A 143,492-nucleotide genomic window follows, 5' to 3' on the forward strand; every position below is an offset into this window, starting at 1 on the left:
ATGTTTCTAGAGGGACTTTCTGTGTATTTTACAGTTTCTGTGTGTCTGTTTTTGGTCCCAGATCACAGTTTTATTTATTTTTTAAAGTACTTATACTTCTGTCTGGAGGTGTTTTATTAGTATTTGGGCAAATAAAATAAGAAGGATGGAGGATATTTCAAATATGATAACATAAGCAGAACATAAAGTAAAGTTACAATAATTTAAATTAAAATCATAGTAACCATATACATTCAGCATCAGCTAAATTTATATGAAATTTCTAGTCAGTATCGATCAAAAGGACTCATCAGTGAGAACAGCAGCATTTGAATTTGTAGGTGATAATTGAGGAGCTAATTTTTCAAAAGATTGAAATCCAACATCCAGCAATACAACATTAGTAGGGTAAAACTGAACTGTCCCACAATGCTCTTAATTGGGCATAAGCTTTGTATATAAAACCACAGTCTGCACAGTAACAAGTAATTAAAGCTAGCAAATAAATATAATAGAATATGAAGTGCTTTGTTTTCCTCTGGTATCTACAAGTGCAGAATTAAAAGACAGAACAACAGGAAGGTAAAAATACCGTCCTTCACGCAGTGCTTCCTTACACTAAAGCACCGGGCAAAATGTAGCAACAAAGAGCATTTTAATGAGGCCAACACACTGACATCACAGAAACATTTTCACTAGTGAAACGCTCACAGCCACAGTATAAATATCTTCTGGTGCCGACTCCTTTGCTCAAGTGTTTGTGTGCATGCAAGTTTCTTTTTAAATCTACGGACATCTGTAGATTTAAAAAGAAAAAAAGAACTTTTTTGTTTTCTTTGATGTCACAACTAACAAGATGCCGAGGAGTGAAGAAGTTGTATCTCCTGTCCAGACTTTACACCTGTTTCACAACAGTATCTGGCATGTGTGCAAAGACACGCTCATCTGCTGAGTGTGGAGGCACCTGTTTTCATTATAAGTCTCCATCTGTGCTGCGTGTGTAGTTGGGGTTTGGTGAATGGCTGTTTTGTCAAGAGAAAAAAAAGAGGAAACCAGAAGCTTAATGACGAGGAAAATAGAGGAACGACCCAGAAAAGTAGTGACAGTGTGGATCTGTGTCTTGCAGATCGTTATTAGACATAATAGCTGGTACCCAACACATGAAACAGTGTTTTTATCAGCCAGCTGGCCAGGCACGGCACAATAACCAACCACCATCAGCCCTGTTTTCTACCCTGACTTCCTCTCATTCTGCTGCCTCCCTTTCATCTCTGCTTTGTCATCTGCCATCACCCCTCCACCTCCCACCCACCTACTCCTTATCTGTATGCCAATCCCATCATCTTGTCTCCCTTTTTCCCTATTTGTCTTCCTCTGATTGTGTCTTGCCCCTCTCCCATGCCTCCAATCTTGTTTTTTTTTTCCTGAGTCTCACTGGCAGCCAAGAGCCAAATAGATGGCAGCAGTCCTTGGCCAAACCTCAGTTGGCTGCAAAAAGTGACTGACATCACACTGATTGTTAAATGTACCCAGTATACACACACACAAACAGACACAGACATGGGAAAGGGGGTGGTAGAGAGTACAAGTGGCTACAGGAATGTGCTGCATTCATCAGAGATTTTAATATCACATCACTTGGTCACTGTAACAGACAACACCATGTTGGCACTTTTCCAAAAGCAAAAAGGACAATACAAAATAAAGCTTCAATAAACACTTAGAAGTCTTTTATGTACACTGGAATCAATCTCTTGAGGGAGTGAGTGAAAGCTCGTGGAGGAGCGAGTGAAAGATAAGTGTGACAGTGTTGCAAGATGAGAGGAGGTGTCTATTTGATGGGTGAGTCCAGAATCTCCTCATACTCCTCCCTCTGCCGACGGCCACCACCTCGAGAGGGGAGCAGCTTCATTGCCACTAACCAACCGACACTCAGCACGACCATCACGCTCCCCACGACCTCGGGCGCAGTGGGAGCCAATGGCAGCACAGCAAGATGGAGAAGCATGGCGATAGGTATCTCCAAGCTCTGAGAGGCAGAGACCAGAGCAGGGTGGAGTCGGGTGAGGGCGTGTGTCATTCCCAGGAAGGCTATGACTGAGCAGGCTGCAAGGCCTAAGACCAGCCCCCAGGCTTCAGCACTCATTGGCCAGGACCAGCCCTCCTGTAGCAGGGCCAAAGATGCTGGAGCAAGCAGGCAGCCTGTCCAGCTTACTGTGAATAAAGCAGTCCCAACTCCCACCCTCTCCTTCAGGGAACGATACCCGACCAACGCCAGGGCCATCCACAGACCTGCAAGTGCTGAAAGAGACCATCCAAATGCACCCCTCCAGAACACAGCCGGATCAGTTGGTGAATCTGAATTGGATTCATCTACTGCAGGAAGTAGCACAAGCCCCAAACCGCACAGCCCTGCAGCTATGGTGATCCCATCAGCCAATCCCAGCCTCTCCTCCAAGAGCAGGAAGGCAAGGGTTGCTGATAGTGCTGTGGTCGCCAGGCGCCAGGTTGTTGTAGCATTTCCAGGAGAGACGAAGGTTAAGGAAGAGTAGGCGCAACAAAGGGAGAGAGAGTAGGCGATGCCGTAACAGAGCAGACGTAGTCGATAGCCCTCTGGCCCAAAAGGGTTCTCCCCCCTGTGCAGTGGTACAGCCACAGACAGGAGCTGTACGATTGACCGAACCAAGAGTAGAAACAGGGGGCCGAGGCTGAAGCGTTCAGAGGCCATTCGGGTCAGAACAATCAAGCTGCCATGTGCCAGCGCCGCACCGAGCAGCCCCACCCAGGTGAGTCGAGATGCAGACACAGAAGCCTCACCGAAACTGGCTAGTTGTTCCCCGACGCCTTTCCCTGGCCCCTTTGCTGCTTTGGCACCACCCTCACTCCCTTCTCCACCCCCTATGGTTTGAAGTTTGTGGGATGTATCTTTGTCTTTGTGTCTGGAGCCAAAAAGACTCAAGGGCCACTTCTTGCTCTCTGTCAGCTGCTTCCTGTCTGAAGTCTCCTCCACAAATGAGCCAAAGTCCTCAAAAGATGGCGCATCATCGTAGCCATCATCCCCAGGTTGGGGGAAGTGCGTGTGTACTCCAGGCTGGGGGGCATAAGGTGTGTGCGTGGCGTATTTGGCTGTGACAGTGTGAGGGTGGATCTTGACTCTCTTCTTAGAGCCACCCAAGAGGTGAGTGGACTCCATTTTGAAACTTTAGAGAAGACAGACACCTGAAAGAAAAACAAGATATTTTAGTTCAACACATAATATATAATTTACATGCACACACACAAATCCTCTCTCTCATCTTTCCCCCTCACACCATCCCACTGTGGAATTCTGCTTGATATCTCATATATCTTTAATATCCGAGATAATAATAGCAGTGACTCACATCTTCCCGTGTGCCTGCATGTTTGCCAGGGAATGTACGTAAGCTCTACCCATGTGACCAATCACAACTTTATTGTTTTCTCTGTGATGATTTGTCTTAATGCCACATTAGTTGAATTATATAGAACCATCATGACCTTACATTACGTTTCCATCTTCTTGAATAGCACGACCTTTGTGAGGGCTTAGAGAATGTTGGCAATGACAGTTACATAAGCAAGTGCTTCCTGCCTCATTTGTCTCCTATCTTTCTCTCTCTAATGACTTTTCCCTCACTCTGTCTCTTGCATTTGTCCTCCCTCCCTCGCTCTCATTTATCAATTTGCAAAAAAAATTATGTTGACATTTGAATAACATTAAAAAGAGGTATCAAAGCACCATCCAGCCTTGTTCATATAATCATTTAACTACCTGCCTTTCTTCATTTTTATCTCTCCATCTCGCTGTAACTTTTCTCTTCGAGCTCCACATACTTTTTTTTTTAAGCATCTTTTTTGGGCTTTTTAGTCTTTATTATGTGAGGACAATGCAAAGAAGACAGTAAAGCTGGGGATACAGAACAGGGGGAGGACACGCAGTAAATAGCCTTGGGGCAGATTTGAACCCAGGCCTCTGCATGAGCCTAATGGCATACTCCACAGGCTTTTAACTGATGTGGTTACTGTGGTAGAACAATATGGCCATGTGGGTACTATATGGTACAATCCCATTGCTGTATTTCCAGTTGTAATAACACTCAGCAGCCCACTGTTTTTTCTTGGCAGGGGGAGCACTTTCATATGACATAATTTTTATTTATGCAAAAGCATAGAAAGCATAGTGCTCAGTTATTTCCCAGGAGATGCGAGGCCTTTTTCCTTAAGTAAGTTTATATTAGTAAAATTGCTCTTTATTGTGATGTTTTTTATGAAGAAAGTATTAGACAAGTGTAAGGTTCTTGACTAATTATTACCTGTACCTACTTATTCATTATATTGTATAATAATGATGTGTTGACATAATAAACCGATTATTAATAAAATAACTCCATGCTGTATATTTGTTTTTTGATTATTCCAGAAACTTCTGTCAAACCAAAGTGACAACAACTCCAACACTGCCACCAAGCAGTTCTGCACCAGATGACAGAATTCACCATCACGTCAAGAGAAAACTACCACAGGGTAAACCACATGACCAAAAAAATCTCTTTATGTTAAATACCAAAGAAACTACACAAACTACAACACATGCATGCATGACCTAAGGTTATAAAAGTAGCATTTCACTGGCATTATATTTACATAACTACCAGGCAGACTCAAAGCTGGTCATTTTGGCAGCTCACATCATCATTGGTAGTAGCAGGTGGAGTTTGTTAATTTGTGGTTATGTGGCCTTTGCACTTTTTTTTTTTAGCTGTCTGCATCTCCCTGGTTAATGGCAATTGTTCATAAAAAATTTAATATAAAGTTGGCTGCATATTCCTTTTTGGAAAAGATGATTTTTGAGGAAACTGAACAGCCTGTATGACGTGAGTAAACTATTCCTTCAACTACCTTTCCAAAAATAATCTTAAGTCACCAGAAGAGGACATGAACATGGACTGAATTAAATGATAACCTGTGACTGTATGATTTCACTATGTGCTTCACAGTTTGCTGAATGAGGTAAAAAATTTTAAAAAATCACATGTGTAAAGTTGCTCTGGTGAAATTTGAGAAGCTGTCATCTTGTACGCTTACTGAAGGTTACCTGAAACCTGATCAGCAGCTCTGTGAAAACACAAAGAGCGAAAGGAGATCAGGATATTAACGTCTGCCTTTTCTCTTTTCAGTCCAGTTAAATCTACTGTGCTGGGTGATGCAGCCCGCCACTGCAATGCTGCTGCTTCTGCTGCTGTTACTCTCAAAACCTGGTTTTACACCTTACACAGCCATTAAAATGATCCAATAAAAGACCTGAAAAATCTGAGAAAAGGAGCAATTAAGCTTGCATTTCCAAAGAAGCCTCCTCTGATTACTTCTGACAAAAATAAATAAATTGTACACAGTCCTCTTCCTGCATCTTGTATATTTTATTTGACAACCATCTTCTAACGGCTTAAAATCAATAGCATCTTTGATATGTACTATTTATAGAACAATCACTTAATGGGTGGCATTCATACTGTAACTAAACAGACTGGAAGCATATTCAGCTGTCAAAGTTTATACAATTAAAGTATGACTTATAGAGGTGAAAAGATAAGGCTTTGCTTAAGGGTTAATGCATGTTATTTTAATTAAATGGACCTATATGTGGCCTATAAGAGCTGTTTTTCTCAAGGTTAGTCTCATCGATGATGTCGCCCCAGTGACGCCAGAAGGCTGAAAATACACACTGGCGCGCACACACTCACACACGTACACAGAGTCACAGTGAAAAACAGAGGGGTTGTGCTGCCGCATTTAGATTCACTCAACCACTCTTTTAGACACCATGAAACATTGTGTCCCCGCTTGTTCCGACATTATAAGGCGCCGCCAGCAGCCCCAAGGATGACTGGTCGATTCCCGGTCCTGACACACGGAGAGATTTTGTTCTACATGCACCAAAAATCCCAATCTACCGTACAATGACAGCCCGACCAGTGACCCACGGCCAATTCTTGAATGGGGAGAAGCGCGCGCTCGCTTACACACTCTGCGTGCGCTCGAGGATTGGCACAAGGGAGCTGAATCGATGTCGGTTTCCCAATTAGCGATCTACTTTATTCCAGGTCATACTGGGCTATAATCAGCAACCACCAGGTGCGTTATCCATATCCGAAAGCTTCAGAAACACCGCCACTCACCTGCTTTCGCTCAAACCAGCGGAGCACCGGATTGAACTTCACTCTCGGCCAATCTCAGTCATTTACTGAGCACTTCCAACACCCCATCACCTCGTTTTAGCCATTTGTTCTTCTGTTTCTACCTCCCGCCCTTCTCCTCCTCTTTCTCTTGCAGCAGACGGAATTTTCCGCAAGGGCACCTGCGGTCACTTCAACTCACTCTGCAAAAACGTGTGTTTTACAGCAACCTGCTGCCCTCCATCACTCTCTACACTGATACAGATGCTCCTCCTCAGCTTGTTCACAGAGGAGAGAGAGAGAAAGACACAGAGAGAGACTAATCATAACGTCTGAGCATGCGTGACATTCACTGTACCCCTGATCATTGTGTTACCCAGGAGAGCTAGAGATTGACATGAAAATCAGCATTTCATCAAATGAGCATCCATTTTTAAATTGGATTTCAACCACAAAAAAAACAAAAAACAATAAAATAATCAGTACCACTAACCAAACGATTCTCCTACAGTTCTTCTAGCTGCAAAATTTGATTTTCAGAAGCAGAATATGGGAGCAGGAGGTGTTTGGAAATCTTTCTTTTGTTTAGTCCTGTTGTTCAGCTTCATTTTCAAATCTTGCATCAGAAGGCACCCAAGAGGCATGAGGTCAAAGAGTCAAAGAAGTTTTGAAAGTCTGTCATCAGCTCTCAGTTTCCCAATGAGTACTCTTCACCCACCTTCAAAGTCAGTTAAGCCCTGATGAATAATGTGGCCAGACTGTCTTCACTGAATCTGAAGAAATGTTCATTATAAACGTTTGCTTGCTGCAGAACTTGTATTCACTTATTTGTGTAATGTTCATCAATGCTGTGCAAAACCTTTGGTTTTAAGAAAAGGCAATCGTTTGTTTGCATATTATTGTTTTGTATATCATGTTCAGGAACAAAAGTAGACAATGCATTGATTTAAAAAAAAAAATCCACAAATTTTGGGGTTTACAGTGGATTGATTCAGCTGGACTGCTTCATTCCAGTGAAGGGAAGTGTACAGTATACAGTGTTATAGTGTGACAAGGCCCTTTCCTGTTTGAAGGTAATGAAGAAAATATTTTATAAGTTTGATGTGCAACGTTGGTCTGCAAAGATTGCTGGCATCTATCAACTTTCAGATGAACTTGAAGGCCAACTCTGAGTTGCATTAGCATCAGCATCACCTGTCTTTTCTGGCTGGATGAGAGCTACTCTCCTCCTGTACAGATTTCACAGAATATATGAGACTTTTATAGCAACATATTAATTGTTTTTTTGGAACAATAGGTCAACATTTATAGACTGGTGTTTGTCCACATATGTAAGGTCTTGTCGCATTGTTTAAAATGTAAAGTAACAATGATGGTAATGGAGGAAAAAAGATCAAAGTAGGTCAGGACAGTTTTCTTCTCTAGCTTTTTGATTCAAAAGTTGCACAACCTCACATTTTCATCTCTCTGCAACCTGACAGTAATTGCCTTGACATTTTGCTGCAGATACACTTGTGTGCTCTGTTTTCTTCTGAGCTATATTAACCTTTACCAAGTGTAGTTGGTGTTATATTTGCTCTTTGCACTGTTTAATAAAAAAGCCTCAGCTGCTGTTTTGCTGTAAGCAAGGAAGACTGATTCTCCACTGGGATGCTAGGAGATACAGTCAATATTATGATCAAATACAGCATGTACCCATGAGATTAAAAAAAAATCTCCATGTTCACTAATTGACCCAAATTTTTAGATTATGGACATAATGCAGCCAAAATATCAGCAGCATAGAGAGAAAAGAAAATTGGCCTCTGTTCTGTGTGCCTTGTTTTACTCCTTTATTTTTTGATGAAGGTAAATGAAGGCTCAAAGACTGCTCTGTGTGTTGCTATAGCTGTAAAAATTAGATAATCTTGGATGTAGAATATTGTCTGCTGTTCCCTGTTTCTGTTACTAGTCAACTGTTGCAAAGCTGAGATAGACATTAGTCTCCATTTTGATGTTTTCCTGCCACCCAACGAGTAACAACAAAGCAAAACAATGACATGATGCTAAATCCTTCAGTTAATAATAGCAGGTTCTATGCAGTTTGTTGCTACAAGCAACACTATCCATATAGCACACATCTTTTGAGCCACAGTTATTTATATTCTATTCATATAATTGCTTTTAGTTATATTTATGCATGGGTGAAGATTCAAGGTCAGTGTTTTTTGCTATTCACTGTCAAGAGACTGGAGAATGCAGGCCCGTGTTTAATTGCACTGAAAGCTCAGGCTCGGTTTCCCAGACGCGGATTTAATATAGACACTTTTTCAGTGGACTCAGTTTAACCCATGTCTGGGCAAACTGGCTGTAAGAGCTTTGATTTTTGCTCCTTAAATATTTTTTGTTTGTTTGTTTTAATTAAATGCACCACCCGCGTGAAAAGCCAATTACCAGTGCAACGCTTTGCCATGCAATAATTAATTCAAAATATATTGCCTAGCTGGAACGCACTGGACATTAAAAGTCATAAACAGCTCCATGAAAATCAAATCTTTCAGACTCCAAATTTGTAATTTTTATTTATGTAACACAACTGTGCTGATATTTTCCCATAATTGCCCTAGAAATGATGCTCAGATTGCACGTTAAAAATGGAAACAATGAATCCAAATAGAGCTGTGGCTCCAAAACATAATTTTCTTGCACTGTTTTGTAATTTTGAAACATGTTTTTTTTCTTTTTCTTTCTTTCTTTCTTGCTTTCTTTCTTTGGCCCTCCTTTCCTCTCTCTTCTTTATGCATCTGGTTTAGGCTGTTTCACTAAGGATGAGGAGAACTATCCAGTGTTTCCATGGTTACAGTGAACAAGAGTGGATCGGACGCAGGTATTTGGGGCACAGTTTGAATCCAAACGACTGCAGGTTTTGGGAACAGGTTCATCATATTCAGAGTTAAAGATGCGGCCTACAGGGAGGACTTGGTGACTTGCTGTGATAAGAATATGCTAAGAGAAGCAGAAATGAGCTGACAGCAGGGAGAGCGTGGTGGGTGGTTGGGTGGCGGGTAGCTGGTAGCTGGGGATGGTGGGAGCAGTGAAGCGCAGAGAAAAAGGTGGGGACGATGGGAGGCTGGAGAGTACAGGAGAGGCAGAGATATTTTTTTAAGAATTGACGCACATGTGAGAGGCAGAGTTAAGAAGCTCTCTGCACTGCCTGTCTCTCTTGCTCCATCTCTGGTCAAGAAGAAATTAATTATAGAGTATGGGGAAGAAGTGGCAGCTGAGAGGGGAAAGTTGACTGAGAGCACCAAACTTGGGTTTGCATTTGGTGTCTGTCTGATGCTTTCTAACATGTATTTTCTTGTGAGATTCAGTTTTTCTCAGTCTCCCTTTTGAACACATATTCTCTCCTTCTGCTTCTTTCTTAAGCTCTCTCTCTCTCTCTCTCTCTCACACACACACACACACACACACACACACACACACACAGACACACACATTAGCACATTATGCTACAGGTCTGCCAGTTTCACACATTGATTCTCAGTCAGTTATTCCACAGACATTTCATTTCCACTTTGTAACAGTTTAATCCTCAACTTGCATCCGCAATAAACAAACAAAAAAACAATTTAGCATTAAACATTGTTCTTCTGTCTCAGTAGATTACGGGTCTGTTTAAGCCTGGGCTGTTAATCAGGATGTCATTATTCAAAGCTAGATTTCTTAGATGTTTGAATGCTTGTCATTACCCTCCCTGAGCTAATAAATGAACCACATCAGCAGGCGGGACCCATTTATCACCAGACCCCACATGTGGAGAGGAGAAATTAGGTAATTAAAAAGAAAAATGGGGAAAAAGCACCAACTGAGATTCAGATGGGAGTAAGATGCAGGAAACTGGGAGCCTGGACTGTTGGTATATGACACACAGGCTGCAGCAAAAGAAAAAAAACAAAAAAACCTTGGCTGTTTCCACTACCATCTGTGTGTGCATTTTAGTGAGGGAGGTGGATGTGACGGACGATGATGGCTTGATTCACAAGTGCTGTTGTGATAGACTCCAATGTTTGGATTTTTTTTTTTTACACAGCAAATATAGCACTCTGCCTCTCATACATTTTATATCACCAGAGTGGCGGTAAAAAAGAAAAGAAGTGAGGGTGGGGATGACAGGAGCATGATGAGATAAGGGGCAAGGGATGAGTGGTATTTGGAGAGTCTGGAAATGGTTGCCAGAGAGGCAGCGAGTTAAATAAAATAGCCTCAAGAGTGAGAATGCTACAAGCAAGGTCAGAGGAAATTAAAAATAGGCCAGGCATACCGGCAAAGAACAGCCATGTAAAGCTTTTCTGTTAGTCAACAGCCCCAGAGATGAGATGAGACAGAGCAAAGAATAAAACAAACGCCTTTATTGCATAACTCTCAATACGTCAAATGTGTCTGAGCCTAAAAGAGATCCACTCTTGAAGCTCTCGGATCTGTGTTTCCCCACAGATTGAGATGCTTGTCACTGCTATTGAGTACTGAAGTCATAACCTGAGATTACCTTAGCAGTCTAAAAAAGGTTTTCGCTACTGATGCTGGACCAGACAGCCTCTGTTTCCATGGTTACAGCCCCAGAAAAAGTTTTTAGATTATGATGGATGCTGTTATTGAGTGTGTTATGCGTGTGCATCCATGTTGCGTGTCCATATAGATCCCAGTTTCTCATCAAATCCCAAACTTGGGGAAAAAAGGGGCACTTACGAGGATCAGACATAGATGTCTGTTGGTTATGTAACACAACACTGCACCATGCATACAAAGGCGTTTTCTCAATGACACACTTTCAGAAGCTTAAATATGGCATAGATTTGAACTGGATTAACCCTGGCAAGCGTCTGTAGAATATGTTAATATTTCTAATGTTGAGGATTTGGCCCCAGAGGAGGAATAAAAAGTTTTAAAAGCCAGAGCAAAGTGCTGCAATATATTGCAACACCCGGTTCACATGGATTTTGTGTGAATTTGCCTGGGAGAACAAAAAAGAAAGGAAGAAAAATGACAATGCAAGAAACTAATCAGCCAGACAATATCTCGTTTGTGTGCTTGGGGCTTGACTTAGGACAATGCAGGAAAAAGCAATAAGTAAGAGAGTAAATATGTGAAATGTACATATTTTAAATTTGAACACACATCAACTGAAAGTCGTATGTAGATGATATGTTGTCAGAGTGCACCTTTTTAAGTATGATACAGTGCATTATGTCAATGTCATCGATACAGTGTTATGTGGTGCAATCAAACAGATTGTTCAAAGTCAAAAAAACGATTTCTACATGTGTTCAAAGCATAAATGTGTACAAATGATTTCTGCAGAAAACAGATTATATAAATACAAACACATTTTGCCTCCTCTTACATTACAAAGACATCTATTTCAGATACTGATATAATAATAATAATAATAATTTTTTTATGTTATGTTGTTGTTTTTATTTATCTGGTTACTGTTTATCTGATTATTGTTTATCATTACGTTCTTCCTTTATTGAGTGTTGTTTTCTTCATGGAAATCCACTGAGAATCTTAAGTCATCTAAAATATGAATCAATATACTGGTTAGGATCCCAAAAGCAACCTGAGGAAATTTGGATGGTGACAGTCCCTGAAGTGGGATATTGCAAGCCACTGAGCCATATAGTTCCAGGCAGCTCTCATGTAAGAATATGTCTTAAGTGCATGTGTGAATACTGAATAATCTGCACCTTTGTAAGCAGGTATACACAATAATAGTGAATTTGTATTGTACTTGTGATCTTTGATTAGTGTTTAATGCATGGTTAAGGTTATTAGATATGTATATTTTCTTGCATTTTGTTTCTCAAAATATGTACACAGAATTCCAAATCTATATCTTTGATGATTAGCTTTATTATTGCATTGACCTTTGCATTTGTACACATTGCTTCTAAGAGCAGCTTTATGATTACATTGGCCTTTATCATTGCACACACTGCACCCATGAAATTCCTCAGCATTAAAGAATAATAGCAATAATTATGGTGGTATATCTGTGTGGGTGTGCTTATGTTCTTTATCTGTCTCTGGGAGGGTTTTTTAAGTCGCAGACCACTGGAGTGGGAAATGTTTGGAAAAAAGAAGATTTTTTTAGCTTATTCCTCACTTTTCACACCCCCTCAACTGTTAGAATTAACTTTAGTTTCCACCCATCCATCCATCCATCCATTAGACAAGAGGTGGCATACACTTTGGACAGGTCACCCATCTATCATAGCTTTATAAAGGCTGAAGTTTGCTTATCCTGATGCACCTGAATGTTCAAAAGTATTCCATCTTCCCATCGTGACCATATTCTGATCCACTTGTGGGTTTTCAGATCTTGTTCCAGCATAAATAATTCATACATTCATTCCTATCATAAAAGGTCCTGTAAAAAAAAAAAAAAAAAAAATATAGGTAGGTCTGTAGTAAATCATAAAGCCAATGATGAAAACAGACGTAAATCACAAAAAAAAAAATCAATATGTGAATAAGCAAGGCTGAAAAAAGAGATATGAGAGTTGGCTACAATTATTTGACCTGGAAGCAGTTAAGAGAAAAATTAAATTCATGTGCTTATGATAAGTAGGAATCCTGACAGTACCCCAGAAGAACTTTATAATAGTATCAGAAATAGATAGTTTTAATCTTTTTTATTTGAGTCAGCGCTAATTCATTCAAGCTATTTTTAAAAGAAATACACAAAAAGAAAATGTACTAAATCTAGGTGTTGATATATGCAAATTCAACACATTTAAATCTGGAACCATAGAATGAAAAAGTATAAATGCACTAAAACATAAGTAGGCCTCTGTAGTACAAAATCTAAAGTGCTCTCTTCATTTAGTCTGCTGACTTTTGTGAATCAGACATGCATAGCTTTCTTGCATTGCCTGCTGGGTAGGTTAACACTGTAGGCCAATGATGATAAGAAGCTCCTTAAAAAAAGTATTGAAGCATTTCTGAAAGAAAGCCACCCTTTCCAATGAACCCCAAGTGTTGTTCAGGTCTGTTAGGAAGACTGCGGCCTGTTGAGATGGTTAAGGTTGGGGAATATATTACATCAGTGAATGTCCTCGCAAAATCAGTCACACAAACGTGTATGTGTGTGTGTGTGTGTGTGTGTGTGTGTTTTTGCGTGTCAAATAGCCCTGAGGGGAGGATCTTGCTGCAGCTTTTATGGACAAGATGTGGCGTTGCTATGGCAAACAGTGCATCCGTCAGATGAATAACCGGTTGGTACGTTTGTGTGTTTGTGCGTGTACGCTTGCGTTTATCTGTGCATTTGCAGACGTATCCCTGCCTTAATTATGGCAAAGATGTAATAAAGGTTAAGCAACCTTTCTTTTTGATTTATGCACTCACTCTCTAACCTTCACACACGTACAGTATCTAATGCTGGTGTTTGATATCCACTTAATGACACTGATGTGGGACTAATATAATTAACTGAAGTCATTTCTTTTTCTGTCTGTGTGTTTCTATCACCCTCCCTTACTGGCAATATCACGCCACGTTGAGCTAGAGTGAGTAATGTGAGTACATCCAGGCTCTGTAATTGGGTTTATGCACATCCAATTTCAGCCCAGGGACCTGCTGTAGGACTGTGGCCATGTGCACATTTTTTTTTTTGTTGCTGTTGTTGTTCTCTTTCCCTGTGGGGTGGGAGGTAGAATTTTTTTTTTTTTTTTTTTTTTAAATGCAGGCCAAAGGTCAAAATGCAGGATTGTGGCCTGAAAACATTGTGTCTTGTCACACCTTGTCAACTTAAGAAACTTAGAAGTAACCCTCATCTCTACACAGAATGTCCCTTATAAAGTAAGTTTATCAGAGTTGTATTGATTGATTGATTTGCAGTCATTTCATTTGTTCTTTGTTACACGGGATAATAAATGAAATCTCTTTGGGTTTTGGACTGCTAATGAGACAGAACAAAGCACACAAAGATGTTACTCTTTGTATGCTTCACTTGTAGTTAGGTGTACTTAATAACTCATATTTATAAATATTTTAATTATAAGAAAGAAAGGAATTACTTAAGGGTTTTGTGATGTAGACACAGAATTGAGTAATGTAAAGCTATAATATTCCAGAGGACAACCATTAAGTGCTTGCACATTTTGGTCCTGGGGATTTTAAATTGCTTCTGATATGCAATTTTCACCAAACAAGCCTTTCAAAATAATAACTCAACTGGGAGAGAAGCGGGGAGTCACGCTGCTTCTGTGCGCGTCCCCGTCAGCGTTGTGTTGGCGGGGTCTCGGGTCCCTCCCTTCTCCCGCTCGCCCCCGGAGGCTCGTGTCCGCCGCGACCCGGTGTGTCCGCCAGGGGGCAGCTGTGTCTCGGTCTGAGGCTGCGCCGCTCCCGCTGCATCACAGAGAGGAAAATACCACCAGATGGCGGTTTAGGATTGCTGCTCTTCTCTCAAGGCGCGGTTCCACTCGCACGGCCAACTTTCAATATTAAAATACGCACGATATTAAAACGAAAATCGATTTATTAGTTCGGAAGGCGATAATCGATTTGGCGATGGTCGTTAAAGGTGAGTGTCTTGTGTTTTTGTCGTGTTTTGAGCGGTGGGAAGTGAGACGGAACACAGATTAAAGATGGTGGACACAGACAGGGAACACTGGTTGGTTGGGGGATGGGCGCTAGCGGCTAACGGAGGTGAATGTGTTTTCTCTCTCTTCCTCACTTACATTGTAGCCTAGCGGAGCCATTAGCTTGCGAGCTAGCCCCCAAAAATTTCGGTAAGACAACTTGCTAGAAGGGCAAGTGGCTGCCGCAGCACTGGCCTGCTTTGCCACCGATTTCCACCCGGCGAAGGAGTTTGGCTTGTCAACAAATAAAGAACCATGCGGTGTGACGTGTTTTCTTGGTCTTTGCAAGGCAGGATTCAGAGCATCACCTTCTCTCATTTGCACAGCCGTATTATGATTGTACAGTATTGCCCTCCTGCCGTGCGGTGCTTTCTTTGCTCGGGTTTGTCACCAGCTCAAACGCTACTTGCCACGTTGTTGTTGACATTGTTGTTATCAACCAATTGGCAGTTTTGCCTTTTGCATACGCAGGGATACACAACGTGAGATATCCCAGTTTTTACTCCCCCCCCCTCCTGTGTCAACATCAGCATGCCTTCAAGTTCTTGGGAGTAGTGGTGACTTTCCAAGCATTAAAATAAACATGTTGCTTTATTAATCAATGACAGCATGTGAACGCTTTTCAGTAGAAAACTACAGGACGGGCTCTTGCATGTTTAACATGATTATTATGGCGCTTCTTCTCCCCCTTCCCGCCCCCTTCTGTGCGGGAAGCAGGCAACATTGAGCGGGGAAACATGAGTCACATAAGGGGGGATGGGCTCCACCAGCCACCCCTACAGGTTTAAATGTGTTTCAGTCCTTGCTCCCCTCCCACACTGACCCTTGTGCAGCTCATCCAGTGTAGTGTAGTTAGGAGATCGGTTATAGTGGGTCAGAGTGCCTGCTGGCAGTTTGCATGAATCTCAGATTGTTGCATAACTGCTTTGTTTACAGTCAGCCATGTGATTTCTCATGCGGGCTGTCTTGGTTTGCTATCTGCAGCCCGCTTTCCTTCCATTATCACTTAATGTTTTTATACTACAGAACAAATAAAACATGATGAACTTTTAGGCCTTTGATGCATTTCTTTAAATAAATGGCTGTTAGAAATATACCATGTATTATTGTCATCTGCAGATTTTAGGCCAGTTTATTTGTCCATAACCATATTATGAATTGACATTTTCTTAGCAAAATTGCATAATATTGGGATATCTGTTTATATAAAATAATCTTGCATATTGTACTGTATATTTAAAAGGTGATCAGGATATTACAAAATTCTTCGTGATCATTTGTTGAGGAATAATCCTGCAAGTGAATCGTTGGCAGATTGAGTACATCATAACATTAATACGAAATATTTCTGTAAGTGCTTCTTCCATTGATTTGAATCATTGTTGAAAATGATCTACTATGTCTGGAGACAGGAAAAGGATGGCTAGTGAAGTACAAGTGGAGATTCCCACAAGCAATCTTACAGATAGTACCTTACTGAGACTAACCCATCACTTAGTAGAAACTAGATTTTTTGTTTGTTTTTTCTTTCTCATTTTCTTGCTGCAGCTGAACAAGTGCAATAAGGAAACTACTGCTTCCTTAAAATGTATTTAGGTGATTTACAGAAAGAGGTCCGTCATAATCCAAAATGATCCAAAATTCCGTGTGAAAATGCAGCTGATGATTGCATTTGCTGAAGGTGTAGTCATATGTGTCTGCCTGGTCTGGAAATCTGTCCCTCCAAATGTGAATGCAGCTCTGTTTGCGAAATCCTGAGTACATTTCCATGAAATGGTCAATTGACATGTCCTTGTGTATTTCCCATTTATTACATTATTAGGATACAGTTTTGTGATAATGTACAATGTAAGTGATATCTGTACATGTAAGTATATCCTTTTAAGGGGGAGTATATCCTTTTGGGTGCAGATTTGGTCTGCACAGTTTTTTTCCATGTGTGTTACCTTACTTCACAGAAGTCTAAGCGTTTTCCTGTTATTTCTGGATATTTGCTAAACCAAAAATGAAACCACACAAAAAACATGGCTACACAAATTGTTATTACAGTCCTAGTGATTTTCCTTTGGAAGGAGGCCAAAAACCTGTCTGGAAAAATTAAACACACACACATAAACACACACTGTCACGCTTCCATGTAAGGCGTCACAGACAAAACACATTTTAGTGGTATTTGCATTACAAAGGTTGTTTACTTTTCCAGCAGAAGAACCCATATACTGCTGCCTGTTCTTGCAGTAGCTTAACGTACTAAAACACATTGTAGTTGTAGTAGTTTTTCTAGTATGAAAACAGTAGAAAAACTCTAATTATTTAGCTCACACATTAGTGGTTAACTTGTATCCATGAAGTGAATACTAATACATATCCTTGCCTTTTCGCTTAGAATATAATTTAAAGCTGACACTGGCTGACATTTCTTGAGCATGTCAATGTTTAAGACAGCAACAGAAGATTAAGGGAAATGGTGAATAATCCTACCTCTATCCCTCGAATCTCTTGGCTCTTCACCATAGCTGGAAAGCCTAAGAAAGGACTTGGATATAAGTATTATTCACACATAATGCTGTTTGTAGTTATTTTAAAGGACGGCAGATGTGTTGCAGAACAAATTTATTTTTACATGGATCTTGACAGTGGGATACTGTAATTATTTCAAATTTAAATATATCAGTTTTGTGTGAGACCTTGAGTCAAATAGTAAAGCACAGATCTTGATTTGTATTATGAATGCTTGATAGTGATTTAGCCAGAGACTTTCACCATTCAGCTGCAGTGTGCTTTTTGTTAGAGCCATATCCCTATAATGTTACAGCTCAGGGGATTACTTAATGGGTTTGACATTTGTCATAGCTTATTAAATGGTGACCTTGATTTAAGATGTTGGGGGGAAAAGGCACTATGATTATATTGTCCAGCTTTTGGCGGGTTGCAAGAGTCAGAGAAGAAGAAAAACAAATATTACTGCCATATGTACCCACTCAGCGATTAGCCATGTAACACATCAGTAGTGAAACCTTCGATAAAATTTTTAAAAAGAACCGGTTATTTAACTATGTTTTGCTCAAGCTAATAAAAGGTGGCCTTTATAGGTGTATTTGGTCCAAAGTTCTGAATGAATGAACCATATCAGCAATCACAGAAGTCCTCTATATTTTATTAGTGTGGTGATAGTAGTTGATGTTTATTTTTATGTTAGAATTACGCCACTGTGCACACATTACACCTTATTTTGTAAGTTAAATTATGGTCCTGCAATAGTGTAGTTACGCACTAAAAGCCCTGCAGCTTGCTCTTGTCAAAATGAAATAAAACCTGTGAAAAGCTTTTCAAAATAGTTTTGTCACTGCTAGCTCATTCAAGGCACTCCTTGTGTGGTTTCCTGGATTGTAATTAACCGTATTGCTGTTGTCAGACCTGTTGACTCTCAAGAAGAATGATGTTCTTGTAAAGCGAAGCTGAATTTGTAGGATCATGGCATAAGGTTGGGATGTGAACCTAAAATTTTAAACATTATATAATTTTAAATAGTTTTTAACTGGTTGGCAATGCACAATACATATCTAAAAAATGTGATAAATGTTCATTTGTAAGTTAAAGCCACGAGATGAGTGCAGAAACAAACTTTTCTGCTAGTTTGAAAACTTAATCTCCTTTTATGTTGCTGTCACTTTTTCATGGAAAGTAGTTTAATCCTGCTAACCTAATGCCGCGTTTTCACTAGTACCTACTTAGCGTGGCTTGACTCAACTTGGCACTGTTTGTAGGCTTTTTCCATTAGGTCCTGGTACCAAGTACTTTTTTAGTACCCACTCAGCTGGGATTCCAAGTTACCCAAAAATGTAACGTTGAAGAATAGCATGCCACTGACTGGCCAGGGAGTGTCGTCACTAGCTGAGTCATGAGAGCGACTCCTTCACCAGAATCAATCGCACTATTTTTAAAACCCAACAACAAGAAAATGGAAGCTCGCAAATCACTGGGAGGCTCGGTTGAATGCCCAGACTGATGGTTTGCAGCGGTAGTTTTGCAACAAGAGAGCCATCTGAAATGCGCACACAGCATACATATTTTAATACTTAACAATGATAACCTTCATCCATTAAAACATTGCACGGGGGGACTTATGCATTATGATGATAATAAACTGGCATTAGCTACAGTTAGCTTGCCTCTATCTCATCTTGTGTTGTGTTTTGAGTCACATACAAATTATGTGAAGGGGCTACTGCCCTCGTTGGTATATCGACTCTGCCCACATGGTAGATGGTAATAGATGGTGGTAATGGAAACAAAACAAGACCATGCCAGGACCTATCGAGTCGAGCCATGCTGAGTTAGGTACTAGTGGAAAAGAGGCATTAGACCATGCACTACATTGCATGGCTTCAAGCATCCATGATGTCACTGGTGACTAGTGTCAGTCCTCTGTAACCGAACAGTTTTAAAAAGAGTTCAGCTCATCACAATTTTTGAACATTTGGTCAGTACCAGGGTTATTATAGTTAACGAAAACGAACGAAATAACGAAAACTGAAATTGAAAAAACATTGTCGTTAACTGAAATAAATAAAAACTATAATTAAAAGGAAAAAACGATAACTAATTAAAACTGAATTGTGAGTTTACAAAACTAACTAAAACGAACTGAAATTATCGATAAGCTGACTTTCATTTACTTGTTTTGTTTTTTTTTTAAGCCTTGTGGATTGATATGAAATCATTGTTTCCGCTCTCCGAGTTTAAGCTGGGAGCGCCACAGGACAGCTGTGTGTGTGAGTGCGCATGCGCGTGCGCTCACCGCGCTGGTCCGCAAAGTAATGGCTGCGGTCTGCCGAGAAAGCGGCAGAGTCCCGTATGGAGGTTCTTTGAGTACAAACACCTGCACACGACCACAAGGTAATTAACACACACAATCCAGCTACACAAGCATAAATGTGGACATGAGGTCGGCAACTTCTGTAGGTTGTGTACAGAGGCTGCAAAGACCCTGCAGGTTTAATTAGCAGCATCTAACCAAGCTAGCTCCAAAACAGAAGCAGCTTCAGGTGGTGAGAACATCAGGATGCAGCTGGATTTGAGCTTTGGCTCCTTCAAAGAGTTTGTTTTTGTCAAACACCACATGTAGCTGTTGTTAATCTGCTGCACTGATGCTGAACTTTATTGTGGAGTTTATTGTAGAATTTATTGAGTTTGGGAGTTCATGTTTTTCTTTGTTTCTCCCTGTTGATGTTCATGTGTGTCCTTAATATTACACACATTTAGCATGTCTTGTGAACAGTTGGTTGTTGAATATATTTCTTTAAACTGTATCTTTTGTCAAGTTTTCATTACACAACAGTCACTTTTGCGCCTTGAATCTTGCACCTGATTAGGTATGAAAATACTAAAACTAATACTGAAACTAACTGAAACTAACTAAAACTAAGCATGAAACCAAAAATAAAAACTAATAAAAACGAGAAAATCCACTCTGAAAACTAATTAAAACTAACTGAATTAAAGAAAAAAAAGTAAAAACTAACTAAAACTAAACTATAATGTAAAATCCAAAACTATTATAACCCTGGTCAGTACCAAAATGATATGAAACACCAGATATGCACTACTAAAATCACGTTTTTTACCACAGTAATGTCCTTTGCCCTGAGTTTGTTCACATCCACAGCTTGTTCATGTCTATTTCAGCTACCGTGCATTCAAGTGAATGCACTGCTGCAACTTACTAAACAGAAAACAAACAGGATTACCTGTATTGGAAAAGCAAAACCTCATGCTTGCAGAGCAGTACTGGTGACTCCCTTGTACAAAAGGTAGCTAAGCTTGCACCTAACAAAATATTCTAGATATATTGCTAGGTTTTTTTAAAGGTCAATAAAGGGCTCTGAAAAGTTGCAAAAATGACAAAGTTCTTGGGTCCAGGTGATTTTGTCATCAGATGGAAAGCACAAGACTCTAAATGGATGTCTGCATGCCTGCCAGCTTTCTGTGACTGCATGGACTTGTTCAGACAGACTGGGTGGCATTCGTATTTATGCACGAAATAAGGAACCCGCATGCTTCCCTAAAATAACTATTATACAGTTTATAAGGTACTCTGCAAATACCTAATCAGGGTTGTAGCCAGAAAAAAAATTCAGCCCGGCGTGTGGGGGAGGCTAATCACATGGCGTCAGCAAAGGATTTTAGCTTTCGGGGCTATCTCCAAAAGTCGCAGAAGTCAACGGAAAAAATCGCTAAATTTGTCTCTTGTTGCTTTTTGGGGGGAAAAAAAGTCACTATGGGGGTCTGAAAAGTTGCTCAATCTACTGAGCTCCTGAGAATTTGTGTTTAATAGGATGCTCAAAATTTTAATTTGTGCTCCCCTTTTCCATGTCTGTCCCCATGGTAGATTGTGAATTGCGGTGAAATAATATTTTAGTGCAGCGATCTAGCAGAAAACAAATCAGTCTGGTATCAGCGACAGGGCATACAGCGTGCCTGCTTGCTAATTGCAGTGATAGCGAAGAGTTCCAGTAGTGAACCAGTGAAATTCTCAGCCTGGCACAAGACAACCTCATCATGGCACAGCACTGGGCAGTCAACCGCTGGCTAGAACCCTGCTAATAGCCAAGTACTTTGTGACAAATAATAAGGTGGTTGATATAATCAGTTGTCTCTCAGGGAAGTTTTTAGTCCAACCTGATCAAACTCTGCTTTATTGTCTTGGGCTGCAGCAGATGATGGTCCTTGTTCTGGTTTGCAGCAACACATGAATGAGCCCTCGGCTTCTTGAGCTTGAGAGCCGGACAAGGACTTTTGTCACTCGCTACAGTCCAAGTAGGTACTGGCAATCAAAAATTAAAAATCAAAATATAATGTGGAAAATTGCTTTACTAAAATCAAGAGGGCACCAAATATACACGCAAAATTTCAGCCGAGTATCTCAAATGGTCTTTGAGCTATTGCATATCAAAGTAACCCCCTGCCTGCACCTTGGTAAACTGCTGAAAAAGTGGTTTATAGGCCCCCTTGCACAAAAAAGTAAACAAGATAGCCATTGTTTTTGTCTGTATTCCTGTCAGTCATACCCTCTATTGTACATAAATCAAATATCACTTAATGAGAAGGAATATTTATAAAGTTATGGCTTTGAAAAAAAAAATGCCTTCCTGGCCAGTTGCCCCAGTGATGCTTTGGACAAAATGGCATTTTCAAAAGCTCCCTACACAAAATGTATGCACAGTTGAAGCTGGAAACCACCATTTACTCAATTAAACACGTAAGGAGAGTTAGCCTATTTTTCTTGAAGCAGTTAGGTAGCCAAACCTTTAAGATATTAACATCTAAATATGCTTTCAGGACATTTGTCTGCCCTCGCTGCATCTTTCAGCTCAGTCATTTTTTGGAAGAAGCCTATGAAAATTTGCCTGTAAGGGTAATTTCCCATCATTGTTATTACCATCTTCATCGTTCAGGCTTGATTTATGCTTCAGTGGGAAACCTACGCCATAACTAAGTCATAACCATAAACCTTCCAGCATCCTATGCCGTAGCATCACATAGCCTGATGTGCAGCTCCCGAAAAATGCAACTACAGGTCGGGTTGATTGTGGCGCGCTCAGCACCATCGGTTCCATCCGTGGGTTTCTGGCTACTTTTACGCCACAGTTTTTGGATTTATCGGTGCGAGAATAACAATCTTAACATCTAAAAATGTCAGCACGGTCCCCAAATTTGATTTGTTTCTATCGGCCGGCACCACATGTGAAACACCTCGACATGACCACACAATAATGTAGGTAACAGCTCCTGTTGAAGCATATGTTTAAGAACAATCGTGCTCTGTCGCCACTGATTCAGTGTTATTGATGTGTAACTTTTTAAAAAGCCTGTTTTTTGCGCTTTAATTTGGTACTAGATTTATGTTTTTTTTTTTATCATTCATATTGTATTTTGATGTTAAAAACTCTGAAATTTGTGACTTCTTCCTAAAATTTTATCCTATGCAAAGTAGGTATGTATCTAGAGCTGAGGTTCTGGGGATGAATAAGAAATTTGTAAACATTGCCTAAGGTCAATGGCGACAGAGCACAGAGGGATTTTCGAAGGGGGTCCATCCTCTGGCGCGGTGCAATCAGGAGGAAGTGAGTGAACATTGACTTTTCACATCTTTATTTGAGAATCAAAGGATACACCAACTTACATGATTTTATACAGTTGGAAGGAGAATTAAATGCTCTTTTCATTCATTTAAAAAAATATTTTATGGGGCCAGGATTTTTTATGATAGCGCTACCTGAATTTTGCCCAATTTCACCCACTCAGTACGTGGCCATTGTTTTCCAGCAGCATTAGCCCAGACTTGCTGGTACCTATTCCAAGACTGAGGTGTTTGAGTCTGTCCAACCAAATGATGACCTCAAGGACATCCACAACAGTACAAGCTCACACATTAGCTAGGGGGAAGAAGTGGAAAAGGGGAGCACAAATGACAATTTCAAGCTTCCTATTAAACATAAATTCTCAGGAGCTCATTTTTACCAACTTATCGATTTAGCAACTTTTCAGACACCCAAGCTGTAAGCAAATCTAGCAACTTTTTCTAGTAACTTTTGGAGATTACCCGGGAAGCCGAAATCTTCCGCCAACGCATGTTTTGTGTACACACAGCACTCGTACCGCATCCCTTCGTACGCTTTGGCATTGCCCGGACCTTGCTTCGGACAACGACCCCGCCCAAAATAAATAAATAAAAAACACGCTAATTAGCATTAGCAACACACACACATGCACCGGCCTGAATTTTTTTTTCTGGCTAGAACCCTGCACAATACAGCATGCACACCCAGCCAGTTGGGATGTTCAAGACTGGAACATGCCCATTAGCACTTGCTAGTTAGCAGAAACAGAACTTTGAAAATAAGAGGGAGAGGATTGTGGTTAAAAAGTAATTCAGAGAGGAATAAAATAAATGTACTTGATTGGCTGTTAATATATCAACTGGCCTGCCCAAGTAATGCCTGTAAAACATCAAATGTCTACATATTGCCTAGGCCTAATTGCAGCATAGCTCTAGACAAAAAACAGATAAGTACAGAAAGAAAAATCATATTAATATTTCGATATACCAAAAATAACTGGCAACACCAGCTGGACTTGCACAGTTTTTTTTTTTTTTTGTTTTAAATTTGTTGTAAAACTACTTACTGGATTGTGGAAGTAACAGTGTAGAATCTGTATTTTTGTGGCTGAAACATCATATACAACAATTGTACATTTTCAGGGTTATGCAATGCTTTAATGTAATATGTACATGAAATGGTACTGCATTGACAACAAATTTGATTGCAGACTCTCAATATACAGACATTAAAGCATTACACATGTACAGAGAAAAAAAATGTTTTGGAAGTATATTGCATAGTGTTATCATATTAGATGAAATCTAAAAGAATTGAGCTGCTGGATAGGAGTAAACTTTGTTAACTTAGAAATGTACATTTGGGGATGCTGACAGTGTTTTAAATACAGATATAAATGGCCATTTGTTTTTTTCAGTATTCATGGAGCTGCAGAGATATCAAAGCGTGCACACACACTACAAATGAGGAAATCCGAAAAAAAAATTAACAGTCACAGCACAGGAGTTATGTACAGTGTGTTTTTGTTGTATCTTTTTTAAAGTGCAGATTTTCTTTGAGAACAGTTTTTTGTTTTTTAGCTATCCTAGCTCACATTAAACAATAATGTTACACTAACATTTGATAACCACAAGATATATTAACATACAGTATTATCTCAGGATTTTCTATTGCCACAGATGGTGCATACAAAAGACTGCTTGGCTGAGTGTGTTTGCTAGGCTGTTTGAAAAGGGAAATTGCATGTTTTATAAATAACATAGTAACGCAATCTTGATATAATGATGGGTCTGATGAAATGATGACATCAATTGCATTTTCTGTACCATAAGGCAGCAAAATCTGTATTCAGAGTCTATTTGTTAAAAAGCTCCTCAGCTGTCAGGTTGAGCACTAATGAGAAGAGGTTTGCTTTACTGTGTGTGTGTGTGTGTGTGTGTGTGTGTGTGTGTGTGTGTGTGTGTGTGTGTGTGTGTGTGTGTGAGAGAGAGAGATAGAGAGAGAGAGTCTTGTGTGTTTTGGAGGTTTGTGATCTCTCACTGGGATTACTATATGGTGGCTCAGTGGTTGCTAGGATGAACAAGCTGATTTTACCTTCTGACAGTGTTTGCTGACGCAGCCAAATTAACTGGCACTGACTATTAACAGTCAAGAACACAGAAAATAGTACAAAGTATTTCTTTTCTAAAGTCAAGACCTTAATTTGTCTTTTTTTTTTTTTTTTTAGCAAACTGCCTTTACTAAGAAAAATGTATCTGAAAGAAGCTCACTGCACTTTTGGTGTTACCTTGCGTTTCAGCATTATAAGCTCATCTCTGGTTTCTTATGCAGTGGTCCTATATATACATAGATATTTAACTCCCTGAAATGGGACTGTTATAGTTAACTTTATAGTGTCCCTACATTAAAGGTGTTTCAGCTGTGTTTTGCTGTCATCGGTCTTACATATAAGTGATGGAACGACAGGTGGAGTTTACATTTCACTGGCACTACCCGCGTGATTGAGCATTTGCAATTTTTTGTGGTTGACTCAACTACATTTGTATTTGATGACAGCAGCCACACTGTGTATTGTCTAAATGTTTTACGTGTGGGACTTTGGTTGTTCTTTGCATTTCCCATTTTATTTTGAAAATTCTAATAAAGTTGTGTTTCTCTGTTTTGTTTCCTTCCAGACTTTTGTGATTTGTCTTCCCACCCTCATTATTTTAACCTGTGTTCAGTTGGTTTGGAGGGGTTTTCACTTCTTCACCTTTCCCTTTGTTTTTTATGTTTCTGCCTTTGACTTTTAAGTGTATTTTGCATTTAAGTTCTGTATTAAATACTTGATACTTCTACTTACTTAATGGACTTGATAATAAAAATTTAATTGGTAATAATGTGAATGTGAATAACTGTTTTGCTTTCATGCATAAAAGACTGTATTGGATTATAAATATCAACTGCACAGCAGCTTGCTTCCTTATTTTTCAAAATGTGAGTCTAACTGTATCAGCGATGTGTAAATCCATAGAAACATGAGACAAAAACAGCATAATGATGTGACCCCAAACTTTCTTCTTGCTGGAGGCATAGCAGGTGGAACATTATTGGGTTACTTCCATCATTTGAAAATCATCCAGCTACAAAGTGATGGGGTTTTGTCTGTTTACGGTTTAAGATTACATAAAGGAATGAAATTAGCGTTGTTGTTTGCATAGCTGCAGTAATGATTTGAGGTTATTTAGGGGGGTGTTGTTAAATGTGAAAAGTTAATAAACATTAAACAGCTAGATAGATATTTTTTTAAAAGGCCATATTTGGCAGGCATAGTAAAGGGGAAATCAGTTTAAAATGCATCTAATTTCCCACTCGTTTCACCTGGAATTACACATTGTTTAGATGGATGTTTTGGTGTGCGTCATCCGTCTTCTGCTGTTAGGGCTGATTGGATTTCTAGCTCTGCTGAAACTGACAGCAGTTCATTTTACATCAGCACTGTAAAGCTGAGCTTTGTGGACTGGAACACCTTATTAAAAACGGAGCCTCTGACAGTCAGCTCAAAGAAACGCCTGCCCACAGCACTTCTTCTCTCACTGAATGCAGGAGAGAGTTCAAGGTGGCACGAAAAGCGATGTAACACAGTCATTCTGGTATGGTAGATATTAGGCTGATAACACATACAGGATATGCATACTACAGATTGTGCAGGCTCATTTTTGGTAACACTTTAAACTCCTATCCACATTGGCCATTTATGAGTAATTTGTCAAAATACTAATAAATAACTAATAATATGCTCTATTGTAGTTGTAAACAGACATGAGGACATTTTAACCGTTTGTGAACTACCAAACCTCAAACAAGTTTATGTCTGCTGGTCTACTAACAAATTACTGAATAGGACAACAGTTATAATATAAAATGTGAAATGTAATGGTAAAAATGATATAGAAAACTTTATAGTTCATGATGAATTTTACATTAATACATTTCAAAAGAGCTAATTGGAATATACTGTTTGATAACATTTAATGCTTGTAGCCCTTACACAAGTTAGTGCTAAAGAAATTGCTTTATAAATGACTGGCTGGTACTAATTCTGCTGTAAAAATAAATAAAGCATTTAAGAATTAACAAATAAATGCACTTTTAAAGCATTAGTCTTTAATTTTATTTTAGTATCAACAGGTTGAGCTTTGCCCATGTCCTCAGGCAGCTGTTTCCAAAGCTCAGGGCATAAAAACAAACTAAAAAAGCTGCCTCACCAAATAGTCTGCATTTGTCAGTTCCCTAATCCCCGGGTGGAAAGAATTTTCTTTCAGAGCGTTGGCCAGCAGTATAATAGTCAAGCGAAAGTCCTGGATATGCATAAAAATTGATTGAGAAGTGTGAAATGCATCTGTGGTTCCTCCAGGAGTGTGGTCCATATTTCTCTGCCAATGAAAAAGAGGTTATGATACATTATTGACTCATTTTGAGGCCTTTAGTTTAACCTCTACTTTCAAAGGCTTGCTTGTTGTCCAGGAGATAAGTAAATTCTTAGCCTGGCTTGGGGGGTATTTGATTTGTTATTTACATTCAGAGCAGCCTGATCTAAATTTGGCACCAGACCAGACCTGCAAATCCTTAAGGTGTCATTTATACAGCCGAGGTTAACAGCCGGCTTCAAGCAAGAGCAAACACCACCTCCTCAGCATCAGCCGTGGAAATGTTTGTCTCAGCGGTCAGTGCTATTTGTACACAGTCTTACTTAATATTGATTCACTGGCTCGTGCCAAGTCAATTCTCGGACTGTAGAGTGGAAAATTAAGTGGTCACTACAAGACAAGAATTGCAGTAAAGTGAACTACTGGATGGAGCTTTCTCACAGGTTTGGAAGCTAAATCACAAAAACTGAACTCTGGAAAAGTATTTTTGTACTTAAAGGTTAAAAAAATTATCATGAATTCACACTTAGGTAGTTTGATACTGGGTGTCTTCTTTTCCTATTGATGTCACATAAATCCCGCTGAGATCTAAAAGGAATTGAGATTTGACAGAATATTTACTGATGGATGTTTTTTTGGGTTTTGTTCTCTGCTTTTCAATGATATGTTATTGGATGTCCATCTGCTCTATCTTTCGGCCTGTGTACTCTGGATTAAGAGCTGCCATGCCCACACTGCGTTATTTAAACAGATCATTTACCTGTAAACCTCTTATTTCCTACTGATTGTGTATTGTCTTCCCAGTGTTGTCCCACATACAAACCAAACAGTCCAGTTCAATGTCAGACAAGCATGCCACAAACTACTTCCTAAAACTGTTAAAACTTTCACTTGGTCATACTTTGATGACTTTGTATTGTAGCCAAACTGACTAGATACAGTCAGTGTTTGACTCAAACTCAATATCAGCAATCGCAAGAAAAAAGAGAGAAAACAACAAATATTTTGATAATGGAAAAACTCTTGTCCTCTATTCACCTCATACAATATATTCAAAATGAAAAACTACTGTTGTACTTTTCCAGTCAAGCTTATGCCAGCATATGTTGTTTTTACCCATTACAGCAAGTCAGTGCAATTACATTATAAGACCAGATGCTATTTCTTAGTCACTCACTTCTTGATTGATAACTTAGTGGTGTATCCCATCGGAATGTCATTATGTTAGTATACTTAATTTATGCATTTATTCTTACTTTGAAAAATCTAATGTAAATAAGAAAAATTGTCTCTTAAATTTATGAAACAGAGATGAGAGGAAAATCTTAACATTTGAGAATCTAGACAGTATTTGCCAGTTTTGCTTGATTAACCATGTGACATCTCACAGTTATTGCAGAACACAATTTTCCAGAGGTTCACAACCCTGAGCTCCAGTCCTGATTTACTAGCATGTGTTTTGCAGTACACTTCTTGAACAGAATTTACTGAGTGGTCTCCCTTATTTGGCTTTGTGCTCAGAGTCGAATCAGGGCTGCCAACCACTACTAACAGCAATAGATCTTATGGGAAGAACAGTTTCCTGATGAGAAATGCAGCCTTTCCTGAAGTGGGAATGCAACTAACAAATGCCTTTTAGTATATGTAAATAATGCAGTTATTATATGAATGTATTCATGAACCACTTTATCTAGTAAATACCAAAACCTAAAATGTTCAACATTTGCTGTCATTTGATAAAGAACAGCAGCAGAGAATCTGACATTTCTTTTCCATTTGAAATGAAATTATATCAAAATATTTGCTGGCTGATGTTCTATATATTTAGCCTTTTGAGCTCTAAATGCATCTACAGTTTTCTTACTCTCTGAATACATTATTATCTATTTAATCACTTTCAAAAATACAGAAGAACAGCCACTGAAAGCCAGCACATTGTTTAGTCCTGCTCTTAGCAGTGATATAAATGATCTATTGTTCAAATGTTGTCAGTAACGTGTGTCTGCAGTTTGACTTGTTGCTTAATGGACTTGGTGGCAGTACAGCTATAAAGTAATGATCTCTTTATTATGTGTTTTCTAAAACACTCCACCGCTGGTAGAGAAAAGCTGTTGTGCTTTTCTCAGCTGGTCGCAAAGCATTATTGAATGTACCATTCAATATGACTTCAGCCAGTTGCTTGGTTCTTTTTTCTTTTCTCTTTTTAAATCGCTCCTTTTCTTTGTCTTGACATTTGTGTCAGACACCTGGCTGAGATTTACATACTCTACCTCCTTGAAGCTGTGTTTTAAATCAGCCATCTGTTTCAGTCAAAGCTCACTAGCCTCTTCTTCTGAATCACTTAGCTGCAGTCTAAATCTGGGCAGTCATTTTCTCCTCAGCTGCCTGCACATTATTGCAACATTACAGCATTTTTTTTTCTTTTTTTTCTTTTTTTTTTGCTTTGACACCTGCCTGCTCAGATTAGCAGGCTTTTCACTCCTGTGAAATCTTCGACGTGCCACTAGATGATAGGAAGTAATAATGGGTGTGAGAACTAATGGCCTCCATAAGTAGTTTGTGTGTGTGTGTGTGTGTGTGTGTGTGTGTGTGTCCTGTCCCTGTCCTGGCTTTCCCCCTCCATCAGAAGTGAATATGAAGTATAGACTGTAAATCTGGGCCAAGGTGAGACAGGGAGCCCAGACAGATGAGAGAACAAATTATACTCTCTCTGCTCCCCTCACTCTCTTCCTCTTCTACCCCCTAAGCGCTGCTGTCACACTTTCTCACTTTCTCCTCACCTTACCCCCTCCTCCCATTTGCCCCCCCCCCCCCCCCCAGTTTTGCAGCTCCATTTTGTGTCAGCTGCAGCTGAGCAGGCAGCCATTGCATGTACAGAGGGAGAAACATTTAATGCTTCTTCTCTGCCTCATCTGTCTCTTTTACACAATTCCATTGCCATGCCCCCCCTCTTTTTTCTTCTTCTTATGATCTATTTATCCTTTATTCACAGAGGTAGTTCTCAGGAGATTGGGAAAGAAAATCTATTTTTCAGCAGAGATCTTATCAGCTGGTGCAGTTCACACAGCATCTTTCCCCTCCCCTGTTCTTTGCTAGGTTTAATCTTTGTGTGCTGCAGAAAATGAGCATACAGTAGTTTGTGACAATAACAGATGGCTGTGCATGTGTTTGGTACTGTGTGTGTGTGTGTGTGTGTGTGTGTGCGCGCGCGCGCACTTGCATGTGTGCGGAAACATGACTGTGACTTTCTGTGTTGGATAATGTCTGTTAATCTCCCGTGTGACATAATCGTAATCTGGTTAAACCAGACGGCCACAGTTGGCCTCAAGGCTGTTCCACATTATAAGGCCGTGGCTCCTGGCTCTCAGTATGTATGGAGGCTGGCAGCATGATAAAGTGCAGTTATTGTCTTGGCGTTTCAGCTCGTAGTTGTGGCCCACAGGGACCAATTTTGGTTTAAGCTTAAGAGTCGGGGGTTGTTTGGTCATCACTGCAGAAAAGTTTTAAAAGCTTGAGAGCTGCTGCTTTTGTCTTTATTGTAGCTGAGAGCAATAACAAAATCACTTTTTTCTTTTTTTTTTTTTACTATGATTATATACTGGGCCTTATTCCCACACTCCTTGAGAGAACAAAGGGAAAAAATCAGTAGGTGAGAAACATTTTCTCACGTTTCTATTCATCACTTTAAATCAAACAAACCTCAAGGTAACTGTTTTTGTTTAAAAAAAAAAAAGTTTTCTAAACCCAACATAACAGAAATGATTACCAATCCTCTTGTGACACTGTGGAGCAATATAGTCATATGAAGGGGAAAAAAAGAATTGATTAAAATTTGAATTTGAAAAAGTTGGTTAGTTTTAGCTCGTGTGCTCAGCTTCTGTCAACAATAACTGCTTTAGATTTTATTCCAGTAAAGGTTTAATAGTCTCTCTGCATTTCTGTAATATTTTCTGTTCAACATCTACATCCCATCTTAACACATTTAAAAGACCACCTGTCATTAAAACAAGAAAACACATTTGTTACAAATCTGTCAAAACCCTCTTTTAAAACTAGACATTATATTGTTATTTATTTGGCAAATAAACTGGGAAGGAGGAAAATGTCAAGCCCAAGGGCTGAACGGTGTTGCAGTATAGTTGGATTTAGAATCTGTAAAAATATACACAATGAAAACAATATGATGATGGTTGACATAATTACGTTTTCCTGCGCTGTATCAGCAAAAGCGTTTCAGTTATGTAGAAGTGAAAATTATGTGTTTCTGTTATGTTTCTTAGTTTTTTCTCTCTCTTGGGTTTTAAAGGCGCCGACATTGCTTCATTGCTATTTTTATTTGAGCAGGCAGGTGTTAGTTATAATGCCTCATTGAAGCTCACACAGCTCTATTTTTCTGCTGATGAGTTCTTTGCAAAAAAAAAAAAAAAAGACACAAAATGCTATCTAATAGCATACGTTTGTTTCGGAGGATGCATGATTTAGGTGCAAGCTCATGTGAATTAAAAGTGTTGATTGTACACGGTGAAGGTTTTTGCTTTGCTGAAACTACTCATTTGTTGTTCATTATTGGGTACAGCGTGTACCGATCACACAGGTTACTGCCTGCTGTTGTCATCCTTTGTTTCTCTTCCTTGTCTCTCTCTTTTTTTTTTTTTTTACAGCCATAGTTGTCTGGTCTGTCAATGTTTTTTTTTTTTTTTTTTTTTTGTTCCAGAAGAGCAGTTCTGTGGTTTATTTTCCATCTATTGTAATTGTTTCTTGACTTTCTCTCTGGCATTGAGTGCAGTGCAAGGTAGTCATTTAAAATGTGGAAAAGCCAGCAAATTGGAATATTAAATCAAGACATAGCAATGCTTTTTACAAGAGGAGGTTGTTTGTTTGTGTTTGCATCTCATACAAATAGAAGTTTCCTGCTTTTGCTTCCTGCTTGAGACCAGATTATTTGCCTTGGTATGTTCTAAATTAAACAAGTAATAGCGGTTGTTTAGTTATTTAAAAGCTTCCAACCTCTTCTATTTTTAGTAGTGATAAGTTACTTAATACTGTCATTAGGCAGAATTTTTATAAGATATGTTGGTTCATTACCATGAAAAAAAAATACATTAACTCACCTCCTTCTTTTTGTCATCTTACTTTCAATTATTAATACAACACTTGCTGCTGAGTACTACACTTTTCTGTTACTCTACAGTAAGTCTCTGGTTTATTTTTCTTCTGTCATAATTATTTATTGACTTTATTGATCTCATCTTGTATTTCACACATTAAATGTGAGAAGCTGGCAAACTGGAATATTAAATTAAGACTTAGCTTTAGTTATTACAAGATGAATTTGGTTTCAGGGTATCTATCACTGAAACTTGTGTTTGCACCTCACTCAAAAATAAGATGCTTTCTTCATTGCATCCAGTTTGAGATCATTCAGATAATTTCATCACTTTAGAAAATACTAAGAGACATAAAAGATGTTTACAATTTCCCAAAAGTATTTGTGCTTTGTTTTCACCATCAAACCCAACCCAAGCCCCCAACTTTCTAAGGGATTTTTGCAGAAATGAACAGTGAGCCACTCTGTTGCAATCAGGTACCAGGATATAGACGAAGCATTACTCTATCAGATGGTGGCTGAGGCATTTTCAGTCACAAAAAATAACTATTGCTGGGTATGACAAGTAGAAGAGGTCTGGGCTAGCTAAAATATTTAAAGCTGACATGTTTTACTAATCATAGTGCTGCATGGTCTCATTGGCCCCGCAGCTGCAAAATCTTAAAACTAAGCAGCTTATTCAGAGTTGAACTGTCGACTAGGTGTTGGCCACTTGCCAGAATGTTTTGTACAACAGAAAACACCTCATATGTACCAGATTTCCGCCAGCATTTTGTAATTGCATGCATTATAACATTGTTTAATTATATATCACGCAGTATGTCAGTTACAGTTGCTGATTGCTGATGACGTAAGTCCTTCCTGTAAGTGCTTGTCTCTTAATTACATTGGGAATGTGGCTCACAGCTTCTCACTTGCACACATTTTTATGACCTTGACTAATTTAATGATTTTGTTTACTGCAGCTACATGTACAGTGAAACTACACTTAAAAAAATTGCCTATTTGGGAAATGTACATAACATATGACTGACATAATGGTTACATACCATTATGTCAGTCTGACATAATGGTTAGGGGTGGCTGTAGCTCAGTAGGTAGAGCAGGTCACCTACTGATCGGAAGGTCAGCGGTTCAATTCCTGGAGTAGCAAACACATTTGCTACTCCAGGCTACATGCCAAAGATACTTAACCCCAAGTTGCTCTCCGACCGTCCTGTCGGAGTATGAATGTGTGTGAATGTTAGTTAATTAAAAGCACTTAGCTTAGTAGAAACATGGAAGTGCTTGTATGAATGTGAGTGCATGGGTAAATGTAAAACGTGTTGTGTAAGCGCTTTGAGTGCTCTGATTGAGTAGAAAAGCGCTATATAAGAGCTAGTCCATTTACCATACCAAAAATATCATCTTAGAGCACATCCTCAAATAATTCCATTGTTGTATCTTGCAATTTAAAAGAAAGGGATCTAGATCTGCATTTCAATGAGTTATTCTATTACCGATGTGTCATTTCTCCACCAGGATTTATGACATTTACCGTATACTTTTTGCTTAATGTTGCTCACAAAAAGAAAGACTTCAGCTCTATGATATCTTATTTGTGCTTTAAGTATGAAGGATCACAAAGAGCAAAAACAAGAAGGTAATCACAAGAGTAAGCAGCAGACAGCTCTGAGTAAACTGGTGTGTCCTCATTTTCTTATCCAACTCAGAGTTACACATGAAGCCGTCTGACTTGATGCAGGCCATTTATCTTAGATTCACCTGATACAGTATGCATGACACATACACACTTTAGATGTTTGCAGGGCATTATGACACCCTGCCACATGATCTAGGCAATTTTCTTCCATGTATATTTCAGGTGTTTTCTGATCTTGCCTTGTAGAAAACAGCTTAATCAGCTTAGACAGACATCAGGAATCTGTTAAAGGCCTACATTCAAATCAGCAGTTTATCATTTAATAATGTTTTATTCAAGCTTTGCTTAACTTAACATAATGTACATCATACAGCCAAATGGGTGAAACACATTTGCTGAGTTCTCTGTGTATTAGGACGCTTTTTTTTTTAAACTTTGATCTGCCATCTGGGGGATTGACCCTCTCATTTTCCCATCATTGGCTGATCCCCCAGGCTACTAGGTCCACCAAGATTCAAGTTAATTAAATCCATTTAAACCCTTCCCGGCCAAAGTAGAGCAATATCCTCGAGCAGCCAGTATTCACCCTCAACACTGCTGCAGGACTCTTCAGGGATAAATCACAGATGAGTAAAGACCAAAGATGCCTCACTGTGCCTCTTCCTCTTTACAGCATCCTAATGCTGTTATTAAAAAGTGGTGTCAAATGTACATTGTAGAGACCACATTCAGACAGAGAGAAGATACTGATGATGGTGTACAGTTAGAGAATACGACTGAGGCTAATTTTTAGGTCTTCCTCAAATTGAAAGTGTCAGGATGAATCCTTTTTAGAAAATAATTAAAAGTGCTAAATGGTCGTTGAGCAGAAAAATACTCTGTTTCAAAAAACAGCCATGTAAAGATCAGTGCTTTGCAGTCATTAACCATTTGTGCATACATAATCGTCCATCGGCTTTTAATAAGTGAGCATGCCACATTATTGTACAGACCAGTTTTGAATATAGCAACAGAAAGACGTGTAAAAATAATCCACTTCACTCTGAGCTCAGTGTAACAGTTGCTCAGAAAGTCAGTGGCTAAAGTATACTGGAGAAACACAGTTAAGCAGCTTTACTGTGTGCCAGTCTGCTATAGCTCTGCGTAGTGGTACATTTGCTGAGCATTTGGCTGTCATATAAATAGAGAAAAACTCCTCTCATTTCCTTCAGTTGAATTTTCTCCAGTAGAGCTTAAACAAAATAATTGGCAGTTTTCTCTTAAATGGCTATTTCTTGTATGGAGCATTTTTTTTAAATAACAGTTTGGACTTGTGCTTTAAAATATGCCTCAATGGCATGTTAATGTGAAGTTAATGCACTTTTTTTACTTTTGCCTGTTTAGCAGTAGAGGTAAGTTTGACAAGCTGAAGGCCACAGGGAACACCGTGGCCTTCAATGGTACTTTTTTTTTTTAAGAGTGGCTACACTTCTTGCATAAATTTACTGTTGCTAGAAGTATTCACTCACCCATCCAGATTATTGGATTCAGGTGTTCACTTACATAGCTACAGATGTATAAAATCAAGCACCTAGGCATGCAGACTGCTTCTACAAACATTTGTGAAAGAATGGGTCGCTCTCAGGAGCTCAGTGAATTCCAGCATAAGAATAGTGTCCACAGTCAACTGTTACTGGTATTATAACAAAGTAGGAGCGATCTGGGACGATCGTCACAAAGTGGTAGGCTACGTAAAATCACAGAGCAGAGTCAGCGGATGCTGAGGCAGAGGTCGCCAACTTTATGCGGAGCCAATTACTACAGACGTACAAACTTCAGGTGGCCTTCAGATTAACTCAAGAACAGTGTGTAGAGAGCTTCATAGAATAGAATAGGTTTCCATGGACGAGCAGCTGCAGCCAAGCCTTGCATCACCAAACGCAAGATGCTGAAAATGCTGCAGCTCCTATTGTCAGGCCACAAGTTAGCGGTGTAGATATAGGAACTGCAACCATACTGCGCATATGCAAGCGCCCCCGTTTTCAAAAAAGAGCATTTTCATCCATTTACACGGAGACTGGAGCGTTTCAAAAATGCTCCACTTTTTTGTTTTGTTTTTGTGAAACTTCCAATTTTCAAAAAGTATAGTTTTTTACTTCATTCTCGTGTAAACGGGAGGCCTAAAAGCATCAAAACTTAGCCGCTTTCATTTGAAAACGTTCTCGTGTAAACAGGGCCTAGGTCTGGGTTTGGCGGCTATTTGTCTGACTGCATTGTGCCAAGTCTAAAGTTTGGTGGGGTGGGTTATGGTGTGTGGATGTTTTTCAGGAGTTGGGCTCAGCCCCTTAGTTCCAGTGAAATGAACTCTTAATGCTTCAGCATACCAAGACTTTTGGGGCAATTTCATGCTTCCAACTTTGTGGGAACAGTTTGGAGATGGCCCTTGGTTTGGAAGAACTTGACTGGACTACACAGAGTCCTGACCTCAGCCTGACAGAACACCTTTGGCAAGAATTAGAGTAGAGACTGTGAGCCACACCTCCTTGTCCAACATCAGTGTCTGACCTCCCAAATGCACGGAAGAATGGTTCAAAATTCCCATAAACACACTCCTAAATGTTGTGGACAGCCTTCCCAAAAGAGTTGAAGCTTTTGTAGCTGCAGAAGGTGGGCCGACATCACGTTAAACCCTATGGATTAAAAATGGGCTGTCACTCAAGTTCATATGCGTATGAAGGCAGACGAGTGAATACTTTTGGCAATAGAGTGTATTTCCCAGACTAGCTGAGCATTGTAAGTAATACCATGCCATCAGTTTCAAGTTCCCAAATAGAATTTGATTCTTCGTGCAGATTTTGTCAAAATATTCTGTTTATATGCACTTACTGTTTTGTCACGTGTGTTGTCCTGGGTCAGCAAACTGTGAATTTAAAAATAAACTCCTAGTTGATTAACTCTGAGGTCTGCAACTCAGAGTTTTGGGTTCTAGAGCAACGTAGTTCAATCAACGCTGAATATGCTCACCCAAAGTTAAGGACGTGTGTGAGTAGAGAAAGTAAACTGTCATCTGACATGACGATTCACAATGGCAACAGGTAAAAAATGTAGAGCCTCCATTTTAATTCAGTGGACCGAAGAACACAAACGTGTCCGTATGGACCATGTCTTCAAAACTGGACGGAAGAAAAGTCATTATAATTGGCTTGGTCCACTCTGTCATCATTTATAGACAGAATAGAAATGTATATATATAAAAAAAATTCTGTCTGTGATCATAAGTTTCCTAACTTGAATTTTCATTCGATAGAGCTGGAATGCTAATTTTGTATTTGATTTTTAAATCTCGTTATTCAGCTGTAACCATACAGGGAAAAATTGCAGATGACAGAAACTGAAGATAAAAATGTGGAGAAACAGATTTACTGAGGGATCTGTGATATTAGTTACCCAGATAGCAACAGATCTTTTTATTACATTAGCTGGTTCAAATGCAGCAGGAGGGGAGGACTCAGAGAGAAACTCGGAGTTTGTTGAAGAGAACCAACCAGCCAGCAGGGTAAGTTCACAGAGTGTGTTACCCCAGTAACCTGATGGAGGGGAAACCCAGAGTTTCCCTCATCTCAGGGTTAGCAAACTCAGAGTTGTTAGCTAAACGTGCTTCCTGGAAGCAGGTTACATCACCAAGTGGAATAGGGCCCTGCACTTGTGATGAAATTGTTATGAGCACTTTTTGACCTGCTTCAGTCCTGTGGATGTCTTCATACTTTAACCAGCAGCTTACTTTATGTTTTGTTTGTTCCAGCTGTATATATTTCAAGTGACAGAACCACAAGTTAAAAAAAAAAAAAAGCATAAACAGGCTAATTACATGTTGTAGCTTAATTAGGGTGAGACTTAAAAACTCTTGTCTTGCAGAAAGACTTAAACTGTGTTCTGTTCTCTAAATTTGACCTTCAGTTATCATTCTTTTTCTTTCTTTGTTTGCAGTGTCACTAAATGCTGTTTGTTAAATTTACATATTTCCCTCATCAGTGGTCCCAGCGGGATGTGTTACTAACCTGCTCTACAATCCCTCAAATGTTTCACATCCTGTAATATTGATTTCAGTCCCTCACCTAACCACTTATACTCCATACAACAGTAAGTTTGTTCATCCTCCAGGACATCCAGTTGTGGGCCAGCCTCTCAAACATATATATACATATATATATAAACATACATATATATATATATATATATATATATATTTAGAGCATAGAGACAGAAATAGCATGCAAGTCTAGATTGGTTGTATTGAAGCAAACACATAGGACAACGTGCAGTCCCTTAGTCTTCATTTCTTTCCTCCTGATCTTAGTAGGAACCCAGTCGTCTTCTTTTTTTTATTTTTTTAGGCTCATTGTAGCCTACAGTGTTGGAAACAAGGACTTGTCACACTACATCTCTGGAGATAATGGCCAATTATAACAGACACAGTGCAGGTTATAGCTGCCAGAAAAATCTGCCAGCTGGGACCACAGCGGCAGAAAGGTGTATGCAATGCTTCTTTGAGTTTTCAGAAAAATATTTACAACCCTAGTCTTTCTATTAAGTAGAATGTTGGCCAATGATAAACCTAATTGTTACAGCTTGTTACATGGGGCTTTAAAATCACTAAACAAGTAAAAGTAGAAAGGGAAAAAGAAACATTTTTGGTTGGATAAAAGCTGGATGAAAATACTTAAGACCATCATTATCATACAAAAGTTCTTTCCCATGGTTGAAGTAGAACAGTTGGTGTATAATAGAGAAAAACCTAATGTGTGTAGAGCAGTATGGGCTCTCCTCAAATGAATACGTAGAACAAATATAAATGCCATATTTTTATTGTAACTTCTTTTTTTCCCCCCATCATTTGAAACTTGAAGTATTACGTAAAGCTGCTCTGCCCCTAATATTGCATAACTTCAAACCTGAGTACAGTTTAAACTAGTGAGTCGTTTTTAAAAAAGTCAGCTTCGTATAGTTGTTGTAAAGGGTGAAAGTTACTGTACAGACCAAAATCTATTTCTTGTGCCAAGCTTTAAACCTGTTTTTTTTTTTTTCTTTTTGTTCTTTTATGCAATAGATTAACATTGGTGTCTGTGCAGATTTGCTCACATTGAAGCCAGCCTCGAGTGGCCCTTTGAAGAACTGTAGTTTTTGGCACATCTGTGTTGGCTTCATTTATTTTATTTAAGCCCTGGAGGTTGCCACTTGGCACCACCAGATGCTTATCTGTGCTTACTGGAATCACTTATTATTCAAGATTTTCTTTTAGCTGTTTTATGTCATTTCACTTAACGTTTAAATTTAATTTGTGTTGAAACATTGGTGTGTCAAGGCTGCACCTTTTGTTGTCTTTGCAGGTGGTAAAAGTGCTGGCATCCACACTGCTGAGTTATCACTGTAACAAGTGAATACAAATCATTACCAGCTGCAGTGAGACTGGCTCTCCACTCTAATCTTATTGAAAGAACGGTTAAATGGAAGGAGAAATCCTCTCTCTCTTAACCCTTACATACTGTTCATATTTCACGCATTCACAGTATAGCCTGGGTCAGTTTTGGCATGGGCCAAGAGTCCCCAACTTTTAAACTACAGCTCTATTCAGAGTGTATAAAGAGTCTGTCTGACATTAAAAATGGATGCTAAATAGTTAATAAACACTTCAGAGAGCAGGGTTTAGGTTTTACAGTACTTCTTCTTTTTGAAGAAAATCATCTGCTATCATAAAATATGACTTAAGGCATGAAAACATAACAGCAATAATGATTTACGTATAATTTGTTGAAAGTGAAAATGGCAAGCACATTCTGGAAGTGCTAGGATTTATTATATAACAGTTACAACTGTTAGCACTGCCCTTACTGCTATATCATATGAAAATCCTCATAATGACCCTCTGTAATTATCAATATTAATTCAACATTAACACTGAACACACAAACGACACATAAAAAACTGTTTATTGCAAACTGGTCTGTGCACTCAAAGCAGTGGTAGGAACATTTGTGGTCTTGCATGTGTTTCTCACACTTCCTGAAATGGCAGCTCTACTACCTTTTTAATCTCAGTGATCTTAACATAAATTGATTCTAATTTGCTTATTTTGTTACATTGCAGGTGCTTACACTTGGAAATGTAACGTACTCCCGTTTATGTAGCACTTTTGGGCTCTTGCTAACCACTCAAAGGGCTTTTAACTATGCCTTCATACAAGCCTGAGTACCCAGAATAAGCCCTCACAGGCAGAGGGTGAACATGCAGACTCCACCCAAAAAGGCCCAGTTACGATTTGAACCATGAACTTTCTTACTGTGAGGCAACATTGCCAACCACTGCACAACCATGCAATCCTGTTATCTATCATGTATGACAGTATAATCTCTGTTTCTTATGTGCATCATCCATGATCACTCCTATGCTGTTTTACTGTTTAATTGTTTCAAGATTCCCCCATCATCTTTTAAAGACCAGCAGGTGCATGTTTCTGTGGGATGGGAACACAGACTGTTCTGGTGAGTCAGGGTCCCCTTTAAACTCTGTCACCACTCTCCCATAAAAAATAAACACAGACATGCATAGTTTCAAGATTCCCTAAAATCACCATTTTCCTTGATTTGACCCACACTGGTGGATCTAAAGCCCATTTGAATAGATACAGGTCAGATTTGACCTGGAACAGCCTCACTGTACAAAGATTTGAAGCACCTTTGCAAGAGTACTTTTACAAAAGAATGACATTTATGGTATTTTCTACTGCCGTCAAATGTCAAAAAGAGTCAAATTTGACCTGAAAAGTATGTAAGAGTTACTTAGTCAAAGAACATAATAAGCTTCATGCTGTTTTGTGACAATCTTTATTGTTGCCTCAATGATGGAGATATGTTTAAATAGTTTTATTAAAGACTCCTCTGACATTAGCTAACATGTTTATCACAGTAGTGTTATTTTTATCTTTGCCTCAATCATGTTTAATTAAAAAAAACTTTCACAGTTGACAGGTGCAACAAGATCATGAAAAACGGTTTTAAGAAGGGTGCTTTGTAAAGCTTTATTTATGCTACTCTGTCAAGGTTTTCCTTGCTGTAACATCCTCTGCCACTGAAATTGATTTATTACTCTTAATGTGATTTCACCCCATCACTCGGTGGATGGGTCATACATTTTCTGCTTATGCCATACATCAGTTATACTCGGTGTAATTGTGTTTTGCTCTCTGTCTTTAGCTGAGTGACGTGACCTAACAGCAGAACTTTTTTTTCCTCATAAATGGCGAATCATCTGTTTTGGGAAGTTACAGAAACAGAGGGACACAGATCCTGCTAATCTTATATTGGTGAGGTGAAGGGGACTTCTGAAGCTATCTGGCATCCTGACAAGCAGTTTGGGCAGAGTAGAAAGCCAGTTTAATTCTGCTGTATCAGAAAAAACTATTCTTCTTGAAAAATACATACATGACTGCTTCAGAGACGGTGCATGGCTTCAGGCACAGAGATCATAAAACAGCCTATTAGATATCAGAAACAGACTGCAGCCTTTTCGATCATTTAAATTCCATTCTCACCAAATCAACGTAAAAGTTTTATTAGTAAGGACTGTTAAAGCCAGTTATTGGTTTCCATATCCACACATTTGCAGCATGGTCTGTTCTGTGCAAAATAAACTTAATTTGCCCAAGTTTTAGCTGTATTATGAATGAGACTGAAAGCTGCCTTCAAAGTAGATGTCCCAGGGAGAGAGAAGCTAATATGAAAACAACTTTAACCAACAATGGAAGAGTGCTGAAAGAGTCTTTAAATCAGATTTCATGGAGCACTGATTGGATCTGTAACTGGTCTCGTTCTATTCTGCCCCCCCCCCCAAACTATGGTCCCTCCTGTCTCCACGCAGCCAATCAAATATGCCATCACCGCCGGGCTTATGACCCACACTAGTTGCTATAGCAACAGCGGCCTGCCTCCTAGAGAACATGTCATGCATGTTAAGTGGTTCTCAGATGCTCGCTCGTTGTCTTTATGTCTCGCACTCACTCGTAAGTTGACAGACACACACAGTGTTACACACATACTGAGGAAAAGTCACTTGACAGACTATAGATACTTTTAAAGTAAGGGCTTGTTTAATTGTTTCTGGAGCAGGAGTCCTAACATCATAGTTTATCCTTTTTCTGTTTCAGCATAAGTGCTATGGTTACATGCTTTTTATATATATATATATATGTGTGTGTGTGTGTGTGTGTTTTTTAATATACATCTTTTCTCTCTATGATAATTATACTTAATGTTGACATGTTCAGCACTGCAAAAACTAGCATGTTATTACAATGCGGCCACCACCTTGTGTCTTATAGCCGCTCTGGCGGGAGCTCTTTAAGGGCTGGTTTGCGTGGAGTAGGTACTTCAGAGCAGCAGCTTCTCAAGCCTCAACAAAAATAGTTACAAACACCTCTAATAACATAATGTTTACCTTACAGGTAGACACAAACGAGTGCACCTCAACCAACTCTGACTTTGTTTCATTGTTTTGGTCTCGAAGATCCATATTTATATTAACTTACTTTGATCATGTTGGCATACTTGAAATTGATTTAATTCCCAAACCCGCTGCAAAATTATTTTGTTGCCTCATGAGTCCTGTGGATCATAGATGAGAACAGAAAAGCTGAAAGGGCTGATTTGGGGGGCATTCCTGTAGACCTTGCACCACTTCTTACCTGATTTCTTGCAGTGGAAATCTGGCTACTTTTCCACTCCATCATCTTCCAGATTACTACTAATCCTTAAGTCTTCCTCAGAAATTTGTAATTACCATTTTTTCCCTTTTTTTGGAAGCTTTTTATCGCCACTGACAAGCAAGCGCACCTCGCATTACCGTAATTACTCAACAGTTTGTCCTGTTGGAAAAATCCAAATGGTTTCTGAAAGCTGAGAGAGTGCACTTCACAGCCAACACAGTAATTTCACTTGTGCTGTTGCAGGAAGTCTGTGAACGGCAGGACATTTGAAACACGTCGTGTCTGTGTTAAAGGGTTAATGCATGCTCAACACAATCAAAACAGTTTTTCACGTACATAATTTATTCTGAAAGGAGAAGTTTATATTAGGTCACAGATGGCTTTTGTTACTGGGTCAAAACATCTCTAAAATTGCAGGTCTTGTGGGGTGTACTTGATATGCAGTGGTTAGTAACTACCAAAAATAGTTAAGGACAATCATTTATAGCAAGTAATGCAACTCAAATCCATATAAGCTCCATAGCACCATCAGAGGCCTTTTTGTAAATCCATGCCTGGACTGGTCAGAGCAGTTGTGGTGGCACAAGGGGAACTTACACAATATCAGGCAGCTGGTTTTAATGCTGTGGCTAAGTGGTGTTTGCAGAACACCAAGCATCATGGGACTAATCAGTGCTGCTATCACCCTGTAGTTAGCCTGCACTGGAAGCAATACTCATAACTATTCATGCTGCTTACATTTATACCAACTGTCTAAGTGGAATTGAAGTGAGAAAGGGCGGGAGGTACAATATGAATACTTTTGGCAGCTTCTTTCATGTCCTCCCAAACCAAGTAGTTCTGGAGACTCACTGCAAATTATTCATAGCCTACAGTTACAGTGTCTACACTCTTGAATGCATGTGTGTTTGTGCGGGTGTGAGAAAGCCAGAGAGAGTGCAGAGAAATTGAGGAGCCAGTGTGCATGGAGGACTATTTAGTTGTTGGTCGATAGTGGGTCAGGCAGTCTCCCAGCTTACACACACCCTTTTCCTGTTCCTCACTGTGGAAAAAAAAACATGACAAGAATTGATTCAAATGAAGTTGGCTTCTGTCCCTTTGGAGGAAGATAATCTGATGATGAAAGGGAAGGAAAAGCATGTTGGGGTAAAAATAAGATCTAATAGCTGAGATATAACAGTCTGTGAAGTGCTAAGGGACAGAGGTGGAAGTGGGGTTGGCATCTCCAGCACTAGAGGGAAGAGTTGTTGGGTGGGGCAATGGTGAAATTACATAAGAGCAGCCCTGCCTTCTCTCTATTATGCTTCCTCAGTCCGAATGTGGCTGCATTTCTATTACTTTGCTAAAGTTTGTGATCTGTTATTATTAATAACAAGCTATGTTTAGTTCCACTGATTAAAGTCTCAAGTAAATAACCCATTTACCTTTTTGCTGTGCACTTCAACATTTTGATTGTTTTTGGCTTCAGCTGGCACCCTGAATGATGTGAAGTGTTTCACTGAGATTAATCTGCAAATTAATGTCACTCAAGATGATTGGGCTAAATTAAATAACAACTCATTACCACCACCATCTTTGGTCATCCCCTGTCAATTACAGTCAGATTTACTGTCATCCACCCACACAGGGATAAAGTTGGGGTTCAGCATGGCTTATTTTTGACAGTATTCCTGTTGAAACCCTCAGGCGTTTTCTACCTACCCCCATCCCAACATTTGTAGAGTGTAAAGATGAGGGTTAGTGTTTCCTTCTCTGTTGTAAGCACCGTATGCAAGATGGTGTCTTTTACATGTGACGCACGTTCTTGTGTGTACACAACAAATATGGATTAATATCTACATTGATGATGTTGGAGGACTTGTTCTTCATCGTTACTGCTGTCTTTGAAAATCTACATTTCATCTTTAGAGATCAGGTCCCGCAACAGTCAAGACCAGACGGATGCATTTTAAACTATTTAATCTAAACTATTTTATTTTATCAATAGGGATGAAACTTGTAAGCACCCAGTGTATTCTATAAGTTCACATACCTTTTGTTTTTATTTCACTGGCCTTTTCCCTGATCACATGCATCATCTAAATTGCACATTAATTTTACATTTACTTTTACAGGGTTTGATTATCTAGATGTCAAGTTTTACATCGCCGTACCAAGCATTTGTGTGCAGAAAAACATTCAGGTTACAGAAAACTGTTAGAGAAAGCAGGGGGATTATTTTTTATTAAAATGTATACGTGCGATGACATGAGCAGAATTAGGCTTCTCTTTTCTTTGGTAGTTCTGTGTCTGTGCAGCAGGAATGTGAAAGGCCACAATCAATCGAAAGCTTATATACATGCAAGCAAGTTAAATTCCCAGCTATTAACAGCCTTTGCTCACTCCAGACTCTCTCTTTTGAAGTGTCACTTTGTGTATTAAATTTTACAACTAATTAAGCTACTTGCAGGTTTACACATTTTCTTCATGTAGTGATAGAAATCTTTATTCAACTGATCTGTTCAGCCCCAGTTGGGCAGTTTGTTCAGATCTCTCTCCATGTGTGTGTGTGTGTGTGTGTGTGTGTGTGTGTGTGTGGTACAGCATGGTGAAAAGGGGGACTCTCCTGCCCATGCTATTTCGCAGTACAAACACTGTGTGGAAGACAGTATTTAAATACACACTCTCTTAGCCTGCCCCCTACTGTTGCCCAGACCTACTTTCAAACACACATGCATGCATTCACACACACTCTGGGGAAAATAGACCACTAAAACACTCAGTAGATGAACTGAACTACATTGGAACTGAGCTGTGACTTAAATGAGTGTCAGTTGATTTTTCTCAGCCCACTTTTCCCAGTTTAAACACAGTCAGGCAGTCTGGAGATAGATGTTGGGCAGGGGACTTTGTGGATCATACTGCCTCTTCAGGTTGGCAGTGGTATTGCTCACTGTCTGCCCTTTGCTCTCATTAGCATATGAACAGGCCAAGAAATAATGGTATAATTCACTTAGCTGCCTGTCTTCTGAATGAGCATCTACTTTAGCTGTCAGATGAGACTAAAAAGCATTTTTGGATTATTTTATTTGCTTTGCATCATTTGTTGAACCTGAGATTTTTACAACTTATATTTTATTTGACATATTTTCCTTAGCTTTTGTCCAAAGCCTAACCTTTTCCCGTTAACTAGAGGGCAACATTAGGACTAACAGCATGTTTCTGCACATAACTCTCACAAAGTGTAGGAGTTTCAAAAGTTTTGAGCTGATCATTTTTTAAATTCAGTAGCTGTTCACTGAATTAATGAAATATGCTCATTCTTTATGTGTCAGTGGTTTGTTGTGAAATTGTTTGACAACAACACTTCTGTCAGTGTATAAATCCTCCCCAGCCGACTGAATATTTTGCTGTTGTTGTTCTCAAGTTGACCAGTTGGTGTCCTCCTCTGCCCATTTCCACACTGACAGCCCTTTTCCTATAGCAAGAGTTTGAACTGCCTCTCTCTGGATTCAGTGACATTTTATAGTTGACACACTTTGGACATTGAGCACTTCGACATCATATGAAGGTATCCAGTGATCTAACATTGAAACCATGTGGATCCCAGTTGTCTTGAATGAATCATAACTGATTTGAGGCAATCACTATATTACCTCATCAGTAATGTGACAGCTTCCCTTGATGTCTTCTATATAATGCTAAATGTTGCACATATTTATTTGTGTATCTACACCAGACAATCTGTTATTAATGGTTGTTATCGATTATGAAATGTGTATTATAAATATAGTCATAATTAATCTTTTCTTTTTCTCTGTTTCTTTTCAGGAGCTGAAGAAAGTTAAGCGCAGTCCGTCCTGGAGCCTCCTCTCTCTGACCTTACATATCGCCCCTTCCCCCTCCACCCAGTTTTTGCCATCTTATACCTCCTGCTTCACACCTGAAGACATCTATAGGAAGAACTGCACGGGTCATCAGTCCCCCCACTGACCAGGATGATCACCTCAGAGCTCCCTGTCCTACAGTGAGTGACTCACATGTAATTGTTTTATAAAGGGCCTGATAAACCCGACATAAAGTGTTAGCATTTTTATCTGGTCAGTTTATCCATCAGTTGCCAACACTCATCCAGGACCAGGTGGATTTAAAAGAATTCATGCTTATTTGATTTAGATGTATCAGACTACATGGCCAGGAAGCAAATGATGAATTCTTTTACAGTCCAAATTTTATCACATTTGGCCTTAAAGGTCTTTATGTATGTGTTTTGAGGATTGTTGTTTGCCATTTAATTTGAATAATGAATAAAATCGTTAAATATGAATGAATCATATGCATTTGTGTTTTGCTCTTTCAGGGACTCATCCAATGAGTCTGGGGCAACAGACACTGTGGGAATAAGTATGAGCATAAGTGAGATGGAAGATCCAGACATGAAAGGCAAGAAGAAGAGAGGGAGGCCTGGCAAACAACCACCGGTATCAGTGTTTGTTAAGAAAGGCGAAACTAGTCGAAAAAATCTGCTTAACAGACTTTGCATGTATCTGTTTTTGTGTGTGGTTGTTTTGGAATGTGTGATGGAACGTGTAGGACCAAGCTGTTATATTTCCTTCTGTGTAAGTCTGTGTTTGTGGATGGGTGTACATGCAAAGCTTTCTTCACAAACTTCCTAACTGACATTTCCCTGACTACAGACATCCAATAAGAAACCACGGAAGTCACCGACAGATAAGACGATGGGTGTGGCCAGAGGGCGAGGGAAAGCCAACGGTGTGGCTCAACATAATGGAGATGGCGGAGACCCAGTCACTCTCTTTGAAGTGGTCAAATTGGGCAAGAGTGCCATGCAGGTGGGTGAACATATCTTTGATTTCATTTTTAGAAGTACCTCCAGAGTTTAAACACAATATAAATTAACAACATTTTCTGTATACAGTCAGTGGTGGATGAGTGGATTGAGTCATATAAACAGGATAGAGACTTGGCGCTGCTAGACCTTATCAATTTTTTCATCCAGTGCTCAGGTTGCAAAGGTAAGCTGCCTTTTACTTAAATCTGTCACCCTGTGCGCATGTATTATATGACACGAATACCAAATCTGCTTTTGCTGGTCTCTAATCAGGCACCGTGAGGATTGAGATGTTCAGGAACATGCAGAATGCAGAGATTATCCGTAAGATGACCGAGGAGTTTGATGAGGTAATTATCTGCTAAAATAAGCAGAAATAAACATCATTTAAATAGCTGCAAGCATGCATTCCTTTATTATTTATTTATGCACTGATTTCGCCCTCTGTTGAAGATTTGTGGACAGTTTGAGCTCTTCTGGTTATAAGAGGAAAAACTACATATTTGATCATTTCTACCTGACAGCTCATATCAGTTTACTGTAATATAATTTTTCGGTTATATACTGTTATTTAAAGTCTGAACCAAAAATAGAGAAAAAAGCTACAGTAACTCCAATCTGTCTCTTATTGTCAACAGGACAGTGGGGATTATCCTCTCACCATGCCGGGACCTATGTGGAAAAAGTTCCGCTACAATTTCTGCGAGTTTATCAGCGTTTTGATCCGTCAGTGTCAGTACAGCATCATCTATGACGAGTACATGATGGACACTGTGATCTCCCTCCTCACTGGACTCTCTGACTCTCAAGTGCGGGCCTTCAGACACACGTCCACATTAGCAGGTAACAACATGATATTTGTATGAAGTGGAAACAGTAATTGTTACACAGGCCTCCAGCTGTTAACACAAGTAATATTATGGTGGCAAGATAGCGTCTCAAATGTGTCAGATAATAGTAGTAAATACTTTTGTTTAGCACTGATCAAAAGAAGCTCAAAGTCATCATAAAGACAGGGAAACAACTAATAACTTGCTGCTTCCATGACTATTTTGTGTGTTGTAATAGTGATTTATTAACTTTCTGCTTCTTCATATTGTATAGTTTTAATCTGAACTTGTGCGCACTTTTTTTTTAAGTAGAAAATATGTTTCCTTAGAGGGAAATGTCTAAAGCTTTTGAGTGTTGTTGTGTCTGCATAGCAATGAAGCTGATGACAGCACTGGTAAACGTAGCGCTGAACCTGAGCATTCACCAGGACAACACCCAGAGACAATACGAGGCTGAGAGGAACAAGATAGCCGGCAAACGTGCCAACGAGAAGCTGGAACTGCTGCTACAGAAGAGGAAGGAGGTGAGTTTGTGTTTGATGTGTCGTCTTACTTATTACTGTTTAAACAGAAGTTCCTTTCCAAGTGTCTCAAATGGTCATAGATGTTTGTGGTACTACTTAACTGTATATCAGAACGTTTGAAAATGTCCTTTTCGGTTTCAAATTGTTTGTAATTTTGAGTTTTTCTTTTACAGCTTCAGGAAAACCAGGATGAAATAGAGAACATGATGAACTCCATCTTCAAGGGCATCTTTGTGCATCGTTACAGGTACGCTCTCTAAATGTGACCTTGCTTACTGGTGATGATATAAGAATAATAATTCAAATATTTTTAGTGATTGTGTTTTTCTTATCTCCTAGGGATGCGATCGCTGAGATTCGAGCCATCTGTATTGAGGAAATCGGAGTGTGGATGAAGATGTACAGCGATGCATTTCTTAATGATAGTTACCTAAAATATGTTGGTTGGACACTACACGATAGAGTAAGAACACTATTACACAAATACTTGAGTTTTTCTTTAATCATTGGCTGATATTTTTGTATACCACTATGGAATTAATGTAAGGACCTGAACAATATTTGCATAAATACAGAATGGTAGAGCTTCAGCCCACCACAGCAGGATTTCACTTAAGATGTTTGCTTAGCTTGAATGTTTTTTTTCGGGTTTTTTTCCCCAGCAAGGAGAGGTGCGTCTGAAGTGCCTGAAGGCTCTGCAGAACCTGTACACAAACCGAGAACTATTCCCCAAACTAGAGCTTTTCACCAATCGCTTCAAGGTAACACCAGCGATGAGAACTCAAACTGCTTTCATAAAACTTAACAGCAGGAATGAGCAGTGTTTGGATTTTTTTTTTAGTTTTCTGAATTCTGTTTTGTTTCTCCTTATTTATTCTAGTTCTCTGCAGTTGTTTCTCTGCTCAACTTTATCTGTTTTGGCAGGACCGAATAGTATCAATGACACTGGATAAGGAGTACGACGTGGCTGTAGAGGCCATTAGATTGGTCACACTTATCCTGCAGTGAGTAGCTTTGACCTTTCTCTCGTTTTTTTTGCATGCCTACATATGAAATTTGTTCATAATGGCCATTAATGATAAAGATTCTAGTCAGCATTACAGACACAATGCTTAAGACTAGGAGTGGCATGTACTGAACACTTGAGTTAGACATCAGGCAGTTTTTTGTCAACTAGAGCTTAACTGCAGTTGTTCTGAAATCAGTTCTGAGTCACATCAGTTGTAGACATGATCACAGTTTTACTCACAAATGTATTGGGTAGTTTAATGTGAAAGGGGGCTCTTCACTGACTCATGTTTCCCTTTTATTTATAATAAATTTTGTTCATTGTTTTCAACCCTTGGGTGTTTTCATTTATTTGCAGTGTTTAATCTTGTTCTCACAACTCACTCGGGTTGATTTAACCTTGTTAAACCTCAGTGCAAATTGTCTGCTGCAGGGGCAGTGAAGATGCTTTGTCCAATGAGGACTGTGAGAATGTGTACCACCTGGTGTACTCTGCTCACCGGCCAGTGGCCGTTGCTGCTGGGGAGTTTCTTCACAGAAAGTGAGTCTAATTAGGACATCGTTTTCATTTAGCTTGAAGCACATTTGGCTTGAAAATGTGTCTGTATTATAGAAGTCACTTTTCATTCCATGATGATGTATTCATATTATCTCATTTAAGGTTTAGTAACATTGTTAGTTTTCCATTTGTAAAACACTTATTCTGTCTGTTTCTCGCTCGCTGTCAGATTATTCAGCCGCCATGACCCACAGGCTGAAGAAGCGCTGGCTAAACGCAGAGGGAGGAGCAGTCCCAATGGGAATCTCATCCGTATGCTGGTACTCTTCTTTTTGGAGAGTGAGGTAACACTTTTAATAACATTTTATGAACATACTGTGTGTTTTAGATGTTAGGCACACAATCACAAAGTCCTTCTATGTAGTGAGGTGTAGTAAACAATAAAGCATGCACATCTGTGTGGTTGGAAACCCTGTAAATATTAGTATAGTAAAATTACAATTTGACTCATCATGCTGCACCTGTCCAGCTTGACAGAGCGAGTAAATGACTCAGTTGGGTGATAACATTTTATTTGCTTTCTGTTATAGAAAGCACTTTTGATCTGAAGCCTTTCTCCGTCTGTGCTGTAGTTCCAGAATGATTGCTGCAGATTTTCCACAGTACTTCTTAAACCTTCATGTACCTTCAAGTGTCTTTCGATGTGTTTTTTTGTATGTAGCTCCATGAGCATGCAGCTTACCTTGTCGACTCTCTGTGGGAAAGTTCTCAAGAGCTGCTGAAAGACTGGGAGTGTATGACTGAACTGCTGCTGGAGGAGCCTGTACAGGGAGAAGAAAGTAAGGCACACTATTACACACTGATCTCATTCCCTTTGGGAGAAGCTAAATTGCATCTGATACAACTGCTGAGAACCAGCAAGACGAAATTATGTAATAAAATCTTGTTCTCTGAAACTCTTCTCTCTCTTAATCCCTTTCTCTGTTTCTAACCTTTGCTGTCACTCGGCTTCCCTTTGGTTCTTTCTGTGTCTCTGTCTTTCTCTCTCCTTTGCTCAAACTTCTTTGGTTTTGCCCTGTAGTGTTGTCCGACAGGCAGGAGAGTGCGCTCATAGAGCTGATGGTGTGCACCATCCGACAGGCAGCAGAGGCACACCCACCTGTTGGCAGAGGCACTGGCAAACGGGTGTGTGAAATATACACACATCATATGCAGTAAACACACCATTCACTTTGAATTGTTGGAGTTGAGAAGGAGGTGAAATCTTTAGAGAAAAGATGACAGAACAGGTGGCCCAAAGTCCCAGACCTCCGCCTGATTGAAATGCTGTGGTGGGACCTTAAGAGACCTTTTTATTAATAAATGCCCACAAATTTAATTGAACTAAACATAGATTTTAAAGAAGAGTGGGCTAAAATTCATCCACTACAGTGTGAGAGATAAAACTCAGGTAATTGCTGCAAAAGGTGGTTCTATGAGCTGTTGAATCATAAGGTGGATTAAGTTTTTCACAGGACTGTATTATGTAATTATGTGCATATATCTCTAAAACTCCAGCAAGCATGTATTTTAGCAAGACACAGACTTCCTGAATATGTTATGGGTAAAAGACAGAAGTAGTAGTAACTTTTCTGGTCATATTAAGAAAGGCAAAAAAAACAATCCAGTTTTTGTTCCCAGTGAAAGAATCTTTTTCTTTCTTTTTTTTTTTGGTCCAGGTGCTGACAGCAAAGGAGAGGAAGACCCAGATAGACGATAAGAACAAACTGACAGAGCACTTCATCATGGCTTTGCCCATGCTGTTGTCCAAGGTAAGGCTTTTCTTAGCCTGCCCATGGCTGTCAAGGGAGAGGCCAGTGATAAATGACTTGGCTAGAAGACTGATCAGTTTGTCAAAATAAATGATCTGCTTGTGTACTTGTGAGAATTGCTACTGAGTATTTTACCCCCTCGACCCCTCAAGTCTGCGGGCTTTATATCTAAAAAGTGACTCACTATTTTACTGAGAAAAAGAAGCAAACCTTCACATGCTGATTGATTGGTCTTTCTTTCTCTTTGGTCCCTCTGTGCTACTGTAACTTTTTCCTGTATGCTATAAATTTTATGTTGTCTTTATTTAATTCTCATCTCTCTATCACTTTGCCCAAAGTACCAGGCAGACTCTGAGAAGGTAGCCAATCTGCTGCAAATCCCCCAGTACTTTGACCTGGATGTGTACAGCGCTGGGCGCATGGAAAAGCACTTGGACGCCTTACTAAAGCAGATCCGTCTGGTTGTGGAGAAGCACATAGAGACGGATGTGCTTGAGGCCTGCAGCAAGACATACAGCATCCTCTGCTCTGAAGAGTACACCATCATGAACCGTGTGGACATCGCCCGATCGCAGCTAATTGATGAGATGACCGATCGATTTGCACACTCGGTTGAAGAGCTGCTGCAAGAGGTATCACAGACAAAGTAGCTGGCTGGGTAGACTATTAGAAATTGTGGTGTCCTTGCTTCCCAGTAGTTGAGATGCATACTATATAACCAGAGTCTCTGGTTTGATTCAAATCAGGTACCTTATGCCTATTTGAGTCTTGTATACTAATAGATGTTTGTTATTTCAGGCCGAGGAAGCAGACGATGACGATATCTACAATGTATTGTCTACACTCAAGCGACTCACAGCCTTCCACAAGTATGAGCTGCAGCTTGTTTTGAGATGAAACTGCTTGGGTTTATTGTTGATTAATCTGTTTATATTGGCCAAAAAATATCAATTGAAGAAAAGCAGTAAATCTTAACTGTAACTCCATTGCTAGCCACTGTGTTTACATTTTTTGCTTGTAAGAGTACTCTGTTATTCATTCATCAGAGTTGTATTGGAAGAAATCTTTCACTAAATAAATGTGATAATTTCAGCGTGTGCTTTTCTCCTGTTTTCTGTTTCAGTGCCCATGATTTGACAAGATGGGATTTGTTCGGGAATTGTTACCGGCTGCTGAAGGCGGGCATCGAGCAGGGCTCCATGCCAGAGCAGATAGCTGTCCAAGCCCTGCAGTGCTCCCACTACTCCATCCTGTGGCAGCTGGTCAAGATCACAGAGGGGGTTCCCAGCAAGGTGCTCAACTGGCCTCGCAAACAGAGCTTTAACACAGCACGCTCGGAGCTCAGTTTTCTTGTTGGTCAGGGGCTCAGAGTGAATACTGCCATGTCTGAGCATCAGTGGTCCAGAGGGACAGGAGCTTATCTGTATTTCTGAGGAGCAGGGCAGCTTGATGTAGAAATCTATCTCGCTGTCAGGCAGCCCTAGTTTCAGGATTCAGCCCAAGTCTGTCTCATTTTACACTTTAAACAAAGGCTTCAGATCCCCTTACAGGATATAACTTATTGGGAGCATTTTTTAAAAACAGTGCTAAATGTATTTACTATCAAAAGTGTTTCTAAATTGTTATTCATTCGGTTTCTTCATTTATGCGGTTAGCAGTGCACAGACAACTAGTTTGACTGACAGCTGTTTAGTAATGACTTTCACTTAAGTGCTCATTATTTTGGCTAATTATCTGCATGTGTGTGTATGTATGTATTCAGGATGACCTGGTGGCTCTCAGGCGAGTGGTAAAGTCTTTCCTGGCTGTGTGCCAGCAGTGCCTGTCTAATGTCAACACACCGGTTAAAGAACAGGTAACAGATGTTGCTGTGCAGTGAGTAACACAAGATTTTTTTTTTGTTGACTGATATGATGCAAGGAAAATGAAATGTATATTGATTCATGTAAAGGATTCATGTTTTCTGTTATCACTACAAATGTTTCTTTAGTTTGGCTTTAAAATGATCACTTTTGTGACAAATCGTGACAGCGTTGTTGCATCTTGTTTAGGCATTCATGCTTCTCTGCGACCTGCTGATGATCTTCAGTCACCAGCTGATTTCTGGTGGCAGAGAGGGCCTCCAGCCCCTGGTGTTTAACCCAGACAGCACCCTGCAAAATGAGCTGCTAAACTTCGTCTTAGACCATGTTTTCATTGACCAGGATGATGAGAGCCAGAGCATGGGTGAGAGCAACGTTAGACTGGATCATGTTATGGCCTGTTTAATAGCCAAGAGTTTTTCTTTAAGAATTGCTTAAGGTTGAGAGAGTAAATAAAAACATGTGAGAGCTTTTGACATCTTTGACCATTACTGTCTTTGTGCTTGTAGAGGGAGATGAGGAGGATGAGGCCAATAAGATCGAGGCTCTCCACAAGAGAAGAAACCTTCTAGCAGCTTTCTGTAAACTCATCATCTATGACATTGTAGACATGCCTGCTGCTGCCGACATATTCAAACACTATATGAAGGTGTGTGTCTTCTGTAACTGATATAAAACTTGACATTGAAAAAGTATGCATAAATATAGCCAGTAGAGCAATTTCAGTACTAACAGTAATGTTATTCCTCTATGACAGTGTTAGGTTAGGTCAGGTATTTTAGGTTTGTGATATTAATGTGACTGCTTCTGAGACTACAGTATAGCTGATTTATCATGAAGAAAATCGATGGGTGTGAGATAGAAAAAACAGTTTTTAATCATTCTAAATTTAGCTTTGACTGAAATTTTGTGTGTGATGTGAGATTCGGTGCTTTAATTCAGTGTTTAATTTAACACTTTCCTTTCTCTGCCTCAGTATTATAATGACTATGGTGACATCATCAAGGAGACTCTCAGTAAAACCAGACAGACCGACAAAATCCTCTGTGCCAAGACACTCATCCTCAGTCTGCAGCAGGTGAGAGGGTTGTGGTGCTAGTACACAGCTTCCTGTCTTGTACTTCTTAAGTTACGAGTGCTCTCCTGGACACACCCACTAACACCTATGTGTGTGTGTGTGTGTGTGTGTGTGTGTGTGTGTGTGTGTGTGTGTGTGTGTGTGTGTGTGTGTGTGTGTGTGTGTGTGTGTGTGTGTTGCAGCTGTTCAATGAGCTGTTGCAGGATCAGGGTCCCAACCTGGACCGAACGTCTTCTCATGTGAGTGGCATCAAGGAGCTGGCCCGACGCTTTGCCCTCACCTTTGGCCTGGATCAGATCAAGACCAGAGAGGCTGTTGCCACACTACACAAGTAAGTTCATGAGCATTGTGGTATCTCTAAAAACTGGCTTCTTGCTCTCTGTTAAGTCTCTATATTAAAATGTCAATATTTTTGATTTGTTCTTGCATGTTGAAGATGTTTAATGAGATTTTTTTGACAAGTTATTGAAGATTGAGAACAAATGTGAAATAAACCTTTACAGGCCATTTTCAAAAATAAGTAGTACAGCCGGTCAGTTTAGATTTAAATTGCCTGAGTTGTTTTAATGCTGATGAAGTCTAAAGCAGACATAAGGGAGACTGGTTTAAATGGAAAAGTAAATTTTAAAAAATGAAATAAAATCTATTGAGTTAATAATTAATAATGATCGGCTGAGATTGTCTTTATTGTATACAGCTGCTTGAAGCTGTTCTCTTTATGTCACTTTGTGTTGCTGCCTTTATTGCTGTCTTTCATTGTTTCTGTTTTTCTCTCTTCTCCATTGTATCAGGGATGGAATAGAGTTTGCATTTAAGTACCAGAATCCTCGAGGACCAGAGTTTCCTCCTATAAACTTGGCCTTCCTGGAGGTCCTGAGTGAATTCTCCTCCAAATTAATTCGTCAGGACAAAAAGACAGTGTAAGTACTCCTATGCAGTTTTTCATCAGCTAATACTCCAGCTTATATATAGCTACTTTTGGCTGCTCCCTTATTCACAAAGGGTCTCCGCAGCAGGTAAATCCACATGTTTGATTTGGCAACGTTTTAATGCTGCGTGCCCTTTCTGATGCAACCCTAAAGGGATTTATGTCTCCTCCTGGGATCAAACTGCTACACTATAAAGCCACTAATACTCCAGCTTATTTTATTATTTTAAAAAAAGGTAATAGTGCTATAAAATGCTGCATGTGTCCACAGCCACTCGTACCTGGAGAAGTTCATGTCAGAGTCGATGTCAGAACGCCGGGAGGATGTGTGGCTACCGCTGATTTCCTACAGAAACAGCCTGCTGACAGGAGGAGATGAGGACCATATGTCTGTTACGTCGGGCTCCAGCAGCAAGACCGGCTCAGTGCGCAGCAAGAAGGGGCGACCGCCACTCCACAAGAAACGTATTGAGGGTGAGCAGAGCTAAAGAATTACCTGAGGGTTTTTTTTGTTTGTTTTATTATTTTTGGGTTGGCCTGACTGAATTGTCATCTGTTACAGAAGAAGAGATGTGTTCACAGTTATTTAATCATGGTGCTGAAACAGAACTTACTCTTTTTTAGAGGAGAGTAGCGTGGAGGGCTCGTGGATGATGCGTAATGACACCCTACAGACACCGGGGGCACTTCAGACTCCTCAGCTCACCTCAACAGTCCTCAGAGAGAACAGACCAGCAGAACACATGCCTGACCCAGACTCAGAGCCCGGATCAGAGAACGACTACGTACACAAGTGGGTTTATGCACATACTGTCCTAAAGTCCAGTACTGCATACTGAACTAACTGATGTGTGTCTCTGTTTGTCTTCAGTCCTCAGATGCAGATGTCGTGGCTTGGCCAGCAGAAGATGGAGGAGGTGAATAGGAAGGACCGAACGGGCATGAACTACATCAAGTCTCGCAGCAATCAGGGTGTCCGGCAGACTGTGTAAGCGTGTTTCACTTGTAAACCTAAAGCATAATGTGAAGACAGACTTTTGTCCATCCTAAACGACACAATAACCAAGAAATGATAAACTGGCATTCCCTTTCAGGCGTGGGCTGATGGAGGATGATGCAGAGCCGATCTTTGAGGATGTGATGATGTCATCGCGGGGCCAGCTGGAGGACATGAACGAGGAGTTTGAAGACACCATGGTGATCGACCTGGTCAGTAGTTATAAACTGCGAATTCAGTTCATGCCACATTTACAGCTATTGTTTTCTGATGTTCTTTTTAATTCTGGGTCCCTCCTGGCTTTTTACGAACCATTCTACCTTTTACAGCCACCTTCAAGGAACAGACGTGAAAGGGCGGAATTAAGACCGGACTTCTTTGATTCTGCAGCGATGATTGAAGACGAGTCGGTAAGTGAAGGTTTGCCAACTTGTGCTGTGTGTAGAAAAGAAAACTGAACAAAATAATGCAGTAATAAGTTAGAATAAAGGTAATAAAAAACTGGAGGCAAAATTAATAATTCAAAAGCACAGAAAGACCAATTTAAAGAAGTAATTTCTCTGACATTACACTTGTCAACAAATTTTCAGAAGTTGTCAGCTTCACAGATATAGTGAATATATTGGACAAAGAATGTTGAAGATGGAGCTGCCAGGTAGGAGGAAAAGAGGAAGACCTCAGGGAAAATTCATGGATGTATTGAAGGAGGACACGAAGAGGGCTGGTGTGATAGAGAAGGATACTAGGGGACAGGGTGAGATGGAGGCAGATGGTCTGCTGTGGTGACCCCTGAGGGGAGCAGCCATATAAAAAGATAATAAATGAACTTTAGATTCAATTTTAATAATCTCTTTAGGAAGATTCTGTCAGGGAAAAATGCAACAGTAGTCAAAAATAAACCAACAAATGAATAAATAAATAATAAACAAGGATGCAAGAAAACAACAAAGACAAAAGGTCGATATTCTGTTACATACACACACACCTAGTGGTAAAAGAAGAAACACTGTAACACTTTTTATGGCGAGGATGTACGTTTTTTTGGAGGAGTTTGTGACTTTCTCTCTCCTCTTCATTGTTCCAGGGATTCAGCATGCCTATGTTCTGATCTGGAAACTGGGAATGATCCTGAGATCTGGATCCTAATCAGGACTAAACAGAAGAGGAAGGTTTTGGAACATCTAGCCCAGATCACCTGCCAATCAGACTCATAAGACGAAGAAAAAAAATCATTGTTGAAGTACTTTTCTTTCTCTCTAAGACATGATGGAAGGATGTTTTTCAAGTGGATCTTCTGACGGCTCCCAAAACTGCAGGATCTCACCTGCAGGCAAGGATCCGCCCTCTTCTGTAAGGCGGATCGGAGGATCCACAGTCTAGTCTGAACTATTCAAGAGCTTTGTCCTGCTTGTATTCTTCCTCTTCTTCCTCTTCAGCCTGTTGGTTTAGCTCTTGTTAGCAGTACTTCTGATGGCGCCCTGGCTGCACAATCATGCAGCCAGCCGACGAGTACTCGCAGTTTTTACAGCACCCTCTGTTACACACATGTACAGTTGTTTGATTCGGCTCCCGGTCAGCAGCGTGACACTCTGTACAGTCCTCCCCCCCCCCTTCTTTTGGTGTTGCACTTCAATCCATCTTAAATCCAACTAAATGTTCTATATCTTTGCTCTTAATACCACCCACTGACCTGTCTCCTCTCTCTGCCATCTCTGAGTCGTCGTATGTGTTGGTGCTGATGTGTGATGATAATGCGTGTGAAGTGTTGGTGGTGACAGTGGTTAAATAGTGGCACATGCACACAGAGGTTAACAGCTGTACATCGACCTGGAGGACGTGATGCAGCTGTCGTGTGCATGTGGCGTCAAAGCAAAGAGAGTGGTGTTATTTAACGGCAAAAATGCACATCTGACAGACCGCGGAGAGAACCCCAGCCGTCTCAGATCTTCTGCACACACCCTTCCCCTCCCAAATAACGGCTTTTTGAACTAATAAAAAAAGTAAAAAAAAAAAAAAAAGACAAACATATTTTCAATTCTGTAGCTTTAGTACTAAAGTTTTAAATCAAGTGTGTTTTTGTTTTTGTCTGATGTTTGTACAGCTTTTTCTTGAATATGTATCTTGTTTGTTGCCAAATTGTGGCCTACATACTTAAAAGTATATTATAGCCCCTCCCCTCCACACCTGTAAGTCATATCCAACAGTTACCAATGATACCAGCTTCCACACACTGTAGGTCTGATTGTAATCGTTTCACAGTTCAGTATTACGGCAGATTATCTCTTCAGTTTGTTCAATTTGCAGGTAAAAAATGTTTCTCTACCTGCAATCAGTGTTACGGGATTTAGAAGATGGAAGATTTGTTGTTCATATCCAGTGCAGTGATGGATCTTTATGTCTGACAGATTTGTTTGAATGTGTTCAGCCATGCCTTTTATTCCCCCTCTGTTGGTTCAATATTTACAGTCTTTATTCACTGGCTGGTTTGCAGTCCTGTAAATATCAGACAATTGGATCTTTTCTGCAGTGCAGTTGACATCATTTGCCCCAAAATACTCCAAAAGCCTGTTTTGTTTTTGTTTTTTTTCTGTGAACTTAAATTCTTTTTAATAAAATAAAATCTGTAATCGATTTATGGACTGGTGTTTGTTGATCAACTCATTCTTGACATAAAACAGCAGGTAGATAATCTTAACACCATAATATGAATGTTTTTTTTTAAGAGTATTTTAACCCTTTGTTAGTGTCCCAGTTTTGTAGCTATATAATAGGAGTACCTCTGAATATACAGAGACTAGCCAAAGGTACATTATATAGACAAGAGGTCTTAGGCCACTGACACATTAACTTTTTGCCAAATCATCCAGAAGCGCATTTGTGAGATCTCAATGTTAAGATGTCCTGGCTCACAGTATCCATTATAGGTCAAGCTAAAGGTGTTTGATGGGGTTGAGGTCAGTGCTCTGTGCAGGCCAGTTATGTTCTTCCATACCAGATCCATCCAAATTATGCCTTTATGGACTTTGCTTTGTGCAGTGCGGCATAGTCGTCATGCTGGAGGAGAAAAGACCCCCCCCCCCCAAACTGTTCCCATAACGTTGGAAGCATTGAATTGTCCAAAACGTCTTGGCAAGCCGAAGCACTAAGATTCTCCTTCACTGGAACCAAGAGGCCCGGGCCAAAGCCCACAAAAACAGTGGTTAAGAGGTGTGGTCCAATAATTTTACATTTGTAGTCCACTTTATGCCCATCTCACATCCTTTGCCACTGCGAGACCATTTGAACTGTTCCCATTCTTATACTCTTATACCATGAAAATACACAAGCGCCATCTTGGCTGCCAGATCTGAGATTCTACCTGATGTGCTGCTGCGTGTTTGTTTCAAAAGTCACGTTTCCCAAAGTAAAAATACACAGGATACTGAGGCCATGATTTATTTTACAGATGACAGCACAGGGCCTGCCACAGAAAAAAAAAAGGCACAGTTCCTGGTGGTAAGAAGGACTTTTCTTGACCTAAAGGCACTTGCAGCACTTGATGGAGGACATCAAATGCTGCAAGTGTTAAAAAACGGAAGTATATGAACAACTCTGAAAACATTGCACATAACAGACTTGGGTATGTTCACAATTTCTGCTAAAACTAAAAACTCTGCCCTTTCAAATACAGTCATATCAACAGTAGTCGCCAATGTGGCCACTGTGTGACACTGGGGTCATTTATTTCAGTTTTTTTTTTAGGGATTCATATAAACATCTTGCATATCAGTGATAAAGAAGTAAAGATACACAGCCTGAATTTGTTGAGGGGGTACTGGTAGTTCCTCCAAATACAAAAAAAATGACAGTTAATAGAAATCAGGAGTGATCTTTACTTTCTGCTTTCAGTGGAGTGGTAAAACTAGCATCTACCAGACAGGCTCCCAAAGTCATGAGGTACCACTGCAGGGGACTGAGAGAAAGCAGGGAAAACTGAGTTTGTTAACCTGCTGTCTGCAAAAAGCCCCATTTCATTTGAAATGTAGAATCAATACAAGTGCCTTTCGATAGTTTTAATGTGGAGAAGCTTTTCACAGAGGAATGTTGGCGTGCTTCTTCCAGGGGTTAACCTGCTTCTTGCTGGCTAGCACCGCTAAATCTTGGCAGATCTTCTTGCGAGTTGTTGCTGGCTTGATGATGTCATCCACAAAACCTAAAACAAGCACAGTCAGACTAAGATGTAGGTATGTAGGTGTTATGCTATAAGCAGACAAATAAAAAGCAGGGATCAGGAACTGTGATTTTTGGTATGTCGGTTTCCTCGAAAGCAGGTTTACCTCTGACAGCAGCTGGGAAAGGGTTAGCAAACTTCTCCACATATTCAGCCTCTGCTTCAGCCTGGTTCTCCTTTCCTCTGAAGATAATTTGAACGGCACCCTGAGAAAATTAAAAGAGACAAAAACCCCAAAACAGTTAACACTTAAAATAAAGGAAGCAGAGAGAAAGGAACAAACTGAAAGACTAGGGGTAATGTATACCTTGGCACCCATGACAGCGACCTCAGCTGTAGGCCAGGCGTAGTTCACATCTCCTCTCAAGTGTTTGGAGCTCATCACATCATAGGCTCCTCCATAAGCCTGGGATGCCAAGAAAAGTAAAAAGATTAATTCAGCAGCAGTGTTTTCAGGCAATAGGTGAATGTAGACATAAAAGAATCAATGCTAAGTTAACACTTTCTGTAGTTGATTCAGGCAAAGGATTCCAGTAAAAAAAAAATATTACAGAGGCTTTTATTCCGAAGAACCCACTGGGAGGGTTGAGTTATAATCACTTTTCACAATTTAACGCGGCAGTTTCATTTCGCTAAATGTTTGTTAGCAGCAACAGGTGCTTTTCGTAGGCAGCACCTTATGCAACATGAGCATAATGCTAAAGCAGATGTGCAAGAGAAACCTCTCAGCTTCAGCCACAACCAAATCCCACTACAGTGATAAAATTAGTCCTCAAACTGCACACACACACGCGCGCACGCATGCACACACACACCTACCTTTCTGGTAATGACCGTTATTTTGGGGACAGTGGCCTCGGCGAAAGCAAAAAGCAGTTTTGCTCCATGCCTGATGATGCCTCCATACTCCTGAGCTGTGCCTGTTGAGAGAAATCACAGCAGTTCTAATGGATGGGAGTTTGGACTATCAGGTTGTCTATGTGTGGTCTGTTCAGTCTCATCAGGGCCACCAGAAGATCACTGGTTATTAAACTCAACTGATTAAGATACAAACCTCAGCATGACAAATAGGCTATGAACACAACTGCAGCCTGTATACATGCAGCAAGATGTTTTTTGAGAATACCTGGCAGGAAACCTGGAACATCCACAAAGGTGATGATGGGAATGTTGAAAGCATCACAGAAGCGAACAAATCGAGCTCCCTTCACTGAGGAGTTGATGTCTAAACAACCTGATGAAGAAGGCAAGTATACAATGGACTGAATAGCTGATAACAGTTAACTATAAAACTTCTCAGTTTTCTTTTTTACTTTTGGCTGTTCACTTATTTTGCTTACCAGAAGCCACTTTGGGCTGATTACCCACAATGCCCACAGTGCGTCCATTCATACGGGCAAATCCCACCACAATGTTTTTGGCATAGTTGGGCATGATCTCGAAGAAGTCCCTCTCATCTACTATCTGATTAAGAAAGGGAGCTTTTTAATACACGCAAAAAGGAAATGTTGTGGCACATTAGAAGGTGCGTGCTTGTGCACATACTGCTTGAATTATGTCCAACATGTCGTAGGCTTTAGTTGACTCAAATGGTACAATGGTGTCCAACGACGGTACCAGACGATCACTGAAAAACAAATGAGATACCAGTCACAAAGGCAAATGATACATGATTATTTCAGTGAAGGAAAAGGTAATGGCTTACCTGGGGTCATGGCACTCTCTGATGGGTGCGGGATCCTGATTGCTAAGTGGCAGGAAATTGAAGAACTCTCGCAGGTTGAGCAAAGCCTCGATGTCATTCTCAAATGCACGGTGAGCCACACCTTTGAATAAGCAATAAGACAAGTGCATTTTCTGAGTTTCTCTGACCAAACTCAGCAGAGTTAAACATGCTGATTTGAGCAGAAATCCTGAAGTTTTAAACCACCCCTCATTTCTTTCTATTTTGCTACGAAAATCCAAAATAGGTGCAGTGATTTACTTAAATGTGCAAACAAACTAAAGTAAAAGTAGTATGTATAATTCTAATGAGCTTGAAAGTCAATATGTGGGATGACCACCTTTATTCATCAACACAGGATGAACTCGGGTAGGCAGCTTTCTTGTAATTTCTTTAAGTAGTCTTCAGTAGCTTTTCAGGCTTCTTGAAGGACATTCAAAGCTCTACTTTAGATGTTGGCTGCCTTTTGTTCAATCTCTTGTCAAGATGATCGCACACTGCTTCAATAATGTTGAGGGCCACACTCTGGGGAGGCCAATCCATGACTGTCAGTGTTCCACTGTGTGTTCTTCCTATCCAGCAATGCTTTTACTGCATTGGCAGTGTGTTTGGGATCACTGTCATACTGAAAAATGAAGCTGTTGCCAGTCAGACACTTTCCAAATGGTATTATGGAATACCAGATGGAAGGAAAATGGGTAACTGGGGTTATGCAAGTAGCCTAAAGTTCTTTGCTAAGTTGTCAGTTATGTGTAGACACAACACAACTTGGGGTCAAGAAGTTGCAGATGTTGAGTGAAAAAAAGTAGCCTAAACTTTTTCTTCAGAAAGCCTGGAGAAGTATTGCTCAAGACCACTACTAAAAAAAGTAAATTACAAGAAATTATGTCTCCTTAGAAACAAAATATAAAGAAATGAAGGGTGGCTTAAGACAATACTGGAACTGCAACAGGCCTAAAGCCAAAATGCTGATAAAGAGGGAACTGCTGCAGCTTAACTTTAACAAATCTCTTCAACATTCAAATATCTAAAAGGGTCTGACCAGACACGGTGGTGTGAGTTTTGGCTCCACCAAGTTCCTCCTGAGTCACATCTTCATTGGTGACAGACTTGACAACATCGGGCCCTGTGATGAACAGGTATGATGTGTCCTATACACACACAAACACAATGTTCCTGTGCATATTATAATTTAATGTCTTCTGTCAACACAGAATAGCATTTGCATGGCAGTTTGGAAACATTTCAATACTTTTTAATGTTTCTTGCAGCTGAAAAGCCATAAAACTAATATTTTTTACCTAGACTGGAGTTTACTATGTCAGTTTTATTTGTGCTGCTCCATACCTTAACCATAAAGGTGAAATCTGTCAGAGCAGGGGAGTAAACGGCTCCTCCTGCACATGGACCCATGATGAGGGAGATCTGAGGGATGACTCCTGAAGCCATCACGTTCCTCTGGAAAAAGGAACATGTACAGTGTCAGAAATACTACAGTAGTAGTTCATGTGCTTCCCACCATGCCTCCAGCCATTAAAAAAAATATATATTTTTTTTTTAAATACCAGGAATATATCTGCGTATCCAGCCAGAGATTCCACTCCTTCCTGGATCCGAGCTCCTCCAGAGTCGTTCAGCCCGATGACTGGAGCCCCGACTGTCATGGCCTGGTCCATGATCTGAGCACAGAAACGATTTAAAGGTGGCGCATCAAAAATGGGGAGAAGATGCACAAAGAAAAATACACAGCTACTAACTTATTCATAGCTGACAAACAACACAATTAAAAAGTGATGTTTAACGCTACTGTGAAACATTCATATACCTTACAGATCTTCTGTGCGTGAGCTCCAGATAAACTTCCACCAAACACTGTGAAGTCCTACAAAAAAAACCCAAAAAAGAGCAGGACAGAGAGAATATCACAGTAAGTCGAGCTGCTACGCTTTGCCACAGTGTAGGTTTTCTGTACAATAAATAAGCACCATACCTGACTGAAAACATAAACGAGCCTGCCATTGATTCTACCTCGGCCTGTCACAACGCTGTCACCAGGGAACTAGGAGAGGAAAAAACAAAATTCAGTTAAATTGTTGCAAAATGAGAGAAATATTGCTGCCAGAGGAATTTATGCATGGCCTGTTACCTTGTTTCTGTCCTGCTCCATGCCAAAATCGGAGCACCGGTGTTCCACAAACATGTCCGTCTCAACAAAGGACTCGGGGTCAAGCAATAGTTGCACTCGCTCCCTGGCTGTCAGCTTACCCTGGACCAAATGAGGATGGTAATTTTATTGCAATTTTGCCAGCCATGCTGCAGTACTTATGGTTTTAAAATCTCTGGTAGCTTTACGTCAATGTTTTAAGTGTAGTATATCATTAGTACGGCTGCTTTAAGGCAATATTTTACCTTTATATGAGTTCGCTACCTTAATCTGCCATTCTGTTTGTTTAATCCATTAACAGTCTGTCAGCTGCTTAATTATCAGAGGTTTACAATATTGCAGTATATTATCAAAATATTATTTGGCGTATTATCAGTGCTGCTGATTCCATAACTATTCTTACCAAGTCAACTGATTTCACTGGACAAGGCATGACCATGCAATTATGATGCATTAAAAAGGCTAAAATGGGGGAACTAAAAGCTGAAAAAACTTTAACCTTTAATAACAATTCAGCATCATTTAACCTTACTCACAAATCCTCCCCATTCTAAACGTTAACCTTTTATTCTTGCTTTAGAAATCCTAACGCAATAAGACCAGAAAACTATTGCACCTGCCAGTCTGTTAAAACTGACTTGTTTGTTCTTGTGTTGTGTGCTTTTATACGTTTTAAAAGTTGTATGTATGTATATATATATATATATATATATATATATATATATATAAACTTGAAAAAAATAATTAAACAGGTAAATGAAGTTTGCAAAGTATCAGCTTACTCAAATGTACTTACAAAGATATTAAAATGAACCCTTTCAAGCCGGAAAGTTCAGTTTTTATGTTACTTGTTTGTGTGTGAAACAGTGAGAAAGTGTGAAAGACATAAACGAGCCCGAGCCTGACATTTAGCACACCAACCTTCCGACTGCTAATGCATTTGAAGCATAAGGTATTTTTAAAAACGCAGCCACATTAAAGGAAATATGTCTTCATATAAAACATAAGAGTGTGAGACGGCGTTAGCTGATTTTACCCTTTTATGTTGTGCCTCTATCCTCTGCTGACCTCCCCCCTGCAGCGCCGCCTCTCGCTTCTTCTCAATCCTCTCTTTAACGGACAGGTGGCTGACCGAGTACCAGCGGCGTCCCTGCTGCAGATTCGTCTGCGGAACAGTTGCAGATATTGCGCCATACTTTACTTGCGCCACGCTCCTTAAGGAAACCTTCAAGCCATTTATTAGTCCACAACTGCTTCGAGCTACACTGATGGCCGCCATCACTGCTATGTGTGTTCGCTCTTCTTCTTTAGTGTTTAATGTTGGTTGACAAACTAGTTTTAGATCGCCACCAAGTGGACTGGAGTGTGGGCCGGGAGATGATCCCGACAGAGGCGAGAACAATCCTGTGAGCTAAATCATTTTCTCTTAAAACTGTTATAATCTCATAATATATCTTACCTGTTGTTTTCCCTAATAGTAGAATTGGGTGAACTGTTCACCCTCCCTTTGTTTCCCTATCCTATAGTCCAGGCATACTGATTATGATCTAATAAATGTTTCAGCTTCATCTTTCTGTATTCTTGTTTCTTTGTGATTGTGATTGCTTATTTCTCTCCCAGCATTATCGGGAATACAAAGAAAGTATGTATATCCTAATTCCCATCCACTAAATCTGTTCTAAGTGATCATCTGCCCGATCTTATGCTTACTTTTTAAAAATTTCTTCAATAATATTGCCAGCAGATATTGTGCATAATGACAAGTGATCTGCTACACTTTCTTATATATTTACTTAATTCTTCAGAGCCATCTGTCAGTATGAGCTTGCAGAATGCTAGTCAAAATAGTTCTGGACTATACACCAGAATCAGGGAGGACCGAAACTATAGAGCTACTTGCAAGTGGCATAATCCTTGCTTTCTGCCTTTACAACACCAGCCCACTCAAAACACATGAAGTTTGTCTCAAGATGTTCCCAACTTTTTAAAAACTCCCAGGACATGTCATAATTGCACCTGGAATTTAAGCCAATCCCATCATTTCATTTAAATGATTCTTAAAGGCACTTTTCTGTGTGGAGTTTGCATGTTCTCAGTGCTTGTGTGGCTAGGCCGGAGTCCTCCTGCAGTCCAAAACTATGCATGTTAGGTTAACTGGTGATTCTGAATTTGCTGTAGGTGTGAATGTGAGTGTGAATGTTTTCTGTCTAGTGAACTGTCCTTATCCTATAGATGTGTGATGGAGTGTGTCCTGCGCTCCTGCAGCACTCTGTGGAACAGCAAAGAAGAGGGCTCTGCTGAGGGTGGTGAAAGCTGCACAGAGGATTGTTGGCAACAGGCTCTCCTCCACCACCACCACAGACATCTACACCAGCAGATGCAGGAAAAGGGCTGCCTGTATCTTGAAAGACTCCACTCGAGCAGGAAGCTGCAGAGCATCAAGAGCAGACCCACCAGACTGACGAACAGCTTCTTCTCGGAGGCCATGAAACTGTTGAACTTCGGTGCTCTGTAGTCACTGCTGCTCCCAGTCAAAGGCAGACGTGTAAAAATCACTTGTGATCAATTGCAACCCTGAACTGGATGAGCAGGAGAAAACTGATGGATGATTCTTAAAAGCATTTTCTCCCCATTTCCACGGGTATCTTATGAATAATGTATATTTTTGACCTTTGCTCATCTGTTAAAATCCCATGTGAGATTTTCCTCTCACCAAGTCACATGAAATATAGCTGTTCTTACTTTCTCAAAATGCTGTCCATAAAAGTTTAGGGGAAATTGTGTGATCATCTGCTGCCTTGAGAAACAGATTACTTGACGTTTTGTTTTTGTTTATTTTATTATTTACCGCAGATAGTTTAAATCCCAATTTATGTGCACATTTTTCCACTTCATCTACTCCAACTGTGATCTTTTAAAGGCTTCAGAAACACCGATTCCTCTTTTTCGTTTTTCATACACTTTGCTCAACCTGGGAAAATAATGTAGTTGATCATTATCATTATGTTGCAAGTTCTAGGACAACAGCGGGACCGGGGATCAAATGATGAAATTTGGACCAATAGCAAAAGGGGGGCGAGCTCGCACAGCCAATCAAAAAACAGGAACTCCTCGCAACAGCGGGTGGGCGGGACCTCTGCCGATCTTGAACGTCAAGTCACAGGGACGTTAAGATCTGAGTTTACATGGTAAAGTAGACCTTCCTGTCAGCTTTGGCGCTGCCTTGCTACTTTAAATACACACTGTGCATTAAAGAGAAACGGAATGGAACGGGGGAAAGTTGAGGTATAAAATTATGGTGCACATTTTTACACTTTTAAGGGCCATTCTACAATTGCAGGACAATTTCTCATGAATTTGAAAATAATCCATGCGCGAAATACTGAAACATACATTTCAGCAGTCCCAAGAAAAAAAAATGTATATTTAGTTGTTGAAAAAGTGGTTTCAAAATATTATCTAAAATACAAAATAGCTCTTAAAACCACCGCAATGGCATTTTTTTCTTGTTCCAACTTCTTGATAAGCAAATTACATGTCAAATATAGCAGTTAAAATAAGTTATAAATCCACCTGTTTGTGTTTTGATATTGTTGATACACGTCTCTCATCATTTTAAACCCTTTTTTTTAAAAACATTAACATACTTTAAGGTAGTTAAACAGTAATTATTCACTGCAACTTGTGTTCCTCAACATATGTGCAACCCTCTTACCGTAACCTACTGAGCCTGGAAATGAAAGAGACAAAACAGTGAGATGACGTGACAAAGAAGTGACATGATTATTTGTGTACTAACACCATGGGTAGACCAAAGATCAGCCCTCTTTGACATATTTTGTATTTTTCCAGTCTTTTCTGATTAGATTGAGTGTGTTACTCTAAACAATGCAACCCTGTTACCCATATTATCAAAAGAAGACAAATTCATTTCAAAGTTTCCTATTTTTACCTACAGAACTACATTTGTTCTTGACTTTCACAGTCCAGTACATTCCACTGCTTGCCTCTTTTTCTGAGAAAACACTAATACACTGATTTGGAATCCTGTTGCCATTCATAGAAACCAAACATTACAGAAATATGTTAAAAACATTTTTTTTCTTAAACATGTCTGTGGTTCTGAGTATTTATTTGTCACATTTATGTCATAACCTACAAATAAAAGTAATATATCCATTCAGCCAGTTTAACTTGTACAAATCTGTTACTATGATATAAACCTCGTTACCATATCATTTTAATAAAATAAGCATAAATGTTTTCATTACCTCACAAGGCTTTACTCTATTGCCTTTGTAATAGTTGGGATTATTATATGAATAATGTAATTGAGCAAAGATTTGAAAATAAATATTGAAATTACTAACAAAAAAAATGTGTGACTAAAAGTTCGGCAAGGTAGATTTAGAAAGTTGTTTGAATTAATATAAATTAAGTCTTATCTTAAACTGAATGAGTATTCACTATGAAGGTGAATATCCTTAACTTAATGGTTATTTATCTTAAAATATCTTTAAACTCTACTTTTTCAGGTTCTTGAGTATTGGCAACAGAGTTGTGCCAAGTAGCAAATTCTAAAAATAAGGGTCAATTTTTAAAAAAAATTTTAAGCCTAATTTGTCCTACAATTGTAGAATTATTCTTAAACACGAATGCCTATGAGTCAGCACTTATTTACGAATTTATTCTATACATATATGACAAAATTGAGGCGAGAACTGGGAAAATTCATAAAATGTAAAATGCCATGCAAAAAATAGCTCCATGCTCAAGTATGCATTTCCACCCTCCTATTATACATATGACTTAATTTTAAATGGCAAGTTGCTGCGAAGTTTATGACCAATTATGATCATAATGGTGTGGAAAAATAAAGCAAGGTAGGACACTGGAAAGGCGCTATAATGTGACCCATTGATACAGTGCGGTAACCACGGTAACTAGTGGAAGTCTCGCGTGATGATCATGCCTGTCGAAAGAGGTTGATGCGAGGAAAAAGTGGAAAATCGAATGATTGATGCATTTGCAAAACGGCAAGTTAGCTATGTTTCAGTCACCGCTCGCCGAGCATTACAGCGAAACTTTCCAGCATTGCAGAATGTTTCTTAGCAGCTCGCATTTTCCTCCTACGTGCGAGGTATAAAGCGACCCGAGGGGGTTAGTGATACGGTTGAATCTTCGCTAGCTAGATCGTTAGCCATGCTAATGCTAGCTGGTTAGCTTTGTTTACATCAAGTGCGCGCCGGGGATCTGTGAACGGATTTCTGACCCGGCGAATGATCTCGTGAGCGGGTTGTTCAGGTAAATTCGACGAGAAGACTGCGTTGCAGAGTAGACTGGCTCTATGGCTACCATCGATGATCTCTTGTGCAAAACGTCTGTCTGATGCAGTAAGCTAACGTTAGCCACATCATGCTAACCTTTTAATTATGGGTGATTTGCTCATCCGAGTCAGCTTTTGCCCCTAGACTTTGTTGGGGATGAGTGTAATTAAAATTCTAATTGGCCCGAATTAAAAGGAACTGTAACTGTGATATGAAAGAGTTGTGATTAAATGGAGTGACTACGAACCGGTGATGCTAACCTTAGGTAGCCACCTGCCAAGTTAGCTAACGTTGTGCGCGTTTAGCGATAACCGCCTCACCATGGTCGTTGTTTCACATTGTATATATTATTGATTTATGATTAATATCTGTATTGGCACACTGGAGTGACTGATTGTTGCGTCGCTAGGTCAGTTTATATCGCCTCCATCACCCTGAGGCTGGGCTGTCTTTACGTCGCTGCGAGCCGCTGGATTTTTTTTTCCTCCCCTGCACCGTGTTTCCCTGAGGCTGCGGAGCACATCGCCATGAACCCCGTTAATGCAACCGCTCTATACGTGTCCGCCAGCCGGGCCGTGCTGCAGTGCGACCCACGGCAGCCTCATACCTTCGCAGAGATGTACAAACTACTGCCCTTCTTCCGAAAGTCCCTCGCATGTCTTGTCTGTGGTAAGTCAGTGTTTTGAGAATATTATACCAACACATAGCACACTTACAGGGTAGCGTTTGTGTTATTTGCAACATATTCAGTTTTGAACCATTAAACTGGCTGAATTGTATTAAAAAAATCCAATTACCATTAATATTGACTGAAGTGTCCGTGGGCGTGCGTGTGCTTGCAGTAGTTGACACGATTTGTCGTGCTCGCCACCGTAGTCTCCTTGGCAACCGAGGCTGGAGCCCCAGTCATCCGTCCTCTTGACAAGACAGATGACTGCTCCGTTGTTGTGCCTGCTGCAGAGCCATGTGTTTCTTATTCATGCTTTATTTACCAGCCCGGCTTAGCTAGTGGAATATCAGAGCTGGCACAGCTTGCATTGAGGAGACAAACAATATTGACAGAGCTTTACACGACAACATTTTTGACCTGTGCCTGTTATTTGACGGTGGTTTAGCAGTGCTTATTTCTGCTTTGAAATATTCCGTCAGAATTGCATGTTTGGTTATGTAAGCAGTAAAGATATATACATTTGTTTAAGCCAGCGGTCCTTATTTGCTTATTAACCAAAGAAGTTTGGTACTAAACACTTCCAGTTCTGGCTAAATAACACAATGATACTGAGATCGCATGAATTGGTTTTCTAGCTCTACTGAAAAGGCAGCAGTTAATAAGTAGATTTGGCATATATGCCTGATGAATTGTTAAAAGTTCATCCACAAAACTGTTTAGCAGATATTTTGATGTCAACTTAATCATTGAAGCACTTGTTCCAGATTCTTCACACTGATGACTTGTGTCACTTTATTCTGATTATTTTGGATTTCTGATAAACAGTCAAATTTTTGTAATATCATATTATTATACTCTTTTAAATAAAAAGCTACTTTTGGCTGCTCCCTTGTCACAAGGGGTTGCCTCAGCAGGTAGCTCTGCATGTTTGATTTGGCAGTGCTGGATGCCCTTCCTGACACAGCCCCAGAGGGATTTGTGTTTCCAGCTGGAATCAAACTTTTTGCTTGCTAAGTGAATTTGTAATCCAGATATATTTATGATTTTAAATGATAAATTATAGATATATTTGTAAAATTGAAATGTTTGTTGTAGCTCACTGTGGAATACAGCTGTTTCTATGATTGTGTGAGGTGGAACTGAGTATCAGTACTGTGTCATAGTAACTGCGCCTTTGTTAAAAGTGGACAAGTGGATTCACTTATCATCTTCACTTTCTCTCAGGTAAACTGCTCCAGGATCCAATTTCTCAAACACATCCAGAGTGTCAGCATTATGTCTGCTTAGGCTGTAAAGGCCAGAAAATGCAGATAAGGCCATCATGCAGCCGCTGTAAGGACCACTCTTCCTTCCAGGAGAACAAACAGCTCTCTTTACTAGTGCAGTGCTACAGGAAGCTCTGCTTCTATTTAATTCATTCACCGTTGCTGTCGTGTGTCAGCAACCATGTAGGAGGGTCTCCAGAGGTTATGGCCTTGCTAGAGGAGGTGATAGTGTCACACAAAGATGAGATGGAGGACACAAGCCTAGCGCACGAAGATGTGAATCCCTCTGCTCCTGAGTCCCTAACCCCCACAGAGGCACCACCTGCTCCTGCAGAGCTCTCAGCTGTACCTCAGAGCTCCTCCTCTGATCCTCCCTGTTCCAATGGACCACAGGAATGCAACGGAGAAGTGTTGGAGGACCTAGATCCCTCTTCTCCTGAGTTGGAGGTATGCGAGCTTGTAGAGGAGCAGCCACAGGCAGGCCTGTCTCTATCCAATTCTGGTTGTGGTGGACTGGAACTGAGTCTGACCACTGGACGTTTAGCCCCAACACCAGGCACTGTGTGCTCACTCAGGGATGGGGAGTCAAGTAGCAGGGAGCTAGAGGAGGGGGAGGTGTTGCTTCTCAGTGTGGAGGAGGTGTTACAGACATTGGATCCCCTTCAACCTGGTCGAGACTCTCTTCATACGCAGCCAGATAGGACGCATACTCACACACACACAGCTACGGACAGAGCACACACTCAAATGTACATACAGTTGGATGCAGCTCACAACTACACACAGATTCAAACAGGCAGGACTAACACAGTGGCAAGCCATGGTGCTCATACACACACATCTTCCTTTGACCCTCATTCAGCTTCCAAGCCCCCGCCAGTCCGCCTTAACCGTAAACGATCTCATTCAGAGAGTGACAGGGAAAAAGTGAAACCTCTCCCTATTGCCTCTATCCTGCAGGGCTCTTCCTCAAATTCACACACTCCTAATCCCTCTCACACACTGCACACACAGCCACCCACACCTTCCCTAACTGTACCAGCGCACACATACTCATCGCTTCCCAATGGGGCACCTCCAAAGCCCAGTCGACCTGCACCGAACCACAATAAAGGTGCCAGGAAACACCTGGAGCCAAGCCCTAAGAAGCCACATGTTAAGGCTCGCTCTGTTGGAGCTTCCAAGACAAAGGACAGAAGCAAAGACCAGCGGCTGATGTCAGGCTGCCTGGTGCCCCAAGCACCTGCAAGGCCTCCATATAAGAAGCCAGTGGAGAAGAAGGGCTGTAAATGTGGAAGAGCCACTCAGAATCCATCTGTGTTGACCTGCAGGGGACAGCGTTGTCCCTGTTATTCAAACCGCAAGGTGAGATCACTGATCTATTCAATCAGCACATTATACATTTAAATTGTAATGCTGTTATTATGTTAATTTGTGTAGATTGTTCATGCAGCAATTTTATGATGTGTTGGTGTTAACATGTCAATTATGCTTTGGTATTGTATTTATTTATTTAATTTGAACCCAAAGAAAACAAATGGTGGGATAATAAGAATGCCTTTATGGGCCTAGTGTTTTAATTGTGCATTGGTTTCACTGGTTTAATATTTACCTCTTAAGACAAGCAGTGGCATTAGTAGGTGTGTGAACAAAAATTTCCTTTATTTGAATTGGAGATTTTTAGATTTGTTTGCGGCGAGATCAGAAACCAAAAGCTTTGCAGTTTTTATGCTGCACTGGTCCTGTGCAGATACAGTAATATTGTCTGTTTGCTTTATTCTTTCTCAGGCATGCTTGGATTGCATCTGTCGAGGTTGCCAGAATTCCTACATGGCCAATGGTGAGAAGAAGCTCGAGGCCTTTGCAGTGCCAGAGAAGGCCTTAGAACAGACACGGCTTACGCTCGGTATCAACCTCACCAGCATCACAGCAGCCGCCGCGCTCCGCAATCCAGCAACCACCAGCATCCGCGCGAACACCCTCCTCAATGTTGCCACCGCAACAGGGACCCCCGTGTCGACTGCTTTCCTGTCCCCCAGCCCCCCACAAGAGCCCAACTATGAGGACAGCCTCGAGCTGCTGATTGGATGAGAGGCTGGGACTCCAAAAATAGACAGCATGGTGTTGATAGAATGTGACAGCTGATCATTGTGTCTGTCAGACAACCTGTACCTACCCCTTGAGGGGAGGCAATCTTAAGGCAGCTATGGGTCTGTCCTGTCCTGTCCTGTAATCTGCTTTCCTTCTGTGTCAGAAAATGCTGAGTAGTACGACTAGCATGGGTGTGCCAAAGCCTCCTGTATTGTGCCTGTGTGCCAGTGTGTATTGTTGCCTGTCTCTAGTTAACACTTAAACTCGGTTCCAAGGCTGTTCTGTACATCACAGGTGCTTTCTTTTTGTTCATAGACCACAGACATACTCTAAGAGGCAATAGAAACTTATCCAAGGTTTTTGTTTGTGTGTTCACTCACAAGTATTCAAGTATCTGTGAATTTTTTTTTTCCGGACATTTGGTGCATAATGACAATAACTACATCATCATCGTATCAAGGTTACAGCATTTTCCATGTTTGAGTATTAGTCCTTAAGCTTTAGAAATGCATCATTGGTATCAGGACAGCCCTTACTAATCTTTAACACTCTGTGTGTTCACACCATAATTGTGAAGGACTCTTGTGACTTATCTGTGTAGATTGTATGTCTCACACAAGACTGTATGCCTTTTCTAGCTCATTAATTCACTCAATCCAAGTACTGTCAGATGTTAACAAATTTGTCTTAATGAACTTGACTAATGCAGGCGTTGTACAGGCAGCGAGATAATGTCAAGGCACTTGGCTGGTTCCACAGTTTGTGAGTGAGTGCGTGTGTATGTGTGTATGTGCCTGGTGAGATTTACTGTAATGTCAGTGGGGAGGCATTTGGTGGGTTGTGAGCACTTAGTCTGAATGATTGGCCAAATTACAACTAAAACCATACTTAGCATAGCAATAGGAGCACCAACACGGGGCCTCCCAGCTCCAGTGTGCGCACACACAGTTGTTTACAGTATTGCCATTTTAGACTTCAACTGACTGTCTTCAAAAACAGTTACACTGTTATACTTTGATTATAGGATTGTATATGACTCTGTGTGTATAGATAAAATTGAAGCCATAGGTCGTCATTTACAAGACAAAATATGCTCTGTGTGTGCATTTCCCCCTCCCACGCTTGTAGTGTCCAGACTGATCGGAGACCAACTCAGAGACTATTTTTGATACAAGTGTTTGAGATTTGGTACCACTGTCTTTCCTTTTGGTTAAATCACAACAAAGCCCTCCCATAATCAAGATGCCGTGTTGTCCACATTTGTGTTTACTGTCTAGGCTGTAACTACGATATGTTTGTTAGTCCAGTCCAGTGACCAAAAAGAGACTGAAGACCAACCAAACTCCTTGGTTCTTTATTAACAAGAAGGTAGAAGGTGGATTACAATATGAGCTATCTTCCTCTGTGTGTGTGTTTCAAAATGTATTTCTTTTGGGCATTACTTGAACCCTGTTTAGTTTGGTTTTTTTTGTATTTTTTTTTTTAATGTAAAAACTCTTGTTTGGGGAGTGATTATTATTGCTGAAACATTCACTGCCATATTATGGAAACATGTACTACAACATGAATTAAACAATAGTTTTTTACTTTTTCAGTTTTGTCTTAAAATTGAATTCATTAAATTAATCATAAATGTCTCTACGAAATTTTCATGGCAAGCCATTCAGCAGTTTTAGGGATACCCGTAGTGATAGAGGATGTGGGGGATCAGGATTTGTCTCCATTTACAATTAGAAGTGTAAATATATTGGAAAACACTTTAAATGCAATATATATTGGTGCATCTCAAATTATTAGAATTTTAAATTGTTCATTTTTTTAAATTGTAATTCAAAAAGATAAACTTTAATATATTCTATATTCAGTTTTATTTATATAGCGCCAAATCACAACAAACGGTCACTTCAAGGCTTGTTTTAATATTGGGGGTTCCATTACTGCAAGTTATTGCATCAGTGTGGTGTGGCATGAAGGGATTCATTTTTGGTGCTCCTGAAGCCCGGGTTGCTTTGATAGCAGGAGCCTTCAGCTCGTCTCTATTCTTTAGGTGAGGTGTCTCTTATCCTCTGATAATACCCCATAGATTCCCTGTGGGGTTTGGGTCAGGACAATCAGTCGCAGTACTAACATGCACCTGAGAAATGAGTCCTGCATCTCCATAAAGCTTGTCAAGCAGATGGATGCACGAAGTGCCTCGAAATCTCCTGGTAGAAACTGTGTTGACTTTGGACATTGATAAAACACAGTGGACCCCCCAGCACCAATGTCAGCAGATGACATGACACCCCAAATCATCAGAGACTAAATCAATTTTACTCTGGACTTCAAACATGTTGGATTCTGTGCCTCTCCAGACTTTAGGATCTTGATTTCCAAATGAAATGCAAATTTACTTTCACCTGAAAACTTTGGACCACTGAGAAACATTCCAGTTATTTTTAGCTTAGCCCAGGTAAGATGCTTATGACATCCTCTCATTCAAGTGTGGCTTGATATTAGGAATGAGAAAGTTGTATTTTCTTTTTTGAAGCCACCTGTGTCTGGCTCAAACTAAGTCCACTCCTTGTGAAGCTCTATGAAGTTCTTGAATCAACTTTTCTTAATCTTCTCAAGCCTGCTGTCATCCCTGTTGCTGATAACACCTTTTTCCTACTGCACTTTTCCCCTCCAACCAACCTTAACCTTGCATCCTTGTGGAGGGTAACAATGATTGCCATCTGCGCAACTGTCAGGTCAGCAGTTTTCCCCATAATTACAACTTGGTATGCTGAACTAGAAAAAGAGATGCAGGGTACTTGCGCTGTTTATATAGTAATTTAATAAAATTCAAAATTTTAAATATTCTAATGATTTTAGACAGTACATTTCTGTGAGCTATAAGCCAAAATCATAATTAAAATATAAAAAGGGCTTTTCATATTTCACCTCGTGCAATGAATATAGAATACATGAAAGCTGACCTTTTTTTTGAAGTAAAAAAAGAACTTTTTCATGCGATATTAATGTTTTGAGATGCATTAGTTCTTTTGTTAAGGCCTTGGGAACTTCAAAATCTTTTTCATACCATATTTATTTAAGATATTGCACAATGATGACATTACTGTAAACGAGAAAGAAGCTTCATTCATAATATTCAACGTGTAAAATCTTGTCAGTATTGTTGATAAAAGACCTGTCATGTGTCCAACACCACTGCCATATCCAGGGACTGATAACTCAGCCGGCAACAGTTTCACCTGCAGGCAAAAACGAATTGCTTCAATAGTAAGCATTCACGCATGACATCATTTAATCTGTGTCTATTGTATGGCTCCAAATCCACCTTTCTCCTAATGCATGTTTGCTGCCACACGATAGGCTTGCATGCAGTTTGCCAGCCTTGAAAACAGAATTCATATCCTGTGTAAGGTTGAACAGTTATTAGGCCACTGATGGATTTATTTTGGACCACTTGGGAATATCCCACTGCAGCTCAGTTTGATCATAATCCTACATAACCCATGGCTCCGAAGAAGTCCTTTTGCAGTCCTAACAGTCTTCTCTTCCAGTCCTGTTCCATCAGACTGCCGATCATGTTATCAAGCAACATTTGGGTTCACCTTTGCTCGTGCCTTTTTTAAAATTTCAGTCCTGGACGCCTTTTTTAGCTCACAAGGAAGGCCCCAAAGTAGTTTGCTCTGCCGTCCATCTCTATGGCGCTAGCGTTGCTAACAGTAATGAAGAGGCGATCCGCAGGCTGCAGAAAGGCAGTGCCAGCCTGATGCAGAGAGAAGAGGCCGGGCTCCTGACCCCGAGGCCAGCAGACACTTCTGAACGATTTCATCAGCAGGATGGGTGCTGTGTAGGAACTCATCTGTGGGCCACACCAAAAAAACACAAACATGAATAAAGTATTACATTATATATCAACACATTTCATTGATCTATAAGGATTTTTAACTGAATAAAATCTACATGCTTACTATAACCGAGTATCTCCATTAACTATCCTTTAATGGGTAAAAAATGCTTTGACCTTCTTGTAGATGTACTGGACAAGCTGAGCTCCTTCCTCCTCTTTTGCTTCCCCTTCCATCTCCCCTGTGGAGGGGAGTTTGAAGTAGGTCTGGGCGTAGATGTAGTAGAGGCCTGCTCTGGGCACCAGCAGCTCTCCTTCCCTCAGCTCCATGTTCTGCAAGAAGGACAGGCCTCTCTGGCCCTCCCACGCTCTGATACGCTCTCCAAGGTACCCCTTGCTGCTTCGAAAACCTGCAGTAGCAGACAAGCATACAGAAACTAACACATACTATATATGCATGGAGCGGTCACTGAAATACAAGAACAATTAAAGCTTCAAGATAGAGTTTTACTAAACTTTTGGTAACCAAAATGGAAACAAATGTTCATAGCATGTTCAGTGGTTGCGTCATGTTTACAGATGTTCCTGCAGACCAGCAGCTGTCCAACAACTGCTTCTCTAATAGATTAAGATAATTTTCAACCATGTGTTGGCGCTACATCATGTGGAAGAATTGTGTTTTCTATCAACATGGTGTCTAATCTAGAATTACTAAATCACTATTAAATGCTACTTTTGACAGTCACCTAAGCCCTGCATGGGCCAAGCATTGGCACCGCATCAGGACGAGAGGTTTATGTGTAGAATTTGAACATATTTGACATTGGCTATTACTATATTAAGATAAAGCAATGCATGCCGCTAACCTATTTCCTCCTCCTACCCACATATTAACTACGGGGATGTTGTTCAGTGCACTCTATTGCCAAATAATTAGAATTAAAGTATCAATCTAGGCAATATATGAGCTCCTTTCCTTTCATTTCCCAGACAAAGACTAATGACTCATCAAAAAGACAAGTATATGGCATGCAAGTCCTGACAGACTTGTAGGTATGAAGAGGTAACAAAATCTGAAAGGAGCCTCGGAAGCCTGGAAGCAAAATTCCTAACCTCTGGCCCCGAAAAGGTAGAGCACTGTGAACATGTGCTATGGAAAATCACAAATCCTGTTCCAGGTGTCTATTATGCAGTCCAGGACCAAATGTAACTGATAAAATGATCCTCACTCTCTGATTTTGGAGGCTCTGCTGATGAGACGACACCGGTCACGTGGGCAGCAACTTTTGGAAGCGGGGCCCCTCTGATACCAGGCCCCCGGAAAGGCAGTGCTCCCGTCAGATTGTCTGTGAAAAACAAAACAGGATACAAAACACACACAGGGCATTTTTCAGTGGAAAAAGTCATACATGAATTCATTATTGTAATTGACACTGAATGGTGTCGTTGTTCTTACTTCTCACAGGAGTGGGTATCACTTTCTGGAATCTTTCAGCAATCTTCTGGCAAAAATCCCAGAAAGAAACAGGGATGGGAGAAAGTGAAATAGGTTATCACTTGTCAATACAAACCAAGTACAAAATCAAATAGAAAATCACTGAACTAACTCAGTCAGAATCAGTCAGGAATTCACCCCCATGAACCCCTCAGCTCCCACTCAACTTCAGCCCAGTTGTGATAGCAGAATACCTTTTTATGGGTTATTCAGTGCTATAGTGAAGCAGAAAAAAATCCCAAATCCAATCAGTAGTGTCCCCTTAAGTCCATGTAATGAAGTTACATGGCATTAAAGGGTACAAGTCTGCTTCCAAAAGTGAACAGTGAGAGTTCACTTTTGGAAGAGAGTCTTTCAGATGCGATTATAAAACAGAACTAAACGGCCCTAGCCAATTTCAGCTGAACAAAGATCACTAAAAACCTTCTTTATGTAGTAGTGGAGCTGTTGCGTGACCTGCCAGCAGGGGTCACTTTTTTTGTCCTCGGCTGCTGCATCCTGGAAGTTCAGATTTGCGTTTACAAGACAGGACATGCTGCTCCTGGAAAAACTGTCCTGCATCTGTCCAAACAAGAAGCAAAACAATGTGAAACTAATTTAACCAAATGTGAAAAATATTCTTCCCTGCCAACTGACCTGTTTTGTCTGTATATATAATACTGGAGGAACTAGGTTATATCTTCCTGCAATGTAAATGTCTATGGCATAACCATTATTAACAGACCTTTCCACACATTTACGCCAAAATGCCTGTTCTGGAGACAGATCCACGAAATGACCAAAAGTGCTTATAAGGACTTTTTTTTTCTCCAGCTGTAAAATACAATAGATGTGTTGTAAATATCGTAAGACAGTTTGTGTGCGTGTGTTTGACAGTATGCTGGAAACATCATTATACTGAAAGTAATAATAATAATAATTTTCAGCAGACTGCCTTTCTTGCCACAGGTGTGCCCGGGATGAGGCGGGTTGTGATTCCTGTGATTAAGATATTTTAGAGGCGTTTTCAGCTCGTCACAATGTCTGTCCGACTCTGAAATGTGTTGCTTTACGGTGTAACAACCCATTTCCTCCAATTGTTTTCTTGTTATCTACTCGCCCCAACTTTCTCCTCTCTCATTGTCCAGCGCTGGATGCAGAAAGTCCCGAAGGGATTATTATGGGACTTTTAGGAGTAGCCATAAAAAACGTCAAATTATCTTAAAAATTAGAAATTCCTGGCGCATTTATTTCTTGTATTTCTGCGTTAAAATGAAATGATAAGGCAGTTTTATGGTGTATTTGACTATCCGTGGTACACAGGTCATTCGGAGTTCATATTTTAATATCCTCTGTCCTAAATCATTCTTATCTTGTGCCACAGGTATGAACTGTAAGCCCCAGTAAAGATCTTAGTAAATTTAACCTGTCACCGACATATGTCAGAACACCCTACCTTACTCATGCATTCAGCGCAAGACAAAATATCTTACCGTGTTCAGGACTTTGTTGAAGTATATAAAACTGACGGCGACCGCGATGGTCTGGAGGAGGACTGCTGCGAGTATGATGAGTCCCAGACTCTGGACAGAAATAGACATGGCCAAATCACAACGAGTGAATTCATCAACAGCTAAGACCAAAGGATCAAGAAAGCACTTCAGACTGGCAGGACGAGTCAGATCAAGCTCTGTTGCATTTCTTCTGTGAGAAGAGAGAGGGAGAGAGGGAGGACAACCGTGCAGCCGTCAGTAGGTGGAGCAGAAAGGAGGTATGGAGGAATACAACAGCCTCAAGATGTCACTGTTATTAGATAGAAAAGGGCAGGGAGCTGCTACACATACAACTCTAGGACGCCTTCAATCAGTGTGGGAAATGTGGAAACTTAGTTGTGATTTCCAATAGGAACTTACAAACTAGTCTTTTTTTAAATTCACTTCTAATTTTTACTTTTATGCTCCTAATAAAATCATATACTGTAGTATTATGATAGAATAAAGACGACCACAATCAAAGACAGAAACGTATATATGCTTAAATGCCTAAAAAAAAACCTATATGAAGTCTTGAGTTATTTTAAAATAATGCCTAAAAACATCTTTTTTGTGTGGCTCAAAATAGCTTCAAGACATTTAATCACAGTGCCCCAACATCACCCATAGTTCATAATTCAGCTCATCTACTTATTGTGTCCAGCAAGCAGCTCGTCAGAGCGTTTTTACAGCTTAAGTTTCTAAATGTGGAGCTGCTGAAGGCGCCATGAGATGATGAAATTAGCCGAGGACAACATAAAGGCCCTGGAAAAAGTCAGTGAAGTAATTTTGTTTTTTCTTTCTTTTTAAAAATATTTTTATAATTGACATAAGTTGAGTCAAAATCATAAACACCTGCAGAGCTTCAACTGAGGTCAGTTACGGTACCCCAGTGTGAATTTGTCCTTTTGTCATTGCTTGGATGTTGCTTTATGAAGGAAATGAGGAGATTATTGTTAATACTTGTATGTTACATATGAATAAAAGCACTTGTATGTTTCACAGGTAATAGAAGTACGTGAATGCAGCATCAGGCTAACGCTGCAAGGACGTTTTGGATAGAAGTGCAGTGCAGGTAGTAGATCATCAGCATCTCAAAGTAATCTCCTTCCTGCTATTGTGCGGTGATCTGAGAGACTGCTATCTGATTAGTGCCGTTTCTTTTTCTACATACCCACATAGAATTTGTCGCACGGGAGTGATTTAATCTGCAGAATTTAACCTTGAGTAGTTCCCATGCTTTCATTCCGTCACCTCTAACCCTTGCTCCATTGTCAGTGTGAGGAAGTGAAAGTGGGGCTAGAGGAGTTCACAGCTCCAGGACGTGAATGACCCTCCCAGCAATCAAACGTTGAGAAAAGGCATGTAAAGCACATTCAAACCCGCACGCATGCAACTTCAATCGTCACACGCTTGCACGGTGACCGAACATTGCCCAGCTCGCTTACAGAGGTGGGCACCACCAGAGGCATTTAAAAATGTACTCAGAAGTCCAAATGAGGATAACAGTAGAGATTAAAATCTCAAAATGCGGAAGGAAAAGTGAATATTCTTGTATTCCCTCTTGCGAGTTAATTCCCAGGCTTGTCAGAGAGAAGGAATGGAGAAGGTGAGTGATATCTGAAGACTTTTTGGCCTCAGGCAAGCCAGATGACACCCTGAGAGACATGCCTCTCAACCCTTCAACAGCAAACACGCATTTAAACATGCATTTTCATCATCTTCTTTCCACAGATCTTATTATTTCTTCTCCTCAGGTTTAGTCATTTGGTGACCTTTGACCTGCTTGCAGTATTTTCTCATGCAGCAGGCTGTGGTTAGCTTTAATCCTCTAGCGTTTCAAAGCCTAAAGGAATAGGTCTGTGAAATATGCCTGTTTTCTTCCTTGCAGGCAGGAAGGTGAAAAGGGGATCGATCCTATATCTGTCTGTTAAAGATGCAGCTACAGTTGGTACAGGACAATGGCACGTAATGTTTTAATTTCACCACAGTGAATTTTAAATCAAGCAAGCAATATGTGACTGAAGCACTTGAGTGTAACCAGCAGAGGTTGCACCTAGTTGTAAATCCTTTGGATTTCCATTCATGAAGGTGTCTATATATATATATATATATATATATATATATATTTTTTTTTTTTCTTCTTTATATTTTTAAGTTTTTTTTCTTTTTCATGGAATACCAAGGAACAGGCCTCACCTGGCCATGGAAATACTTGTCAATCAATTATCTAGTTACTTTGCAACTCTGATGACCATGTCATACCAGTGGTGGAAGGTAACTATAAGTATATTTATATACAATTATACTTACTAAGATATTTAAATGCAATGTTACACCTCAGCTATTTTTCTACTTTTTAATCAGCTGTTTAGCTGACACTTGCTCCTTTATTAATTCCTTTATTAATACCCAAATTTGAAATCCATTTGACAACCCTTACATTAAAATGAAAATCATAGTGATGAAGGATTAGTGAATTACATGTTAATCTTTGTGTAACGCCTGTTTCTTTGTGCTTCCATTCACATGCAGTAGGTTCCTGTCAGGAAAACACCTTTCTACAGACACCACCTAAACCATTGGGGTCTGTATGCATTGTTCTCACAAATTTTAGCACTTGTCTTTGTTTTATGAGCTGCTGTAGTCCTCAGATGGGAATTTAGGGAGATTCCATGACTTCAATAAGAGGAACGCAGGGAGAAGCCTCAGGGGAGGGACAAGAGGAGCAGAGCGCAGAGGAGAGCGGATGGAGTGTCTTTTATATGTATAAGTCTTCTGGGTATTGGAGCTTTGCTTCAGAGGAAAACTGTTTTAATTTTTGGAGAAGTGGCAGTGCTCCCTGTACTCTCCGGTTTCCCATTGTTCTCATAACTGAGTACAGATTCAGGGTTTGTAGTTTATTCTGTGTCACTGTCAGTTTTATGGCACTGTGTCTCCCTCAGCCAGATGTTTTTGATTTCAGTATTAACCAGTGTGTTCCAGTCAAGGGCTTTAAAGTATAGTGCAGAGAATTTTAACCCACAAAATCCCACTTTTGACCCTATTTATGGTCAAAGTTTATGCAGCATTGTCATTTTCCTTTTTCAGTTTTTCCACAGACCAAACAAATAAGTAACATCATTTAAACAGGTGTTACTGCAGAAGTGCAAAAGATAATCTTGCAGTCCAACAGAGGGCACAATTGCATTGATCATTAGTGCTGCCATGTATTATTAGTATGGTGAGCCAGAAATTCACTCTTTTTGTCTTGAGACTCTAGTTAAGAAAATTATGAAAATAAGTGGTAGTTGTTGCAACTCAGCCATGGGAAGCCACAGGCCATTGTAGTCTTAGTGCCAGTCCCAAGCCTGGATAAATGAGGAGGGTTGTGTCAGGGGGGCATCCAGCATCAAATCTTTGCAAAATCAAACATGCAGGTCAAGACAAGAGGCAGAACTGGAGGTGGCAGACTTGAATATGTTAAGATTTTTCCACTGGGAGTGACGAGGATAGACGGGATTAGAAATTAATAGCTCAGGTAAGTCTGAGATGGACACGTGCAGAGGCAGGATAGTGGATATACTGGGCAAAGAATGTTGACCATGGAGCTGCCAGGCAGGAGGAAAAGAGGAAGACCACAGAGAAGACTTGTGCAATAGTCAAGCTGAACATCAAAATGCATCCAGGAAAACCTGAATGTGAATAATGAGGCACACTGAAGAAAAATGCACCAAAATCATACTGAAAATATTTAACATCACAGGCTCATGATGTATTACTGTAGCTGTGAATTTGTCTTTTGGCTAATAAATAAACAAGCTGAGCTTCATAAGTATGATGTTTTTATTGACACTTTTCATCACTGCGTACTACAGAGAGACTGAGGACATTTGTTTGCCACAAAATGAATATTTAAAAGAGTTGAAAATTGGATTTAAAAGTAAAATGACAGTTTGAAGCCTAAATGCATTTTATATACAATCATCTCATCTGAATCATCAGGATGCCTCTATGCTTGGCATGCATGCAGCTGCTTTGTGTAGCTGCTGCTGAAAGGCCAATAAAACATCTATAATTCATTCATTTTCAGTCATCTATATATAACAAAATCATAGCAAAATATAGACACGTGATTGTAAAAACAAACAGTAATCAAAGGAGGTGCATTTTGTTAGTGATTGTCAAGAGCCAGAATAATATGTTAGACATTGCCTTCTTGCAGTGCATGTTGAACTCAAGAAAGGGAGTGAATACCTCATTTTTTAAAAGGAAGGTATTTTTTTCAAAGAATATAATTTCAAAACATTGTCCGTGTGATATTTTATGTCATCAGTATTCTTTTTTTTTTAGCAATGCTACGTAGATACAGCTGTGCTTTGCGCTAAACTCAACGCAAGCATGCTAAAATGCTTACGAGATGCCCGCTAACACAGATGCAATCAGATAATATTTCCCAACTTCATTCTTTAATTGAATGCGTTGAAATGCTATGATTTTGAAATGCTCTGCTTTTGTTTCAAAAGACGAGCATAAATTATAAAGCTCTTGTGACATTTATTACTCATGTGTTTGTTATGTGGCTGCAAACGAGTGCAAGCACGATGCCTCATGCTGGAAGCAGCTGATGAATTAATCCATTAGTGGAAACCTTATGGCTGTCAGAGCATATTTAAGAATTTCAAACGTATCTTTATTAGTTGCTCACAGTGTTAGCTATGCTGATGTTGCCAGCAGATTAGACCGCTTGTAAATATCGTAAAAACTTCACATGTAATGAGTGCGTGCAGGTACACGAGGTCCCTGAGGTCAGATGTTCTATTTTTTAAACAAAGAGTGCATATACAAGCCCTTCAGCAAGTCTGCGATTCACAAAGAAAAGGTCTGCCACCCATCACTCACTTGCAAAAACACACATACACACTCCTACAGGTTGTTCTGCAGCCAGCTGAGGTAACCCCTGAGTGCCCTCTTCCCAACATCAAATTCAAGTGGCCAGGATATTAAACTGAAACATCCGTGGAAGCCATCCTCGTAGTGGGCGATGGTAACAGTGACCCCTGCGTCCTGTAAGCGGCGGGCATACATCAGCCCATCATCCCTCAGCACGTCATACTCACATGTTAGAATGTATGCACGAGGGCATTTTGCCAGCACTTCTGGTCCGGCCAGCAGCGGTGCTGCCCGCACATCCAGCAGGCCTGGTACCTTCTTCAGAACCCCGTGAGATCCTTTTTCCACAATGAGAGGCTTGTGGTTCTTCTTGTACTTCTGAGGAAGTAGGACGTTCCAGTCAAGTCTCGACCTCAGCTCTGGGGTTATTGCAGAGTGTTGCAAGGTGCTGTGGTTGTTCACTGCGAACTGAGGCACCAGGGAGAGGTCAGCGTTGAGATACTGTACCCAGAACTGGATCATGAAGGACCGGGAGAGCATGGGCATGTATTGGTTCTCCACGTAGGAGGGTGTGTTGAAGTCTAGAGCCTGGAGCACTGGGTAGATCAAAGCCTGGACACTGAATTTCACACTCATGCTGTCATCTACAGAAACCTGGAAAAGCAAACACACACCCTAACTATAAAGACATGTATAACTTAGTAACACTGATATCAGCAAGTTAAACATGATGTCTTTAAACTCTAAACTGCGTGGGAGAATTTTGACTCCTTATGGGAGAAAATTGTCACCGTGGCATTTGGTTTTAGTCGTCATTTCTAACCAGCAATATTTTTGAGCTGCTTTAGTCAACTAAATGCACCTCATCTCACATTTGCCCCAAAAAAATCTCGATGATGTTGATGATAGTTTTAGGAAGCAAGTACTTTTTCACATAAGATCAGGCAGGTTTGGATACTTTCTTCCCTGAATAAATGAAATCATTATTTAAAGACTGCATTTTCTATTTATTTTTGTTATTTTTTTCTAATATTAAAATTTATTTGATAATCAGAAACATGTAAGTGTGACAAATCAGCCGATTCGAATGTTAACAGTCCATTAAAAGCACGTTATCAACGATTATCAGACCCATAGTTAAGGGCCAGGAGGGGCCGTGTCCACCTCCTAGCTGGCAAAAAGGTTGTTATTATAGTTCTAATCGAGGATCACTGTTCTGGTGTGACATGAACTGGAGTGGATGTCTGGAGTGGATCTGGATTCCGCTGTAATTAGTGATAACGGCTCACTGAGACAGCTAGCAGGTGCAGGAGGGCCAGTCTAAACTACACTTATGGGACTGATAACTGTTAATAAAGTGCATTTAAGGACTGATAACATTCGAATCGGCTGAATTAGAATGATAGCTGGCTGCTGGGTGGGACTATGATGAATCCAGATCCACTCCAGACACTCAGTCCAGTCCAAGTTACACCGGAACAGTGTTCCTCAATTAGAACGATGATAACCTTTTTGACCAGCTAGGAGGTGGAGACGGCCCCTCCTAACTCTTGATAACGTGCATTTAATGGACTGATAACATTCGAAGCGGGCGGACAAATATGCAAAAAAAAACAAACAAAAAACTCCCAAAGAATTCAGGAAGGGTGCAAATATTTTTTCACAGCACTGTATGTCACGACCCAGAATGCATTGTACAAGCAAAGTCGTGGCAGGTGTTTTATCAATTGGAACATTTAGGATTTTAGCTTGATATTTACATTGTCACAAGTATGCAGAAAATAGCTTCTGTGTTTACCTCCTGAGCAACTGCAGCAGCCAGGTTTCCTCCGGAGCTGTCACCAGCCACAGCCACACGCTCAGGGTCAATTGCATACTTGGCAAGAACTTCTGGAGACAAGAAGTGTTTGGCAGCAGCAAGGCAGTCTAAATACGGCACTGGAAAGTGCACCTCTGGATACAGACGATACCTACACACACAGAGGGCTCAAATGTAATTTACTGGAGGTTTAGAAAACAGAGCATACGATTGCAAGCGTTCCTTCTACAATTAAAGGGACATTCTACTGATGTTGCAAATCAAGACAACAATTTTGCAAGAGGAGACACACTTACTCAACAGAGACCACAACGGTGTTGAGCTCATCTGAAACCATTCGGTTGATAGTATCATATGTTCCCTTCTCTGAGGAAGTGAAAGAGTGACAGTAGAGGAGGGTGGAAAAAAAGCTATTTCTGAGTAATAAACTTAAACTTTACTGTAAGGCAAAAACAACAACACCATTAAAACACCACATAAACTCCTAGACAGAGAAAACAAGATAAATATTAATAAGGTAAGATATAAATGCTTTGTTAATGCAAAAAAGAGAACCAAAGTACTTGCACTCACTGGTGGTGCCGAGGGCCCAGCCTCCTCCGTGGAAATACACCAACCCTCTCCTCAGATGACCCTCCCCTCCAGCTGGGGGCTCATAAACTCGCACTGGGATGCCAGCGAAAGTGATGTCACTGACCTTCACACCTGGGACGGGCCCTGGACTGGACTCAGAAATCAGCCCCTTCATTATCCCCTCAAAGCCATGTGTGGACTGCCTGATAGATGTAATGTAATGGCCAAATCCCAGCCACTGCTTCAAAGTGGCCTGAAGACAGAGCAAAACTCCAGCTCAAGCTCCTTGATTATTTCTTGTTCGTTTCACGACACACATCAAGAATTTAAGACATAGATTGAAAGAAAGTGGAAAGTGGAAAAAGCAGATAGGAGAAAATAATTTGGCAAAAGACAAAATATAGTCATCTCTTGGCAGAATTTTGAGACACAGTTTTGAGTCACCTTTATCCTCCTACACTGAGCATTACTGATGCGTCTCTGTTAGTCTGCCCTCTCCCTTACTCAGTGTCTCAACAACAGTGCTGAAGACACATGTGCTTGGCACATTGAGGGCTGAGGAACAGCCAGTTATACTGCGACATTCTGAATGATATAAAGCAGGGGTCCTCACATCCAGGCCTCGAGGGCCGGTGTCCTGCAGGTTTTAGATGTGTCCCTGATCCAACAAACCTGAATCAAATGGCTGAATTACCTCCTCAGTATGCAGTCAAGTTCTCCAGAGTCCTGCTAATGACTTCTATATTTGACTCAGGTGTGTTGAAGCAGAGACACATCTAAAAGTTGCAGGACACCGGCCCTCGAGGCCTGGACTTAAGGATCCCTGATATAAAGTGTCATAAGTAACATTAATGTTATCGTTTCCTTAAGCTAGAAGCCCAAAATGTGGTGCTAAATCTACCCTGCAGCATCCCTGGATGTGTTTCGATAATCTTAATTAGAGTACCCGAACTGCATTTAAAATACCCATTAAACATTGAGAAATATGTACTAAAGAAGTCTTTCTTTCTGTGCGCAAACACAGGGTTTTATTGAGTATCTTGAATTAAGATACGTCTTTTTATTTCTTGACCCAGTTTCTGGTAGAGATATCATAAGCGGTTTTTGTGCTTCTGGCCAGCTTAAATTTTCCACTCCAATGAACAATAAAGTCAGCTTCTGTTATGCATTAACACACTTTTGACTAGTGGGTATTAAATCCATTTAAGAATATCAATCATGCTTGAGCATACCATCTACTGTAGAAAATTGGAAGCAGTGCTAAATTTAAGATCAGTCACGTTTAGAATTGTTTTTGGCTTTTCTTCTGCAACACGGTGTCCTTAACCTAGATGCTCATGACTGTTTTAAATGTTACAAAAGAACACAGCCTAGATTATGAGTAAAAATCTTGCTCTGATGTGTCGTCTCAGCCTGTGTGGTAATAAGTAACTGATATTGTTTCTCGTCATCTATGGTGCCACTTTCAAAATGTAGAACAAAGGTGAGGGTGTAAAGTTTGTGGTCCTCTCACAGCGCCAGAATAAAAGTCTCAGTAGACCTGTGACAAACAGCCTTTTTGAAATCACACTGTGGAATTACTAAATAAGCTCTTTCACAAACTTGGTGCATTTCACTCTGCTGTGAAATCAGACTTTACGACACATGCATGAAAAGACCTCAGGTCATCTAGTAAAGCCAAGCATTGGACTACACACACCTTAAATCCATGACAGTTCATATTTATTTCAGAAGCATATCACTTTGCACTGTGATAGTGTAGTAACTATTTTACTGAGCATCAACACCAAAAAAAAAACAAAAAACAAAACAACAAAAAAACAAACAATCTCTAGTATGTTAAAGATATTATATCTGGGTTTTCTTAATTAAACACAAGGTTCAAAGTCCAAGTCTGTGTGTGAGAGAGTGTTTGGAGCAGGATTTTAATGTAAGAGGTGTGTCATTTAACAATGACAGCTTTTCAAACATGCAGTTCATGCAGTCAACCTATATTAATACATTGAACTAAAACGTTGCACATAGAAAAGTAAAGATTCTGTGCACTATGATCATACTCATTACTCTGCTACCTTACCCCGCATCAGCTTTTCTTCCCAATGAAAACATCTACTCTCTTACCACGTGAATTGCTGTCCTGAAATAGGCATCCAGCATCATCAACTTCCACGGCTGCTGGATGGCATCAGGCAGCGGGGTGTAAATGTAATAAGCAACTGCCAGCGTTAATGACACAGTAACTAGGAGAGATAGCAGCCTCATCTTGCAGCTGTAGGATGATGTGTCTTCAGTTACTCACTGGGCGGAAGATTCAGACCTACTCCGCCGTCTGACTCTTAATTTGTCGCTGGCGCTTGGCACCAGAACGCGTGGAATTAAGCACTTCCGCTGAAAATCTTCAAAAATAAAACTACATTTTGAAAGTGATGGCTGTTTAAAAATATTTTGAATGAATCTGTGTCAGCCACATAACTTTATACATGGTAAAGTATGAAATAGCTATGGCTACATCTGGTCATGGTGGGTAGGCTAGTCTATCTCACTAAATTTCAACCTAGTAAAAAGATGAAAAAGGCCAAGGGTTTGAGACGAATGGCGCTTTTATTTTGAAAGATGGGTGGCAACAACAACGAATGGACACCTGGGAAGTGGAGTGCTTTTGTAACAGCTGTAGGCGTGCGCAATGCTGTATTATATGTATGTGACCACCATGAGGCACAATGGAGCTGCAGACTTTACCCTTTACATTACATTAGTGTGGGCAGATTTGATCATATTTTAAAGGAAAAACAAAACAATATTGTAATGAATTAATTCTTTATTTTAGGCCTAATCAAACCAACTAAACTAAAACTACAGAGAATGAGAGTACAGCCCAGAAGTGTTGCAAAAAGAAGTAAACAATTTCTTGAAGGGAAATATAGTCTTGCAGTAACCTCACTCAGTATTTCAGATGTAATATTTTAACTAATAGTAAATTCTTTGTGCAGCTGAATTTAATTACTGTCAATGGTGTGAACCCTCTGGATGTGGAAAGGCAGGATTTGCAGTCTGGCGTGGAGTCATGGTCCTGTTCATATCAAGAGCTCCTTTCTCACTGATTCCTGATGCCTTTTCACGTTCAGACATCAATGTGAAACTGAATTCTCACTAGAAGGTATTAGTGGTGCAATCTATGGGCAAGATCTACTCTTTTAGCTCAAAGGATAAAGTGCCAGTTATTACCACTGGGTTAGTATTTCTTAACTGTGTGTCTGTGTAGGTTCTCGGTCATCCCGGTCATGGTAGTCTCTGGAGCTTGAGGCGACTGGACTGAAGATGTTTCACCTCTCATCCAAAAGGTTTTGTCAGTTCTAAAACCAAATGGCAGAGAGTCCCAGGTATTTAAACACTAGTGGGGGTGTCCCCTGGACTGTGTGGCTTTTAAATCTATCACAGGAATGATTTTGTACAAAAAACATGGCTTCAAGAAGAGGAAGGGAGTTAAGTCGGCATGGTCCCCAGTCACAATTCAATCTTTAATTTACATAGTATGTATCTTAGAACACCTAAGCCACAGCTAAATATGTATCACAATGCCAGAAAGGTCCAGTACAGTAAATAGCGCCAGAGCCCACAGTGCAGACTGGGCAACGAGTCTCTTCCTCTCTCTTTCACTTTCTGTGCTATGTAACTTTCAGCCTCTTCCCACGGATTAATTTTTAAATGGCCACTGTCTGTCCCTGGTGGCCTGGTGTGAGAATGTAAACAAACATCACAACGATGAGGATCTGACCTCTGCGCTGAGTTGATTTTTCCAAAACATAGTAGCAAGACCACCTGACCGTGTCAGCTAAGCCTCTTGGAAGCCCAGAGTGGGGTTGGCAAGGTGGCAGCAGGAGGTCATACAGAAAAGCTGATTAGTAAACAGGGAAACAGCAGATCAGCCTACTTGCTCCTCCAAAGCTCATTAATTAACACACTGTTGGACCAAAGTGAGAAAATGACAGGCTGTGGTTTTATTTCTTCAGTATGCTCTCATTCTGTCTACGTTGCTAATTATGACCTCTTTCTCACATTGTACTTTCACATTGTTCCAAATAACCATTTCTGTTACTGCTGCATTACGGCACAACTACCTTATATGAACCATTTCATCTATGCTCTACAAGCCTGCCTTACAGTGTAACAGAAGGTATAGGTAGAGTACAAACTGTGATGCTTTTAATGCAGATTTTGTTGAAACGTCACACTGAGGATATGCATGAACACTAGAAAGTAGATTATGTTGCAGAATCAGTTTGATATATATATTTTTTTATGTCATGGTAATTTGATACCCTTGCACCTAGTTAATTCTGAATGCATCTTCTGTTATTTATGATGCATTTTTTTTTGCAGTCATCTTGACATCCTAAATCCTGCAGTATCAGTGTCAGTGTTACACTCTCAAAAGATCACATTAAGCCAGACACAGATGCCTCGCTTGCTCACTTTCCAAAAATCCCTCTGAATGAGAGTGTCAGCGGAAAGCTTAAATTGTAAGTGTGACATATGCACTTTTGTGTGTGTGCACACAAGTCTGTGGTATAAAGAGTGTACATTAAAATTCCCTTTTACTGCCCCCTTTCTCCCTCCTGTTTGTTGGCTTGGCGTCTCCCGCCAGTCTGTGGTATGGAGGGCAGAGAGAGGGCCCCTCGCTTGTGTTACTGACTGGAATTACACTTATGGTCATATAACATGACTAAATACATGAGGCAGTAATGGAGGTTTTCCATTTCAGGCAATCCTGCCTCATTGCTCAGCCTGGGTCTGACACTGCCTTTAGCTATATTTGAGAATTATGGTGGTTGGCTCTAGTATACTTAAAATCCTGCAATAAATTCAATTACTTTGTTTAACAAGTTTTATGAAAAAAACGAGATGTTTTTACAGGGCTTTCTACAAGTACTTGGAACTGTTATCAAGACAATGTGCAAGCAGTGTTTTTGTCATCTGCGTCTATGTGAAACACAGTTGCATGCAGTATCTTGATCAGGATATTTTTGACTTCACTCCTCTATTTTTGAAATGCGATTCAACAGAGGATAAAGCACTCCTGCAAAGATCATTTACAGGATGCTGACGTGGCTCTGTGTGTTTAAAATGTTGTCCCTTCAACACGCCAGAAAGAGAAACAGTTCAACAGTGATGCTGATGGGACCCGGATGACACAAATGAGTGGATGCACACATGTAGGATTTTAAACCTGTTCCTGTGTTTGAGTGCTTTGCAGTAATGAGTCCATTAGGATCCAGGTAAAATATTATAACAAACAGCTTCTCTGACAGCACTTGAGTCCGTGACAAATTTCCATAAGAGGAGAATAAATTATGTTGTATCATATCATATTGTATCATTTATTTGTTTATTCCAAGGGAATACAGCAGAAATTCTCTGATTATATCTTTTTTTCGCTTTAAACTTGGGTGGAGCATGCTTCAGATCCTCTTGAGACAGATAAATATTATAGTGAATGAAGACTGAATTCCATGTGTCTTCAATCATTTGACTATAACAGAGTAACGCTTAATGTTAATACGTGTCCCCTTTCTGCTATGACAAGTCAAATCATCTGCCATGAAAATGTTGATTTGGATTAATCAATAAGAACTGAGGATTTCCAAATCCAGATCCTTTGTTCTTTCATGATTCTGCAGGGAAAACTCCTTACGGGTAATCCGCCACCAGCGGAAAGATTTATAACCAGTTCAGTCAAAGGAAAGGATGTTTAACTATTTGAAGCATGATAAATATATGGTATGACAGTGGACCTTCTTCGTAAAGGAGGAAACCTCAAGTGACAGTTATAGCTAAGAGGAAATGACCATTATATTAAAGAAAAGGAGGATTTTCATATTTTCTTATGCCATTAAGCAGCACTGGAAGGACACAAGTCACTGAGACAGAAAAGCATGACAGATGATACAGGACTTCTGTATTTATCAACAGAGATTCTTCACTGTTGCTCTTAAAAAGATCAACCTTCTTAGAATGGAGGCATGTTCCGCTGCAACTATTGCAGAAAATGTGTTACAGTGGAAACACCACATACCTCTGTTGTGGTATTGGTTATGCTATTGATCCATTTTATGCTGCCATTGGTTTAAGATTAAATAGCTTCCCATGCTTTTTAACTGAAATAATTGATGATTTGTGTGACTGGACACGCACACTTACATGTGGTGACATTAATATATTATGGTATTCAGGAATGCCATGGACACGGGGCCAGTTGATGGTCGCTATGCTTCAACTGCAATGCAGACTATTTCTGAAATGACAAACAACGATCTGTTGTTATTCTGTCTTCCACAAAGCAAAATGTCATATTGGAAAGAATAGCAACAGAAGCAGCAGGCTCATGTTTTTGTTAGGGAGCATGCTGTCGATGTGGGGCGTTCAAGTACACAGTGTTCTTAATTAACTGAATAACTGGCTATTTGCTCTGCTGGTGATGAAAGACTGACATCATCTGAGCAATGTGGAATCGTTTCATTTTTAATTCTTCATCTGTTGCAGTTTTTCTGCTCTTATCAGCACATGACTTGAATATTGGTTTATCTGGGTTTTCAGCTAAACTTGTGTATTATATTGTAGCCTAACAGTTTAACAGAATATGCTGATAGATAGATAGATAGATAGATAGATAGATAGATAGATAGATAGATAGATAGATAGATAGATAGATAGATAGATAGATAGATAGATAGATAGATAGATAGATAGATAGATAGATAGATAGAAAGATAGATAGATAGATAGATAGATAGATAGATAGATAGATAGATAGATAGATAGATAGATAGATAGATAGATAGATAGATAGATAGATAGATAGATAGATAGATAGATAGATAGATAGATAGATAGATAGATTTGTTGCAGTGCTTGGAATCATTGTCATTTTGCATGGTCCAATATAAGCCAAGCTTTAGCTGTTGGATGGATGGCCTCACATTTGGCTGTAGAATTCTTTGGTATACAGAGTTCATGGTCAACTCAATGACTGCAAGGCACCCAGGTCGTGTGACTGCAAAACAAATCATCACCCCTCCACGACCGTGCTTGACAGTTGGTATGAGGTGTTTGTGCTGATATGCTGTTTGGTTTCTGCCAAATATGGCCCTGTGCATTATGGCTAAACATCTTGTCAGACATTTGGACTTGCCTGTCGAAAAGGCCGTTATTCCAGAAGTCTTGTGGATTGTTCAGATGCAATTTTGCAAATCCAAATTGTACTACCATTTTCTTTTTAGAGAGAAGACGCTTTTTCCTGGCAACCCTTCCAAACAAGCCATACTTGTTCAGTATTTTTCTACTGCCATGAACTTTAACATTTAACATGCTAACTGAGCCCTGTAGAGTCTGAGATGCAGCTCTTGGGTTTTTTGCATTGCACAGTTTGATCTTGGTGTGAATTTGCTGGGATGTCCACTCCTGGGAAGATTATGGCATTGTGTTAAATGGGACTCAATCTGGCAAAATGAGTCGCAAGTCATAGGGACAAATTCTTAGGCCAGTAGCATATGAATCAGCGCTGTATAGTGGGTCATTTCCGGGTCACGGGATATCATTAGCTACAAGGGAGGGATCGCTTATCTGCCACCAGTGATCATTAAAATTACTTTGCAGTGATGTCATTATTAAAATTTATGTTGCATATTAAATATGCAATATAATTTTAACAAGATCACATGGCAAATGGACTGGTACTTCTATAGCATCATTCTGCTCAAATTGAGCACTCAGAGCTCTGGGAATTGATTGAATTTCCATGGAAGTGGTAAAGGTGTAGTTAGTTTTTCAGTCAGAGTCATGTGAAAATTTTTATTTTCACATGTTGATAATGAAGGTTTATGAATGTATATGTGCTCCTGACATTCATGGCCCATTAAAGTTACAGCCACAGGACTCTGTGTAATGCTGTGGAAAAATTTCTCTTTCAAATGACTATTTACCTACACAAGATTCACACTCACACATAAAAGTATATAATAACAAAATAAAATCAAAAATACAAACAAAACAATTACAGATGCACTCATCTTGAACAGACACATTACCAAAAGCAACCCTACCTACATAGGAAACTGCATCTTTTCCTTGATCTGTATTCATAAATGGGATATCAAAAGAATTCTTGTGAAGGAAAATGTAGATTAAATAATGGTAGTTTATTAAGAATGACTTTGTAAAGAAAAAAAAATAGTGTTGTTGTCTGTAGATGGTAAGTGATGACCAGCCTATCTTCTTCTAGGAATACATGTTGGGCTACTGAAACTGTCTTCACAGCTACATGTAAGAAAAGTATAGAACACCACAAAAAGGGGCTTTAAATCATTGGCAGTGGCATGGATGCAAATTACTGGTAAAAAGGTTGCCTTTACAGTCTTCAACCTAAGAACATGAAAATCATAAAGGCTGAATATATAAATGGTGTGCAGTTATTCAGAAATGTATAAGGAATTTTCACTGTGAAAGTTGCTGTATTAAAGTTGAGAAGCATACATATATAAACATTTATATGATTTATTTTTTCCTAAGTCTGTTTTGGCTTACTTATTTTTTAGCCATAGTTTTATGTGCTGCATTAAATGCCCACACAAAACAGTCAGGGGCAAAGGCATGCTCTGTCGAATGATGAATTAAGGAATGAATGAAAATCTTGGTTGACTATAAATGATAAAATGAGGAGGACTGATGATCTGATCCCTGCCAGGTAGGCATTTGGTAATTTATTTCATTTCAGTAAATGGGATCATACACTCATCACTAGTTTCATAATTTGTAAGACTCCCCCATTCATTTTCAAGGAAATCTTTCCACCCACTAATAGCCAGCTCATTTCTAGTTTCTGTCAGACTCAGGTTTTCCGTTGGTCTCCTGGGGCTCGTGGACCGAAGAAGGCAGATGGTATAGTCCTTCCACTGCAGCCAGCAGTAGACAGCACATCAGTTTCCTCCGTTTATGCCTCCCTCAGTTTGGAAAAAAGCATCAGGCTGGCAGCTGGCCTGGGCAGAGAGGGATCAAGGGTCAAGTGTCACACTGATGTGGGCAACTGCATGCCTCAGCTCTGACCTTTAACCTGGGCCTGCACGTGGACAGTCTTGTACTGTTATGTAGAGGAGAAATGCAGCTGTTTAACCAAACAACCACCTCAGCATGACTCTTTGATGGAAACGGTGGTAAATATGAGCAACCACATTAGAGACAATGCAGCAGAGCAACAAGGCAGCAGGGATCAACATAGCATCTATGATTAAACGGCCATTAAAACATGCAGCTAAACATGCATGCACACATGACCTCCCACTTCCTCCCTGCCAAATTCAGCCAACGCCCCATCAGACTCCCACGAGCCTCTCTCTGGTCTAAATGGGATCCTGATGTTCTGTTAAAGAAACCCCCACACCCACTCCCTGCCCCGCGTCCCCTTTAGCCAGAACCAAGGCTGTTAAATGCGGTTTTGCACTCCTCCCCTCATCCTCAGCTGCTGCAGAGCGACGTTGACAAGAGGCAGCTGTTGTTGTGGTGAGAGGGTGTGAGTGATGCAGTAGGCAGCAACCAGAGGAGATACATAGATAAACTGGCAGATAACCAGACATATGGCTGGGGTCACCTTCACCGAGCACGCATTAAATATGTGAGCGATTGTCTTTTTATCGGCACATAGGTCTGGGGTTGCGGCTTGTGGGGTTTCTATTAGCAAATTAACATGCAAGGATGAGAACATTTGGAAACAGGAGCTGCAGTTGAAGGCCTTGACATGTTGAGAAGCTGCAGAACGTCTGCACACAAGCTGAGGAGCGAGCCTGCCTTAGAAGACAGGAAGGGGGTGTCTGGGTTGAGAGCTGGGAGCCAGTTTAGACAACTGGTATCTTGTAACACCCTAATAAAACTTTTCCCTTCTTACTAAGGTTTCCCTGTGGAGACAAGACCCAAAGTGAGATGCAGAGTTTGACAAGCTTGCTGATAATCAGGGCACACACACACACACACACACACTGAGGTAATACTGAGGCAGGCAGGCTCACAGGCAAGCGTTTTATTAACTCTGGTTGGTAATAATTCCAACTGTCTGCCTGATTTAGGTCTGAATAGTTGAATGTACCATGTGTGCGCCGAGGGTGACCCCCGTTGTCCTTGGCTTTATACGTGATGCTGTATTTCTGGCATGTGTTGCTTTCAGCAGAAGCTCAGATCCAGGTGTCTAGTCCTTAAGGCAAAGCCCTCATGTGCAGCACGAATATGTAGTTTATCTGTGCTGCTGTGTGAGGTGCTGAGTGACACTCCCTGTTCCATTTTGTCAGAATGTGTCAACACCCTCATTGCCTTTTCTTTTTATCCCTCTAACCCTCTCTCTCCTCTCTTTTTTTCAGCTGTGTTGCAGTTCTCACAAAGAAGACAGTTTCTTTTACTATTTTTTTTTTTTTCATTTTAGTCAAGATGCTATTCTTTTCTCAAGGCTAAAGCAACCACTCTGCACTGATTTCACCCTCAAAGATTAAACAGAACTTATGACTTGAGCAAATTTCAGAACAAAAGACTTAAAAGGAAAAAATGCATAAATGGTCATTTCAAAGACAGACATGGATAATTTTGATGTTTGCCCAAATGCCCTTGAACTCACTAAATATCTGTTATTAGCTTGTTTGCTAAAACTGCTAACTCTACAAGGAAAATTAGATAGCAAAGCTCAACCTATTAAGTGAATATTGCAGGTAAGTATGCCAAAACTCATCTTCTAGAGACAATTTTAGACACTTAGATTGTTACAAAAATGATTCAATATATGATTAAATCCATTCTATTCGTCCATATCTAAGATAATGAATAGATATGATAAAGTACACTGCCCTTCAAAAGTATTGGAACAGTGAGTTCAATCCCTTTATTTTTGCTGAAGACTGAAAACATTCAGTCTACAGACAGACGATCAACATCTCAGCTTTTCTTTCCACGTATTTACATCTGGATCTGATACACAGTTCAGAAGATAGCACCTTTTGTCTGAACCCACCCATTTTTCTTGTGATAAAAAGTATTGGAACATGTGACTGACAGGTTTGTTTTGCTGCCCAGATGTATATACATAAAGGCCAAGTGACTAAAAGGCTATGTTTCCTAGACTTTTTAAATTTCCAATTTGGGTAAATTGAGACTTTTACCTTTCACCTTGTTTTTATTGCTCACTAGGTAGAAAAGATGTGTGTCATGATCCTGGGCCGGTGGCCCAGTGCTTTGTGTTCTTTTGGTTATGTTTGGTTATCTATGATTATGTATGTTTGGTTTCTCTCATGTGGGTCTTCAGTTGGTTATGGGTTTGTGCTTAGTCTGCATTATGTCTTTGTTTACTTCCTGTTTTAGTTTGATAGCTTAGTACTCCCTGTGTGTCCTGTCTAGTTGTCTTCCCTTGTTGATTAGGTAGATTCTGTTCACCTGTGCCCTGTGTTCCCCAGCTGTTTCTTGTTACCCACCATTGCCTTCTGTATGTATTTAAGCCCCTGGGTTTGCTTTGTTCTTTGTCGCGTCATTGATGGTTGTTCTCTGCTGTCCTGCATGTATATCTGTTTGTGCAAGTCAAGTCTAGTTAGTTTCACATCTCTCTGTTAAGTGTATGCCAGGGAGAGCTCATGTTGATGTCTGTCAGACTGGGGTAAATAAAGCGAGTGAGTGAATTACACCTGTCCCGAGTCTGCTATTTGGGGTCCTCCTTCCTGCCTGCACGGCGGCCTGCCATGACAATGTGGAAATCTCAATTCCCAAACACGGCAAAAAAAACAAAAAAAAAAAAGTCTGTGGGTAATTCTGCTCACCTCTTTCATCAGGGACTTACTATGTAAGGTTTCTGAAACGTTTAAGGGACTTGTTGTCTCGCTGCCATAATGTTGAACTGGGCCCTCCTCTAATTGAGTGAGAGTACTTATTTTTATCCTGTGGCCTGAAAGAGGTAATGTCACACACAAAGACTCAGAAATATATAGCTATACACACACACACACACACACACACACACACACGAAGTGGCTCCACTTGTCATATGATGCAAACCTTGTGATACATGATGTTGTTACAAGAGACACATTCCAGCAGGATTTGTTGGGGGATCTTAGGTGTGAAGCATGTGTTTTTGTGTAAGTGTCTATGTAAAGAGCCAGGCTCCTTTAAACCAATGTGTCCATCAGCAGTTCTCATTGGCATGGTAACTTCACACCATCAACAAAACCACAGGCTACATCTTGTTTTTGCTATTTTTTGCCTCTTTGGCTCATCTGCTAAAACTGTGGTTTCTGCTATTAAGTGGTGCCTGCAGCCTCACTGGCTCTTAACAGAGATGGAGGACACTGAAGTCACATCAGTCTCTTTGACCATGTGGCTCTAATAACAGAGGTTATTAGATGTGGAGCTGGGGGGAAGGGTCAAATCTACAGTCACTTGCAATCTGAATAACACAGAGGAATGAGGGAGAGTGCGGGGAGAGTTGTCCACCTGAAGTCTCCGTGTGGGTGTTACTGCCAGCCACCTGCCTAACTAAAAAAAAAATCTTCTTCCGCATTTATAAAATTGTATCATAATCTGCAGTCCTTGCTGAAGCTGACTACCTGGTCTCCATAGAAACACAGATTTTGAGCACATTAATCTTGCACTTCACCAAAATTAATTGTGTGGTTAATACCTGCTGCCTCATGTAAACATATTTCAGTCTTATCATTTATAAATGATTCATTATGTGATTTATTATTAAAAGAGACCCATAGATTTTTTTTCCCACACATTTAGACTGAGGCTACACAATACTTTCCCCAAATTATTCATGAAAAGGATCCCTAAAAGCTCTATATTAGAGCTCATGCACACAAATAAGAGCAGACTTTTTTGCTGATATATTGTAAAACTGGATAATTGTTTGCACTGCACATGTAAGAGAGAACAAAGAGAGTGTGATCTTAAAATCTGTGATTTAATTATAATTCTTTGTGGATTCCTTGTGAATGTTTTTAAGCCCCTCTCTGTGAGTACCAATATGGGTAACCTGGGATTTTAGACTCCTATTTATAAAAATAAAGAAAAGGCAAAATCCTTGTGTGGCAGCTGTACACTTCATTTGAGAAGTGGATCTTGGTTTATTCAGTAGGTGAAAACATCTCAAGGAAACTTTTTCATATTATGCAGATACTAATATTGTTATATTTAGTCTAAAAGCTGGAGTACTGTTTGACTTGAAACCCTACTCAGCCTAATGTGTTATCAAATGTATCTTCACATTTTATATAGTAGACCAAACCATCAATCGAGTGAGAAACATATCAGCAGACTGATCACAAAAATACACTTTGGTTGACGCCCTAATTTAAATGGGTAGGATAATCATAGTTTGCCATCTCGTATGTTTTCACTATAGTAGCCCATTAGGTTGAGAATTATGCAGAAAAGTACAAAGAATAACAGAACAAAAATACAGAATAAAAGTAAATACTATGTAAAGCAGCCCACTTCAAAAGCAGATGCATTAATATTGCGTATACTTGGGTAAATATACGTATGATGGCTACTTTTGAACGCTGGTAACCTGGGTTACTAATAAGCTGTATAGGCTGCTATAGAGCTGTAAACGTAAGCCAGCCGTCACTCCGCTGGAGCCCCCGCCCCGCCGGTATGTTAACGGGAACTCCCCCTAAGTTCCCCGGTTGTCCTCTCTCTGCTCATTCTCTCCATGAGCTTTCACACACGCATACACACATTCCCTCTCTCTCACACACACACGGAGCTTCTGCGTGTTGAAGCAAACCTCCGTATGCTCTCTCGGCTCTTCCCCGGCTACCCGAAAAGCGGCTGTTTGGTTTCGCAGTCTGCGTCGAGCCTTGTCGTGACAGAGTTTGGAAACGGCTGAAGGAGGAATTAAGGGGGGCGAGGAGAAGGTAAGCGATGGTGTTTATCCTTGTCCCTGTTTGGAAAACTTTGCTGTACGATTAGCGTCTTCCCGCTGCATTGTAAGGTGGGGGTCGCCTGTACCGTCAGCTGCGGGGTTTTCGATAACTGGGGCGTGATTATTGGAATATTTCTGTTTGCGCGCACGTAATGGTGCGTGTAAATTCGCACAAGTGCCCTTTCATGTTGGGGGTGGATGGGGGAGCAGGGATCCTCCAGTCGTGTGAAAGGAAGTTTGGAGATTGGACGCGCAGATTGTAACGGATCTTTGAACCTGCCCGCTGCGAACAGCACAGAGGCTGTGAGTGACTGAAGCGCTCAGGTAACTTGAGTTTGTGGCGCAAGTGAACTTAACTCCTCGACTTAAGTGCAGTAATGTAAGTTCTTTTGACTTGATTTATGATCCTGTGATTACTATAAACTGTTTCCCCAATTTGGAATCTGAGACACTTGGAGAAATGGACTAATTAATTAATTATTTGCACAATGAGTAGCTGTTAAATAAATGTTTATTTCTTTAGCACCTGTGCAGGCGGGGATACATGCATGAAACATTTCAAAACCAAAAACAACAAAAAAGAAGCTTTTTATCCATGTTGTATGTCTCCACCATTATGGGAACAATGCACCCATAATGTGTTTTTTTTTTTTTGTGTGTTTGTGCACATATATGTTTGTGTGTGCGTGCCAGGGTGGTGATATCCTGTCATATCCTGTGAGGTGGGGGTCAGTCACAGGGTCTCTCCTCCGGTATTCTCCTAGAATAGATGTGACACTCACATACACACACAAGCACACACACTATGAGAGGCATCTTCTGTCATATTCCCGTCTTTTCTTTTAGTGATGACCCGTAATGACCTCAGTACTTTTGTGCCATCTAAAGGCTGCTGCAGATTATAAAACTTCCACTTTATTTAAAAAACCCACAAATAGGACATTCCCAACTGTGACATTGTGCTCTTAAGTGCGTGTTAAGTGTGCCTCATTGATGCTATACAGTGTATGTGTCTTCTCCCTGAATCTACCTCATAATTTGATTTCAATCTCATCCAGTCCAGTTAATCCTGTGTCTGTGTATGCATGAGTAATTGTCCTCTTCTTTGCACATAGTTCTATAGGTGTTTATCAAAATGCTGATTCAGCTCATTGATAGAGCTGAAGAGTTCCCTCTTTATGGCTTTATTTTTAACAAACAGATGAGAATTATTATTATTATTTCTTCATTTTTTTTTTTCTAGTACAAAATGTGTCACTACCACCTCCATACTCATAGGGATCCATTTCGGAAGGACCTTTAAGCAATAAAGACAATCCAGGGCTTGGCATACAGCCTGTCAGTTGTGTAGCTATCCCTTTTCTTGTGGAGTGGAGAGTGGCAGGAATGAGTCAGAGAGGAGAGCAACAAACCCATTCTTGTGGCTCCCTGGCCTGTTCACTGGATGTGTCTGTCAGATGATGGATGTAAGAATTTGTGTTTGTGTGTCTGTTTGTGTGTGTGTTAGAGAGAAAGAATGAGAGGATCTTGCCCTGGCTGGACACACTGACTCTTTAAAGGCCACAAAGACTGAATTGCATGAACTCTTGGGAATGTTTGTGTGTGTGTGTGTGTGTCACATCACCAGCCACAGACTTGTCACATTTGCACACACTTATCTCAATCTAATCATAAGTGACAGGCTATGAACTCAAAATATTATTTTTTTTTAATATATAGTTTTAACTTATGCTATTCAGTGAGTAGATGACTCATTGGTGCAAAATACCCAGGAGCCCAAGACCTTGGCTTTTCAGATATAAAGATTTCCTGCTCTTTTTGTGTTTTGTGAATAACAAGGAGGCACTAATTCAGCGTTTTCCTTTCTATGCTTGAGCTGATGTCGAAACGCCTTTAATGATTTAGTTAGTTAAGGTGAAGAAACACTAGCCGACCACAGTAAATTCAAAACAGAACAGGGCAACAAGGCTGTGAGAATGCTAGACTCAAATTTTGGCAAAAACTCTGCAGCATACACACATGATTCCAGTTGTGCTGAAATTTAGTTGGCATAACTGTAACTAAATAGAGGGTGAACAAGCTCATTTTAAAAAGGCATTGATTTCTTTTTCTTTTAAAGGCAGATTGTTCTCATCTGGTACCTGATCAAGAGAAGAATGAATCACTTTGTTGATAAATAAATAATATTAATTTCTAATAATTACTGAGAATTTTTAAAGCGCATCAGTTTATAAAAAGTCTGTTGTAAAACTATGTGTTTGTTTAAAGATAAAAGCAAGAAAACAAGAAAAAAGTAACAGAATGCATACAGTCGAGAGGCCAAATACAATTTGCATGTTATCTTTTTCTTCTTCTTCTTGGCTGGGCTGAGCAATGCTTTCCTCTTGTGAAACATGATGTTAAGCTAGCTAAGGGCCTGACTCAATGGGTAAACTTACACTATATGTACAAGATAACAGCATCACCTATGCATTGCACATGGCCATGAAACCCCATATTTTTTTGTGGTGACGTTAATACCACAGGAGATTTGGAGTTCTGCAGTTGTTGGGTCAGCAGAGCTTTGGTGACTTTTACGCACTATGCGCCTCAGATCTCTGTAACTTTATGCTGTCTGCCGCTTTGTGACTGAGTTGTTGTGGTTCCTAAACACTTCCACTTTGTAATAATGCCAATTAGAGTTAATCGTGGAAGAAATTTAATGAACTGACTATTGCAATGGGGGCATCCTACGACAGTACCAGTGAGCTCTTTAGAACAGCCCATTCTTTCACAAATAAAGTCAGACTGCATGGCTGAGCTCTTGAGTTTATACACCTGTGGCGATGGGACTAAAAACACCTGAATTCAAAGGTTAAGATGTGTGGCTCAATACTTTTGTCCAAATAGTGTATTTTAGAGTCTCAACCCACAGGAGGATAATTAGTACGTTTACACTTAACAGGGGATTTATACGTACACACCACATATACTTCCTAACTGCAAACCCTTTTGAAACCCTATACCATAACCTGACATGTACTATCCTAGAAGTGTAACTACATGTCACTGTCAAAGCATCCTGCACAGGTGTTATATCAGCGTAGGCTGTGTTGTAGGCTCTACGTAGATTCACCACAGAAGTATAGATTAAGCGTAAGGGAGTGAGGCCACAGAGTTTGCATCCTGCTCTCCTCATTGATCAGTGATGGTTGTTTCCTTTTATATTAAAGGATTTCAGTGTGTCGCAGTTGTTGATAAAGAGATACTGAATAGAGCATTTTCCTATCCTTTCCTTTCATTTCAAATAATTATTCAAGTGAATGCAGTGCTTGCCTTCCCTTTTAAGAAGAAGAAGAAGAAGAAGAAGAAACAGCCTTTATTGTCCCACAGAGGGGAAATTTGGGTTTTAAACCATCTTTGTGTCTCCTTCCTCTCCACCTTTCACCATATTGCAAATAATATTTTAACTTTTAGATAAGTTGATCACGTACTTGGTCTGCTTCTTCCTCGAGTGTGGGTGGAGTGGTGGGTGGATAGGCGAGAGGGTCCACGTCCGTTTTGGAGCCCTATTTATGTGAGCTATGATTTCTCTCAGTCCCCTCACAGATGTGCGTCTTTTAACAGGCGCTTGTTGTTCTCAAGCTTTATGTGTGTGTATCTTTGCCTGTGTTTATGTGTGTGCTACCGAGGGTGTGCATTCATGTGTGATATTAATCTGGGTTTTGTCCGTTTCTCACATAGGCGTAGAAGGACAGTAAGTGCCTAGCAACAATATCCCATTGTGGAGTACTTTGGGAGTGTCCTGATGTAATGGAGTAATGAATGTGGTTGTGGTGGTTTCACACAGGCAGATGCAGGTTGGCTCAGTGGGCTGAGTCACAAACTGCAGACTCACACTGTCCTGTTTCATTCTTATTCATGTTAGGTCTATTTATAGCTGTTTTAGGAATTAAATACAACATCTCTTGTTACCAAGGCAAAAGCAACAAATAACAGATTAGCTTTGGATGTAAATCACCTGTGGGAATTTGACAAAGAGAGTTACAATTTTAGGTTTATAATATTTGATAGAAAATTTAGCCGAGAACATATGATTGTATTTGTATGCTAATGTTCCATTTGTCTGAAAATACAAAACTACAACTACTAATACTGTGATAGTGTGTGTTCTTAATGATTTTTTGTAGTGCTTTTTCCTCTGTTAGAGAGGTTGTTTGGGGAACTTTTCCTTACCCATGCTGAGGTTGAAAGGTGCTATTTTTACAGTTTGTTAGGTACTTTGAGTCATTTGCATTTTGGGATTTGTGCTATATAAAGATATGTGGCTTTATTTGATTTAACTTGTCTCCAGGAGTAGATTGGATTTGGGAATTTTTTTTTTGGGAGGTGTGGGATGTGACTGGAGTATTAGCTTACCCTTTTGTAGATATATTTTTTTTCTTTTTATTTGATTTTTTTTTTAACAATGCGTTCAGAGGGAGTTAAGTTCATTAAACTTCCCTTGGTTGTCATGAGTTGTACTGCTGTTATTATAGGGCTATATTTGTCTCTTTCAGCTCTAAGAAAACAATGTTGATAATTTTATTAAGATTTAACTGAATTTGGATTTCGAGGAAGAATGCCTCTGCTGCAAAGTAGTTTTGCGGAATTTGAGTAGCTCAAGGCATTTAACAGCCATACAAGTCTAAATAAAGGTGCTACTGCAGCACTTTCTATTGATGTATGATGTATTCCAGCCAGCCTGGAGATGTACTCTCCAGGTTGCCTTCTGGATGCCTCCTAAATGAGGTGTTTCCAGGCATGTCCAAATGGGTGGAGTCCTCAGGGCAGAACCAAAGCACGTCTGTGCTTTAATCTGTTTTTTTCTTTTTTATATATTTCCCAACTTTGTGGGAGTAAAATGCACTTTACAAAACTTATAATATATTTTAAAAGTAACAATAACTTTTCTGATAGACATAATAAAAAAAAGTTTCATGCACATTTAAATTGGCCTTTAGGTCATTAGTTTATAATGTGCAGTTTTTCTCTTTTCTTTTCTTTGGATTCATGCAAAATTCTATATAATATAAACCCACTTCTTTTGTTACTCAGTATTTAGTTGGTAAATAGTGAAATTACCACCGATAGTAAACAATGTTCTTCTTCAAAACAGAAAAGGCCTAGCAACTCAGTAGATGCATTTGTTTTGTGACTATGAAACCCGCACAGACGTGCAAAATGGTATATAATAGGAGTGTAGTTAGTTATGTAATAGAAAAAAAAAACACAAAAGGAAACTGTGTTCAAACTAACATGGACATGCAAACACTTCTTTCTAAGTCAAGACAATATCCCCATGCAGTGTTTAGCTTTCTGTCAGTCAGCTGCTGTGCATGAATCTGAGTTTTGTTCAGCCATATAAAGAGAAGAAAGAATCCAGTGGCATGAAAATTTTAATCACATTTCATTTTTAGATTACTTTCATGCAAAATTATCAGTTACATCACATCCACACCCATTCTCTGAGTGTTTGTGTCTGGCTGTATGTCTGGATGTGTGTGTGTGTGTGTGTGCGCACGTGCACGTGGCGTGATGAAGAGGGTGTGGTGTGTCTGTAATCAAGCCAGCATTAAACTGAGTACCAGGACACCGACTGCTGTTGGCCTTCTCACATTTATGCTTTCTAATTGATTCAGAGTGTGATTTATGTAGCTGTCTGCACCCACATGCGCTTGCCTGCCCTTGGTTGTGCAAGCGCACACACCCATGTGCACACACACAATCACTCACAGAGCTCTGTAACTCATCATTGTAGCACAAGGCCGTATTCTATTGAGTGTCTTCATGGTCCTTTTAGTGACACATTCATTCACATTTCCCAGAAGTGTGTGTGTGTGTGTGTGTGTGTGTGTGTGTGTGTGTGTGTGGATGGGTAGGTGGGTGGTCGTCTCATATTCCATGTAACACTGCTGGCTGCTAAAAATTAAGACATGACAGGGAAAGTGTGAGTGTGATAGCGAGAAGTGGGTGTGGGTGTTTTGAGCAAGCTGCATCTCAATAAGCTAAAGTTACTCAGCTTGGTAACCACAGCCTTTTGCCATCAGGTGCTCAAGTGCAGTCAAAGTAGTTTTTGTCTTTTTGGTTTTTTTTTTGTAAGGCAGACAGTCATTTTATTGTTTGAAATTTGAAAGCTAGCAACTCTAGAAGGCAGTGAGGAGGTTGCCATCAAAGGGGAAAAGGTTGGGTTCGACTGACTACATGCAGGTTTGTGTTAGGATGTAGCGTTCCTTTGACAATGATGTGTCATTGTGGAAACTGGAAAGAGATCATCTGAAGTCATAAACAGTAACATACATTATTTAGCTGTTTATGCCGATTTTAACAAGGGCAAAAAAAAAAAAAAAAAAAAAGGCAACAAACAGCAGCAACAATAAAAACAAAAATATATAATTTGCATGTGGTTGTCAAAATAAGCCCAAACAGAGAACTTTTAAAATCAAAAGCAACAGTGTAAGGAATAGCACACAGCCACAATGGAGTGATTCATACACGAGTGAGTGGGAGGTGGATTGTGCCTAGTCGCCTCTCCTAACTACCTTTGACCACTGAGAGATCCACCATGGGAAAAAGGAAGAAGGACCAAATAAAAAGAGGTCGAAGGAGAGAGGGTGAAGATTAGTGAGAAAGCGATGAAGATCCTGACACGGTGATTCACAGATCTCCCATCATCCCCGTACTGCTCATTGACTGGCTCCATTGTAGGCAGGGTGAAAGCACGCTGATTGGCTGAATCGGTCTGAATGTCGCTCCTTCTCATCTTTGGACTCTGGAATTTGTGTGTGCGTTTGTGTGTGATGAGTTAATAGCTATCCATTGAGTGGTCGATTGTGTCCCGTTGTCCACACTGGCTCTCTTTGTCCAGACTTTACGCACTGTCACACATACATGCGTTTACACGCACATGTGAATGTGAACCAGGCATTCCTCCAGTGGCAGGGCACTTGCCAAGCAAGAAAGTAAAAGAGAAAGAAAGGCTAACAGCACCATTCATAGTCATGGTCATTGTGGTTCTTCTTGGCCCTAGTTCTAGACATGAATGGGTCTGAGGCTAAAAATATTTTATTGCTGCTTTTTATGCTTGTTTTGAATCTCCTGCTCTTTTCATTACCTCTCCTCTTTTAGATTCTCTCACAGTGGAAGCAGATGAAGCCTGTGCTGCATTAAGGTGCATTTAGGAGCATTTTTGAGTTTATAGAGTGGTTGCAGTCATGCAAGGTGTAAATGTGTTGAAGTAACACTCTTGGGGAAAAAGACAGAGGAGAGAGACTGTCAAAATGTCATGAGGCATATCCAAATGCGTGACATCATGAGTAGACAGTGCACCTTTGCCCCTTCACTCGGTGGGATGTTTTTGGCCTGCAGTAATCCTGAGCTGTATAGCAGACAGGCTGACTAAGGGACACAGGCAAAGGGGTGTTTAACTGGTCAGTGTGGGTAGACCATGTGTCTCACTTGCTACCACAGATGGACAAAGACAAGAGAATAAATGGCGAGTTAGAGAGAGAAGTATGAAGACATGAAGGAAAGGTTGCCAGAAAAACTCACAGGGTGAGGGAATTGGAAAGACAGAAATGTGGGTAAATAATTAGATTCACAATTGGGAATTTGCATCATCATTAAAATACCTCCAGGGAAACAGGCGGAGAGATTATTTAAGGCTCTTGTTTATTATGCCACCCTATGTCTCAGGGCAGAGTCAAGGTTCTGCAATTAACATGTGAGTTTGGAAGAGAAGAAGAGGAGGAGAAGGGCAGCAGTCTCTCTCAGAGGAAGAGGTGACCCAAATGCACCAGTGCCCTCTCTTGTTTTTCCCTCTCAGTTTAATCTAAATCCATTCAAGAAGCTTTATTGGCCAAGATAAGATCACACATTGCCAAGGCTTAAGTGCACCTCTCCCTCTTTGTGGTTGTATGGAGGCGGAAGTAGGTTGGTGTTGAGAGAGGAATGACAGCCTTTATCTCAGTCAGTAAACACAAGCCAAGGGAGTCCCTACATTGTTTATACTGTGTCTCTAACTCTCCACTCCCGTACATAGGCACTTTGAGCACACTGTAACACAATCAGTCACTCAGAGACTGTATATATGGATATTCAGGCCTCCGTGCACACTCAATTCAAGGTCACATGTGCGGTAGGAACACAGAGATAGACATGTACAGGCACACACACTTTGAAGCTGTGGTTGGATGAAGCAGTGGTATGTATGTGTGTGTGTGTGTGTGTGTGGTGGATTTTTGGCAGCCTGTATACAGCAAACTGGTCAGATCCCAGCACATTCAAGCTTCCCTCCTGCCTGCCAGTCTGACCACTAGTGGCTGTAAGTGTGTGTGTGTGAGAGAGAGAGAGAGAGAGAGAGAGAAACTGCTTTACAACAAAGTAATCTTTAGTGAACATTAGATAAATCCATGTAGATCTGCTGATTTATTGTTTATAGCATTTAGAAAATATTTTACATGACATACTTTAGAAGAAGAAGAAAGAAGAAACAGCCTTTATTGTCCCACAGAGGGGAAATTTGGGTGTAACAGCAGCCGCAGTTATTATAAATATAAGTAAAAATATAATAATTCACACTAAGAAAAGAATATAAATATATATAAAATCAACAAACAATATTAACCTTAATACTACTAATAATAACACTATATACAATGTACATGATGTGCCTGTGTGTTGAACCTTAACAGGCCGGACTATTTACAGTATATTATATATTATCCTACATTGTGTAGGTTATTGTGGTTTTTGTTGGGAGCAGTGATGATTATAAAGTCTTACAGCTGCTGGGAGGAAGGATCTGCGGTAACGCTCCTTTGTGCATTTAGGATGCAGCAGTCTGTCACTGAAGGAGCTCTCCAGCTCAGCAACAGTTTCATGCATGGGATGGGAGACCTTGTCCATCAGTGATGTTATTTTGGTCAGAGTCCTTCTGTCTCCCACCACCTGCACTGAGTCGAGAGGACATCCTAGGACAGAGCTGGCTTTCCTGATGAGCTTGTCTATCTTCTTCCTCTCAGCTGTAGATAAGCTGCTGCTCCAACATACTGCTGCATAGAAGATGGCTGATGCCACCACAGAGTCATAGAAGGTCTTCAGGAGTGTCCCCTGCACTCCAAAAGACCTCAGCCTTCTCAGCAGGTAGAGTCTGCTCTGACCCTTCCTGTAGAGCGCATCAGTGTTATGAGTCCAGTCCAGTTTATTGTTTAGGTGAACACCCAGGTACTTATAAGAGTCCACTATCTCAATGTCCACTCCCTGGATGTTCACCGGTGTCCGTGTGGTGGGTCTGCGCCTGCGGAAATCCACCACCAGCTCCTTGGTTTTAGCGGCGTTGATCAGGAGGTGGTTCCGCTGGCACCAGTCCACAAAGTCCTGAGTCCACTGTCTGTACTCTGAGTCATCCTCACCTGTGATGAGGCCAACTATGGCAGAGTCGTCAGAGAACTTCTGCAGATGGCAGCGTGGGGAGTTGATGGAGAAGTCTGCAGTGTAGAGGGTGAAGAGGAACGGTGCCAGCACAGTTCCCTGTGGGGCCCCCGTACTGCAGACCAGCCTGTCAGAGACACAGCCCTGTGTCCTCACATACTGTGGGCGGTCAGTGAGGTAGTCCAGTATCCACTCGGAGATGTGGTGGTCCACTCCTGACAGTTCCAGCTTGTCTCTCAGAAGTCCTGGCTGGATGGTGTTAAAAGCACTGGAGAAATCAAAGAACATGATCCTCACAGTGCTTCCAGGCTTCTCCAGGTGGGTCAGAGCTCGGTGCAGGAGGTAGATGATGGCGTCATCCACCCCGATGCCAGGCCGGTAGGCGAACTGCAGCGGGTCCAACGAAGACGACACCATGAGGCGTAGATGGTTGAGGACCAGCCTCTCGAGGGTCTTCATTAGATGCGATGTCAGGGCTACCGGCCTGTAGCTGCTAAGATCCTTTGGATGTTTGGTCTTTGGTACCGGTACCACACAGGAGGTCTTCCACAGTTGTGGTACTTTCCCCAGCTTCAAGCTCAGGTTGAACATGTATCCCATGATGCCACACAGCTGATCTGCGCAGCACCTCAGGAGCCTGGAGCTGATGCCGTCTGGACCAGCAGCCTTTCGCACCTTGATCTTACGTAGCTCCTTCCTCACATGATGAGTTGAGAGGGACAAGATGGAGGTGGGGGATGGGGGTTGTGAGATGGAGTCCTCAGAAGTGAAGGGGGTGGGTGATGGCTGAGAGCTGAGAGGTGTGAGGTCCCAAGAAGAAGAAAGGTTGGCAGTCATTAAAGATGGTGGGGCTGACAGCAGGGGGGACTGGGCTGGGGGAGGGGTGGGTGGCTGGTCAAACCTGTTAAAGAACTGGTTCAGGTTGTTAACCCACTCTAAGTCTCCCACAATCCTAGGGCTTGGTTTGTGGCCTGAAATTGAGTTCAAACTCCTCCAAACCCCACTGATGTTGCTCTGCTGTAGCTGGTCCTCCATCTTCTTCCTGTAGATGTTTTTTCCATCCCTGATTTTCCTTCTCAGATCCTTCTGCAACGGCTCTCAGCTCCTCCTTATTTCCTGATCTAAAGGCTCTCTTCTTCTCCTTCAGGAGAGCCTTTATTTCGGAGTTGATCCAGGGTTTGTTGTTTGAAAAACACCGTACCCTCCTGGTGGGCACAGTGTTTTCCACGCAGAAATTTATGTACTCAGTGATGCAGTCCGTGATGCTGTCGATGTCCTCCCCATGAGGGGCACAAAGCTCTTCCCACACAGTGGAGCTAAAGCAGTCTCTCAGAGCTTCTTCAGTCTCCTCAGACCATTTCTTCACTGTGTGTGTCACAACTGGTTCTCTGTGTACCAAGGGTTTGTACACAGGCTGGAGATGAACCAGGTTGTGATCTGAGCCCCCCAGGGGAGGCAGAGGTGATGAGCTGTATGCCTCCTTGATGTTGGCATACAGTAGATCCAGTGTGTTGGTATTCCTGGTGTGGCAGGTGACATACTGGGTGAAGGTGGGGAGAGTGGAGGACAGGGAGACGTGGTTAAAGTCCCCTGAGATCAGAAAGAGGGCCTGTGGGTGCTGTGTTTGGAGTCTGCTGGTAGTAGCATGGAGGACATCGCAGGCTGCAGCAGCGTTAGCAGAGGGCGGCACATACACAGTTATCACAATAACATGTGAAAACTCCCGAGGAAGATAGTACGGCCTCAAGCTAACAGCGAGCAGTTCAATGTCCTTACTGCAGAGCGTCTCTTTGATGGTTAAATGTCTGGAGTTGCACCATCTATCGTTCACAAACACAGCCAGACCCCCGCCCCTCTTCTTACCACTCTCCTTGGTTCTGTCGGCACGGATCAAATGAAAGCCGTCCATGTTTATGTGTGAGTCCGGGGTTAGCTCGGTTAGCCACGTCTCCGTCAGGCACATGAGGCTGCTCTCCCGGTAGCTCCTTTGATGTCGCGTTAGCGCCGCCAGCTCGTCCACTTTGTTGGGAAGAGATCTCACGTTTCCCATGATGATGGACGGGATGACGGGCCTGTATCTTCTCCTCTGGCAACGACGACCTATGCCCGCACGTCTCCCGCGTCTCTTCCTTCTCAGTTCGCGGGGAATATCGAGTCGTTCAGCAGGAGTAGGCACAGCGGAGCTCCCGATGGAGAACAGCTGGTCCCGAGAGTAAACAATAGGAGTGTGGCCACTCTCGCAGTCTCCAAACATAAACACCATAAAAAGGGTAAAAATCAAAAACAAAGTTTTCCAGAAAAAAGTCTGCTCCATCATGGGGAAAAAAATGCTTTAAATGCTTTTATGGGTTTTCTGAGACTCTTTGCAGCTCTGTTTGAGAGAAATCCTATAAAAGTGTAAACCTTCATTTCTAGATTTGCTATAGTGCTTACATCATTTCCATCCATCCATCCATCCAGAAGTCTTTCCCATCTGCTACAGGGTGAGAGGCTGTACGTAATTTCCATTTCTTGGAATTTACGCTTACATACAGTTAATCTGGAGCGTTATGTTTTCTGTGTGATTTCATAATAAAATATAAGCTCATAGTGAGTAAGGCTCCAAAACTCATTTCCCTTACGTCAGTTTACGTCACTTTCGTTGCTTAAACTGTGACACTCATTTCCTGGCCTTTTTATGCCCACCATCTGGCCACCTCCCTGCAATTTCAGCACTTCCCTCTCTGTTAAGGCTTGTAACAATTTGAATTTGACTGATTGTCTATATATACACACTATTTACAAAAACACACTTTTTAATCAGAGTATAGAATCAAGTCAGTTAAACTTCAGGGATATTGATCTGGTCACTTAAGTAGCAGAAGGGGTTGTTAATCAGTTTCAGCTGCTTTGGTGTTAATGAAATTGACATCAAGTACACTAGAGGGGCAAAAATAAGACAACCCCCCAAACAGGAATGATTTTACAGGTGGAAGCCACTGACATTTTCTCCCTCCTCATCTTTTCTGACTGTTTTCACTAGTTTTGCATTTGGCTAGGGTCAGTCTCACTGCTGGTAGCATGAGATGATACCTGGACCCTACAGAGGTTGCATAGTTAGTCCAACTTCATCAGGATGGCGCATCAATACGTGCCATTGTCACAAGGTTTGTTTGTGTCTCCCAGCATAGAAGGAGATTCCAGGAGACAGGCAGTTACTCTAGGAGAGCTAAACAGGGCAGCAGAAGGTTTTTAACCCATCAGCAGGACCAGTCTCTGCTCATTTGTGCAAGGAGGAACAGGATTAGCACCACCAGAGCCCAAAAAAATGACCTCCAGCAGGCCACTGGTGTAAATGCCACTGACCAAATGGTCAGAAACTGACTCAATGAGGGTGGCCTGAGGGCCCGATGTCCTCTAGTGGGGACCCTGTGCTCACTGCCTAGGTATCGAGATGAAATTCTTGGACTCATTGTCAGACCCTGTGCTGTCATTATAGATATCCAACATGATTTTTTTTTTTTAATTCCCATTGAGATCTGATGTGTTTTCAAAGTGTTCCTTTCATTTTTCTATATACAGTAAATTATACAAAATGTTGTCTTACAGAACTTTGTTGCCACGAATCTTGACGTATAGTATGGAAGAAAAGATGAAGGTTGTTACCTCTGTGGCTCATGTTTGTTGGCTGAGGTTCCTGGGGAGAGGTTTTTAAGGGTTGGGTGATTGTAACTGTTGCTCTAGGCACGTAACTACAAGGGTGCTGGTTTTAGAAAGGCAGGGGAAGACTGGGTGAGCAGAGTAAATAGCCATAAAGTAAACAGGTCAAGATGCTCTTGAGCAACTTGTTGAACTTGAACAACTCTTGTGGAGTTGCTTCTTTGCCAGCAGCGGAGGACTCAGTAGTTGCATGAATGTGAAGCAGAGCTGCAACAGAAGCATGAAAGCTCATCCTGTCATCCAAAACAAATATGGGTTTAAAGTTTAAAAAGCAAATAAAGCGGCAAAGTCGCAGCAGGCTCTGGAGGACACAAAATGTGACTTTGCTGTTACTTTGATCATTGGATTTTCCGTGTGCGTGTGTGTGTGGGGGGGCATCTGTATAATAGTGCTATGATTGTCAGAGCTACATCCTTGTGGTTTCCATGGCTACAGACAGTGCTGGATCCCCACTGTGAGACAGATTTGCACAGACACCAGACAGATGAGAGTAACTTCAACTGATAGTTAGAGCCGTGTCGTGCTGAGAGCTGAGACCCACAAAATCCTCAAATCCTTTTTTTTTTGTTTTTGTCTTTCTCTTCTTCAAATGTATTGGAACACCATCAGACTCCCCCCCCCCCCCCCCCCCCCCCCGACTCTGCCGAGTTAAAGCAAAGCTACAATTTGGATAAAACCTTACCAGTCATGGAAAATATTTTTCCGGTTTTAAGTGGACTCATTTTAAAAATTAGATGGGTTTGGCATGATGGGTAGCGTGGTAAGGTTCAATTTTACAAAAAGCCCAGAAATTTCTTCAGACTGTTCAAAAACCTCTGAGATGGGTCACACCTGTCACTGCTTGCATGTGTAAGTGTGCCTCTCTGTCTATATGCACTGGAATTTCTTTGATTCTTGATCAGTTTTGCCTGAAATAATGACCAACATTTACTGACAATAGAAGATAATCACAGGCTGTTTTCTTTGGTTTTTTTTACATTCAGGAAGCCTGTTTATTCATTAAGTCCATCTTTTGGGAATGAGGCTTTTTAGCCTTACAGTTTACTTAAAATTCCCCTGACAGCTGGATGATGGTTTGTCACTCCCACATTTCCAGTTGTTTTGCTTGTCTTGAAGCAGACTTAACAGATTAAAGGATAGAAGACCAGCAAGTTTAACTGATTTTTGGCTTGCTTTATATGAGCAAGCACTTCTGCTATGCCCTTTGCTCTCTCACTCTTTTTATTCTCTCAGCCTTTTCTGTGCTTCCTTCTCCTTTTTCTTTCTGTTATATATATCACTGTCATCTGTTTTCTGATTGATCAGCTCAGAACAAAACTGGTAGCCCTTTAAAAAAAAAAAAGAAAAAAATTCACCCCATATCATCTTCCTTTGACTTCTCATCTGCTTAGTTACAGTCCCCTCAGGGAGATAAACACCAGAGACCTTAGAGTCCGTTTTTGATCTGAACTGAATAACGATGTGTTTGTATAATATTTGTCCATGTACAGTAGAGTATGTGAGAATTTCTGCACATACCTGCATCCATGCTGTTAGAATACTGGTGCAAATATTGCCATCCTCTCGTTGAAGTTTTCTTTTTTTGTGTGTGTGTGTGTGTGTGTGTGTGTGTGTGTGTGTGTGTGTGTGTGTGTGTGTGTGTGTGTGTGTGTGTGTGTGTGTGTGTGCGCGCACCATGCCTGGGAGAGCCAAGATGTGGTAGTTTGATATCACTGGCGTTCTTTCATCAGTGAGGTGATTCTCCTGCTATGTGTTTGAACTGCAGTGAATCAAGGCTTGTTGTACATCTGCAGCTGTGGCCACATCACCTGCAAACTCAGTGTACTGCCTGTACGGGCTTTCTTTGCTGCCCATCTTTCTTTCATTTTTTTTTTTATCTCTTTGTAGCTTCATGGGCTTTGTTCTTTTTTTTCTTCTTTTTTTCTTTCTTTCTTAGAATGCATGATGTGGAAGCCATATTCAGGCAGATCATTCTTTCATCTGTAGTCAGGCAGTGTCACACTCCATACAGTTGAAAGTATGGCATGTAATCTATCCAGTACTAGCTGCAATGAGCAACAGAGAGTTCTGCAAACTCCCTTTATACGTACAGTGTTTGCTTGCAGACTCATGGGGGAGGCATATTAACACAAAGAGAAGATTTTGTATCCAACACTATAACTTGGAAGATAAGTACTGGGGTTGTCTAACTGAGCTTTTTGCACACAAGCCATAACTTTATCAGTTTCTCACATCATTGTGGAGGAATTTTGACCCACTCTTCTTTACAGTGTTGCTTCAATTCATTGAAGGTTGGGGGCATTTGTTTATGTACAGATCTCTTTAGGTCTTGCTACATCATTTCGGTGGGGTTGAGGTCTCAACTTTGACTGGGCCATTGCAGCACCTTGATTCTTTTCCTTTTCAGCCATTCTCTTGGAGATTTGCCCCTGTGCTTGGATTTATTGTCCAGTTGGATGACCCAATTTCGGCCAAGTTTTAGCTGTTGGACAGATGGCCTCACGTTTTACTCTAGAATTCTATGGGATACAGAGGAGTTCATGATGGACTCACTGACTGCAATTTGCCCAGGTCCTGTGACTGCAACACAAGCCCAAGTCATAACACTGCCACCACTGTGCTTGACAGTTGGTATGAGGTGTTTGTGCTGATATGCTGTGTTTGGTTTCTGCCAAACATGGTCCTGTGCATTATGGCCAGACATCTCCACTTTGGTCTCATCTGTCCAAAGGACATTATTCCAGAAGTCTTGTGGTTTGCTCAGATGCAACTTTAAAAAGAACATATCATTTGCAGAGAGAAGAGCTTTCTCCTGGCAACCCATCCAAGCAAGTCATACTTGTTCAGTCTTTTTCTAATTGTACTGTCATGAACTTTAACATTTAACATGTGAGCTGATGCCTGTAGAGTCACAGAAGTTATAGTTCTTGAGAAGTTTCTTTGAGCATTGCAGTCTCACCTTGGGATGGGAAAGATTGTGGCATCGCATTAACATGCAATTGAATGCTCCAGACCAGCAAACTGCCAAAACCTCTGCGTTTATAGCGGTAGTCACACTTGCTGATGATCTATTAACCAGGTTTATTTGATTTGCAGCAGCTGGATACCACTTATTCTGTTAATAAGGTGTAATTAGTTTTTCACAGGTCTGCATAGTCACGTGAAAACTTTTATTTTCACATATTGATGATGAATGTTTATGAAAGTTACAGCAGTAATATACAGTAAGTCATTTCTTCATTGTTATCAGTCCATCAGAGTATCTGTTGGTACTGAATACTAATCAAATACAAGAGCTCTCATTTCCCCTCATTTCTGGCACATTTTATGGCACTAAAACCTTGCTGTCGATAAATTAATGTTGCTCACATTTTTTTTGAAGCCATTAAGAAAGTTAATTGCTGTCATTTACAGAGGCTTTTAATGTTGGACAAATGTGAACACTCATCTTCTAGGAACAATAGACCTATTTCACAGCATGAAATGATAGGTAAGGACAGATGTTACTAATCATATTAAGCTGGGTTATGTACCTAATTAGATCAGAACATACTTTAATGCCATTAGTAACACCTGTGTTTACCTATTTTTTTCATGCCAAAATATCAGCAGTAAAATAGTTCTTTAAGGCTAGCAAAATTGTCCGGTTGTGGTTAATAAGCAAAAGCAGAGTCAGTCCTTTCTTCTTGATTGAAAACATTTGCATGTAGTTTTACCTGTACTTGTTTTATACTTTAATCTGCTCATAAAATGGCTCCGTTCTTAATAACTCTTTTCCTGTCCTAATTTAAGAAGTTATACGCGTCTTAATACATTTCTACTCATAGATCCACTATAAGAATTTGTAAAGCTAGATTGCAAAAGAATGTTTGAGTCACAGAGAGTGTGGCATGTAAACATACTACACATTAAAATGACCTACAATCAGAATAATAATACAACCCCATGTGCTGGCTTTCCCAGTCTGTACTTTCTCATTGCAACCTGATTAAAGACTGAGTTCTGAAGCGTTCAGATCAGAATCATCGAAGTACATGTTGACTACATTGATGTGGCCTGTGTGTGTAATTACTCTGTAATTTCGTCATGGTAACATTGTGATTAAGCAGTGATATATGGGTTTATTTGTAGCAACATTGTATTGAGTTTCACAATAGAAACCAACACAATCTAGTGACAGGCTGTGTGGGCAGAGTGCTCATGGGAACCAGAGTGGCTTTTAGCATTCAGGTCCTCGGGGAGGGCTGGGATTGTGTTGTTGTTGTTGATAAATTCACTCCCACAGTTTCAGGGCCAAAACACACAAATACACAAAGAAAAAAAGTTCCTACTTTCACTCACATGTACATGTACACTCACGTTATACATACGAGAGTACTTATAATCATGTAAAGTGTAAAGTTTGAGTTCACATGCCCTGAAGTTCAGACAGTGTATGTTCAAGCACACACATGCATATATAAATGCACCCAAACAAATGAAAGCTGAAGTTTATAGTCATGGGTCAGAGCCAAGAAACACTCAGCACAGAGACTCTGGCCTTCTCATCTTCTGGCTCCTCTCCATCATCTTTCATCTTTCATTGTTTTAGTTGCAAAGGGATTTTTTTTTTTTTTTTTAAAGATTATCTTTTGGGGCCTTTTTGCCTTTTATTGGATAGTGTTACACTGGAGGGTAGATAGGAAAGCAGGGGCAAAGGACCCCAGGTCAGACTCCAACTCAGGCTGCAGTATGTCAGCCCTGAGGCACCTGCTCACCCTGTGAGCTAAACTGGGAATTTTTGCTCTGCCAAGATGGAGGTGTCCTCTCAGTGCAATTTGTTTGTCTCTTTGTGAGATTACTCAAAAGCGACCTGGCTGAATTTGTAAGTTTGGTCAATGAAGGGATGCCTCAAAAAATTATCAGTGTTTCTAATCTGGGAAATGAGACTGTCATCACCTGACACGGTGTCCGTATAAGAACATGTTTTGTAAAATTATAAAAGCTTAAGCATTTATATATATTGTCACTATTTACAAAGAAAAGAGACAACATTAAAACTGCAGCCTAAACAGGCCTGGACACGTCTCGGGGTGTCCAGTGGTGTCTGAGAATGGGATGCAGTATATCTTTGATCAGGATTTCTCCAGCACATCCAGGATGCTTGATCAGATTGGGATCTGTGGTGTTTGGAGGCCAGGTTAATGCCTTGGGCAGACCTGAATCCTGCTACTGTGCATGCTGATACAGAGTTCTTGATTCACAGCAGCACACGTTTCAACCCCATATCCAATTTTTAAAAGACAGGTGAACAACAAGTGCAGAAGCAGATTTTTTTTTTTTTTATATTTAGTATCTGTATCTTTCATGCTGCGACTGCAGCAGAGTATATTTTAATGGTTAAAAACAAAAACTGCTAGCGATCAATTGTGCATGCAGTGCTGAGGATACAGAACTGCTGTAGTCATTGTTGCTGGTTGAGAAAATAATTGGGAGATAAATTTACAACAAGAGCAGTTACTAGTTTCATTCCTGATTTGTGTTTCCAGCTGTGTAACACCTCTGGAATATGACGTAAAGTATGAACAACAAAATTTTCTTCTTTTTCCTATTTTTTTTTTTTTAATTAACCGAAGAAGAGATTGAAGAAAATCTGTGCAATGGAAAATCCATTGTAGCTCTTTTTTTCTGTAACACCTGTAAAATAACAGGAATCAAATTACATATTTTCTGGCTGGATGGGTTTAAAGGGGCAAAGGAGGTAAGAATAGGAGTTGAGTGTTAAAATTCACCCTCTGGCAAGGCAGGCTGTTAAGAACTAGAAACCATGACAGTGAAGGAAGGTATCTAAGATATTCATCATTTAAGCTGCATCAGGGGAATGCAGACCACTTAACCCCCAGGCATCACAGCTTATATATGGGCTGAGCACCTCAAGATACTAGCGCTGCCCTCTGGATGCCCTCCTTTTCCTCCACCTCCATGGATGCAACATACGCTGACAGCATAAAAAAAATCCCACACTAACACACTTTCAGACTGTTTTCTCACATGTCATCTTATAATGGCATACACACAAAGTTTTCTTTGTTGTTTCCCTGTCTCCCAGAATCCAAAACCTCTTTTTGTCAAGATGAATGATTTTAGATTGTAAAATTAGAAGGGATGAAAAGAGAACCCACTGGCTAAACAGAGGCAATTTTTAGAGGTGAAGAAAAATAAACTTTTTCTTTCTTGCTTGCTTGCATGCATTTGTGGCTGTTTCTGAAAGGATATATGAATATGTTAGGAACTGAATAACTATGACAAAAAAGAGTTGGAGTGTGTAGTCGCCCCCCCCCCCCCCCCCCCCCCCCCGCCCCCATGATAAAGTCCCTCCCCTTTCCGCCTCTCTAAGCATGATAGACTTCCTCTATTTCACAGCCAGAATATCTCCTTTTGCTAAAACCCAATCTTAATCCCAAACAGTGTCATATGGAGAAAGAGAGCTGAAATGATGGGAAGCTTTTAAAGACTGAAACGAATGACTGGTGCTTTTGAAATGAGCCAGTATTTCCTAAAAGAAGATGAAATCTCTGGACTTAACTTGACACAAAGGCCCGGGGCTTTTTGAATAGATCATTTTAACTAGAAGCTCCCCTCTTGACTTTATAATGAGGCTTTTTGGAAAGCTGCTCTGTAGCTGGAAACTGAGGGGTGGAGACAGAGTGAGGATCGAAGCCAGTTTCCCAGAGGTTTACTGACTCCTGACTTCAAAGGCTAAAACAGTCACACTGTAACTGTTGCTCAAGGAGCCAATTCCTGAGGGATCAGAAGTGTGCGTATGCATTTCCAGTAGTGAGAAATAACACCTAGAGACTGTTAATGTTAAAGGGGAAATTTAAATAGTTTATACATTTAGCTTCTGTTTGCAAAATCTTGAACATAGAGAAATTGAGGAAAATGTTCTCACTCCACCTAACTTGCTTTTTTATACTTCTTTGAAAAGTCAGAATTGGGCACATCTTCAGCTGTGAGGTTGATAATTCTTCTGGATTTCAAATGTTCTAATTTCATTTTCAAACTTGATTTATTTGTAAATATGCCCGCTCTTTTCAGTACTTGGAGCTCGGTCCATAAACTTGTGCTGGTGGTTTATGTGGGATTTGCAGACCTCTCTAGCAACAAATTGTGCGAGTGTAGGTGTCAGTGTGTGTCTGTGTCTTTCGTACAGTCCTCATTGTGTCTGTGTGCGCTTGCATACGTGTAACAGCAAACAGATGTGAAGCACGCACTTGGAAGACTTGGCAGTATACTCACAGGATGACTGTGTGTCTGCCTCCACTGTCTGTCTGGAGCTTAGGAGCACTGACTGGAAATTTTTGGAATCATAATTCTCTGCCTGTTCATGTTATATGGAAACGTAACTCATACACATTTACATTTATAGTATTTACTGGCAGCTAATGGTTCGGAAAGGACAGCCACACGCCCACTTGACATATTTCATTTACTGCCTCCTCAACTTTTATGGGAATACACACACACACACACACTGAAGTACTTAGGTATAAACCAATGACACGTCTCAGCAGTATGCTGTCATCCTGAATGCATGAGGGAAGGACTTGATTTGGCTGTTGGAGAGGTGTGCTACGTGTGTGTGTGTGTGTGTGTGTGTGTGTGTGTGTGTGTGTGTGTGTGTGTGTGTGTGTTGCACCACTCCAGATAAGGTAGGGTTAACAAGGCTTTAGTGTGGCTAGTTTTTTTCCTGACCTACCTTACACAGCAGCCACATACTGCAGAGCATGTCATTCCTAATATCGACTCCAAGTAGTGATGATGACTTCATACACTTTCAGGTTTACATTTCAGTCCTTCCGTAGTACTTTCTGTAGATTTGAATGGGACTGTTAATTAAAAGCAGTTGAATCATCAAATAATAAGAATTTACTGATAATCTATTTAAGTAATTCATGAATAACTAATATTGGAGGTGGTACAATGGTGCAATACAATATTATACAAAGAACTTCAAATGTTGGAGATATTTTGTATATAATTCGTCAAAGTACTAGGTGCCACCGAGACCTTCTTCCTTAGGGAAATGTGAGGTATCTATACATCTCTACTTATTATGATGCACACAGTCAATACCATAATTTTAGAGTCATTTCTGGAAGATAGGTTAAGGAGATCAATAAAATGATTAGGATTCATCCTTTGGTAGCGATTATCCCCAGACTTGCTGAAAGGCTCTTGGACAGATATATGGGTGGAAAGACCAGCACTGACAGTTCAGTCAGAGATTCAAGTGTGTCACACCAGTAAATGCTAATCTAGCCTCTAGGTGCCCCCGCAAGCAGGGGGCTACAGAGGTCTAGTAAACTCACTCCTTTCTCCATACCGTGTTTCATTCTGAATTCAGTTAAAAATCCTGTCTGTCACTTTTGGAGCTCTAAATGCTGGTGCTACGTCCTACTGCATGTTACCTAGTTACTAGAGCTCTATTGTGGTGCAGTGCTCTGAGCAGGGTTTGCTGGGTTTGTCTTTATAGACTTCAAACCAGAGTTGGTGAGCTTTTGAGGTCAGGAACTCACTCCTACTTATAAAAAGCAGCTCAAAAGCAGCTCATTTAGACTTTGTATATTTTTTTTTTCTGTGTTAGCTTTATGTCTGCAGTTTGTGCTTGTATTTAGCGCTCATCTTTTCTTTTCGTTTCTTTTTTTTTTTGTCTTTGCCTAAAAGGTGCCCTGTAAATCAACTTTTTATCTAGGCAGTGAGCTCATGACTTTACATGGTCGCTTACTGATGATCCACTGAGGCTAGTCTATAATTGACATCACTGTTGGCAGGCAGTGTGACTCTGTGCGTGACTGTGTTGCTGGGCTATTGGTCAGCGTGTTAGTATGATGAATTGTGACAGTAGTCACTGTGATGGTACAGGCTTGGAGCCAGTTAGAGCCATAGTAACAGAACAGCATTCCCACTTTGCCTTTGAACTGCTGCTGTGCTGCTGTAATGAGGGAATTTTCTTTTCTGAGCCTAACCCAAGGGAGGTTGTGTGTGCATGTGAGTCATACAGGCTGTAGCCATTGTCTTTATACTCTTGCTGGCCCATAACCAGAGGCCTTGTTGTTTTTTTTTTTCAGCCTCCAGGTGACCGAAACAAATGAGAAGAATGTGTGTGTCTGTGTGTGTTTGTGAGTATATGCTGGCCTTGATGAACTTTTCTCATGTACAAGGTAGTCTAACATGAGATGACCTCAACTTTGTGAGCCTTCGCCTGCAAGACTGGGCAGCATGTCAAAAAATTGTGTGTGTGAACGTGTGTGTGTGTGTGAGGACAGCAGAGGCAGGTAGGCCCCCTCCTTAGCGCTATGTTAAGTCCTGGTTTGACATTATTGAAGTCTAATAAGCCATACTCAAGTCAGCTCATGTTGTAAATCTTTGCTTATTGTGCAGCCATATCACAAAACAGATGTGCACTCACACATGCATACACACTGTGGATACACATAAATGCAGCCTGCAGGTATATTTGGAAGACGGGAGGGGAAAAAAAAAGCAATCTTAGCCTCTCCTTTTCTTCTGTTTACTCTGAATCTTTGGTGTGACCAAACCCAGTTTTCTAAACTGGCTGGACAAAGAAGCCCTTTTCATTGTGTCATATTATAGTATACTTGTGTGTGTTTTGCATGCGTGTGTGTGTGTGTGTGTGTGTGTGTGTGTGTGTGTTTGTGTGGGTGGGTGGTTGTGTTTTATTCTCCATTCTTGCTCTGCTTTAACCTTCTTGCTTTCAGGCACGGTTGTGCAACCATTTACTGCTTTTACTCAAAAATCACACTAGTTTCCACATTAATTTTCTTCCAAAGTAAATTGATATTTTGGATCCTTACTAATTATTGTCATCTAAGGAAAGCCAGTGAAGATTTTTCTGTAACTGCAAGGAAACATCTAATCAGTTTGCTCTAATAAAAACCAAAAAGGTGAGTACAGGAATTTTGCCATTTATATTTGCAATTTTTTGATAATTGCCAAAAATTGCAAATATAAATGGCAAAATTATCTTTTAAACTCTATTTCAAATGAATGCACTGTATATGCCTCTATTTATGTCTGCACACATGGAAATACAGTTAATTTGTCCAATTAATTTTGAGAAAATGGGGGACTATGTGTAAAAATAGATATAATTCTCAAACGGTTAATGCTAAATTGTTTGATTTAAAACCTACTTTGGTGGTTTACAAAGGCAAAACTATAAAAATAGTATCTTTGGACCCAACTGTATGTGTTGGAGTTGTATTCATGCAGTATACAGTAAAGGAGGGCTGCTTCTCATTAGGAAAGTCTAGACCTAAACCCTGGGCTTAGCTGCAGCAGCTCAACCACATGCTCAGATAAAACCAGATCCCAGCCAGCGCGTGTATCCACTTGGCATCCACTGAGTGTTTAGGGGTAAGTGAATGAAAAACCCTGCTGCTGGTGTGCGACTTCCAAGCAGATGAAATAAAATGTCAAGTAAGGCCCCAGCAAAACATGAAGGCAGACTGGAAAGAAATGGAGAGATACTTTTGATGTCTTTAAGGACCTTGAAGGGTGGATAAAACTGAAGGCATGTTGATGATGTGATGACAGGTAAAGGGTAGGAGAGGGAGAGAAAGGAAAGTGTGCAGGTGCTGGAAGGAAAAAGGGTAAGGACAAGACGGAACATTTTTATGCAGAAGTGAATGATGATTGCCTAAAGAAATATGGATTTAAATGCGTAAACATGGCCTTGTTTCTGCTTGATGCACTTGCATGCAGAAAGACTCACAAACATGCGCTCTTGAGATGAAAAGGCATTCGGAGGGGTCACACACACAAACATGACTCCAAGAATAGACTCTAAACACTAAGGGAGAAAATAACCCGGTAACAGCGGATGTGGCGTGTGTGACTGTGTGTGAGAGAGAGAGAGAGAGAGAGAGAGAGGCAGGTTTGAATGTTTTCTTTTTTTTGTGTGTGTGTTTGTGCTAAAGCGTTTATTTTTAGGGTTAACTGCTTGAGCAGTGCAGTTGCTTTGGTCCTGCTTTCATCCCCAGCTGTAATGAACCCTGTAAGCTGTTTAATATCTGTTAATTCTTCGTGTAGTGTCTTTATTGCTCCCACTACATGCACTAATTTATTTTCTCTGTCTTTTGAGGTTTTGCACAACCACTGGTTTAATAGAAGGGAGGGAGAAGAGTTGAGAGAGAGGTGAAGAGAGTCCAGTGTTATAGTCTTGCTTGTATGTTGGGTTGTAAATACTCCCCTTACAGGCTTAAAGTGACAGCGTGCCACACAGCGCTGGATCTGCGGCAAAACCCTTTTTTTTTTTTCTCTCTGTAGATGTGGAAAAACAGCTGGACATTACATCTCTGTGCAGAATTTACTATAAGTCTGAAGAAAAATCAAAAGCAGCATTTTTTTATTCAAAGAGCAGAAATCCCTAGAACTAATAGGTCAGTTTATTAATGACTCTCATGTAGTGCAGTGAGTCAGGGTCCTGGCGGCCGACATAATCTACTAAAGGGTAAATTTATATAATTCATACCAAATTTGCCGTCCAAGTATACATCATGGAAATCTTGATTATAGCTTTACTAAAGTGTTCTGAGGTGTGTTTAAAAATGAAATCTTAACCATCCTGTTCAAGTCAAAGACTCCTTTGAGCTGCCCCCTAAGTTTTCATCTTGAACTCATAATATTTAGAAGGCATCATAGCAAGTTCCCAAATTCCTTTCAGACAAATAAATTCCTGAGAAATTGCTTTAACCCTTCAATTTTCTGATTTATGCAATAAAATAATAAAAACATACTTAGCATTGTCTTATATGTTTGATACTTCATGAATTTTCCAGATTCCAGAAAATTAGATCACCGCATAGTTTATATGTAGATATTGCTGTTTGATACCTTTTCACTTACTAAATCTCAAGTAAACTTCTGTGGGTTTTTAGTGAGATTGAACAATGCCCATTCTGGATAATGAAAATGGGAGAATCTGTTCAGGACATTGTTCGAAGTCCTCCTTTCTCACACGTAGCACAATGCAGGAGAAAGCCCACACCAGATGCGATCTCACTATTGGGAATGCTATGTTTGATTTAAGTGTGGGTATTAGCTGGTTTGCGCGTGCAGGAGGCAGGACACATGATGCCCACTCGCTCGCTGGGAATTCACTGGAAAGTTTGCATGGGCACAATCGGACATTGTGCAGGCTTTTTATTCCAGAGCTGGCAACGTAAATACTGATTTCCACAAGTTCGGGGCTGCAGTGCATGTGTGAAAACGCGTTTAGTTGTAGTCAGACTTTAAATAATGGCAGCCGTCAGTTCTGGCTCAAACTGACTTGTTGAAATGTTGGTCTTGCTGAATGGTTGACGAACATGGATTGAACCACAAAGTCCTGATTTAGATGTGGGTTTGTGCGTGTGTGTGTGTGTGTGTGTGTGTGTGTGTGTGTGTGTGTATACGTGTGCTTGTGGCGAGATAAGGAGGGGTGAGTCACTGGTGGTTCGGAACACGATGACTCCTCACCGACTCGTGACGTCGGGCTATGGCGACAGGGGTTTGCGGTTAGAAACCCTAATCTGCTCCTCATATGACCCTCTGATGGACAGGCACAGCAGTCAACACACACACACACATAAGTGCACATACCTACACACATAGACAACCCTCAGACTAGTTAGTCTAGCTTTGGCTCTTCAGTCTAAACATGCACTTATATGGATTTCTGTTAAAATCTGGAGATCTCTACTCTTTCTCTCATTATAAACAAATAGTCTTGCTACACATATCTGCCCAGATGAGCACACAAATGTCTGAAAGCTATTATGTTTGGACATCCAGAAGATGTCCTTAGGGGACTGTCTGCCTGTGAAATTATGTATTGTACACCACTGATTTAATGCTTTTAAGATCCTACTTTTGCAGATTAGACTACATTTCCATGAAAGCCATTTAATATTATCAGATTTTTAAAAAGTTTTGATGTATTTTTTTTTTCAAATATAGATCTATGTCTTTAGCTCTGATTTTGCTTAAATCCTAAGAAAAACCATCCTTTTAGCCTGTTAGTGCCACATTCATAAAACAAGTAGCATATAAATATTACAGAAAAAAAGCTAATTTTGACACCTCAAAAGCTGTACAGCTTTGAAATGAATGACCTCTCTTGTCTAAGAATGTATTTAATTAAAACCTTTAATTTTGATTTCTTTCTCCAATAAATACACTCTTTTTGAAAGCCAACTGATTTCAACGAATTAGGGCATGTAACACTAAAACAATATGTTAAAGCTTTAGGTGAATATAAAGGAGAAGAAACTTAAATGGGGAAAAACAAAGTTGAGCCTCTTGCCTGTCCTGGAAGGCTGGTTTTATGTGGTTTGCCACTTTGATTTGGGCTCTCATAGCCTTTTGTTCACTTGATAATAGGAGAAAATGATTGGAAATCAAAGCTCCAGCAGGCTTTAAAATCTGCTTTTGCCTCTCCCTCACTTTCTCCTCTCTCTCATCTGACTCACACTCACTAATGTGTGTGCTTGTGTACAAACATGTCATTTCAGAGGCGGTCAAGGCGCACCTTTCAGCAACACACCTATCACTGTAACTCTAGACTTAACAGCTGGTGATGCTGACTCCATCACAATAAACTGCTTGTGTTGCAGTTTAAGCTTTGGACTCACATATGCTGGATTTGAGTGGTGTGTGTGTGTGTCTGCTGTGGCTTGTTTGGAGAGATTTGGTCATTGTGTTGCTGTTGAATGATATGTGTTAGTGTAAAAACACTCTGGTATCTGGGGAATGTCTGAGTTCAGAGATTTCTGGAAATGTATCTCTAACCAGCACTGGGGTCTGGGAATTGGCCTAAGACTGGCTCCATGTTGTCTAGTTTTGGTCAAGCTTCCTTTTTGGGCTCCAAATATGTATGGACTCGCAACACCTCTTAATGAACGGCCCTTTTGTTTATTGATATGTTTGGGGTATATAAAACCAGTTTTTGGTGCACTCTGATTTAAAAAAAAAAAAAAAAAAAAAAGCTGGAACCTGAAATAACTATTTTCCAGCCATCAATGATAGACTGTGTTGACTAATTGTGACTTCACTGATGTCTCCTTGATTAACTATGGTGCAAAGGTGTTGCTGTTGGCTGAGAATTCCTTTTGACCTTTTGAATATTTTTTCATCTTTGGTTAAGGAGATGCTTCTCCAAACTCAAAGCAATGCCACACTGACTGTCCTCTATCCACACGTTTATTATTAGACTAAATGCTGAAGAATAGAAAAAAATAAAGGATAAATCGTGCCACAGACTACATTTTCTTAAAGCAGTTCAAATGCAACTTGATACCAAAATGGATCTCTTTTTAAAACTGTTTTTTTGTGTTGAACAGTGGTTTGACCTAAAACTCATTTATTGGCAGCGTATCAATAATTAAGGACAAAAAGGCCCATGAATTCATTATCAAAGTTTCAGAGCTTTACCAAAAAAGAAAGAAAGAGGGTGATCCAGCTGTGTGTGTGTGTGTGTGCGTGTGTGTGTGTGTGTGTGTTACTGTAATAAACAAACTACTTCACTTGGATGCTTTTCCCCCACTTTACACTAACACTCCTACACAGATGGAATGAATTTAGTTAGAGAAGTCCCTTTGTTTGTAGGGAATAATCTAGGGAAAAGACAGAGTTGCATTAAAGTGTCACGTGTTATTATTAAGATTAAAATTGACAGTTTGTTTCAGGTATATTAATGCTTGATCCAAGTGATTTTTAAGCCCCGTTGCTCCAAACAAAAAACCTTTTTCATTTCACATTATTTCCTCTGGTTAGTATGTGATTGATGTGCGTGTTCAGCTGCTTGTTGGGAGTAGGTAGTGTAAGCTAGTTGCCTTTGGGTCTTGGGCTGCAGGTGGTAGCAGGAATAAACTGACAACTAGTGAAATCCAGGTCAGCTGTCTTGGCACATTACATTAGATTTATTTATGTGTCTGTTGTCTTTTTTTTGTGTGTGTGTGTATATATGTGTGTGTGTGTGTGTGTGTCTCTCTCTCTCTCTCTGTGTGTCTCTCTCTCTGTCTCTCTCTAATTTATGATTGGTGTGACTCCTCATGCATTAGCAGAATGCAGCCAAAAGCATGACATCACCACAAGTGTGTTTGTTAAATAAGTGGCTATACGAGGACTGGGTCATTACAACCTGCAGGCATACACAGGTATATTTGACTGTGTTGTTTGGTGTCTGCAGTTTTGGCGTTTTGAAGCTGATGCCAGCTTTCATCATCATCTACAGTGTTGAATATTTACAGCTTGTTTTTTCTGCCTTCTGCAGTGGAACAGTAGGATGTGAGGATGTGTGTATGTGTGTGTGTTTGTTAGAGCGAGATCAAGACTGTGCCTTATCCTTATAAGGTCAAGCTCTTTTAACCAGGAAACATGTAAGGATAAGAGAAGATGTGAGTCACCATTTTCCTTCATCTGTTCAGAAGCACAAAAACATCCTCTTCTTTGCCCTCAACACCTTCCCTAAGGAGCTATATATATAGTGTGTGTGTGTGTGTGTGTGTGTGTGTGTGTGTGTGTGTGTGTGCCCACATGTCCTGGGGTCCTAGTCATTTCTGTTTTGCTCCTAATGAGGTGCCAAACTATTCACATAGGCCCCTTTCATGAGAGATGTGAAGTGCTGGGGCAACAGCCGGTGCAGCACTGGAGGTGTAGAACTGTAGCAGAGTGCTTGTGGCATTTCACTCTGTAAAGACAGAAGGAGCTTTGCAGTAGTTTTGGACATGATTTAGTATTTATCTGCTTAATTGTACATGGTGAATTGTTCAGGAAAAATGTTACGTTTCAGATAATTTATTATGGAATAAATAATACAATAACTAATGTGTTAAGCAAAATCAGACATCAATCAATCAATCAATTTATTTGTATAGCACATTAAAACAACAGCCGTTGACCAAAGTGCTTCACAGGGCATAAAAACAAATAAAACAACAAATAAAATATTATAAAAACAAAAGAACATAAAGCAAAAATAAAAACACAATAAAACCCATAAAGAATGCAATAAACAATGAAGGACTGTAATAGTAGTGCCAATAATAATGCCAAGAAGGTCTATCTACCAGTCTGAAATGCACAAGCAAATAAGTTTTAAGAAGTTTTTTAAAAGTAGAAGGGGAATGAACTTCTCTTATGTGGAGAGGGAGGTCATTCCAGAGTTTAGGCGCCACCACGGCAAAGGCTCTATCCCCTCTACTCTTCAAATTAGCTTTGTATCTGGTCAATAGCTTTTGATTGGAGGACCTCAGTTCTCTTATCGGGATGTAGGGCCTCAACAATTCAGTTAAATAAACAGGTGCTAATCCGTTTAGACTCTTAAAAACCAGAAATAGTATTTTAAACTGGATTCGAAAAGAAATAGGAAGCCAATGTAGAGAGGCTAAAATGGGCGAAATGTGATCACGCCGTTTGGTACCTGTCAACAGCCGTGCTGCTGCATTTTGAACCAGTTGTAGGCGATTGGAAAGACGCTGTTCACATCCCACATAAAGCAAGTTGCAATAGTCCAAACGACTGGTGATGAAAGCATGAATTGCTCTCTCCAGGTCCGGTGGTGGGAAATATTCCTTTATTTTACTCAAAAGTCTTAGATGGAAGAAACATGTCTTGACTACCGAGCTGATCTGTTTATCAAATTTCAGAGCAGTATCAAAAATGACGCCAAGGTTTCTAGAAGATGGGTGTACAAAGGAGGATAAGAGGCCTAAGGCACTGTCATAACCATCCAATATGTGAGGGTGCCCAAATAGGAGAATCTCTGTTTTAGTTTTGTTTAATTTAAGAAAGTTAGACTGCAGCCATAAATGAACATCCCTTAAACAATCCACTAAGGTATTCAAAGATGAATGATTGTTAGGTTGAAGGGGGAGATAAATCTGTAAATCATCCGCAAAGCAATGAAAAGAAATGTTGTTTTTCAATAATAGAACCTAGAGGGAGCATATATAAGGAAAAAAGAATAGGGCCTAGTAAAGAGCCCTGGGGAACACCATGTTTAAATGGAGATACAGCAGATGAATACTGGCCTGACTGAACAGAGAAACTCCTGTTAGATAAATAGGATTGAAACCATTTCAGGGCAGTTCCTCTAATGCCCATACAAGATTCTAGGCGTGAGATCTTCAATGATCTGGCCAAAATCTAGTCTTTGTTGGACTCAGATAATCAGCAAAAATTCAGCAGAGAAAACTAGTCCATCCCCACATGGTCATTACATCTTAATCTGTACCAACTATGCAAACATGTTTCACACAAGAAGGAGGTTGGGATAAGGGAAAGATTTGCCACTTTCTATACTAGCATGGTATTATTCAAGCCTATGACTCAGCTGGTTGTCAAACAGCTAATGAATGAGTTGCTAATATGCGTAGTTTCAGCCTCATGCCAGAACTTAAAGCTATGCTCTAATAATGGATGTCTATGGGATGAAGACTGACCATCCATCCATCCTCTTAACTTCTTATCTCATTCAGGATGCTTCGTGGCAGCTGGAGCCTGGAGGCGGGGTACACCTTGGACTGTCGCTGATGTTTTTAACTGACATGTCGTCTAGAGCAAAAATAATGATGGTAAACATCAGTTGCACCAAAAGTTAGACAGATAATAAATACTCTAGCCGGGATGTGGTGCTACTTTTTTTTTTTTTTCCAAAACACTATTAGTGAAATCTTGAAATTACTTTTGTTTGTTTAGCCACTTAACACTGATTGACAAATTAGTTTTGTGTCTCCACATAACAGACTACTTGGCAAAGAACCAATTTTAGATCATATCTTTAGGCAATTTGTTCCTAGCACCCTGTCACAAAAACAAACTTAACTTATGAAAAATGCCAAAGATAACACATACTTGCAAGCATAAAACAGTATTTTTGCTCCAACAGTGTGGTTCCTAAAGCGCTTTTGGCCAGAAACTTGGCATTTCTCAGCATGCTGTGCAGTGTGTCCTTGAAAGAAAAAAAAAAAAACCAGTTGCTCCTATTTCCCATTTTCCTATCAAATATAAAGAACACGGGGATGGCACAAGAGTTTTGCATAGTACTGTACTCTCATAGAACCATCCACCTATTTGCACAGAGTGTTACCTTTTAGACAGAAAATGCTCCTTGTCTCTACCAACAGACACTACCCGTGGCTGAAAGCTTTTTTTCCCATTAATTTGGTCCACAAAGTTGGACAAAGTAATAGAAAACAAAATAATCAACTTTTGTCATGTTATTAAGACGAACGGTACCATGTATCTATAAACAGGATCTTCTTGCATGTAGCTTACTTCTTTTCAGCCCTGCTGCTGTTTTGACCTATAAAGACCAGTGCTATTATTCTGGAACATGCTGTATCAAGCCTGCAGATGCAGTTTCATATTGACAAGTGTGTGTGTGTGTGTGTGTGTGTGTGTGTTTGCATGTCTAGGGTGCAGTGATTTGTGCTGTAAGCCTGGGTCTCATCCAGACAATAATTTTGGCAGACATAACAAGAGAATCCCCAAGTCTCTGCCAGATACACACCCATACCACTTCACTCCTTCAGATTTGTTATATACAGTGTTGAAAATGAACACATGCTCTTTACATGGTTGCCTTTCCATTTTTGCCTTTAAGAGCCTTAACTATGTTGTGGCAAGTGTGGGAGTGTAAGACAATTTAACAAACTTCCTACATAAAGTTTTATTTAAAAAAGCACTTGTCTTCCCTTATTTGGAGTTATTTCTTATACATAAATGTATGAAAACAATATATTTTATTTACTGCTTGTACAATTTAAACAAGTAGATACATTATTTCTACCTTTACCATCCCTTAATCATTTAGCATCTCAGATATCTTCTCTAAAATCTTCCCCTGTGTTTTGGCTTGTTTACAGACATCTGGTTTACATAGTATCTCATTTTTTTGTAGCAATGAACTGGAATTTTTTTTCTTTGTACTCTAGACTGTCAAAACACCAGCTTTTCTCAAGGAAAAAAAAAAAAAAAAGATTGTCTTGTGCTTCTGGCACAATCAACAAAAATCTCCTGCTGTGTTTTCTATATATATCACATTTTAAATTTGCAGTATACGTTATTTTTGCTCTTAGGAGAAAGATGAGAAGTGGGAAGGCTTGTTTCAAGGATTTCATCTTATGAGTATGTGCTGTAGCTTGTCTCTTTAGTCACCAAGACTTTAATGTTTTATTTCAGGTTTAAATAATAAGCGATTGATATATTTTCTAATTCTACAATGAGACAGTTGTTTCTTCTTTTACTCTCCCTTCACGCTCTGTCCCATTCTTTGCAGCTGACACAGAAAGTGACAACTGAAAATGTAGCCAAGGCTTGATATGGGTAGAGCAGTCTGCCAGAGTATCTCTTTGTCTTCGCCTTTGTCTTTCTGCCAGAAAATGACAGTTAAACAGCTGACTGATGCAGAGCTGATGAACAAATGTGGATACAGAATAAGTATGACTCTCTTTTCAAAGTGTGTGACTGTGTAATTTGTGTGTGTGTGTGTGTGTGTGTGTGTGTGTGTGTGTGTGCGCATTCAAAGAGTTAGAGTAAATAATTCATGTGAGGATTAAAGAGAGAGGCAAAGAAGTGGGTCAGAACTGCAGTTAGTTCACTGGACATTTGCAAAGATCAAAGAGTGACTGAAAGAGATGGAGACAGAAAATATAAAACGGAGGAAAAAAATAGTTTAAAACTGACACTTTAAAGAATTAATCGCATGTATTTATGCATTTGCTAGTCTTTGGATCTTTGTGTATCTGTGTATCTCATGGGAAAGTTACATTTTAAAAAGCCCAGTAGCTCCTCTCATATAGTGATTGTTGTACGTCATAGGGCAGAAGTCAATAACCACACTAATCTGTCTCTCTCTGTTTTGTTTAGTATGAGTATGGCATAGCAGAGGTCTGTTCTCTCTGTGTGATCTCAATAACAGTGAAATTGTGCCTCAGGGTGTGTGTGTGTGTGTGTGTGTGTGGGGGGGGGGGGGGGGGGTTCATATATAGAGAGAGTAAGGATATATCTTTTCTAGCTCTGGAGGAATGTTCTTATCCCACTCCCCCAGGAGGCCCCTTGGGCCTTTTGCTCTTCGCCCACTAACACACACATAGACATGGACAGAAAACAGTGGTACAGCACAAGAGCACTGCTTTCTGGTCATGTTTGCTGACAAACACACATGCAAAGACATGTTTTTTGGGATTGGAGAGTGTGACAGACGTGACCTCTGCTGATTTAATGCTTCCTGGTGAAGGTCAAGTTGGGGGAAAAACATAGGTGGAAGAAGAAGATGGGAGGGATTGAAAGTGTGTCAAAGGACATCAGAGAGGATGGGAGAGAGAAAAGTGGAAAAAGACAACAGGTTGTTACAAACACAAGGACCCCAGCTCACTAGTTTGTACTTGCTCTCCTTTTAAATGCATATGCCCAGATAAACAGAATGCTAAAACCTCAGAAAATAAAATCGATATGGAAGTAATGGATAAAGACCATTATTAAGAATAAGCTAGAAGATTGTTCTTACTCTGTACTGTAAAATTAATCCGGACCAAAAAAAATCCCATTATTTATAGTTTTGACATGAAAAATAAAGCACGTACCTGCATTTGGACTGGGCAGGTTTATATTTTGTAATTATGTTTTCTCCTCAAAATGTTCAAGACACTAAAAATAAACCCATATGCTTCCCGCACAGATTTCGACTGAGCTTTGCCCTCTTGATGTTGAGCTGAAACCTAGTAGTGTACCTCTGTGCATTCCCTGCTAACTCACTTATAAAATATATGCAGGAGAAAAAAATATTTAGCTAGCACTAAATCAGAAGAGGCCTTGAAAAGCCCAACACAGATTGTGTGTGTGCGCAAATCCTCTTTTTCTGCAATATGTGTCAAGCATGTGAGGACACTTGTGTGTGGGTGTAGTCACATGCATGTATGTGTGTGTGTGGGGGTTGGTCAGTGTTATAAACACCAGTGGAGTTTGTTTACATGCTCAGTATCAGTTTGGGAAGCTGTCATTTACCAAGATATACACACAGATATTTAACACAGTGTGCACAGTAAGGAGTGTGAGTAGGCCTCTGTGTGTGTGTGTGTGTGTGTGTGTGTGTGTGTGTGTGTGTGTGTGTGTGTGTGTGTGTGTGTGTGTGTGTGTGTGTGTGTGTGTGTGCGATTGGCATCCTGTAATCGTGTTTTTCTAACTGACTGTCCACATTTCAAGTGCAGCTTGCCAGGAAGTGTAACTTCCTGCCCAAGAGACTGATTCAGCAGCATCCAGCTGTTGCATGTGTTTGGTTGGAAACACAGGAGAGAGAAAGCAAGATAGAGAGGTGGGGGTGGAGGGGGACCGCCTGTTTTTTCTGTACAGTCTCTTAATTGTTGTTTACCCAGGTGCCAAAAACCCCCCATCTCCACCTTGCCAGTCACTCTCCCCTACACAGAAGCCCACCTCCCCCTCTTCCAGTTGTTTTTTTCCCACACTTTTAAGTAGGAAACTCCATCTCCTTAAGAACCCACCGAAAATCACGTGTCTGCACACTCAGTCCAAGTTATTCTAACCTTTCCATACTTTTCCCCTTCCTGTGGTCATTCTGAAAATTTTGAATCCCACAAGTGTGCAGTCTAGAATTTATAAACTTGTGTTTCTCTGTTTGAGTTTTGACATGGTTTTCATGAACACTATGAATGCTTACAAAAAGGGGGGGAAAAAATCCTAACTTTCAAAGGACTATATTTGAGTTCTTCAGTTTTTACATTTCTGTTTTTTAGATTTGCACAGCGAATATGTCGTTCTTTTGATTCAGATACAGTAATTGTGCAGTCTGTTTTTATTGCATGGATTAGGTTTGAGGTTAGGCTGCGTATGTGTGGTTGTGGTTGTAGTTGCACTGTCCTGCCGTATGTATGTATGTATGTATGTATGTATGTATATACCATACAGTATGTATGGGTACATATGTGTAGGAAGCCACACCTCTAAGCAATGATTTTTCTTCTTGCATGGGAAAGAAAATGGGGAAACAGAAATCTGTGCATTAAAGACAGAAAGTAAGACATAAAGACATCTAAAATTAGAGAGACATGGTAGAGATGCAGTCAGAGACAAATGTAGAAGAGTGACAGGTTGGGTCCTCACATGCTGAAATTTTTTCCAGTCTTGTATGTAGTATTTAAATAATTTTACCAATCAGCCTTTTTTGCCATCTTATTGCACAGTGTGTTTGCTTTCTGAGATTGGTATTTATTGCTTGACTCCTTTTATTGTACAGATCAATGTCTCCCGCAGCCTTCAGCAGTTTTGGATTGCAGAGACAAACTGTATTTACTGAGAGTGATTTTCAGAAGTGTTCCTGAGCCCATGCAGTGATTTCCACTGAAGAATACTGACTGTTTTTAATGTATTGCTACCTGAGGGCCACAAAATCTATACAAGTTTGGTTTTGGTTTCTCCAGATCTTTTAATTGTATCATAGATCATAATATCCTTAAATTAAACTTATTCTTACAGTTTTGATGTATAACTAAATGACTCACAAATCATTCTGTTTGATTTACTTTTTACACAAATTTTTTTTGGAAATTCAGTTGTACATCTTACTTCCTTGACAAACACAACATTTAATCAGTTTAATGCTCAGGAACAGAGAAAAACAGCAGTGGAAACATGAAAGGACCAGGTGTGTGTGTGTGTGTGTGTGTGTGTTCCCAACAACACCTGCTTCTCTTTTAACTGAGTTGTGACTTCTCAGCAGGGTCACAGTAAACTCTTTGTTGAGCTGCTCTGATGAAACAGGGAGTCACGGCTGTCTGTCTAACACTTGTATCCTGTTCTCCTCTACTGTTAAGTTGGATGTGTCTGTGTATGATGTGTTGGTATATTTGTGGTTATGTTGCAGAAAGGTGCCTCAGTTTAACGTCTTGTTGATCTAGCCAATTCACAACGCGAATTCACAACATATATTATTTTTTTTATATTTTAAGGTAAAGAATGCAGCTGATACTAACTGGAGATTGTAGTTTCTTGCACATGTAAAGCACCTAATGTATGCATGCATATACTCGAAACACTCAAATATACAATTGTCCACTTCTTGATTATACTCCTAATGATATACTTTTTCTTTTGTTTTCCCTTTTCCCCTTTCTCACCCTGTCTCCTTTCTTCTCCCTCCTTCCCCTTTTCTCTTTACTTACTCACAGGTGGTGTCCTTCTATCAGAAACACACACTCCTCCTAACATATTCCTGACAGCACAAGACGGAAGGGTTAAGAGAGTACGGGAAAGCAAGAGCTGCAGACACACACTCAAAGAGAAAAAGGCCACTGGCCATCTGTGGTCAGTCCCCTGCTATTTTGCAGCTGTGTTGGAGTCAGCGAATGGTCCTCAGCTTTGACAGGAAGAAGAGGTTCTTCTCCAACGTTGCCCGGGGGATGAGCCCAGGCTAGGGCAATGCTAAAGCCTTGCTGGCCTTGGATTAGGCCCCTTGGGCTATTTTGTGTAGGGATGGGTGATACCCCAGTTGGATCTTCTGCTGTCACTATACTCCACAACTATCATTAGTGGCTAATGAGCTGCTGCTAGAGAGGAAACAGAGAAGGTGCCTGTGGAGAGAGGTGAAACCTTACAGCTGTTATTAAGAGGCCCAGAGAGAATTCTTTGCCTCTGCAAGGCAATTAAACCATTTAAAGCTTTGACTAGCATGACTTTGTATTTCATTATTGTAGGTATTTTTTATATGTTTTGATAGCCTTTAATAAAAATGTCTCCTTGTAGTTGAAAGACTTTTTTTTTTTTTTTTTTTTCCATGAAGATGATTCAGTGTTTGGACTTAAATTGTTTTTCTCATGCAACTGAAGCAGTTTCAAAAAGATATTTTTATTCAGAAGGATTTTTATTATGTTGTTTTTGTTTTACGCTTCCTTATAATTTTGACCTTCCTATGCCCTGAAGAACATTGGTCACCATGGCAGCAGCCTATCGTGTTGTTGTGAGTAGCGTAAGCTGCTACAACAGTGTGGTAGTGGACCGACGCACTCACTCCCATGCGGTACACTACTGCTCAGGGCCATGTGGAGCACTGTCCCAGGGCCTAGACTGCACTGTTGCACACCGTGGCACCTGTTCTGAGCTGCTTGTTGCTCCTGACCCTCCATACAATGACCTTAACAGCTCACCCATACACTCCCGCAACATTATCACTCAGCAACTTCCTAACCATGCTAAAGTTTGTCTTACTATGGATACCACTCATAATGGTAGTCTAGAGAGAGCAGGTAGCAGTGGCAATTTATCTTTAGGAGAGGAGAGCCCCACATGGCGTGGTAAAAAGACCCCCAGTGGTGGAGGATTGGCTGGGAGTATGAGCTCCTCTGGCAGTTTGAAGGACATTACTGAAGAAGCCATCAACCTGGCCAGTGGTAAGCTCAAGGAGTTTTCATTTGACAAGCTCCGCCTCTCATCCTCCAGCCACATCACCTTCCGGAAAGGCCGCAAGGTCCGTCCTGATTCTTTTAGCCGTCGCTCCACTGACCTGGAGATTATTTATGGCCACTTCAGCTCCAACCTTACTACAAATGCAGCTACTAATGGTATGACAAATGGCACAGGTTCTTCTAATGATGAGAATCTGCCACCATTTGTGCAAGGGAAAGGAACAGTGCTAGAGGAAACAAAGCTAAAGGCCAGCACAGGCAACGTGTCATCAATCACCAAAGTTGGTGGTGGCTCAACAAGCAGCCTCACAAGTATTGGGTCATTAGACCAAAGTCTGAACACAGTGGCCTCCCTGTACCGCAACACCCTAGGAGAAGAGAACTTAATTGCCCGTCTGCTGGAGAAGACTCGAGCAGAAGCAGCTACTGGGGGAGCAGGTGGGGAGGACATACGTGCTTGCCTTGATATTCTGCTTAAATGTTCTGAAGACCTTAAGAAATGCACCGACATAATCAAACAGTGCATCAAACGCAAAGCTGGTGGAGGGCCAGAGGATGGGGGAGCAAGTCCTGACAGTGTATATCGGGCTGTGATGACCCGTCTCAGTTCTTATCTAAAAAGACTGCCTCTGGAGCTGGAAGGGATCGGAGATTTGGGAGGCAGTGGACAGGGTGCACCTGGAAGCGGGCACAGTGATTTGGCTGAGCTGGTTAATACTCTTCACTCCATCCAGCAGGGACCTTACTCTCCGATATTTGGCAATGAACAGCCTCCCCGCTATGAAGATGTGGTGCACTCTCCTCCAATCCCAAAGACTGTTTCACATTCTGTTTCTACTCCGTCCTCTATCTCATCTAATTCTTTATCTCTGAAATCAGATTCCATCCATACCAAACCAGTAAATAGCTCACCCCAGCTTAGAGCTACTGCACTTACTAATGGAGTACAACATCCACATAGTTCTTCTTTCACACAACACACTCTCTCTACCCCAACCATCATATCCTCTTCGTCCAGCTCCTCTCCAACACACTCCCCCTCCCCTCTTCGTACCTCTCCAACTCCACCATATACACACACTCCCCCAGCATCTCCTATGGAGGCTCTTTACATTGAGGAAGAGGAAGCAGATATGGGAAAGACACCAGAACAAATCTCACAGCAGACACACACTCCATCTAGAGGGATGAACACTAGCCAGTGCAAAAGTGGGACTATGTTGGGACAACACATACACCTGTCCCAAACACACATGCTCTATAACTCTTCAAATAATTTGCCAGTCAGCTCTGGCTATGGCCCAAGTTGGCCTTCCTCTGCCTCACTAACAGTCTCTGCACCCAAAGCTGCTACACACAGGAATGATGACATTGATAAGTTGCTGATGGACTTGGAGAATCTCTCTCAGAGTATGAGTCATCCCAGAAAGACAGAGCCTCCGCTTCCAGCCAAGACCAGGAAGAGAGATGGGGGCCAAGGGATCACCTCCAGTGAGTCCTTCACTCAACCCAAAATGGCTCAGTTCCAAGTCCCAAAGCCAAACAGCCACTTAACCATGAACGGTATTAGCTCCAGAACTCCCCAGTCTCTCACTCCTCCTAAGGAAGAGAGGAGTGAAGCTGTGGCGGGAGAGGAGGAAGATGGGGCGTTGTTGCTGAGAATCCTTGAGAGCATTGAGAGTTTTGCCCAAGAACTGGTGGATTCTGGGGCAGGTAGCACAGGGAGTGCTGAGAGGAACAGTGGAAAGGAGCGGGAGGTGATGAGGCTCCTGCAGGATACACTGGCCACAGCTGGCAGGGCTGATACACCTCTGGAGAGCACAAACCCACCAGCTGCTCCCACTACTTCAACAGTGCACCCAGATGCAGTCCCAGATACACTGACAAAACACACCTTGACAAATACACCTGAAGTTTCACCTGCACCGACAACTGCAATATCTGAAGCTGAAAGTAGTGCTTCAACTGAACAAGCACCTAAATCTACACCTGAAAGTGCTTCCCAACTTTTGCCTACACTTACACCTGACCTTACAATCGAGGCTATGGATAAAATTACAGAAGCATCTACAGATGAGGATGACTCAAAATCCGTCCCTGCCCCGACATCATCTGCACCTGCAAGCTTGCATTCCTCTCCACATTCAGATGAAACCATACCTGTGGTCACACCTGAAGCTCCAGCTCCTGTTGCCATACCAACAACAGCAAGTGCTACCATTGCTGTTGATGAACCTGCAGCTTTGAGAGATGCTGGCTCAACCCTTCTCATCCAGCAGACTCCAGAGATTATTAGAGTAAGTAGTCCACACTCACAAATTCAAAATGTAATTAACAATCAAAGACGAGCATATTGCAGAACATGGCAGTTTATTGGGGCTGTGCAATTTTCATTACATTTCAAACTGCTGTTAGAAAATAAAGAAGTAGGTGTTTCAATTACTTGGGTAATATAAAATCCTTACTCCAACAAGGACTCTGCCATTGCAGCTAGCATACAAAGCCACTGCAAATCAGTGTCCCACTGAGGAGGAGCTTATGATTTTGGAAGGATATCTACATGCAGTTCAGTTTTGGGTTACTTTATGTTCACTGACTTATACATAAAGGAAATTCATCTGTTTCTGATGCATTTAGATGCAGTCTGATAGTGCCCAACTAAGTGGTAGACATACAGGGACCAGAGAGGCTGATTAGCATTGGACTGAAAATAGACAGAGGACTGTATTTCTGTGGCCCAACAGGACTGATGCTGCTTAATTGATAGTATTATTTGGCTATAATAATCATGCCAATACAGTTTCTTTATCTTGACTTAAATAAAAAGGTTGAGGCTCTGAATCATGGAACAGAATGGCTCATTGTTAGGAGTGGCTCTTTGTTGACTTTTCCTGGGTTTGAACTTGTTTTTTGTTCTGTAACTGTGTGTGTGTGTGTGGGGGGGCTTTGCTTTCCTCACTGGGGAATATTTAGAGGTAAATTATAGTTGTGCTACAGAGAAAGAGAGAAGGGAACTGGTGCTTGTTGTTTTGTTTTTTTTCGTGTGTGTCTGTGTGTGCATAAGGCATTAAGCTGGAGAGAATGATCTTAGAAAGGGGGTGTTACCTCAGCCGGTCCCTAATGTGGGTGTTCAGCTGCACATTGTGGATTTAGGTAATTATGCATGCCAGACAAACACACATTATCACCAACA

At 40.5% G+C, this 143,492-nt stretch overlaps 7 protein-coding genes across 12 annotated transcripts in view; 3 read left to right on the forward strand and 4 right to left on the reverse strand.

Annotated features, from left to right (window-relative positions):
• Positions 1-1,292: 1,292 nt before the first annotated feature.
• slc35g2a (solute carrier family 35 member G2a) lies at positions 1,293-6,416 on the reverse strand. Its single transcript, XM_030719016.1, has 2 exons — positions 6,177-6,416; positions 1,293-3,198 (listed from the first exon to the last, which is right to left on the reverse strand). Exon 2 carries the CDS (start codon positions 3,170-3,172, stop codon positions 1,811-1,813), a length of 1,362 nt encoding a protein of 453 aa, XP_030574876.1. The 5' UTR covers positions 3,173-3,198; positions 6,177-6,416; the 3' UTR covers positions 1,293-1,810.
• Positions 6,417-14,533: 8,117 nt separating this feature from the next.
• On the forward strand, positions 14,534-59,195 carry stag1a (STAG1 cohesin complex component a). 3 transcript variants are annotated; one of them, XM_030718674.1, is made up of 32 exons: positions 14,535-14,739; positions 46,626-46,821; positions 47,155-47,275; positions 47,492-47,647; positions 47,734-47,830; positions 47,920-47,996; positions 48,285-48,489; positions 48,849-49,000; positions 49,174-49,247; positions 49,340-49,463; positions 49,663-49,761; positions 49,925-50,004; positions 50,442-50,549; positions 50,737-50,851; positions 51,229-51,346; positions 51,589-51,692; positions 52,226-52,318; positions 52,657-52,950; positions 53,117-53,187; positions 53,442-53,610; positions 54,081-54,173; positions 54,370-54,544; positions 54,690-54,829; positions 55,157-55,258; positions 55,441-55,589; positions 56,050-56,178; positions 56,458-56,660; positions 56,811-56,979; positions 57,058-57,174; positions 57,281-57,395; positions 57,513-57,593; positions 58,268-59,195. In XM_030718674.1, the coding sequence occupies exons 2-32, from the start codon at positions 46,793-46,795 to the stop codon at positions 58,289-58,291; spliced, it is 3,783 nt and encodes a 1,260-aa protein (XP_030574534.1). In that variant the 5' UTR covers positions 14,535-14,739; positions 46,626-46,792; the 3' UTR covers positions 58,292-59,195. The 3 variants fall into 3 exon arrangements, with proteins under 3 accessions (XP_030574535.1, XP_030574534.1, XP_030574537.1); XM_030718675.1 differs by lacking the exon at positions 47,155-47,275 and having other exon boundaries at positions 14,534-14,739; XM_030718677.1 differs by lacking the exon at positions 14,535-14,739 and having other exon boundaries at positions 46,774-46,821; positions 47,155-47,237.
• A 1,407-nt stretch (positions 59,196-60,602) lies between these two features.
• Positions 60,603-66,574, reverse strand: pccb (propionyl-CoA carboxylase subunit beta). The gene is made up of 15 exons (XM_030718681.1): positions 66,317-66,574; positions 65,263-65,382; positions 65,107-65,175; positions 64,942-64,998; positions 64,682-64,795; positions 64,464-64,574; positions 64,159-64,267; positions 63,099-63,219; positions 62,939-63,020; positions 62,734-62,857; positions 62,520-62,627; positions 62,213-62,313; positions 61,701-61,799; positions 61,500-61,599; positions 60,603-61,375 (listed from the first exon to the last, which is right to left on the reverse strand). The coding sequence occupies exons 1-15, from the start codon at positions 66,557-66,559 to the stop codon at positions 61,254-61,256; spliced, it is 1,680 nt and encodes a 559-aa protein (XP_030574541.1). The 5' UTR covers positions 66,560-66,574; the 3' UTR covers positions 60,603-61,253.
• A 3,666-nt stretch (positions 66,575-70,240) lies between these two features.
• msl2a (MSL complex subunit 2a) lies at positions 70,241-76,190 on the forward strand. The gene is made up of 3 exons (XM_030719624.1): positions 70,241-71,276; positions 72,502-73,907; positions 74,331-76,190. The coding sequence occupies exons 1-3, from the start codon at positions 71,135-71,137 to the stop codon at positions 74,631-74,633; spliced, it is 1,851 nt and encodes a 616-aa protein (XP_030575484.1). The 5' UTR covers positions 70,241-71,134; the 3' UTR covers positions 74,634-76,190.
• A 1,356-nt stretch (positions 76,191-77,546) lies between these two features.
• On the reverse strand, positions 77,547-81,702 carry LOC115772824 (tumor necrosis factor ligand superfamily member 10). 2 transcript variants are annotated; one of them, XM_030719226.1, is made up of 6 exons: positions 81,439-81,702; positions 80,390-80,527; positions 79,928-79,970; positions 79,701-79,817; positions 78,649-78,881; positions 77,547-78,486 (listed from the first exon to the last, which is right to left on the reverse strand). In XM_030719226.1, the coding sequence occupies exons 1-6, from the start codon at positions 81,544-81,546 to the stop codon at positions 78,277-78,279; spliced, it is 849 nt and encodes a 282-aa protein (XP_030575086.1). In that variant the 5' UTR covers positions 81,547-81,702; the 3' UTR covers positions 77,547-78,276. The 2 variants fall into 2 exon arrangements, with proteins under 2 accessions (XP_030575086.1, XP_030575085.1); XM_030719225.1 differs by having other exon boundaries at positions 79,928-79,973.
• A 3,611-nt stretch (positions 81,703-85,313) lies between these two features.
• Positions 85,314-91,079, reverse strand: nceh1a (neutral cholesterol ester hydrolase 1a). Of its 2 annotated transcripts, none has more exons than XM_030718971.1 (5): positions 90,863-91,079; positions 88,742-88,994; positions 88,465-88,534; positions 88,148-88,319; positions 85,314-87,003 (listed from the first exon to the last, which is right to left on the reverse strand). In XM_030718971.1, exons 1-5 carry the CDS (start codon positions 91,001-91,003, stop codon positions 86,383-86,385), a joined length of 1,257 nt encoding a protein of 418 aa, XP_030574831.1. In that variant the 5' UTR covers positions 91,004-91,079; the 3' UTR covers positions 85,314-86,382. The 2 variants fall into 2 exon arrangements, with proteins under 2 accessions (XP_030574831.1, XP_030574832.1); XM_030718972.1 differs by having other exon boundaries at positions 88,742-89,037; positions 90,863-90,988.
• Positions 91,080-102,348: 11,269 nt separating this feature from the next.
• The window catches only part of ppp2r3a (protein phosphatase 2, regulatory subunit B'', alpha), a 60,448-nt gene continuing 19,304 nt past the window's right edge, over positions 102,349-143,492 (forward strand). The window contains exons 1-2 of one of the 2 annotated variants that reach the window (XM_030719018.1): positions 102,349-102,416; positions 139,067-142,596. In XM_030719018.1, the coding sequence (XP_030574878.1) occupies positions 139,831-142,596 (2,766 nt within the window). In that variant the 5' untranslated portion in view covers positions 102,349-102,416; positions 139,067-139,830. Of the gene's footprint in view, positions 102,682-139,066; positions 142,597-143,492 lie in introns of both variants that reach the window. The other variant, XM_030719017.1, reaches the window with a different exon arrangement.

Source organism: Archocentrus centrarchus, chromosome 22, assembly GCF_007364275.1.
Source record: "Archocentrus centrarchus isolate MPI-CPG fArcCen1 chromosome 22, fArcCen1, whole genome shotgun sequence".
Lineage (NCBI taxonomy): Eukaryota > Metazoa > Chordata > Actinopteri > Cichliformes > Cichlidae > Archocentrus > Archocentrus centrarchus.

Coding starts and splice junctions, on each gene's coding strand:
- pccb (XM_030718681.1), bottom strand. CDS start 66,559: ATGGCGGCCATCAGTGTAGCTCGAAGCAGTTGTGGACTAATAAATGGC. Junction 64,268..64,463: donor ATTTCACCTTTATGGTTAAG/GTATGGAGCAGC, acceptor GTGTGTGTATAG/GACACATCATACCTGTTCAT. Junction 61,376..61,499: donor TTTCCCAGCTGCTGTCAGAG/GTAAACCTGCTT, acceptor TGCTTGTTTTAG/GTTTTGTGGATGACATCATC.
- stag1a (XM_030718674.1), top strand. CDS start 46,793: ATGATCACCTCAGAGCTCCCTGTCCTACA. Junction 50,005..50,441: donor TTGGTCACACTTATCCTGCA/GTGAGTAGCTTT, acceptor TGTCTGCTGCAG/GGGCAGTGAAGATGCTTTGT. Junction 54,830..55,156: donor TATTCAAACACTATATGAAG/GTGTGTGTCTTC, acceptor TCTCTGCCTCAG/TATTATAATGACTATGGTGA.
- msl2a (XM_030719624.1), top strand. CDS start 71,135: ATGAACCCCGTTAATGCAACCGCTCTATACGTGTCCGCCAGCCGGGCC. Junction 71,277..72,501: donor CCTCGCATGTCTTGTCTGTG/GTAAGTCAGTGT, acceptor ACTTTCTCTCAG/GTAAACTGCTCCAGGATCCA. Junction 73,908..74,330: donor CCTGTTATTCAAACCGCAAG/GTGAGATCACTG, acceptor ATTCTTTCTCAG/GCATGCTTGGATTGCATCTG.
- LOC115772824 (XM_030719225.1), bottom strand. CDS start 81,546: ATGTCTATTTCTGTCCAGAGTCTGGGACTCATCATACTCGCAGCAGTC. Junction 79,974..80,389: donor TCCACTACTACATAAAGAAG/GTTTTTAGTGAT, acceptor GATTTTTGCCAG/AAGATTGCTGAAAGATTCCA. Junction 78,487..78,648: donor TCCAGTACATCTACAAGAAG/GTCAAAGCATTT, acceptor TGTGGCCCACAG/ATGAGTTCCTACACAGCACC.
- nceh1a (XM_030718971.1), bottom strand. CDS start 91,003: ATGAGGCTGCTATCTCTCCTAGTTACTGTGTCATTAACGCTGGCAGTT. Junction 88,995..90,862: donor TCAGGACAGCAATTCACGTG/GTAAGAGAGTAG, acceptor CTCTGTCTTCAG/GCCACTTTGAAGCAGTGGCT. Junction 88,535..88,741: donor CTGGGCCCTCGGCACCACCA/GTGAGTGCAAGT, acceptor TCACTTCCTCAG/AGAAGGGAACATATGATACT.
- slc35g2a (XM_030719016.1), bottom strand. CDS start 3,172: ATGGAGTCCACTCACCTCTTGGGTGGCTCTAAGAAGAGAGTCAAGATC.